General features: G+C 47.1%; 1 pseudogene; it reads right to left on the reverse strand.

Annotated features, from left to right (window-relative positions):
* Nucleotides 1–11,425: 11,425 nt before the first annotated feature.
* LOC147107516 (cell surface glycoprotein CD200 receptor 1-A-like) lies at nucleotides 11,426–98,647 on the reverse strand (annotated as a pseudogene).
* Nucleotides 98,648–144,179: the final 45,532 nt, after the last annotated feature.

The raw sequence follows: 144,179 nt of genomic DNA on the forward strand, positions 1-144,179 counted from the left end.
TGATGGAGTGGAATCCCTTTCAGTTCTGGTATATGGCAGAGTTAAAATGCAGCGCCTGCACCAAGGGGAAGCCTGCAATCCTAGCAAGTTGCATGCTCGCTCTGCCTGCTGCTCTCTGGCAAGAGAGAATCAAGTGTAGTCAGCCCTCTTTGAATAGAGAGCCTCAGTGACCTCCCCTATGCAACGGTGGATGGCAAACTGTGAGATGTTGCAAATATCCAGCCTGGAACGAGCCAGACGCATGAAAGATCATCGCCATGATCACTTTCACAGCATCTGGCAATGCAGTCCTTACCTTGCTCTGAGGTTGCAGTTGTAGCTGCAGGAGGTGGCAAATTTCAGTGAGGGTACCTTATGAAGCACAGATGTCTCGCACATTGTTCCTCACTGAGTTTCAGGTATTGCTCCTTGAATACCCTGGGTGAATATGGCCTCCTGCTGAGAGCCCTTCTCCTCTTCCTCCTCCTCCCTCTTCTAGCAGCTCGCCCTGCTCTGCATGGCCTCTGTTCATTCTCCAAGTCATGCAGTATTCTAAGGGGAATTGCTACTGGTGCACTCATGTCTGGCAGCAAGTGATTTGTGTAGAAGCCTTGTAGTCAGCAAAAGGTCCTTCAGCACCTGCCACACCACTCCTTGCAACTTGACACAACGATAGAAAGCGCCAGAGGCTTGTACAATCTTAGCAACAGCCAGAAGAAATCAACCAGTAACTTACCTGTAAGTAGTTGATGATCCCTTTAAATAGTGCTGGTTGGGTCTTTCCTACTGCTGTGCGAGCTTAAGGGAAGGCGTTAGCTGGAGCATTGAGCTCCAAAATGGCAGCATTGGCATCAAATCAACATTGCTCGCTGATTGATGTCATGGTCTGCCTGCTCTGCATACCTCCGGCAGACGTTCACTGTGCTCGCGCTAACGCCCTCAACAAGTGTACGCGGGCGCGGCAGTGGACACCATTTTGGAGCTCTAAGGGCACTCGTAGCGCCCAAAAAGATGCTAACAGTCTGAATTTTGTGCCCCAGATCTTTCTCCTTACCAGACCACTTCATGGTGTCATTAAGTGGGACTCTCTTATAGAAGCTCCATATAAAATAGCGAGGGATGTGACTTCAGACTGGCCTGAAAGATAACTGGGAGACATGGGATCCCAGGAGCTCTTCCTATATACTGCTTTTCAATTATAAAATAGTGTGGCGGAGCCACTAAGGGACTCCGATCAGTTGTATATAATTCCCTTTAATAATATGCTAGCTACAGCCTGAGTCTGTATCTTTGTTTTCACTGTTTACATGTACAGAGTGCGATCACTTTAAAAGCGCGGGTAAACGTGATGACGTCATGCCGTTCATCACGTGATCCCCACTGGCGGGAAAAACGTGATGACGTCATGACGTCAGCCATGGGACCGCCCAAGCAGTCCTCCTGGAGCCTCCGAACTGACTAGACCTATATTCGATGTTCTCCTGTAATTATCCGTTAAACTCTGTTTGTTTTCATTAAACCTCATTTATTTGATCGCCTGAGTGGACCTCAGTCTTTTGGATAGGAACTAGACATTCCTACAATAGGGAAATACTTTGATCTTAAAGTCAATTTCCAATTCTTACCTCCCCTTTAAATAATGAAGCCATTGCTATGAAGTGCTTGGTTGTAAGCATATACAGGTTCAATTCCACACTGAATGTTAATACAGCAGAATTTCTCATGAATAGTTTATCTTAGTTACTATCGAAGAGGGATATAGTGGTAACTGGAGTAGAAAGTTCTAGGAACATAGATAGTACTGGTGTATAAGTGCAATCTGTTTTTTTATACATATTTGACACATTTTTTGATGGCAAATGTCTGGAGACTTATCTTTAATATGCACTTTAATCATTTCTTGTAAAAAAGGCAAGGCAAGGCAATAATAGGCCAGAATTTACTGTGGCCGGCGAACAAACAGCACCCGCCATTCATTAGACTTGCCCTTGCCCTTTTAATTTCCTTGCGCTTTAGCATGGCAAGTTGCTGTAAGTGGGAGAGCAAAATGGTGCAGCACCCTCTACAGGGCATCTGGGAACCTGTGTGAACAGGACAAGCAACTGTGTATCTTCTTAACCAATCAGATTGAAGAATTCTTAATGAACAGCGCAGAGTCTGAACCAGGAAGTGTAAGTTACAATAATGAATTCAATGTCAAATCAGGTACAGAAAGCAAATTAAAGAGAAGGAAAGAAAGATTGTATTAAGGGAAAGACAAAAAAAAACAGAAGAAAAAGTAAAAAAGAAATTTAATTTACATTTTTTTTAAATCTCCTGCAACAATTAAAAGCTGAAGGAATGAGACTCCACACTTGTAAAATTTAATTTTCCATGCCAGTGAGGTTGTTTGGCTGTAATTATGACTTATTATGCCATTAAAAAGAATACTTAGACTGAAAAGTACACACCCTAACTTTCTGTGGCAAATTCAGTTCACATCTACCATCCAAGTACAGGAGCCGTTCAATGCATGCCAATGTTGAGTTAGATGGCTGAATGCCGTTTTCGCGAAGCTAATGGTGGCGTGGTGCATTTCGGACAGCAACTTTCAGATTTTTGCATTTAACTGCGCACTTGTCCTCACCCTCCGATTTGTGCATAAATAATGTGGAGCGTCATTAGCCTCATTGTTAGTTTGACAGTAAATTCTGGCTCATTGTTACGAATGAAAATAATCTGCACATTTGAAGCACACATTTGAATACATTCAGAACAAGAAATTCATTACACATTTAAAATTGCATATTTATGAAATGCATTGTAGAAGAACGAGATTAAAAGTAGGTAACACTTAGGTTTTTTTTAATCACAGTGCAGCAGGCCAGGATCTAGAGACTGATTGGTTTAAATTACATTTTTTGGATTATGCAAGAACAAGAAAAAGTAATCCAAAAAGTCAAATTCTTCACCTAATAAAATTCCCCCTGAAAATCTCTGCTTCTTCCATGTCCTGCTCCCACCCTGACTAACAGTCTATCCACACAGTTATGTAAATAACACAGAAGGGGCAACAAACAGGAGAAACACATAAAATAAAATAACACTAAAAAGAAAAATGGGAAGATAATACAAAAGAAATACAAGAGTAAAGGAGCAAAAAGAGCTAAAGACAATTGCAGGAGAGGGGGAGGAAAAATAACTTCCATCTCCCAACTTCATCAATTTATTTATTTCACTGATGCTGGGGCCCAGGTTATGGAATGAGGAGAGAGCCAGATACTGTTGTGGGGACAAGGCGACAGGTTGCTGGTTTTCCCATGTTTCAGGGTGCAATCAATGGCATCCATATTGTTTTGCAAGCTCCTACAGAATACCTCCTCAACTATATCAACAGGAAGGGCTTCCACTCCCTGAATGTGCATATTGCGTGTAAAAGCATGCAAAGGATCCTACACATAAATGTGAGATATGCTGGAAGTCGTTCTTATGTTCATTAATAAATAGACATTCTTATTATGAACACAGCTAGCTTTTGCTAGACACTTTATTGAGCCCATGTGGACTAGGTACAGTATCTGTAGAGGCATCCATCTTGACTGCTGCCTTGTGGGTAGCCTAGTGCCTCATGGGTAATGTAGTCTTAATATACATACAGCTGGGTAGTGTAGTCTTATATACATACAGCTATATACAGCTCTACACAGCTCTACGGCGCCACCTAGTGTCCACTATAGAATGACATGTTATTGATCATTACATCCCCCTTTCTTTGAGGTTTAACAAAATCAATATCAATCAACTTTCAAGAAAACAATAAAGATAATATCAGTAACACTTTTATTAGTGCTCTATAAACATAAACATTTTCAAAACAGTCAACACCTTTTCAAAGCTTTACATTGTACTCAAAGATTAAGTCTATCAGGCTTTTTTACTTCATGTGTGGATATTCTCAATGTGGGTAAGTCTGATGTGTCTTCATGAGATTGTTCTGGCGGTGAATGACAAGATGCAGTTGCGGCATTTTCATCAATCTGCTCTTGAATAGTCTCTTGTGTTTTTAGGAGGGAACGGCGGTTCCTCCTGAGAATCTGTCCTTCCTCAGTTCTAACAGTGTATGAACTTGGTCCTACTTCCTCAAGAACTGTAGCTTTCCTGTTCCATGCATCTGGATCCTCAATCCTGACAACATCATCCCTTGTCAACGGTTTTAGAGTTTTGGATGACTTGTCATAGTATGATTTCTGTTTCAGCTTTAACAGTTGAAGTCTCTGTCTCAGTTCCTCACTTTGCTGTTCTTTTGCACAGCAGGGTAGCGTGGTGCGCAACTTGCGACCCATTAGTAGTTCAGCAGGTGAAGAACCAGAGTGTAAAGGTGAGGCTCGGTAGCTCAGCAGGGCGAGATAAGGATCAGACTTGCTTTCTGTCACTTTCTTCAGTAGCTGCTTGAGAACTTGAACACCTTTCTCTGTCTTTCCATTTGACTGAGCACACAAAGGACTGGATGTGATGTGCTGAAAGTCATAATGTGCTGCAAACTGTTGCCACTCCTTACAGTTGAAGCACGGACCATTGTCGCTAACGGCAATCCTGGGAATTCCATGTCTGGCGAAGATGGATTTCACATGCATTATGACACTGCTTGCTGTGGTGCTTGAGAGCAGCGCCATCTCAGGATAGTTAGAATAGTAGTCAATCACTATTAGATAGTCTTTACCATTTAAATTCGAGGGTGAGAAGGTTGGATCTCAAACAAGCGTGCTAAGCTTGAATAAAGGAGACTATGAAGGTATGAGAGCGGAATTGAGTAGAGTGGATTGGGAAAATCGATTAAAGGGTAAGACGATACATGATCAGTGGTGTACATTTAAGGAGTTTTTTTACAACTTCCAAAAAATATATATTCCACTGAGAAGAAAAGGGTGTAAAAGAAAAGACAGCCATCCGTGGCTAAGTAAAGAAATTAAGGATAGTATTCGACTAAAAACAAGGGCATATAAGGTAGCCAAATCTAGTGGGAGGATAGAGGATTGGGAAAACTTTAAAAGACAGCAAAAAATAACAAAAAGATTGATTAAGAAAGGGAAAATAGATTATGAAATTAAATTAGCAAAAAATATAAAAGCAGATAGTAAGAGTTTTTATAGTTATATAAAAAGAAAAAGGGTGGCTAAAGTAAATGTTGGTCCCTTAGAGGATGAGACCGGGAAATTAATGGTGGGAAATATGGAGATGGCAAAAACACTGAATGAATATTTTACATCAGTCTTTACAGTAGAAGACACTAAGAATATCCCAACACTGGACAAACAGGGGGCTAAAGGGGGGGAGGAGCTAAACACGATCAAAATCACTAAGGAAGTGGTACTCAGTAAAATAATGGGACTCAAGGCGGATAAATCACCTGGACCTGATGGCTTACATCCTAGGGTCTTGAGGGAAGTGGAGGTAGGGATTGTGGATGCATTGGTAATAATTTTCCCAAACTCCCTGGACTCGGCAATGGTCCCGGCAGACTGGAAAACTGCTAATGTAACACCCTTATTTAAAAAGGGCAGTAGACAGAAGGCTGGAAACTATAGACCGGTTGGCCTAACATCTGTGGTAGGTAAAATTTTGGAGTCCGTTATTAAGGAGACAGTAACAGGACATTTGGATAATCATAATTTAATAGGACAAAGTCAGCATGGTTTTATGAAGGGGAAGTCTTGTTTGACAAATTTGCTGGAGTTCTTTGAGGAAGTAACATATAGGGTGGATAAAGGGGAACCAATGGACGTAGTGTATTTAGACTTCCAAAAGGCATTTGACAAGGTGCCACACAAAAGATTATTGCTTAAGATAAAAAATCACGGGATTGGGGGTAATATTCTGGCATGGATAGAGGATTGGCTATCTAACAGAAGGCAGAGAGTTGGGATAAATGGTTCATTCTCAGACTGGCAATCAGTAACTAGTGGTGTTCCGCAGGGGTCAGTGCTGGGTCCCCAACTCTTTACAATCTATATTAACGATTTGGAGGAGGGGACCGAGTGTAACATATCAAAGTTTGCAGATGATACTAAGATGGGGGGGAAAGTAGTGAGTGAGGAGGACATAAAAAACCTTCAAGGGGACATAGACAGGCTAAGTAAGTGGGCAGAGATTTGGCAGATGGAATACAATACTGGAAAGTGTGAGGTTATGCACTTTGGCAGGAAAAATCGTAGAGCAAGTTATTATCTTAATGGCAAGAAACTGGAAAGTACTGAAGTACAAAGGGATCTGGGGGTCCTGGTGCACGAAACTCAAAAGGTTAGTATGCAGGTGCAGCAAGTGATTAAGAAGGCCAATGGAATGTTGGCTTTCATTGCTAGGGGGATAGAATATAAAAATAGAGAGGTATTGCTTCAGTTGTACAAGGTATTGGTGAGACCGCACCTGGAATACTGCGTACAGTTTTGGTGTCCATACTTAAGGAAGGACATAATTGCTCTCGAGTCAGTGCAAAGAAGGTTCACTCGGTTAATCCCGGGGATGAGGGGATGGACATATGAGGAGAGGTTGAGTAGATTGGGACTCTACTCATTGGAGTTCAGAAGAATGAGAGGCGATCTTATTGAAACATATAAGATTGTGAAGGGGCTGGATCGGGTGGATGCAGGGAAGATGTTCCCGGTGATGGGTGAAACTAGAACTAGGGGGCATAGTCTTAGAATAAGGGCTGCTCTTTCAAAACTGAGATGAGGAGGAACTACTTCACTCAGAGGGTGGTAGGTCCATGGAATATGCTGCCCCAAAAAACTGTAGAAGCTACATCATTACATAAATTTAAAACAGAAATAGACAGTTTCCTAGAAGTAAAGGGAATTAAGGGTTACGGGGAGCGGGCAGGAATTTGGACATGAGTCTAGGTTCGGATCGGTCATGGCCCTGTGGGTAGTGGAGCGGGCCCAGGGGCCATGTAGCCTGATCCTGCTCCTATTTCGTGTGTCTAATTCTGTTAGATGCAGGAGATGGTTCTGTGATAGTGGATTGGCAGTTAGGATCAGATCAGCCATGATCTTATTGAATGGCGGAGCAGGCTCGAGGGGCCGATTGGCCTACTCCTGCTCCTATTTCTTATGTTCTTATGTTCTTATGTTCTTAAATGAAAAAGATCCATATCAACCTTTTGCCATGATGCTGTTGGTATGTCAGCTACTATCATTGGTTCCTTTGCTTGTTTGTTTTGGTGTTTCTGACATGTCTCACATTTGCCTATCATGTTCTCAATGTCCTTATTTATGCCAGGCCAATAAACAGTGTCTCTTGCCCTCCTTTTGCATTTTTCAATGCCGAGGTGTCCCTCATGAATCCTTTTGAGCATGTCTTGACGTAGAGCCTGTGGAATGACTATTCTGTTCTGTTTTAGTAATAGTCCACTTGCGACACTCAATTCTGACCTTATGTGAAAATATTTTGGACAGGAACCTTTTGGCCAACCATGATGAATGTTCTCTATTACTGTTTGTAATACTGTATCTTTTACTGTTTCTTCTGCTATTTGCTTTGATTTTGTGTCTGACACGGGCAGCGCAGCAGTGACCATACTCACATGAACATCCACATCTTCTTCAGTAGAGCTCACATGACTCATTGTGGGTGCTCGGGATAGTGCATCTGCTAACACTATGTATTTGCCTGGTGTGTAGATCAGTTCAAAGTCATATTTTTGCAGCTTCATCATGAGTCGTTGAATCCTTGGAGACAACTCATTCAGGTTTTTTTTTATGATGGCAACCAGAGGGCTGTGGTCTGTCTCAACTGTGAAGGTGGGAAGTCCATATATGTAGCCATGAAACTTTTCTAGTCCAACTACCAAGCCTAGACATTCCTTTTCAATCTGGGCGTATCGACAATCAGTATCAGTCATAGACCTGGAGGCATAGGCAACAGGCTTCCAATCTTCACCCTCTGCTTGTAGCAAGACCACACCTAGGCCATCTTTTGATGCATCCGTTGACACTTTGATTCTTTTTGTTGGGTCAAAGAAGGTGAGTACAGGTGTGGTTGTCAGCACTGTTTTGAGGTTTATCCACTCTTGTTCATGTCTTTCTGTCCATGCGAACTCATTTGTTTTATGTAGCAGGTCTCACAGACAGGCTCTCTTGGCTGACAAGTTAGGAATGAACTTTCCAATGAAGTTTATCATCCCCATGATGCGTAGCACTCCTTTTTTGTCAGTGGGTCGGGGCATTTTGAGTATGGCGTTTACTTTTTCCATATCTGGCTCTATTCCTTTACCAGATAGATCATCTCCTAGGAAAGTGACTTCCTGGACACCAAACTGACACTTGGCTTTGTTGAGCTTCAGTCCATTCCGGCATATGCTCTGTAGCACTTTAGTCAGTCTCTCATTGTGTTCTTTCAGTGTGGAGCCCCAGATGATGATGTCATCAACATAGACCCAAACTCCTTCCAGACCTTCAATTATGTGTTCCATCGCTCTATGAAAGATTTCAGATGCAGATATTATCCCGAAAGGCATTCTGAGGAAACAAAACCTGCCAAATGGTGTGTTGAAGGTACAGTATTTGGTGCTCTCTTCATCCAGTTTTAGTTGCCAAAATCCTTGTGAGGCATCGAGCTTTGTAAAGTATCTGGCACCTGACATTTCACTGGTGATTTCTTCTCGCTTGGGAATCTGGAAGTGTTCACGTTTTATGTTTGCATTTAAGTCCTTTGGATCCATGCATATTCTTAGATTATTGTTCTTTTTCTTTACACATACCATGGAGTGAACCCAGTCTGTTGGCTCTTCGACTTTCCTGATGACTCCTAGTGTGGTCATTCTGTCCAGTTCATTCTTGAGCCGGTCACGCAGGGGTGCTGGAACTCTTCGTGGAGCATGTACCACTGGCTGAGCATCCTCCTTCAGCTGAATCTTGTAAGTGAATGGTAGAACTCCAAATCCTTTGAACACATCCTGGAAATTATTCACTACAGAATCCACCGAGTCATCTGGTCTGCTTATGGCACAGTTTATACGATAGACTCTCTTGACCAGTTCTAAGTCCTCACAAGCTTTGTCACCCAGTAGTGAATCAAGTCTTTCAGCCACAACAGAAAACATGAGATGATGCACTTTGTCTTTGACTGTCACTTTAAGTCTGCATACACCTAAGCTATCTATTTTCTGTCCATTATAGCCCTTCAGTAGTACTGACTTTTTCTGTATTTTGGGCTTTTCTTTCATATTGTTAATGTCACTCATACTGATTAAGTTTACTTTTGCCCCAGTGTCTAGTTTCAAGGTAACTAATGCTCCATTTACCTGCAGTGGGATCATCCATTTGTCCTCTTTTACTGCATTAACTTTATGTTCAGCATTGTCCATTTCTGAGGGCTGCACATTTTCTGTATCCTTTTTGATATTGTCACATGACACCATTCCTACAAAAAATGTCTCACTTAAATCAGTGTCCTCAATTACATTAACTCGTTGCCCTTTCTTAGTTTTTACTTTTGAAAAGCATTGTTTGGCAAAGTGATTCTTTCCATTACACTTTGTGCACATTTTTCCAAACGCTGGGCATTGTCTTAACTGGTGTTTGTAACCACAGCGTTTACAATTAAAAATTTCATCCTCCGATTGCTTTTCATTTCTGTTCTGCCCACGTTTCTTCCCCTTGTAGGACACAGCACCGACAGCAGCATTATCACTCATTACGATCGCATTATTATTGATTTCGCTGAAAGTCTTCACGTGCTTTCGAGCTAGCTCGCTGGCTTGGCATATTTTCACCGCATTTTCCAAATTTAGTTCGGTTTCTCTCAACAGACGTTCCCTGACTTTTTTACCATGACTACCAAACACAATCTGGTCACGAATCATGGATGCTTTGAGCTCAGAGAAATTACATGTCTGTGCTTTCAGTTTCAGATCAGTTATAAAGCTATCAAAAGTCTCAATTTGCTGCTGTGTCCGAGAACAGAAGATGTATCTTTCATAGGTCTCATTCTTTTTGGGAGAGCAATGTGCATCTGTTCCGCCTCCACCTGCTGCCGATGCCGCACTGAGGCCTACCTGAGCCTCTGGGGCCTCTTGTAGTCGCTCTGCCGTGCTGCTCCGCCTCCACCCGCTGCCGATGCCGCACTGAGGCCTACCTGAGCCTCTCGGGCCTCTTGTAGTCGCTCTGCCGCGCTGCTCCGCCTCCACCCGCTGCCGATGCCGCACTGAGGCCTACCTGAGCCTCTGGGGCCTCTTGTAATCGCTCTGCCGTGCTGCTCCGCCTCCACCCATTGCCAATGCCGCTCTGAGGCCTACCTGAGCCTCTGGGGCCTCTTGTAGTCGCTCTGCCGTGCTGCTCCGCCTCCACCCGCTGCCAATGCCGCACTGAGGCCTACCTGAGCCTCTGGGGCCTCTTGTAGTCACTCTGCCGCGCTGCTCCGCCTCCACCCGCTGCCGATGCCGCACTGAGGCCTACCTGAGCCTCTGGGGCCTCTTGCAGTCGCTCTGCCGCGCTGCTCCGCCTCCACCCGCTGCCGATGCCGCACTGAGGCCTACCTGAGCCTCTGGGGCCTCTTGTAGTCGCTCTGCCGCGCTGCTCCGCCTCCACCCGCTGCTGATGTTATTGATCATTACAGTAGTCACGTTCCTTTTATCCTTCAACTTTCAGCCCTTCCTGACCCCCTTCAGGAAAGAACATCCTACCCCTGCTCCCATGGATAATGACGCTATTAAGAGTGGCCCTAAAAGCAGCACAGGAGTGCTACAATGAGGTAGATGTCTCTTGATGATTGGTCATCAAGAGGTCATAAAGGGATTTAAAGGACACTTGTGCTGCTTAGACTGGTCAGGGAGGGCTCTGCATTATGTTCCAGCTCCTATGTCACTCATAGTTATAGCCTGCTCTGCTAAACTTTGCCATTCAATAAGATCTGCACTTGGACATTGCTTGGGAGACAGCCCTAACTGTTTTGGAGGCAGAACTACATAGAGGAGAACATCATGATGACCTGTGCTCAGAGAACTCATCAATGACTGATACAAGGGGCATCAGAGCACAACTGATCACTGACGTTTTCTCTTCTGTGTAACAGTCTAACTTTGACAACAGTGCCCGACCTCTTTTTCATCCACCTTCAAATAAAAAACATTCCTTCAATCCAGTACCCATCTTAGAATATAACAAAGCATCAGCCTTCATTGCCCCTACAAGACCATGCCAATAATGATCACCTGATTAAATAAGCACAAAATAAATATACCCTTTCCTGTATGACTCTAACCTCCATGACTAAGAAAGCACGACATAAGTGCACATTCTGTTTTATTATAACAAAGTTCAACGCCAACACATGCCAATCTACACTTTCCTAACACCGGCTTCACTTGGGTGGCTAAAAGTACCTTTCTTTCACCTATTCTCCTTGGTGTAACCTGAGGGCCAGTATTGTGAGAGGTGATTGGTTGCTCATGCTCTGCAAAAGGTTCATGGGATTAAGGTGGCCTTCCTCTGATGGCACTTTGCTTCTGCTGCTGCTGCTGGCTGCATCTCTGGATCTTGTTCCTTGGTAGCCTTCTATGTTCCACCAGTGTGGTACCCTGAGGGGAATTGCCGGAAGCCTGGCACATGCTGCTGTCATGATAGATGGCATTATCAGGCAAGTTGACTCCAGCCTTCACCATTCCACTGGACTCTGGACCTGTGTCCTCACTGATCAATGGCATGGCTGGTCTAATGGTAGCTATCAGATCCTGAAAGTCCTAAGAGACAGCATCATGCGTCCTAGTCACCATGGACTGGAAGCCGATATGCAGGGTGCTGTTTGTTCTCTTCTCTATTACTAACAGAGCTACAATCTATGCTTTTGTGGAGGTTGCAGCACCGATTCCTGGCTGCTTCTTAGGTGGGGATCTGCTGCTGATTCAAGTTAAGCTTCAACATGCTCCATTGGTGTCTGCAATGGTACCAAGAGATGTGATAGAATCACACTGTTAAAGTGGAGGCAACGATTTTAGCTTTGTGTATGCAAATAATTGCTGTGATGGCAGATGGGTAGCCATACTGTACGCTCCTGAAACTGTGTCCCCCTTAACCAAAGTGTATTATGAAGGGTTACTTGTATATCTGTTACTTTTAGAGTGAGAGTCACCTTGCCTGCTCTGGCGGGGTGGTTGCAATTTTTTGCAGTACGGGTCTGCAGTCCCGGTGGTGATTCAGTGTTGTCAGTCAGTGCCAGTGCCACCTCCCTCCACATGACATGAATGACATTTTTGGAAGATTTCCTGCAATGGATACCCAGCACTCAGTCTCTCCTGAGCTCAATTTCATCAAGGAGGGTTGACAAGTCAGACTCTGTGAAGTTGTGGCATTTTCTTATCTGTCTCTGTGCCATGCCCTGGTCCTTTGTTTGGATGCCTCTGCCAGCTGTTCCTGTGGTAGATATTCTTGAAAACTAGCACAAAAACATTCATGAGACATGCAGTGAGCCAATCACTGTGCCTCATTTAGCTGCTGCTATCTTCAGCCAGAACTGACTGCTTAAAAATTGTACTCTAATCTCTACCCTTCCATTTTACACGGGATTTACGCCAATCACTACTCCAAAGCATATGCAAATGAACTGAACGTAGAGAACGGTAGCGTAGTGGTAATATCACAGGGATGGTAATCCAGAGGCCTGAATAAATGATCCAGAGACGTGAGTTCAAATTCCACCACGGCAGTTGGGGAATTTAAATTCAGTTAATTAAATAAAAATCTACAATAATTACTAGTATCAGTAATGGTAACCATGAAACTATCGCATAGCTGTAAAACTCTATCTGGTTCACTAATGTCCTTTAGGGAAGGATATCTGCCATCCTTACCCAGTCTGCCTATTTCTGACTCCAGACCCACAGCAATGTGGTTGATTCTTAACTGCCCTCTGAAATGGCCTAGCAAGCCACTCAGTTGTAACAAACCGCTACGAAACACAATAATAAGAATGAAACCAGACGGACTACCTGGCATCGACCCTGTAAAGTCCTCCTCACCAACATCTGGGGACTTGGGAGAGCTGTCCCACAAGCTAGTCAAGCAACAACCTGACATAGTCATACTCATAGAATTATAGCTTTCAGCAAATGTTCCCAAACTCCTCCATCATCATCCCTGGGTATGTCCTGTCCCACCAGCAGGACAGAACCACCAGGGGTGGCAGAACAGTGGTATGCAGTTGGGAAGGAGTAGCCCTGGGAGCCCTCAACATTGACTCTGGACCCCATGAATTCTCATGGCTTCTGGTCAAGCATGGGCAAAGAAACCTCCTGCTGATTACCACCTACTGTCCTCTCTCAGCTGATGAATCAGTACTCCTCCATGATGAACACCACTTGGAAGAAGCACTGAGAGTAGCAAGGGCACAGAATATACTCTGGGTGGGGGACTTCAATGTCCATCACCAAGAGTGGCTTGGTAGCACCACTACTGACCAAGCTGGCCAAGTCCTGAAGGATATAACTGCCAGTCTGGGCCTGTGAAAAGTGGTGAGAGAACCAACACAAGGGAAAAACCTACTTGACCTTGTCCTCACCAATCTACCTGTCGCAGATGCATCTGTCCATGACAGTATTGGTAGCAGTGACCACCGCACAGTCATTGTGGAGACGAAGTCCTGTCTTCACACTGAGGACACCCTCCATCGTGTTGTGTGGCACTACCACCGTGCTAAATGGGATAGATTCAGAATAGATCTAGCAGCTCAAAACTGGACATCCATGAGGTGCTGTGGGCCATCAGCAGCAGCAGAATTGTATTCCACCACAATCTGTAACCTCATGGCACAGCATATCCCTCACTCTACCATTACCATCAAGCCAGGGGATCAGCCCTGGTTCAATAAGGAATGTCGAAGAGCATGCCAGGAGCAGCACCAGGCCTACCTAAAAGAAAGGAGGTGCCAACCTGTGGAAGCTGCAACACAGGACTACATGCATGCTAAAAAGCAGAAGAAGCATGCTATAGAAAGGGCTAAGTGATCCCACAATCAACGGATCAGATCAAAGTTCTGCAGCCCTGCCACATCCAGTCATGAATGGTGGTGGACCATTAAACAACTAACGGGAAGAGGAGGCTCCATGAATATCCCCATCCTCAATGATGGTGGAGCCTAGTGCGAAAGACAAGGCTGAAGCGTTTGCAACCATCTTCAGCCAGAAGTATCGAGTGGAAGATATATATCGGCCTACTCCTGAGGTCCCCACCATCACAGAAGCCAGTCTTCAGCCAACTCGATTCACTCCACGTGATATCAAGAAATGGCTGAGCACACTGGATACAGCAAAGGCTACGGGCTCTGACAACATCCTGGCTGTCATGCTGAAAACTTGTGCTCCAGAACTAGCCGCACCTCTAGCCAAGCTATTACAGTACAGCTACAACAATGGCATCTATCCGACAATGTGGAAAACTGCCCAGGTATATCCTGTCCATAAAAAGCAGGACAAATCCAATCAAGCCAATTACCGCCCCATCAGTCTACTCTCAATCATCAGCAAAGTGATGGAAGGTGTCATCAACAGTGCTATCAAGTGGCACTTACTCACCAATAACCTGCTCACTGATCCCCAGTTTGGGTTCCGCCAAGAACACTCAGCTCTCAACCTCATTACAGCTTTGGTCCAAACATGGACAAAGGAGCTGAATTCCAGAGGTGAGGTGAGAGTGACTGCCCTTGACATCAAGGCTGCATTTGACCGAGTGTGGCATCAAGGAGCCCTAGTAAAACTGAAGTCAATGGGAATCGGGGGGAAAACGCTCCATTGGCTGGAGTCACACCTAGCACAAAAGAAGATGGTTGTGGTGATTGGAGGTCAATCATCACAGCCCCAGGACATCGCTGCAAGAGTTCCACAGCGCAGTGTCCTAGGCCCAACCATCTTCAGCTGCTTCAGCAATGAGCTTCCCTCCAATATAAGGTCAGAAATGGGGATGTTCGCCGATGACTGCACAGTGTTCAGCACCATTCACAACTCCTCAGATAATGAAGCAGTCCATGCCCGCATGCAACAAGACCTGGATGACGTTCAGGCTTGGGCTGATAAGTGGCAGGTAACATTCGTGACACAGAAGTGCCAGGCAATGACCATCTCCAACAAGTGAGAGTCTAACCACTGCCCCTTGACATTCAATGGTACTACCATTGCCAAATCCCCCACCATCAACATCCTTGGGGTCACCATTGACTAGAAACTTAACTGGACCAGCCACATAAATACTGTGGCAACAAGAGCAGCTCAGAGGCTAGGTATTCTGCGGCAAGTGTCTCACCTTCTGACTCCCCAAAACCTTTCCATCATCTACAAGGCACAAGTAAGGAGTGTGATGGAATACTCTCCACTTGCCTAGATGAGTGCAGCTCCGACAACACTCAAGAAGTTCGACACCATCCAGGACAAAGCAGCCCGCTTGATTGGCACCCCATCCACCACCTTAACCATTCACTCCCTCCACCACCGGTGTACCGTGGCTGCAGTGTGTACCATCTACAAAATGCACTGCAGCAACTCGCCATGGCTTCTTTGGCAGCACCTCCCAAACCCGCGACCTCTTCCAGTTAGAAGGACAAGGGCAGCAGGCACATGGGAACATCATCACCTCCAAGTTCCCTTCCAAGTCACACACCATCCTGACTTAGAAGTATATCGCCGATCCTTCATCGTCGCTGGGTCAAAATCCTGGAACTCCCTACCTAACAGCACTGTGGGAGTACCTTCACCACATGGACTGCAGCGGTTCAAGAAGGTGGCTCACCACCACCTTCTCAAGGGCAATTAGGGATGGGCAATAAAAGCTGGCCTTGCCAGCGACACCCACATCCCATAAACAAATAAATAAGAATATATGGACACCAGAGTTTTGCATGAGCTGAATTTACAGAGCATGGACGATGGGAGACCAACTGGGAGAGAATTGAAATATCGTCTATTTATTTAGTGGAATATAATAAACAGCAGGTAAACTCAATAAAAATTGAAAATAATGAATTGGTCTCCAAATTTTGTCAAAGAAATGGGGGGGAAATTCAGTTGGTTTGCGCCTCCCGTTAGCGCCTTAAGAGGGCACTAATGGGGCGCAAAGCAACTAGCGCCCGTGCGTGGCGATGTTTGCGTCACTCACGAAGTTAACTAGGCATTTTGCGGCGGCGCTAAACACTACTGCCCCGATCTCCTGCGCCAGCAGATCGTGACGTCAGTCGAGTGTGCAACGCCCCAGTAGCGCCCCGGAGCAGATATTGAGTGGCGCCCCCTGCCTTACCACCTGCCGCTAGAAACGACAGGTTGAGGGGAGCGTTTTGCAGTCAGGAAGGGACTGGGGGAGTGCTATTTAAAGGCAACCGCTTCCTGCCTTTTTTTTTTGTGACATTTTTGCACCATGCATTCTGAGAGAGAGAGAGAGAGAGACTTCTGGAGAGATTCAACGCTGTGTAAAGGAGTTTTGGGTACTGAGCAGCACTTTGCAGGTTAATTTTGATTTGCACTTCCTTGCATCGATTTAGAAGAGACGGTAGGGGCTGCACTCTGAGCTCTTTCCCTGGGTCTGTCCATTGTTCTTTCCAGCAGATTTGATGCACAGGTCTCTCCAGGCTGAGATTCAAGGCTGCAATGAGCAGGGTGTGGATGGAGAGCAAGATCGACCCTCCCCTTTAAGAACTGGCCGGCGCCATTGTGTCTGTGTTCCATTGCTGACTGACATCACATGAGCTTCGCCAGCGCTCTGAGTTAGCGCCTCGCTCCTCGGCCTTTGCACCTTAAGGCAGGTGTGAAGCGCCTGAATTAGCGCTCCAATCACCTCCAGGGGTGATAAAAGCCAAGTTTGCAGTCGGAGGCGGTAATTAGCGACAAGCGCTAAACTTTGCACATGGCCGATAATTGCGCCCCAAACGGGGCGATACTGAATTTTTCCCCCATGGTTCCTTAACTTGGTAATGGGAAAGTTTTGAATTAGGCTGTCTCTTCCACCATGTCTCTGCTAAATGAACCTTCCAGTCAATATAAAGCCGACCAAAAATCACCGGAGAGTCATGCAGTATTTCAAGCACTGTTATGAGAGGGAACAAAAATGTAATGCAAATTGAGTTAAATAAAAGGGAGGCCTTGTACCTTTTACCAATTGAAAAATCAGCACAATTCTGGTGAGCAGGCTCACACACTGACATGTGCTGCTGCCTCCTCACTCATTTTTGCCCTCACATGCTTTTCCAGCATAACTGACACGTAGAGCAAGTAGCGCTCACTGACTCCCCGACTTCAACAGTTAAATAAGGGAGTAATGATGAAGTGACATCACACATCGCACTTTACATTTGTTAGATCCGTGATTCTGAGAGTATGATGTTTTTCAATAACTGTAACTTAACAATCAACAGGTGTTTACTGGAGTAGGGTAGTCTCAAGACTGGGGGTACAGAGGCATGCTCAAGGCTTATATACAGGTGTGGTCACTGCCGGTACTACAGTATACAGGAGCTGTAAAAGTAGTTCTCTCTTAAAGGTACATACACTACAACATTGTTCTACTATCAACTTATATAAAACAGGCACAGAAGAGTGCTGGATGCTTTCAGCAAGGCAGAAGTGACTGCCATGTTTTATGTAGTGTAGTAATCTACTCAATTCCATTACTTTTTCTCTTTTTCCTGCTCCATTATTTCTTGCAGCTCAGCAAGAGCTATAAAAGATTAAGAGTGTGACTATCCTGAAAATTCAACACCCCCCCGTCACCTCTCCACCCTCCACCCCAACCCGCCCATGTCCCCAGTCCCACTCCACTCTACCTGGCTGCTACTGAGGATGAAGCCCAAGGGGATACAAAGAAAATCGTAATTTGTGTGCCTGTCAGATCAGAAGCAGTCTCATCGGTGACAGCTTCTCCTGAAGATCATCAATAAGTTCCTGAAGCACAACGTAACCTTTTCATCAATCCCTCCATCCAAAAAGCCCAATTAATCTTTGTCAATGTCACCTCATAGTAAAAACCTGTCACAACCATTCTGTAGTCTGACTCTGTTAAAAGCATGTTTGTGGCAGCATATGCAATGATACTCAGGTATCAACAGGCAAAGGTGACTATGTTGCCATCACACTTACTAGGGGCAGGCTTGCAAGGTAGGGTTCAAGACTATGGTCATGTGTTGCAGGGCTATAGGAATGATAAGGTTGTAGGGGTATGTGGTATGTATAGAGGGATGCTAGGGAAATAGGTATCACGGTATCAGCGTCTTCTGGGGAGTTTCAGGTGAGTCCTCATACTTTAATGATTCTCATGAAATCATTGTACATTGCCCTTCTTGTGCTGCAGAAGGCCTTTGATAAAGTCCCACATAAGAGGTTAGTGTGCAAAATTAAAGCACATGTGATTGGGGGTAATATACTGGCATGGATTGAAAATTGGTTAACAGACAGGAAACAGAGAGTAGGAATAAATGGGTCTTTTTCGGGGTGGCAGGTGGTGACTAGTGGGGCACCGCAGGGATCAGTGCTTGGGCCCCAGCTATTCACAATATATATCAATGATTTGGATGAGGGAACCAAATGTAATATTTCCAAGTTTGCTGACAACACGAAACTAGGTGGGATTGTGAGTTGTGAGAAGGATGCAAAGAGGCTTCAAGGCGATTTGGACAAGTTGAGTGAGTGGGCAAATACATGGCAGATGCAGTATAACGTGGATAAATGTGAAGTTATCCACTTTGGTAGGAAAAACAGAAAGGTAGAGTATTATTTAAATGGTGATAGATTGGGAAATGTTGATGTACAAAGGGACCTGGGTGTCCTTGTACATCAGTCACTGAAAGCAAACATGCAGGTGCAGCAAGCAGTTAGGAAGGCAAATGGTATGTTGGCCTTCATTGCAAGAGGATTTGAGTACAGGAGCAAGGATGCTTTACTACAGTTTTACAGGGCCTTGGTGAGACCACACCTGGAGTACTGTGTGCAGTTTTGATCTCCTTACCTAAGAAAGGATATACTTGCCATAGAGGGAGTGCAGCGAAGGTTCACCAGTCTGATTCTTGAGATGGCATGACTGTCGTATGAGGAGAGATTGGGTCGACTAGGCTTGTATTCACTAGAGTTTAGAAGAATGAGAGGGGATCTCATTGAAACGTATAAAATTCTAACAGGACTAGACAGACTGGATGCAGGGAGGATGTTTTCCCTGGCTGGAGGGTCTAGAACGGGGGGTCACAGTCTCAGGATACAGGGTAGGACATTTAATACTAAGATGAGGAGAAATTTCTTCACTCAGAGGGTGAAGCTGTGGAATTCTCTACCACAGAAGGCTGTGGAGGCCAAGTCACTGAATGTGTTTAAGAAGGAGATAGATAGATTTCTCGACACAAAAGACATCAAGGGATATGGGGAGAGAGCAGGAATATGGTATTGAGATAGAGGATCAGCCATGATCATATTGAATGGCAGAGCAGGCTCAAAGGGCCGAATGGCCTACTCCTGCTCCTATTTTTCTATGTTTCTATTTTTCTATGTATGTGGGGTGGTGGTGGGGACACTAGCAGCCAAAGCCACTGCCCGACACCTAGCTGTCACTGTTCCTTGGGATGGCCTGCTTGCTGGAGAACCATAAAGCCTCCTTCTTCTGAATTGTTGCGAAGTGTCTATAGTACACCCTGAAAAATTTGTTCTTCTTTCTGAAAGGGCCCTGGCTACCATCATAACATTCCAACTCTCTTCAAATGCCTGCCCCTTTAAACAGCCACAGAACTTAAAATCCTTTAGCAACACAGTATTTTCCCCTCCTCTCATTCCTACAGAGAGGAACACTATAGCAGCAGAAGCCTGCCTCAACGTAGTTCAATGAACTGACTGCGGAAATTAGCATGGGGTCACTAACACAAACGTCAGGCGGGTGGAAGAACTCACCCACCTCATTTCCAATTCCATGCATCACCGCACCGTAAAATTCAAAGAAAGTAAGTAAAATCAAACCAGGCAGTTCCACAGTGATTACAATAGTGTATCTTTGCTCTATCCACAGTGCCAACAGGCACTGGGGCTTTTAGTTCCCATCTTGTTGAAATGCACTAGAATGGTACGCACTCAGTTTTAAATATTCTTTTGCTTAGCAAAGACAACAGCCTTCCAAATGATATAATTATCTTCGACTGACCCATGCAGGATTGTGAATACAAACACATTGTAAATGCAATGGTGAATGAGCATTTAAGGGTGAATTCACAGTCCAGCTGTAATGTCAGCATGAAGCAGTTTGGCTTTGCACCAACATTGCAGTTACAGTGTAAATGCAGCTTGAATTGGGCATCAGAGCTTAAGATGACACTGGAAGGAAGCTGATTGAGGCTCTTTGGAGGAAGAAGCCTCAATCTGCTTTGCTTGTGAATCAGTTTGGATTTTAACACCTACATAACACTCCTAACTTAGTGTTAATGCAAAGTAAGGCTTTGCACTGATGTGAAACTTGGGAGATGAATGTACCCTAAGTAAAGAATGATTGAAATCCACATGATACAACAAAGCAGCAGTCTGTGAGAGGATTTGCTTCAGTGGTGAGATACAAAGACGATGTTGTCATTCATAACTGCTTTTTTGAAAATCTGTTCATTTTGGGGTTAAAATCACACTGTGTGTTTTTAGTCATAATGGCCCAAACTTTGATGTCAAATTAAAATCGAGGCATTATTTAAGTGCAAATTTCAGGCGAGGGCAGATGCACGCTTAACCGTGGAAATCGAGAAGTTGCTGTCAGAGATGCGCTGCTCTGCCATTAGCTTCGCAAAAACAGCATCTCGCTGTCTGGCTCTCCATTCAAATGCATTGAGCGGCGTGAAGTTCCTGTACTTGCACGGTAGATATGAAATAAACTCGCCACGGAAAGTTAAGTCAAGTCACTTCAAGTCTAAGTACCCTTTTAACAATTTGATTAGTGTTAATTGCTGCCAGTCAACCTCTCTAGCACTGAAAATTAACTATTACAAGTGCGGACTTTCATTCCTTCAGGTTTTAATTGTTGCTGGATTTTTTTTTAAATAATTTTTTTTCACATTTTCTTTCTGCCTCTTTTTTATTCTCTCTCTCTCAAGCCAATCGTTCTTAACCTCTTTATTTCTCTTTCTGTACCTGATTTGACATTGAATTCATCCATTCTAGAATCATAGAAATTTACAGCACAGCAGGACACCATCTGGCCCATCGTGTCTGTGCCGGCCAAAAAAGAGCTATCCAGCCTAATCCCACTTTCCAGCTCTTGGTCCGTAGCCTTGTAGGTTTCAGCACTTCAAGTGCATATCCAAATACTTTTTAAATGCGATGAGGGTTTCTGCCTCTACCACCCTTTCAGGCAGTGAGTTCCAGATCCCCACCACCCTCTGGGTGAAAAACGTTCTCCTCAAATCCCCTCCAATCCTTCTACTTTAAATCTATGCCCCCTGGTTATTGACCTCTCTGCTAAGGGAAATATGACCTTCCTGTCCATTCTATCTAGGCCCCTCATAATTTTATACCCCTCACTTAAGCCTCCCCTCAGCCTCCTCTGTTCCAAAGAAAGCAACCCCAGCCTATCCAATCTTTCCTCATAGTTAAAATAACTTACACTTCCTTGCGCTGTTCATTTTACAATCATTCAGTCTGATTGGTTAAGAAGGTGCACAGTTGCTTTCCCTGTTCACTCAGATCCCCGTATAGGGTGCTGCACCATTTCCATCTCGTACTTCCAGCCACTTGTCATGCAAAATATCACGGAGATTAAATAGACAAGGGCAAGTCTAACTTATGGCAGGCGCTGTTCGTTGACCATTTACAGGAATTTTTGGGCCACTAATAGGAAAAGAGCAGAGCTCACAACATTAACAGTGTTATGCTCGGCCCTGATCCAGAAAGGTTAGGCCAAATGTGTTATTATGAAATTCTTTTGTCTCCTATTTTAATGAAGGCATTAACCCATTTATTTTGAACTGATTAATGCCTTTATTAAAATAGTAGACAGAGGAATTTCATACGAATGTGTTACTAATACTGGACAGTGTGATTATAGCCCCCTTGTTTCACTATTTTTTAAGATTTACTTCATAAAGGGGGTAAACTTACTCTGTTCATTAAAGCCAGCACAAATATTAATTATGCATTAAGTGATTTTTATGTTTTAGCATTAGTGAAGGGGCTGTTAACTTTTGCCTATCCTTCTCAAATTCTTCCTAGGAACAAACTAATCTAAAATATATTAACAAATTGACCTGGTGGTATTGTTATTTTATGCTTGTTAAGCAGCAATTAAACTAATTTCATGCAAAATTTGTCAGGCTTCACTGTATGCACAGCCTGCATTAATGATACCCAAATAAAATTTGTGTTCAAGCAATGGGGGGCACCATCTTGGAGACAGGCTGGGCCATTGTGTATAGCTAATTGCCTGTTTCAGGGCACATGGTTGCATGGTTGAAGCAGCAACTTTCAACCTTGTGGACATGTTGAAGAGTATGAGAAAGATTAATGGAAAAGTGATGATCATCATTTTCATGTTTTATCACAGGCTGATTAACGGTCTGACTGGCCACGTGAACCTTTCATGGCCGTAACCATCTTTAAAGCAGCCGATAGGATGATTAGTCCTCTACAGCGGGAGGGGTTTATGAACCCTGCACCTTCTGGCCCAGAGGTGGGAATGCTACCACTGTGCCAAAGGCTCACTCCATGGAAAAGGGATAGGGAGGTCTAAGGCCAGATGCGGAGAATGACCAGAACTTGTTACTACCCCAGTCAGCATGTCTACTTCCAACAACAGAGGTATTCAACCTCACTGAGGAGCACTGTGAGAAGGTTCCACCTCATCAGGGACACAATATAACAATTGTACCCTCATGGGACCAGACCTAAACCAGCACTATAGCAACAAAAAATAACAATGACACAAATTTGTAATGACACTAGGCCTTTTCAGGCAATGGCAAGAGACCTCACCATTGCATACTAAGGTCACAGATAGTCTGTTTCAACATTCATGTGACCATATTAAATTTGGCACTGGGATGTAGCATCACCCAGATAACAGCAAGGGTTTCACAAAAGTTGCCACATTCCAGGGACATAGGGTGCTGTTGATAATTTCATTATGGCTATTAATGTATTTTTGTATATCTCATTCAACAGAAAAGGAGCCACTCCATCACCATCAAAATGGTGTGCAACCAAAGCAAAAATAATGCATGGCAATTCACATTTCTAGGAAGTGCCCAAGATACCAATATCTTAAAGGAATCATGGATTCCCCAACTTAACCAATATCTTTTGAGATATGGTTTATCATCTTGAAACATGGCTTATGATACCAGTATACAACCTCCATACCTCTCAGCAAAGGTTGAGCAAAAAAAAAATAACAAAACACATTAAAGAGGCAGACATTTGAGATGCTGGATAAAAATATCTGCTGCTTGTTCTCCAAAATATCCCAGAAAGAGCTGCTGGAATGGTAGTAGTGTGCTGCAAACTGTAGAACATAGCAATAGTAAGAGACATATGGCTTGTTGTAGATGAGAAATCGCATAGTGCAGGAGGAAGAGGATGGCAGTGAGAAGCCTATACAAACAGAGCAGTCACAGCAGCAAACAGTGTCTGTGATTGGTAAGATATTCCACTGAGGCTTGCACAGGAGCTATCAGCAACAACTCAGTGAGATCAGCAATTTTTATTTTTAATTTAATGTTCTGTTCCAATTTTTTTTATCATTCCTTATTGCTTTAGTTCGTGTTTTATAGACTGATTCCCAAATAAAGCAAAATTTCAATGAATTGTGTTATGTTTTTATTAATGTAGTAGTGAATGCATAGTGGTTATTTATCATGACATGCTTCTGTACTGTCCCCTTGTGTTACACTTGCATGTGTGCTGTGCTCATTTGACTGCACTATCTCTAAGTGAAACCTTATTGAAAACAGTAGGTCTGAGAAGTTTCTTGAAGACCTTCTGTTATCTTACTAGCTAACTACCTTTACATGATGCTTATTGAGATACTCCAGTCTATCAGCTGAATTTTGCTGAAGAGTGCGGGTTTGGAGGCGGGTCCGCTGTCAAAATCGAAATGATTGACAGCGGGTTGGGAACCCACTCCGAACCCGCCTCCATGTAAGTTTCCAAAGTGTCGGGTCAGAACAGACCCGACACCAAGTGGTGGGGGAGGCATTTAAGATAGTTAAATGCATGTTAGCTACAATTTTGCCAGCCTATTTCTATTTTACCACTTTTTTATGAGGTTCCCGTCGCTCGGGGATCAGGTAAGTAGGTCGGGTTCTCTATGTCTCCCCATTGCTGTGAATAGGTGACAGCTGCAAAAGTGGTATGAAAGCTACCATTTCACAGCAGGTCACTTTCCATAAGAACATAAGAAATAGGAGCAGGAGTAGGCCATTTGGCCCTTCGAGCCTGCTCCGCCATTCAATAAGTTCATGGCTGATCTTTTAGCTCATCTCCAGTTTCCTGAACTATCCCCATATCACTTGATTCCCTTAATATTCAAAAATCTATCGATCTCTGTCTTCAATATACTCAACAACTGAGCCCCCACAGCCCTCTGGGGTAGAGAATTCCAAAGATTCACCACGCTCTGAGTGAAGACATTTCTCTTCATCTCAGTCCTAAATGGCCGACCCCTTATTCTGAGACTGTGACCCCTGGTTCTGGACTCCCCAGCCAGGGGAAACATTCTCCCTGCATCTACCCTGTCAAGCCCTGTAAGAATTATTTATGTTTCAGTGAGATCACCTCTCATTCTTCTAAGCTCTAGAGAATACAGGACTAGTCTACTCAATCTGTCCTTATTGGACAATCCCCCCATCCACCCCCCCCCGACCTCCATGGCAAGTATATCCTTCCTGGTAAGGAGACCAAAACTGTATGCAATACTGCAGGTGTGGTCTCACCAGGGCCCTATATAATTGCAGTAAGACATCTTTACTCTTATACTCAAATCCTCTTGTAATAAAGGCCAACATACCATTTGCTTTCCTAATTGCTTGCTGTACCTGCATGTTAACTTTCAGTGATTCGTGTACAAGGACACCCAGGTCTCTCTGAACACCAACGTTTCCCAATCTCTCACCATTTAAAAAATACTCTGCTTTTCTATTTTCCTACCAAAGTGTATAACTTCACATTTCTCCACATTATATTCCATTTGCTATGTTCTTGCCCACTCACTTAGCCTGTCTATATTCCCTTGAAGCCTCCTTGCATCCTCCTCACAACTTACATTCCCACCCAGCTTTGTATCATCAGCAAACTTGGATATATTACATTTGGTCCCCTCATCCAAATCATTGATATAGATTGTGAATAGCTGAGGCCCAAACACTGATGCTTGCAGTACCCCACTAGTTACAGCATGCCAACCCGAAAATGACCCGTTTATTCCTACTTGCTGTTTTCTGTCCGTTAACCAATCCTTAATCCATACTAATAGATTACCCCCAATCCCATGAGCCCTAACTTTGTTTAATAACCTCTTGTGTGGCACCTTATCGAATGCCTTTGTCAGAAGCTTGAGCTTTCAGGACTTGGAAGACACTTTTGAGCTTTATTCAGTTTGGAAGTGTTTGGAGTAAACTCTCTATCCACTGTTACCTCCTTGGAGCAAGCTCTCTCACCATTGACAGATCACTTCTGTCATCTCAACTTCAGCTGCCATCTATTCCAGCAACATCTGTGCCCTTGAAAAAATCTCACCTTGGTCCTCTGAATCCCTCCACGATCAGCCCCAACACCAACATCACCAGGCACACCAACATCACCAACAGCATCACCAACAAAACCAATCTTCTCCGTAATCATCTGATGCTGCACAGGACACAGGGCATCAGCACTCGACAACATTGCTGCCCGGGAGGCAAGCAATGGCATCACCACGGCCAGATTTACTTCACTTGACGCTGTACACCCTGGAGCCACATGATGCGCCAGATTGACACCACCCCACACCAGCACCATAAAGCATACCTATAATGTCCAAGCCATTCCATTCACATTCATCACAATTGGGGGAGAGAGGGGGGAGTTATGTCTTAACATTCACTGGAACTCACTAAGACACTTCTAAAGGTTAGCACAGATCTGTCCAATAAGTTTGCAGCACCTCAATGCCGCAGAACACTGACAGAACAACTGTCAAAATGAATGTGGACATGACCCCTTTAAGGAAACTGACTGATGACGCGTCATAAAATGACGTTATCAGACCCGCTTCCTATTAATTGGCTGGGAAACGCGCAGGGTGGGCTTAACAAGCCCAATCTACGTAAAATCACTTGGAGGGAGTGGGCTGGAGCCGGGAGCAGGACCGGGACCCGCCACCCACCTCTCCTGTCACGATCCCACCTCCACTGGCGAAGTCGCAGCCTTTGTGTCAGGAATGGACTGTCCTGTTCTTGTCGAGACCTAGAACATAAGAACATAAGAAATAGGAGCAGGAGTAGGCCATACAGCCCCTCGAGCCTGCTCCACCATTCAGTAAGATCATGGCTGATCTTCGACGTTAACTCCACTTTCCGGCCTGATCCCCATATCCCTTGATTCCCTTAGCCATTTTTAACGATAAAAGAAATAAAGGGATACAAATAAATTAATAAGAGGTAGAAAAGGGAGTATGAACAAAAACTTGCCAGAGATATCAAATCTAAGAGTAAAAGATTTTATCATTGAGGGAAAGAGTAAGGGGAAATGTGGGCCCAATAAAGACAGATGCAGGTGAGACTATAATAAATAATAAGAAAATGGAAGTTTTGTTAAGTGAGTACTCGTGTCTTGATATTAATCCCCCCGCGATGGACAGGAGAGGGTTTGGGGTGGGGGGTTAAAGACTTAAATATGGGGAACTTGTCCTCAAGATGTTGCACACACAAATCCCGCCTTTTTTATGCTGGTGGATATCATGGTGTCCAAGTGTTCCGCCGTAGAGAGGTGGAACAGCCCAATTTAAAATTGGCTGTAGTTGCGCAGGTTTCCCAGGGACCGGGAAATCTGGCAGTGAAAGGGAGGTGGGAGCTGCCAGCTCCAGAAGGAAAAGTGCCTGTTCCAGCACTCCTTGTGGACCAGGAGGAGTAGGAGCACTCCCCCGGTCCCTCAAGGAAGCCTTTGGCCTTCCCCCTACCAATCACGGCTTTTCTCTTTCCCCCTGCTGCATTTGCCAACTTCCCCACCCCCAGCCCTGATGGCCTTGCTCCCCATTGCCCCCCCCTCCCCACCACAACCTGTGACATTCGCCCCTTCCGAGTGCCGGTGACTGTCCCTAAGAGTCCTTGGCTGTGGCCTCCTGACACTGGTTTCTCCTCCCGGCCGCCAGCCAGGCTGCCCATTAGGCCATGCTGCTGGGTGAGAAATGGAACAAAGAAATCATAATGAGGTCCTGCCATTGCTGGGTCCATCGGCCGTTTATGGCCTCCTGCGTATCCTCCCCGCTGTAATGATCAGTAACCTGTCATTCTGGAATGGTACACTAGGTGGTGCTGTATGTATATAAGAGTGGGCTACCCACAATGCACTAGGCTACCCACAAGGCAGCAGTCAAGATGGAGGCCTCTACAGATACTGTACCTAGTCCACATGTGCTCAATAAACAGTCTAGCAAAAGCTAGCTGTTCTTAATAAAAATGACTAGTTATTAATGAACATAACATGGTACCAGGATTGGTAAGATCTGCTGAATATTGTGCAATGCGACATGGAGAATTTGAAGCCACCAGAGCATTTGAAACTCACAGGAAATGTCGACTACAATTGGCAGACTTTTAAACAACAATTCAAACTCTACATTGCTGCCATCGGGTACGGCACGAAGCCAGACGCAAGGAAAATAGCGTTGCTGCTCACGGTTGCAGGCCCACAGGCGATAGAGTATTTAATACATTTGTATTTAATCCAGAGGAGAACAGAGAAAAATTAGACGATGTGCTAAAGAAATTTGATACACATTGTTCTCCCAAAACGAACGAAACCTATGAGAGGTATGTTTTCTGTTCTCGGACACAGCAGCAAAATGAGGCTTTTGATAGCTTTGTGACTGATCTGAAACTGAAAGCACAGACATGTAATTTCTCTGAGCTGAAAGCATCCATGATTCATGACCAAATTGTGTTTGGTATTCATGATAAAAAGGTCAGGGAATGTCTGTTGAGAGAAACCGAACTAACATTGGAAAATGCTGTGAAAAATCCCAAGCCAGCGAGCTAGCTCGAAAGCATGCGAGACTTTCAGTGAAATCAATAATGATGCGATTGTAGTCAGTGCTGCTGTCGGTGCTGTGTCCTACAAAGGAAAGAAACGTGGGCAGAACAGAAATGAAAAGCAAGCGGAGGATGAAATTTTAAATTGTAAACGCTGTGGTTACAAACACCAGTTAAAACAATGCCCAGCGTTTGGAAAAATGTGCACAAAATGTCATGGAAAGAATCACTTTGCCAAACAATGCTTTTCAAAAGTAAAAACTAAGAAAGGGCAACAAGTCCGAGTTAATGTGATTGAGGACACTGATTTAAGTGAGACATTTTTTGTAGGAATGGTGTCATGTGACAATATAGAAAAGGATACAGAAAATGTGCAGCCCTCAGGAATAAACAATGCTGAACATAACGTCAATGCAGTAAAAGAGGACAAATGGATGATCCCACTGCAGGTAAATGGAGCATTAGTTACATTGAAACTAGACACTGGGGCAAAAGCAAACTTAATCAGTATGAGTGACATTAAAAACATGAAAGAAAAGCCCAAAATACAGAAAAAGTCAGTACTACTGAAGAGCTATAATGGACAGAAAATAGATAGATTAGGCGTATGCAGACTTAAAGTGACAGTCAAAGACAAAGTGCATCATCTCATGTTTTCTGTTGTGGCTGAAGGACTTGATTCACTACTAGGTGACAAAGCTTGTGAAGACTTAGAACTGGTCAAGAGAGTCTACCGTATAAACTGTGCCATAAGCAGACCAGATGACTCGGTGGATTCTGTAGTAAATAATTTCCAGGATGTGTTCAAAGGATTTGGAGTTCTACCATTCACTTACAAGATCCAGCTAAAGGAGGATGCTCAGCCAGTGGTACGTGCTCCACGAAGAGTTCCAGCACCCCTGCGTGACCGGCTCAAGAATGAACTGGACAGAATGACCACGCTAGGAGTCATCAGGAAAGTCGAAGAGCCAACAGACTGGGTTAACTCCATGGTATGTGTAAAGAAAAAGAACAATGATCTAAGAATATGCATGGATCCAAAGGACTTAAATGCAAACTAAAATGTAAACACTACCAGATTCCCAAGCGAGAAGAAATCACCAGTGAAATGTCAGGTGCCAGATACTTTACAAAGCTCGATGCCTCACAAGGATTTTGGCAACTAAAACTGGATGAAGAGAGCACCAAATACTGTACCTTCAACACACCATTTGGCAGGTATTGTTTCCTCAGAATGCCTTTCGGGATAATATCTGCATCTGAAATCTTTCATAGAGCGATGGAACACATAATTGAAGGTCTGGAAGGAGTTCGGGTCTATGTTGATGACATCATCATCTGGGGCACCACACTGAAAGAACACAATGAGAGACTGACTAAAGTGCTATAGAGCATACGCCGGAATGGACTGAAGCTCAACAAAGCGAAGTGTCAGTTTTGCATCCAGGAAGTCACTTTCCTAGGAGATAATCTATCTGGTAAAGGAATAGAGCCAGATATGGAAAAAGTAAACGCCATACTCAAAATGCCCCGACCCACTGACAAAAAAGGAGTGCTACGCATCATGGGGATGATAAACTTCAATGGAAGGTTCATTCCTAACTTGTCAGCCAAGACAGCCTGTCTGCGAGACCTGCTACGTAAAACAAATGAGTTCGCATGGACAGAAAGACATGAACAAGAGTGGATAAACCTCAAAACAGTGCTGACAACCACACCTGTACTCACCTTCTTTGACCCAACAAAAAGAATCAAAGTGTCAACGGATGCATCAAAAGATGGCCTAGGTGCGGTCTTGCTACAAGCAGAGGGTGAAGATTGGAAGCCTGTTGCCTATGCCTCCAGGTCTATGACTGATACTGAGTGTCGATACGCCCAGATTGAAAAGGAATGTCTAGGCTTGGTAGTTGGACTAGAAAAGTTTCATGGCTACATATATGGACTTCCCACCTTCACAGTTGAGACAGACCACAGCCCACTGGTTGCCATCATAAAAAAGAACCTGAATGAGATGTCTCCAAGGATTCAACGACTCATGATGAAGCTGCAAAGGTATGACTTTGAACTGATCTACACACCAGGCAAATACATAGTGTTAGCAGATGCACTATCCCAAGCAACCACAATGAGTCATGTGAGCTCTACTGAAGAAGACGTGGATGTTCATGTGAGTATGGTCACTACTGCGCTGCCCGTGTCAGACACAAAATCAAAGCAAATAGCAGAAGAAACAGTACAAGATACAGTATTACAAACAGTAATAGAGAACATTCATCATGGTTGGCCAAAAGGTTCCTGTCCAAAATATTTTCACATAAGGTCAGAATTGAGTGTTGCAAGTGGACTATTACTAAAACAGAACAGAATAGTAATTCCACAGGCTCTACGTCAAGACATGCTCAAAAGGATTCATGAGGGACACCTCGGAATTGAAAAATGCAAAAGGAGAGCAAGAGACACTGTTTATTGGCCTGGCATAAATAAGGACATTGAGAACATGATAGGCAAATGTGAGACATGTCAGAAACACCAAAACAAACAAGCAAAGGAACCAATGATAGTAGCTGACATACCAACGGGACCATGGCAAAAGGTTGGCATGGACCTTTTTCATTTAAATGGTAAAGACTATCTAATAGTGATTGACTACTATTCTAACTATCCTGAGATGGCGCTGCTCTCAAGCACCACAGCAAGCAGTGTCATAATGCATGTGAAATTCATCTTCGCCAGACATGGAATTCCCAGGATTGCCGTTAGCGACAATGGTCCGTGCTTCAACTGTAAGGAGTGGCAACAGTTTGCAGCACATTATGACTTTCAACACATCACATCCAGTCCTTTGTATGCTCAGTGGAATGGTAAGGCAGAGAATGGTGTTCAAGTTCTCAAGCAGCTACTGAAGAAAGCGACAGAAAGCAAGTCTGATCCTTATCTCGCCCTGCTGAGCTACCGAGCCTCACCTTTAGACTCTGGTTCTTCACCTGCTGAACTACTAATGGGTCGCAAGTTGTGTACCACGCTACCCTGCTGTGCAAAAGAAAAGCAGAGTAAGGAACTGAGACAGAGACTTCAATTGTTAAAGCTGAAACAGAAATCATACTATGACAAGTCATCCAAAACTCTGAAACCATTGACAAGGGATGATGTTGTCAGGATTGAAGATCCAGATGCATGGAACAGGAAAGCTACAGTTCTTGAGGAAGTTGGACCAAGGTCATACACTGTTAGAACTGAGGAAGGACAGATTCTCAGGAGGAACCGCCGTTCCCTCCTAAAAACACAAGAGACTATCGAAGAACAAATCGATGACAATGCCGCAACTGAATCTTGTCACTCACCACCAGAACAATCTAACACAAATACACATACAGGCTCTCATGAAAACACATCAGACTTACCTGTGCTGAGAAGATCCACACGTGAAGTAAAAAAGTTTGATAGACTTAATCTTTGAGTACAAAGAAAACTACATTGAAAATGTATTGACTGTTGAAGATGTTTATGTTGTTATTGATTGATATTGATTGATACTGATTTTGTTTAACCTCAAAGAAAGGGGGTGTAGTGATCAGTAACCTATCATTCTGGAATGGTACACTAGGTGGTGCTGTATGTATATAAGAGTGGGCTACCCACGATGCACTAGGCTACCCACAAGGCAGCAGTCAAGATGGAGGCCTCTACAGATACTGTACCTAGTCCACATGTGCTCAATAAAGTGTCTAGCAAAAGCTAGCTGTTCTTAATAAAAACGACTAGTTGTTAATGAACATAACACCCGCCTTCCAGCAAATAGCGGGTCCATTGTATCCGTTTTGACATAGAGGTGTACAATTATTTTTATTGGGTTAATCAATCTTTATTTGTTGAAATCAGTGAGCTATTAATTGCGCCCTCCTTCTTGGAGGCTGCTGCCTGTCCTCTCCTTCCTTTGCCCCTTTCCTTGGTGTGGGGAGGGAGGTACCATCCCCTCTTCATCATCATTGTCTTCAGCTTCTGGTAGCAGTAGGTCTTTCTTCATTGTGATATTATGCAGAATACAGCAAACTACAATGTTTCATGAAATGCTCACTGGACTGTATTACAGAGCTTTACCAGATATATCCAGGTACCCAAAATTAGAATTTGAGAATTTTGCTCTATGCACCTCGTGTGATGGCAAGGGCCTCATTATATCCATGTCCTCAATGCAAAGCAATTCTTTGAGCAGAGCTGAGTAAAGCTGGCAGCAAAAGTCCTGCTGGAACCTTCAGCAACCTTCAGTGGCAGCAAACGAAATGGCCTCCTCACAATGGCATCTAACCCAGGGGTACCTGCCTGCAGCTCCTACCACCATTTCCTTAGTGGTGGTAATAATTTGGGGTCGGTTTGGGGCAGAAATTGGGGCAAACGGTTGGGGGGTTAGCCACACTCTCTTGACCCCACTTGATGAGCCTTAAAGGCATCTGGTGATGTTCTTTTTAGGTCCAGAGTTTTGGCAGTGGATTGGGGTGATATTCTGTACGAACTCATTTTACTCCAATTATTGCCCCAAAATGGGCCATAATTTAGAGGAGAATCCAGCCCTCTGGGGCTCAAAGACCCTAACTATTTGGATTATAACTTAAGTACTCTTAGATTTTCTGTTATTTAAATCGTTTCTGTCATCCCTTACATGTTTGATTTGCTTTTATTAACTTTAAATTCCCTAGATTATCTCATTTATATAGAACACTGGGATTTTTTAATGTAGGACACATTCTGATAAATTTGGTCTTCAAAAACTTCCGTGTGTCTTCTTAATCCTGTTAAGGAAAGAAACAAGTATGTTTAAAAGTCCTTTATTTAAATATATGTCAGGTATAACCAACAAATGTAATACGCAAAACTAATTAGTTAGATCTGCCATTGGAAAGGCTAAGCAACATATTGATAACACCTTACTACTGCAGATGTCATTGGGCATCACCAATGAACTATGATTAATACTGGTTGGTTAATACTGCGAGAGACAAGCTTGGAGCTGTTGTCTCTGTACCGCAGAATGAGAGTTGTAGGCATGGATGCCTAGAACTTGGTTGACACCGAACCCATTTTACAGGCGCAAAACAGGCGCCAAAGCGTCCAATGTGGCGGATGGCATTCCGCATTTGAGTGCCACCATCCACCACATTAGTAAAGGCTGAAAAAGAGGTGTCCGGGGCTTGCACCTGAAACAGGTGTAAGGCACTCTATGTGCAAAGAGCCTAACGCCTGTTTGAGCCCCACTTCCCAGGATTGGGCTACCCTGAGTGCAGCCGACGCCAGGCTGGCTGCGCTCAGCAAAATGTGGCCTACATATGACCTAACCAGTGGTCCTTAAACTTACTTCAATGTAGAACCAGGAGGTTCATCAGCTTTACTATGAAACGGGAACATCGCAGGCTGGCGCAAAGCAATTTCTAGGCCAGAAACTTTTGCTTATAGATTTATGAGAGAAAATGATACTCATAAACAACACACACGATGATATGAGGGCTGCAGGAGACCTCACGCTACAGTTGTTGAGCTCAGACGCAGACTGATTAGCCCTGGATCTTCCCTAACTTTATGTGACACAGTTTGCATTTTATCCTTCAGCTGACAGGCCATTACATCATGCTCTGCATTTTATGACCTTTGCTCTTGGTTCACACAAACTTAAATCAGCTCAGCATTCCAAAGACTTATTGACTTCTATGTGGGTGAAAATGATTTTGGCCTTACTAATCTATGGTTATGGAGGCCTTAAGGCAGCAAAGCAGATAAGCTTACCTACAAGGGTGTTGGAGCTACTCAAAGAACAGGCATCTATCTATCCTTAAGACGCTAGCTGTACCAGCCATAGTGGCCTTGCATGTTTGAGCTGATTTTTGGACATTTTCCAGGATGCTGTTGCCAGCAGATTCTGGAAAAGCTGTCTGCTTTTTACAAAATGGAGTCTTAACATAAAAATGATTTTTTTATTACAACCTTTCCTGCTAGCACTTCTAATCTGGTACTTCTGACCAGTTCCACAGAACGTCAGAGTATTTTTGTTCAAGTCTGCTCAAGAATTCTACACAGCGACGTTTAAAGATTCAAAAATAGTTCTCTCTTCAGATAAATGACAAAAGCATGGCATTTGTAGATTAGACAGTTATCAGATATATGAAACTGATCCATGCTGAGCTAGTCCAGTGGTGGGGACATTATCTTTGGATTCAGTATCCATGGACTAGGAAAATGGAAAACAAGGTTTACTACTCCTGATTGCTATCAGTGATCCCAGCTGGAAAATTAAAATCTAGGCATCAGCTGAGGACAAGATCAGCTTGGCTGTGATGCAAACTATGGAGGAGTAGCCAGCCAACACTCTCACATCTAGGTTCACACATGAAGAATGGTCATATCTGTAAAGTACTAGAGGGCACCAGATCTGTACTACAGCATGTGACTGACTTGAAGAGAGAAAAGGTGAGAATGGAATGATTTTACCTGTGTAGTGATAAAGACCGCACATGCTACAAACATGCTTGTGCTACACACCGCACATGTAATACACTACACAGGTTAAACATGGCACATGCGACACACTGCACGTACTATATATACACACTACATGCTACCTACCACATGAGCTGTGCACCATGCATACTACACACTGCAACATGCCTACACCACAGGTTCTACACCTCAATTCCACTACGCTTGCTCAGAAAGAATTAAAAGTTTAGCTTTCCTGTCAGGAGACCCTAGGGTAGATTTTTCTCTCAGGACTTTGCTGGAATGCAGTGTGGGTGGAACAGGATAGGTTGATCTTTGCCCCCTCCCCCCCCAATTTCTTGTAGGGTTTAAATACCATATTGTGGGTGTGGGTGTGGGTGTGCATCCAGCAGATATATCAGTGCACAATTGGGTTTAAGCCTACAAGGGAGAGGGAATCCAGGTGCCTCTGGGGCCTTTCGTGCAGCAGCTTAATTAACTAACAAGTAAACTGTTTCCACACAATTTCCACACAAGCTTCTGTCACAGGGCTGCGAGGTGCATTAGGAGCCCAATAATAGAAGCTTGTCTGAAATTATGTGGAAACAGTCTATTTGTTGGTTATTGGAAGCAAGTGGGGCATTTTAGCTGAATCTGCACGTTTAAAATGATTTTATTTCAGTGCTGTCAGCATGAAGCTTTGCTGTGCTCATCTTTGCTCTTCTTGTTTTGTTTTCGATGTGCCTTCACCTGTGAATGTGCTTCAGACCCAGTGTTTTAACTCTATTTTGTTTAGTACTTTAAAAATTAAAGGGCAGTAACAGCTATTTTGTTCTGTTGTATAGGTCTGTTTACTTCCAAATGTCTATTTAGTTGCAATAATAGTCAGGTCACAACTATTCTCTGACTAAAAATAATTCATTTATGTTGCCATTTTTTCTGCAGTTAGCAGCTGTTTGTTTGTTGTCCCCATAATTTACAGAGAAACGCACAGTGTTTTTAAGTGGTTACTTATCTATGCACCTGAAAATGACTGCACATAGGCAGGAGGGCTCTGATCTTGATTAGTGCATTTGATTACACATTGCTATTGCAATGTTGTTAAAAATATCACAGCTTGGTTCCATTTAACAACGTGATGAATATATTCATCGCTGTGTTTGAAAACTTAGTGATTTACTAATGTAAAAAAATGTTTTGCACTTACCTGCTGATGCTCTTTTTTTCATTTTCTTCTTAATAATCCATATCACCAGTATAACTGTCCCAACAACAGCCATGGCTGCAGCACATGCTATTAAAACTGACAAAAAAAGAAAACATAGACATAACTTGCCCAAGGTAGTTACAGTATTGTTTACAAATTGATATTCATTTACAGTGTTCATTATATTTATTAGCATCCCTTGATGATCGAACAAATCCATTTTATTTTAAATGTAATGCAATATTAGCAGGGCTATTTCTGATCATTTGCATGAAAACATTACTAGAGCTGAAACAAAAACATATGATTGACAATTAGGCTGGGATTTTCCATCTGACGATTCCCTCAGCACCCCATTCATTTTAATCGACAGTAAAATCGAAAGTTGGCAAACACTCAGTGTAAAACGCCTATCTCAGTCCTTAACTGATTACAGCTAGTGATAACAATAACAGTTAAATATTGGGACCTATATCTGGTTGAGCGAGCACAAGACCTAATGGCCAGTTAAGATCTGTGTGTGAGCTGCTCCCCATGTCCAAATATTTAGGTTGTCCACTGGCAGGAATCAAGATGTTATACCTGAAATCATGCTTCATTTTGGCAAAAGAAGGGGAGTACAGACATAGTAGATTTGTCAAGGCCTGCTTCAAGTTATTCTTAATATTGTTCCTGAACTAATAAATGGAAAATCACAAGTGGCAGCAATTACCTGCCTCCTGACATGATTTACATAAATCACCCATGGGAGCATTAAGTCCCGTGGACACACAATGAGAACCGATTTGGTTGGTAACTTGACTAAAGGTCGATCAATAACTCTGGCCATTAACACTATTGTTGCTTAATTCCTGACAAGAGCACTATCAATAAGATCAAAACGATGGGGTAAATTCAGTCATCCTGTGCAAGTTGGCTAACACCTCTGATTACTCTTGCTTCAGATTTAGCCCCACACTATTTGTTATTAAAATCATATTGAATAGGATCTCATTTTGGACCCCAAGAGTTAGGAGTTAATGGAATATATACAGAAATCTTACAGGAACAGAAAATCTGTGTGCTATTATCAGAAGATATATTCTTGGTAATTTAACTTACTGAACTTTATTTGCAGTGACATCATCCTGGTATTTTCTTCTGTATTCAAGGCTGTTCAAGAATGTATAAAGTATAAAAATACAATTATGAATGTAATTATTAAGTATTTTAAAAGTACATGCCTGAAGCCATGTTCTGAAAGTGATGGAGTACAGAACTGGAAATATGGAAGAGAAAAACTATGTAAAAAAAATTACTGACTGATTTATGAGGTGCCAAAGGTAAAACTATTATTTAGCAAAAATAATTTCCACAGATTTAGAAAAAGAAAAGAAAAAAAACTTGCATTTATATAGTGCTTTTTCACAACCTCAGGACATCCCAAAGCGCTTCACAGTCAATGAAGTACTTTTGAAGTGTAGTCACTGTTGTAATGTAGGAAACGCGACAGCCAATTTGAGCACAACAAGCTCCCACAAACAGCAATGTGATAATGACCAGATAATCTATTTCATAGTGGTGATGGTTGAGGGATAAATATTGGCCAGGACACCAGGAAGAGCTCCCCTGCTCTTCTTCGAAATACTGCCATGGGAAATTTTACATCAACCTGAGAAGGCAGATGGGGCCTTGGTTTAATGTACACAACACTTCCGACAGTGCAGCACTCCCTCAGTACTGCACTGAAGTGTCAGCCTAGATTTTGTGCTTAAGTCTCTGGAGTGGGACTTCAACCCACAACCTTCTGACTCAGGGGCAAGACTGCCACCACTTTTTCTTAATATATTATTTATTGAACATTAAAAACATTTACAACATCGTGATCATTCCATTGTATCATACAAATCCATTCCGCCACTCTGCACAGCCATTCCTCCACCACATATTAACATCAAAACCTGAAGTTTAATTTGTCTCCCAAAACATATATTAAGCTATTGTACTTTAAAAATTGATCATAAAATACTATTTTTAAATTCCTTTCTGAATAAAACATCCACAGAGCCTTATAATTTTCTTTTAGCTTATATTTAAAATACTCTTTTAGATTTATTCTCCTCCCCTTAAAAAACAGAGCATTCCTTCTTTGCACAATCACAAATCTAGCCAAACTGAACATTAAATTAATTGCCGCTCCGCTAGACTCGGCCAGACTCTCCTGCTAGCCCCATCTCAAAATTGAGTCCCACGGGATTCCCATTCTTGCTCTTCAGTCCCCACCCAGCAAAAAAGCTCACACAACTGTCAAACACAGTACTTAAAATCCTTTAACTGCAGCCATAACCCCAGTAAATGGGACCAAGGGCGGGATCTTGCCAGCCCTGGGGAAGCGGGTTTGGAGGCGGGACTGCCGGGAAAATGGCAGAATCTGGGGGCGGGTGCCCATCCCGCCTCCAACCCGCCTCCGTGCCATTTTTCCGGGAGGCGGGTAGCCGACCCGCGCCGGGTCCCATCTCCTGGAGGCGGGAAGGGGATTACAGCTACTTAACTGCCTGTTAACAGGTAGTTAACAGGCAGTTAAGAGGATTATCCCCATTTTTCCAACAGAGGCGCGGGCTTCCCGACGTCGGGAAACCCCGCCAGGGTCACCGGGGCGAGCGGTGGGTCTGCGGGGGTCTGCGGGGTGTAAAGGTGCGCTGTGAAGGTAAGTGATGGGTGCAAGTGTGGAGAGGTGAGTATGCGAGGTGAGTGGAAAGTGATAGAAAATGTTTACTTACCTTTGTTTCTTCCTGCAGGCTTCAACCGTTGGGGATGCGGAGAGTCTCGCATCTCACCGGCAGAGATGACAGATGACTGCTGCATTCTCCGATGTAACAACCATCTAATTTCTGCTCACAAAAGAGGTTTGATGAATCTTGAATACAAGATCTCATCAAACTACAGAGAATGTCAGTGTTTGACAGCTTCACAGAGCTGTCATCATACGCTGACGTTCTCTGCAACTGGCTTTCCCTTAATTGGCCTGCTAAGCCCACTGGGTGGGCTTAACAAGGTCAATCAAGGGAAAATAGCGTGGGTTGGCCAGGAAACGATGGAGGTGGGACTAAAACCTGACAAGCAGCAGTCCCGCCTCCAACACGCCCCCATTGACAAAATCGTCCCCAGAGTTTTATCCCATGTCCCACACACGGGCAAGTTGCCACCTCCACTCACCCAATCTTACATAAGACCGTTATGGTAAAAATCTGGTTATGAGCCAATTTGAAATCCAGTTCAATCCATTCTGGACAATGAAAATTCGCCCTCACTCCCTTTCCAATCCTGTTGAAGTCCAACTGTGGGTATACACCCTGCCAAAACTCCTGATCAACAGGTGTCTTGAATCTCCATTCTCTAAATACCTCATAGAAATCTTGAGTATTACAGTTGTTAAATTGGACTAACTCTCCCCCTTTCTCCAGCAGAAAGCTTGGAAAAGCGGGACGCATTTTACTTCCTTTGGAGATTTGTGCATTTATTTCTTCCATCCAACCCTGTGGCATTGCCCTCACAATCTTCTCACACATGATCCCTAATGCTTTTTCCTCTACCTCCTGATCCTCCTCCCAAAGTATGGGGGGAAAATTCAGTTGGTTTGCGCCTCCCGTTAGTGCCTTAAGAGGGTGCTAATGGGGCGCAAAGCAACTAGCGCCCGTGCGCGGCGATGTTTGCGTCGCTCACAAAATTAACTAGACATTTTGTGGCGGGGCTAAACACTACCGCCACAGTCTCCTGCGCCGGCAGATCGTGACGTCAGTCGAGTGTGCAACGCCCTGGTAGCGCCCCAGACCAGATATTGAGTGACGCCCCCTGCCTTACTGCCTGCCGCTAGCAACGACAGGTTGAGGGGACATTTTGCAGTCAGGAAGGGACTGAGGGAGCGCTATTTAAAGGCGACCGCTTCCTGCCTTTTTTTGTTGGTGGCATATTTGCACCATGCATTCTGAGAGAAAGAGAGAGAGACTTCTGGCGATATTCAACGCTGTGTTGAGGAGTTTTGGGTACTGAGCAGCACTTTGCTGGTTCATTTTGATTTGCCCTTCCTTGTATCGATTTAAAAGAGTCTGTGGGGGCTGCACTCTGAGATCTTTCCCTGGGTCTCTCTATTGTTCTTTCCAGCAGATTTGATGTACAGGTCTCCCCAGGCCAAGATTCAAGGCTGCAATGAGCAGGATGTGGATGGAGAGCAAGATCAACCCTCCCCTTTAAGAACTGGCCAGTGCCATTGTGTCTGTGTTCCATTGCTGACTGACATCACATGAGCTCCGCCAGCGCTCTGAGGTAGTGCCTCGCTCCTCGGCCTTTGCGCCTTAAGACAGGTGTGAAGTGCTTGATTTAGTACTCCAATCACCTCCAGGGGCGATAAAAGCCAAGTTTGCAGTCGGAGGCGATAATTAGCGCCAGGCACTAATCTTTGCGCCTGGCCGATAACCACGCCCCCAACGGGGCGATACTGAATTTTTCCCTCTATGTCCCTCACTACCGCTCCCGGCAACCAACCTGGAATTACCTCATATAGTACACCTTTCACATATATAATACCAGCTTTTATAAAAGCTTGATTAAATAATACCTCTCCTTTAATGTTGACCCACCTGTTCAAAAATAAGTGCTGTTCTAAAAATTCCTCAGCACTCTTGGGCAGTAACTGCACACTTTTTAAAAATTGGGTCCAAGTCTCGACAACCCCCTTATAAAACCTAGGGAGAGGTTTAATCGATTTCAAAAACATATTATTGTATTCCATATACAATATCCCCTGCCCTCCTATCCACTTCATTTTAAAAAATGCACAAAACAACTCTTCCAAAAACTTGTATTTGACTGCTGAAGAAACCTCTTCACCCATTTGATTCTAAAGAATATTTTCTACAAATCAATATCTGTGAAATTGTGTCCTCCCTGATTTCTTCGTCCAATGATGGTATTGTAAGCCACCAAGGCTGGTTTCCCTTCCCATAAAAACCTCACACAAACCTCTCAGAGGGACTTTTCAGCCCACTCAGGAATATCCTCCACCATCAATAAGTACCATAGCTTAGATAGCAGGAGAGTGGACACCACTGTTGCTCTTCCTTGCACTTTCAATCACCTTCTTTCCCATCTTACCAAAATCTTTTTAATTTTCATAACCTTTGGTTCCCAATTTAATCAACCCACTTCATCCTTGTCCTTCTTGCACCCCATAAGCACCCCCAGAACTTCCAAAACCTCCACCGCCTTAAAGGGACTTTCCTCCAACCATTCCCCCCTACCCCTCCCTGCAACCAGGCATTGGGACTTCACTCTGGCACCTGAAGCTCTACAATATTCCTTCACTACTCCCATAGCTTTCCTCATTGACTCCCCATCTCTCAACGTTAAGGTTGTGTCATCTGCATATTGGTGTATCACCGACACCAGCCCAGAACTGGGAACCACAATCCCAACTACACCTTGTTCCTTTCGCATCATGTAACCTAATGGTTCTGCTACCAATGTGTACAGCAATGGGGGCAGTGAACAACTCTGTCTCACTGACCTCTATATCGGAAAATACTTGGATAAAAAACCATTACATTTAACACAGCTAAATATGTTTGAATAAAAGATCCTTATCCACTCAATTAAATTTTTCCCGAAACCAAATGCTTCTAAAACCATCAATAAAAACTCATGACAGACCCTATCAAGGGCTTTCTCTTGATCTATCTTGAACACATAAGCCTCCCTCCCACTCTCTTCCATGAGCTCTATTGCATCTTGGATTGAGACCACAGAGTCTGCGATGTCCCGCCCTACGACTCCGTAGGACTGAGAGGGCAAAACTATCTGCGGCATCACCTCCTTCATACGATTTGCCATAACCCTCGCCAAGATCTTATAATCCACATTTAATAATGTGATGGGCCTCCAATTCTTTAGATCCCTTCTATCCCTTTTATTTTTATATAAGCTAAGCTTATGATACCTCTCCTCATAGATGGGGCCAGGCTTCCCTCAATTTTAATCTCCTTAAAAACCTCTAAGAGCAATGGATTTAAAATCTCTAAAACTTCTGCACTTAGCCCATTGGACCCTGTGCTTCCCCGCCCCCCCCCTTCATTCCACTTATTACTACAATTATTTCCGCTAATCCTACTTCTTTGTCACACACATGCTTCTCTCATCCTCCTTTAAACCCTCTCCAATAAAAGCAATAACCTCCTCCATCGCCAGCTACTAGCCGCCTCCAAAATCTCCCCACTTTCATTAATGATCTTCTCCCCAACCTTCAACTCTCCAATTAATGATAATCTCTGTCGCAGCTTCTCTTACTCTAGAAAATATCTAGTGCATCTTTCTCCCTCCAATGTATCTTTAGCCATTGCCCGGAGAACGGCCCCCTTGCATTTTTCAGCTTGCAATAATTCCCACTCTTCCTTTAAAACCACCCACTTGGTCTCTGCTCCCTTATCCCCTCCGTCAACTGCTTTAAAGATATCCATAAACCTTCTGTTTATATTCTGTTCTCGACGCCGGTTAGCTGCTGCTCTCTTTTTCCCATAACGTACCGAAAAAACTTTTACCTCATATTTGAAATTGTCCCACCAAACTCTCACTTCTTTCAAGAATAAAGGTTCCTTCAGAGCATTCTTTATTATATTTAAAACCCCTTCTTTATAAGCAAGCTCCCATCCTGCTGTCCCTTTAAGGCTCCTGCCTCTTGCACCTGCTCCTTGACTTGCCCCCTCCTGTTCCCCGAGGTGTCCGACTCCCCATCTTTCTTTGCAGTACTTACATTTACCCCACACCCTGCTCCCGCCTCCTCTCCCCCCACGGACACCAGATTCTTTAGGGAGAGCCAGCCCTCGACCCGGGCTGCCCTCCGCAGTCTTTGTCCTATTCCACCGTACTTGGCGTGTTTTCCACCATCTCCATCCTGTTCTCTGCTCCACAATTTTCTGCCTCTTCCTGCACTCTTTTCTCCTTCCATTCACCAGCTGTGTCCTCTGCCTGCTCTGCTCCTCCGGCCACTCCACTCACACCTCCTGCTCCTTCTCCCATCTCCTCGTCACTTAAGGGGCTTCCTTCTGCATCACACTCACAGCGGGTGGGGCCTTTGTGACACACCTCACAGCTCTCTGCCTTGCAGCTCCGAGCGATGTGTCCAGACTTACCGCAGTTATAACAGTACAAGTCTGGACAGCTTCTTACAAGATGGTCGTGTCCAAGACAATAATAACAAACCTTCACCTGGTTATCATGCAGTACCCGGAAGTACTACACTCCTTCCATTGTCCCGAATTTCATGCTATACGGCATGACTTCACGCCCTCTGGGAAATGCACCTTTACATAACGGGTTCCATCTGCTACCCGCGTTCCTAGATAGCATCTCTTCTTTATTGCTGAGCAAATTTTAATGTTCCACGACTCCATCTTTTTTATTAGCTCATCGTCCTCAATATAAACCGGCAGGTTTAAGAATGAGACCACCACCTCTTCAGAATATAGCAGAAATACCTCCAAGAACTTATCTCCAATCTTCAAACTCAGTAAAAGTCTTTCCACCCCCTCTTGGCCACTGATCGTCACCTCGAACCCAACATTTGGCTTTGGTTGGCAGGCAAATCAGCTTCCTTCGCCACAGTCCTCATGTACCGCCTGGATAATATTCTAAGCTCGTATCTCCTTATCCTCGCACTGAACCAAACCTCCTGGGGTCCAGGCCCAAATCTTTGGGCCTTTTTTTCTCACTTCCCCCAACATTTTCTCCCCTGATTAAATTCATCCTGGGAACACTGTCCTCTGAGGGGCCCGGCACTCGGCCAACTTTTTACAAACTCACTCCAACTCCCTGCAGCAATCAGGCACCCAGCAGCACCTGCTCACTCCTAGCCCCTCCCACCTAGAGAGTGCTACCCACTGAGCCACAGCTGACATTGGTAGCATGCTGCAGTTGGTCGTAGTTTGTCATGTACATTTACTAATTTGTCACAAGAAGCTCACACTCTTAAACATGTTTACAATGAAACTAGAACTACTGAACAGAGGATATTTTCATGAAGGAATTTATGATGTCATTACTCATAGTAATCAGAGAAAATTTCACTTTCTTGTAATACATGGAAGAAGTACATCAGACCACTACATTTGAATATAATGCTTTAGATAAATGTATCACATGAAAATTACTAAAGTGCACTATGTGGATAAAATAAATGTTATAAATCACTTCTCCTCCCTGAATAGCTGTATGATGGCTGAATGGTGCAGGATAAAAGCATTCTGGCAGCTTCCTGCATGTTGTGCGTTGACGTGCAGTATCATTTGCAGGGTATCACAGACAATCTGCACATTCAGCGAACAGAACTCCTTCCTGTTTATGTATGTCACTGGGTTCAAAGTTGGAACCTTTGAAGCCACATGGGTGCCATCATTAGCCTTCTGCACCCTAGGGAAGCTAGCAAGCCTGCAAAAGTGAATGACCCTGTCTCTGTGCTCTGTGTGGGCCATGCCGCAGCTCATGAAGTCAAGTGCCCTACGAGAAAGGGCATTTGTCACCTGGAGAATGCAGGCCCTTACAGCTCCGTGGCCAGTATTACATAGATTCCCCCGTGACTGACTGCAAGGATCCGGTAAAAGTTCAGGGCGACGGTGGCCTTCCTCTGTAACAATAACACTCTGTGGAAATTTCACATCGTTTGTGCGTGAGCTTCTTCTCTAAAAAGCAGCACTATGCTGAAGTTACAGCGAGCGAGCGGGAAGACCCCTGTGGAAATTCACCGCCAAAATGTTTAAACAATAAATGGTTTACTATTATATCTTTCATAAAACATTTGCATTAGTGAGACCCTAAAGTAGAGGGCTCATTTTTCCAAATAGCTGCAGATTGCTTTATAGCCTCTTAAATTTATATCCTGCTAATTATATTATCTGTGGAAAATCTGTTATCTATGTAGCAGGAATACACACTGGATAGCAAACCATTATATTTTTTCACAAACAGAAGGCCTAGATTAAAATGACTAGAATGCAAACATACCAAAGGAAATGGTGCGGTTCTGAGTTGCATTAAATGCCGGGTGGTTTACGATGCAGGTTTGCTTTTCTTTGGTAAAGTTGATGGTTGTATGTTACTGGCTTTCCACAGTCACGGTACCATCAATATTATCAACCAAAATATGCGTGGAGTTTCCAAAAGTATTGTCTTTCCAGGTAATAGTTGCAGCTGGTTTACCCTTTGAAGCAATGCATTGAACCTTCTTCAGGCCATTTGGTAAGAAATCGACACTCAATGAAATAATAGGTGGAACTGTAAAAGAGAAAAAAAAAAGTTTAGAATGAATATGAATGATGCGGTGAGCCTGGCGAATGAACACCTGTTTCAGACTAGATCAAGTTCAGGTTTTAGTTTGCTTCCTTAATTTGGGTTGTAGGAAAAATGCTCTGTAAATTGCCTGATGTCTTCCCACAGTGGAGTCATAGGCCTAGAAATTGGGTTGTGGGTTCGCCAGGGCTGTAGCGCCAGAAATTTTGCGCCAGCGTTAATGCGGCAGCGCCCGACGAAAATTCGGTTACGCCGGGCCCAGACGGCGGCGGGCGCTAAAGGAGGGTTTTAGCGCCTCAAAACGGGCGTTCAATTGGGTTTTCCGGCGCTAATCCCCCGCTGCGGCACCCGATGCGGTGCGGCAGGCTGGGGAACTGCAGGCCTCCTCCTTCTGTTAAGGAGGAGCTGCCTGCAGCCGACAACTGACCGGCGGATTCCCCCGACATCTGAGCCCGGCACCTCGGGGAAGTGCCGGGCTCGCAGCACACACACATCAGGGCCGCGGGGGGGGGTGATGCAGGAGTCCGGGAAGGGAGGTGCGGGCAGGCGGCTGCCGGGAACGCGGCCGGCCGCCGCTCCACCTTTATGCGCCGGTGCAAAGGCGTGTAAGAACCCTTTCCACAATCGTTGGTTGCGCCTGCCACGGGCGAGGCGAGCGCAACTGAATTTGGGCTTGGGGCCGGGTTACCACGGCAACCGGGACGCTGCGCACACCGATGACGTCATCGGTGCCGGCGCAGCGCTACCGGCTAACGCCGATGGTAAGGCCCAAGTCAATTTCAGAAACGGCTATAATTCCAGCGCAATGCCCTCCAGCGCCGCTAATTGGGCGCTAACCCCACTCAATTTCTAGGCCATAGAGTGATAGTGTCATAGAGTTATACAGCACAGGAAGAGGCCCTTCGGCCCATCGTGTCTGCGCCGGCCATCAAGCCCTATCTATTCTAATCCCATTTTCCAGCATTTGGTCCGTAGCCTTGTATGCTATGGCGTTTCAAGTGCTCATCTAAATGCTTCTTGAATGTTGTGAGGGTTCCTGCCTCTACCACCCTTTCAGGCAGTGAGTTCCAGATTGCAACCACCCTCTGGGTGAAAAAGTTTTTCCTCAAATCCCCTCTAAACCTCCTGCCCCTTACCTTGAAACTATGCCCCCTGGTTATTGACCCATCTACTAAGGGGAAAAGTTCCTTTCTATCTACCCTATTTATGCCCCTCATAATTTTGTACACCTCAATCAGGTCCCCCCTCAGCCTTCTCTACTCTAAGGAAAACAACCCCAGCCTGTCCAGTCTCCCTTCATACCTAAAACGCTCCAGCCCAGGTACCATCCTGGTGAATCTCCTCTGCACCCTCTCCAATGCAATCACATCCTTCCTATAGTGTGGCGACCAGAACTGCACACAGTATTCCAGCTGTGGCCTAACTAACGTTTTGCACAGCTCCATCATAACCTCCGTGCTCTTATATTCTATGCCTTGGCTAATGAAGGCAAGTATCCCATATGCCTTCTTAACCACCTTATCTACCTGTCCTGCTGCCTTCAGGGATCTATGTACATGCACACCAAGGTCCCTCTGATCCTCTGTCCTTCCTAGGGTCCTACCATTCATTATGTATTCCCTTGCCTTGTTAATCCTCCCAAAATGCATCACCTCACACTTTTCAGGGTTAAATTCCATTTGCCACTGTTCTGCCCATCTGACCAACCCATCTATATCGTCCTGTAGCCTGAGGCTTCCCTCTTTGCTATTTACCACACCACCAATTTTCGTGTCATCTGCGAACTTACTGATCATACCTCCTATATTCATATCTGAATCATTAATGTACACTACAAACAGCAAGGGACCCAGCACCGATCCCTATGGTACACCACTGGACACAGGCTTCCAGTCACAAAAACAACCTTCGATAATCACCCTTTGGCTCCTGCCACTAAGCCAATTTTGGATCCAATGTGCCAGATTGCCCTAGATCCCATGGGCTCTTACCTTCTTGACCAGTCTCCCATGCGGGACTTTGTCAAAAGCCTTACTGAAGTCCATGTAGACCACATCAACTGCACTACCCTCATCCACACACCTAGTCACCCCCTCGAAAAATTCATCAAATTGGTTAGACATGATCTCCCCCTGACAAAGCCATGCTGACTATCCTTGATTAATCCTTGCCTCTCCAAGTGGAGACTAATTCTGTCCCTCAGAATTTTTTCCAATAATTTCCCTACCACTGATGTTAGGCTCACTGGCTTGTAATTCCCTGGTTTATCCCTACTACCCTTCTTGAATAATGGTACTATGTTAGCTGTACTCCAGTCCTCTGGCTCTCCCCTGTGGCCAGAGAGGTTCTGAAAATTTGTGTCAGTGCTCCTGCAATCTCCTCCCTTGCCTCACATAGCAGCCTGGGATACATCTTGTCTGGGCCTGGGGATTTATCCACTTTTAAGCCTGCTAAAACCACTATTACCTCCTCCCTCTCAATGCTAATTTGTTCAAGTATATCACAATCCCCCTGCCTGATTTTTATGCCTACATCGTCCTTCTCCATGATGAACACAGATGCAAAATATTCATTTAAAACCTCACCTACATCTTCCGGCTCTACACACAGTGTTGTGTAGTATTTTAAACCAACACTCGACACAAGGTTTTAGATTGTTATTCCAATGGTCTTTATTACACCAGTGGGGAGATAATCTCAACTGGTGCACCAGGAGACTTCTCCAAATTGATACAGCACCCGTTACATATTTATGCGTTCAAAAGTCATGGTAGCCTTATGCACAATTCCGTTACACTGTTTTAATTGGCTTAAAGCCCGCATGCACAGCTGCTGATTGGCTAATTCCCTATCTCGCATCACATGACTGTTCGCCTATATTTATTGTCACATGATCTTTATGATCTCACCTTTTGTTATAATTTTGTAACCTTCAGTAAAACAAAATGTCTGCATTTCTGTCGCGCTATGCCCCGTGTGGTTTTACTTATTTCTAGGTTCCATGGTTTGTGGTCAATCATAGATGGTGCTTCTGAGCTAATTTCATCTAATCTTGCAAAAGCATCGAGACCTTGTGGTCAGCATGTCTGAACTATCTCCGCCGGTCTCTGTCTCAACCGTTTCTAGTGTGCAAGCTGCATTGTTAACCCACCCTTGACTTTTACAGGAACATGTTGGCACTGTACTCTCTCTATTTCCTTTCTGAATGACTCCCACTGCTCTGATGTGGATTTTCCTACAAGTAGCTGATTCCAGTCCACTTTGGCCAGATCCTGCCTTATCATATTAAAATCGGCCTTCCCCCAATTTAGAACCTTTATTTCCGGTCCATCTTTGTCCTTTTCCATGGCTACCTTAAATCTCACTGAATTATGGTCACTGTCACCAAAATGCTCTCCTACTGACACTTTTACCACTTGCCCGGCCATATTCCCTAGAATTAGGTCCAGTACCGCCCCCTCTCTTGTAGGACTTTTTACATGCTGGCTCAAAAAGCTCTCCTGGATGCACTTTACGAATTCCGCAGCCTCTAAGCCTTTCACATTCTGACTATCCCAGTTAATATTGGGGAAGTTGAAATCCCCTACTATTATTACCCTATTATTTCTACACTTCTCTGAGATTTGCCTTCATATCTGTTCCTCTATCTCCCCTGACTGTTTGGAGGCCTATAGTACACTCCCAGCAAAGTGCTTACCCCCTTTTTGTTTTTAAATTCTACCCATATGGCCTCATTAGAGGAACCTGCTAAGATAGCAACCCTCCTTACTGCAGTAATTGACTCCTGATTAATATTGCGACACCCCTCCTCTTTTACACCCCCCTCTGTCTCGCCTGAAGATTCTAAACCCCAGAATATTGAGCTGCCAGTCCTGCCCCTCCCTCAACCATGTCTCTGTGATATCAATAATATCATACTCCCATGTGTTCATCAACACCTTCAATTAATCTGCCTTACTCGTAAGACTCCTTGCATTAAAATAAATGCCATACTCCCTTGTGCCGTTACATATTTGCTCTGCCTTCCAGACTAACTTGGTTTTTCCTCTATATTTGGCTGTGCATCACCCCCTACTATAGTTCCACTCCATAGCCCACCCCCCTGCCAAGTTAGTTTAAACCCCGCCCCCTCAACAGCACTAGCAAACCTCCCCGTTGGTCCCGTTCTGGTTCAGGTGCAACCCGTCTGACTTGTACAGGCCCCACCTTCCCCAGAAACAGACCCAGTGATCCAGGAAACTAAAGCCCTCCCTCCTGCACCAACTCTTTAGCCACGCATTCATCTGCTCTATCCTCCTATTCCTATACTCACTAGCACGTGGCACTGGGAGTAACCCAGAGATTACAACCTTTGAGGTTCTGCTTTTTAATCTGCTACCTAGCTCCCTAAATTCTTGTTGCAGGACCTCATCCCTCTTTCTATCTATGTCATTGGTACCAATGTGAACCACGACCTCTGACTGTTCACCCTCCTCCTTCAGAAGGCACTGCAGCCATTCAGTGACATCCTTGACTCTGGCACCAGGGAGGCAACATGCCATCCTAGAGTCACGTCTGCAGCCGCAGAAATGCCTGTCTGCACCTCTCACTGTTTAGTCTCCTACCACTATTGCCCTTCCACTCTTACTCTTCCCCCCTTGTGCAGCTGAGCCAGCCACACTGCCGTGAACTTGGCTCTGGCTGCACTCCCCAGAGGAACCGTTACTTTCACTGTTTTCCAACAGAGAAAAACGGTTATTGAGTGAGATGCACCCTGGGGCTTTCCTGACTACCTGCTGCCCCCCTTCTTCTGGACTTTAGTTTAAAGATGTATATTCAAAATGGAGCCAAACTCAGGACTTGAACTGAATGCTAGAAAATGGCTTGAAAGCAAAGCTAATTAAAACCATAAACGTTCCTAAGGCCAATAAAGCAAATATAGGCTTGTGTAGGTAAACAAGGCATTCCTTCCTAATGTTAGCAAGCTATTTGGAAGTCCCTGGCCTAGGCAATAATTCCCAGGGGTGAAATGAACATCCCCCACCCTATCTTGTCCTGTGTGCGACTCTTTGTTAATGGAGAGACTGAAAAGAAGGTGGAGTTATAAAATGGAACTGGTCTGTCTAGGCGTCCATGCTTCACTAACTTGAGATTTCCCAGAAAACTTACTGACTGTCCAAAGTAATTGATGAAAAAAGAGGGACCCTTCTGCCACATGTGTCACCCAGATTGGTCAATTGAAAGGGGATTTCAACAACAACAACTTGTATTTATGTAGCACCTTTAACGTAGTAAAACGTCCCAAGGCGCTTCACAGGAGTGTTATAAGACAATATTTGACAGCAAGCCACACAAGGAGAAATTAGGGCAGATGGGTCATAGCGGTAGGTTTTAAAGAGCATCTTAAAGGAATATAAACGGTATAAGGGGTACTTGGCACACCTCTCGGCAGTCTCTCTCAGATTCTCTTTGGCTTCACTAAAGGTAATTTCTCTTTGTTAGCTAGAAGAAGATCCTTTGGGCTAAAATTCGTAATAGCCAAGGGATGGGCGGTGTCAGTAGAGGAGTTGGAGAATTAGCACCAGGCGCTAATGCTTTAGACTGCACGCAAAATTCGTCTTCACTGCTCAAAAAGATGATTGGAGTCCTACATCAGGTCTTAGGGGGAAAAATTCAGGGGGAGAAATTCAGTATTGCCCCGTTTGGGGGTGGTAACTTTTGAAAGCTGGGAAGCTTAGCATCAGGCGCTAATGATTCCCAACTTTTTCAGTGTTTGCGCTCCAGGAAGGAAGTGGATCGCTCAATCAAGTGCTCCATTTCCTTCCTGGAGCGCTAAAGGATGCAGGTGGGGCGGTAGAGGTGCACAATGTCCTGTGCAGCGCTGCTGCGATCCGAGGCTCCTTCCCTCTCTTAAAGGGAAGGGCCATCGCTGCAGGCTCTGCATTGGGACCAGTTAGCTGGTCCACGACGGCGGTCGCCATCTGGCCCAATCAGCCCCATGCACTCCAACAGAGCGCCGGGCTGATCGATCGTGGCCCAGGAGAATTGAAAAAAATTGAAAAAAAGCATTTTAGAAATTTTCCTACTTACCTCGGCAACCTTCCCTTTAACTTCTGCCCCCGAAGCACATGACCTCCCTAACAACGCCTCCTGTAGCTGTTGGTGTTTTCGCTCGGCGATGTGCAGGGGGCGCAACCAAATTTCGGGTCCGGGATGCTACCGGGGCGATGTGCACGGCAATGACATCACGATCTCAAGGCGCAGGAGATCATGGCCCAGTGTGTTACCCCTACCGCAAACCTCCCAGCCAATTTAGCGGGGGTCGTTCATCTCGCCGCGGTAAGTTGTTAGCACCCCATTGTTGCCCCCCGTAGGCGATAAGCTAAGGAAGCCAATTTCTAGCCCCATGTACCTTAGCACCTCCCAGCAGATGGTGCTAATGAGGCGCTAGTGAAGTATCACTGGGGCAAGGCAAATCCAATGCCGCACACCAAATCCTGCCCCCCCCCCCCACAGTGCCACTGCTAACAGTTATCACTGGGAGCCTCAATGCCATGTGGATCGTGATGTCAGTAAGTGTCAGAGAATTGATTGTCGCCACGTATCTTAGTGCCTGGAGGAAACAGCAACAATGAGAGCTGGCGTGAAGCAACAGGAAGCCGGCTCCAGGGATGTTATTTTGTTATTTAAAGGGATCATCAGTAATGAGACATAGCTGTAGATTAGTGGAGTTTCAGTGCTTTCTTGTCAGTTTCACATAGTGCAAGAAGGTTATTCAATCATTTCAATGTTATTTAGTATCAGGAGTATTGCGGCAACTAAAAAGTAGCTACATTTATTCTTTAAAAAATCGAACTGCTACCCTTGGTTACATTAATGGGGGCTGTACTGATAGTTGACCTTGCCCTCCAGGATCTACAGCAGAGGGAGTGGAGGCAGTGAGAAAGACTGGAACATGTAGCCAGAGGGAGAAGGAATGCCATCAGGGCTCTCAACAGGAGGCCTTACCTTCCGAGGGCATTCTGAGAGCACTTTTCCTACCTCCAGTTAAGTGAGGAGCAGTGTATTAGAAGGTTCCACTTCACCAAGGTGGTGGTCACAGAACTCTGCCATGTCATGATGGCAGATCCACGCCCCAGGAGGAGAGACCGCAGATTTTCGGACCAAGCATTGGAGGAGTGTCCACTGTGGAGAGATGGAGGGCAGTGCTCTACCCAGCAAGTGGCAGGAGGCTCTCGCCACAAGTCTTCCGTGCCATGTGGAGGGAGGTAACCCAGCATGTCTCAGACAGCACTGTGACCCAGGACCCACATGATGTAAAAAGACTACTGAGCACTTGGTTTGAGTATAAAACAAGGCTTTAATCAACTGTTTCAAAACCATGAGATTTCTAGTTACATCACTAGTTCCTGGTTACAGAAACATCCTGAGCAAGCTGGGCCCATGCCCGAGTATTTATACTCCTTGGATGGCGCCACCAGCTGGCCGCCCAGTGTTACTTCATGAGTCATGATAAGATTCATGACACCACACACAGTGTAGGAAGAAATTTAATGACCTCGCTCGGGTGGTCAGGCTAAGTCAATGCCTTGACAAATGCTACATGCCATCGTCTGAACCATAGTCTGCACACACTGGTCAAAGCACCACAGCCCCAGCACTCACCCACCAACAATCTCTACCTACCAACATTCTGTGGATTATTTTGTGGTGTGTCTCATTTCAGCTTTGCATTGTGATATGGCCTGCGACAGGGATGGAATGATGGGGATGTGGTGAGCAACGGGGATCTGGGGTTTAATTCATTCGAACTGCAGTCTGATGAGGCAATCACGGACCGCTCTTCTGGAATGCCGATAGAGTGGCTGCCTGCTCCCTCACTCCTGTTCCTCCTCCTCCTCCTCTTTGTCCTCCTCATCTTCCTCTGCCTCCTCTTCCTCTTTGTCCTCCTCCTCTCCCACGTCCTCCTCCTGAGGTGGTCCCTCAATCCCTGGTGGATAGGGCTGGCCCTTCATGATGGCCAATTTGTGGAGCATGCAGCAGACCACCACGAAATGGGACACCCGCTCAGCTGAGTACTGGAGGGCTCCTCCTGAGCGGTCAAGGCAGCGGAACTGTTGCTTGCGCACTCCAATGGTCTGCTTGATGATGCTCTTGGTGGCGGCATGCCGCTCATTATATGAGTGCTGGCTAGGAGTGTTGGGGTTGTGGAGGAGAGTCATGAGCCAGGTAGAGAGCGGATAGCCCTTGTCTCCGACCAGCCAGCCGTGAGCTTGATGTGGTGGCTGGAAGAGTGCAGGCACACCGGTCTGGCGCAGGATGAAGTCATCGCGGCTGCTGCCAGGATAGCGGACATTCACATTGAGGATTAGCTGTCTGTGGTTGCACACCAACTACACATTAAGTGAGTGGTAGCCTTTACAGCTACGGAAGATGTCAAGATTGTTAAGCGGTGCCCGCAAAGCCATGTGGGTGCAGTCAATGACGCCCTGCACCATGAGGAATCTCGCTAACCTGGCAAAGCCACATGCACACTTGTCCTGCTTCTCTCTGGTGATGGGGAAGGAAATGTAATCCCTTCTCCTCCTGTAGAGAGCCTCTGTGACCTCTCGGATGCAGCGATGGATGGCGAACTGCGAGATGTTCACTATATCTCCTGTTGCAGACTGGAAGGATCCGCTGGCGAAGAAATTGAGGGCGATGGTGACCTTTACTGCCACTGAGAGAGCCGTTGGTTGTCCTGATCTTCTGAGGCTGCAGGTCTGGTTGCAGAGCTCTGTGACCACCTCCTTGGTGAAGCGGAGCCTCCTAATACACTGCTACTCGCTTAATTGGAGGTAGGAGAAATGCTGGTGGAATACCCTCACAGGGTAAGGCCTCCTGTTGAGAGCCCTGATGGTCCCCCTCCTCCCTTTGCCCACATGTTCCAATCTTTCTCGCTGCCTGCGCTCCCTCTGCCATAGATCCAGGAGGTCGACTGCAAGTCCAGTCCCCATTAATTTAATGAAGGGTAGCACTTTGATATGTTGTGAGAATAAATGTAACTAATTTTTAGTAGCCACAACACTCCAGAGACTAAACAACCTTTAAATGACCGAATTAAGCTGTTGCACAATGTCAAACTGACAAGGAAGCAGTGAAACAGCACTAACCTGAATGCTGCGACTCATTACTCATGATCTCTTCAAGTAGTGCCCCTGGAGCCAGCTACCGACTGCTTCACGCCTCCACTCCCTGTCGCTGTTGAGGCGAGGCGCTAAGGCAGGGGGCGATAATCAATTTTGCTAATTAGGCACCTAGTGAGCGTTGCATGCTCACTGATGTCATGGTCTGCCTGGCGCTGAAGTCCCCAGGTTAACTTATAGTGACCGCACTACAGGGGGGCCGGATTTGGCATGCGGTGCTGGATTCGCCTTGCCGCGGCATTACTGCCTCAGTGCCCCGTTAGCGCCCGTGCCAGGTGCTGATTGATGGCGCTAAGGTACCGAATTTCTCCCCCTACATTTCCTTCCCCATCACCAGAGAGAAGCAGGGCGGTGTCATTAGAAAAGTTGGAGAACTAGCAGCAGGCACTAATGCATGACTGCATGCAAAATTCGTGCTCACTGCTCAAAAAAATGATTGGGTTCCTAATTCAAGTCTTAAAGCCCAAGCTCATTGGTGTTACATGCAAGGGGTGGACCAATATCAGGTGCAGTCTAATCGCAAGTCATGATTGCCACAGGCTTTTTTCATTACTTAAAGGGGAGGTTCATTGATGCTGCAGAATCTCATTCTCAGCATTGATGGCTGTGCAGCTGCCTCAGCAAACAGAAGCAGGACAAAACGAGGGAGCTGGAGGACTGAAGCAGCTGTACTCATGGAAGATCCACACCACAGGAAGAGAGCCTGCAGATTCTGCGATCAAACATTGGGGGCATTGGTTTTCGCTGTGGAGAGACGGAAGGTGGTGCTCTACCTAGCAAGAGCCAGGAGGCCCTTGCCGCAAGTCTTCTGAACCATGTGCAGGGAGGTAGCGCAGCATGTCTCGGGCTGCACTAGGTCCCCAGGACCCACACACAGTGCAGGAAGAAATTTAACAACAACACTCGTGTGGTCAGGGTGTGTGAAGGCTTCAACAAATGCTACATACCACCATCTGTACCACAATGTTCACGCACTGCCCAAAGCACCACACCCCCAGCACTCACCCACCAACTATCTCTACCTAGCAACACTCACACCCACCTTTCTCACCTTGCACACAATGGCAGCTGTTCAACTATGGCAGGCACATCACCCAAACACATTGCTCCACACTCACTCACACACTTTCCTTTTGCTTGCAGGCCAACGTGGCTCACAACAGGAGGGAGCAGGAGCACACAGGTGGGGGACAAGCCGACAACCAACCACTGTCTGCACTGGAAAAAAGAGTGCTGGAGATTATTGGGTGCCAGGTGGTGGGTGCCGTGGCCATGGGTGACGTTGAACCCCCTTGGGGACAACAATGGTATGTACATCCCTATTCCTTCTTCTCACATCCCACTTCCCTCTCACCTCACAAGCGTTTTGCACCTTCCAGCTAATCATGCTGAATGCATGCATTTCTCCCTTCCTGCCTCCTCCCTCACCTTAACCCGAATCTTCTGCCTTTATGCTTTCAGATAATGAGCAAGCACCTGAGCAGCCTGTCCCTGAGGGTACCATTGAGAGCGAGGCAGGAGAAGAGGAGGAGGAAGAACACACCGCATCACTGCATGTTTCACCCGCAGGCACCAGCTCAGATACTGACACTACGTGTTCTTTACCCATTTAGTAGCAGGATCTTCACAGGGTGATGCACCGGGAATGAGCGGGCTGCAGCAAGGCCAGAGGGCAAGTTCGCGCGTGGATTCTGCTGCACAGGACTCAGATGAGGACCTCGATGGGGAGGCGTTTAGAAGAAGGTTGATGGACATGCACACGGAGATGATAGATGCAATGGCAAGTGTGCCCGAGAGCCTCTCGGCAATGGTAAGGAGCATGGAGGAGTCCACCTCCAACAATGCACAAGGCTCTGCGCACACCATGGAGCACATCATTTCCAGGCTGGAAAGGATGGTCGACTCCCAGAGAGACCGTGGCGACCCAGACCTCATGCCACGTGTGATGGGCGATCTGGCAGCTTCCATTGCAGCACAGGCGGAAGCGACACAACATCTTAGTGCTGTAATGCAGTATATGCTTGGTGGCATCCAATCTCAGACTGGTCTCAGCTTGATGCCACGCAAGCTCTGACTGCTGCCATCATGGCTGGGTCTACCACCATTGATTGGGGCTTTCACGGTGTCGCAGCAGGCCAGCAATCTGTGCTCCAACAGATTGCTAGGGATGCTGAGGTGCTGCCCCGGGGTACTGGCAATGGGTCAGTGGAGCAGGAATCTGCTGTCCTCTCTCATAATGACAGCATTCCTGCTCCCACCACTGCCACTCCACCATTGACCTTGTCGCTGCCTGTCATCCAGCCAGCCCAGACTGCTGCAGCTCATGCTGAGGTAGTGTAGTCTACAGCCGGGCCTTCCAGGCCCAGAGCTGGTCGAGGACGTCCTGCAAGACTATCTGAAGTCTCCCGCACGGACACTCAGCAGTTTTCCACCAGTCCTGCTGCAGCCACTGGGCTAACACTTCATAGGAGCACTAGAGTAGGCAAAAGCACAGACACGAGAGGAACTAAGGTATTGCACAAGGGTGAATAGTTAATAATTTTGTTGTAAATATGTGTTCACTGATTTTTGATAAATTTATTAATTCAATTTGGATTCTTTTGTGGTGTGTCTCATTTCAGCTTTGCACTGTGATATTGCCTGTGACAGGGATGGAATGATGGGGATGTGGTGAGCAATGGGGATCTGGGCTTTAATTCATTCGAACCGCAGTCTGATGAGGTGATCACGGGCCACCCTTCTGGAAGGCCGATTGAGTGGCTGCCTCCTCCCTCGCTCCTGTTCCTCGTCCTCCTCTTCCTCCTCGTCTTCCTCTTCCTCCTCCTCCTCCTCCTGAGATGGTCCCGCACTCCCTGGTAGCAAGGGATGGGCCCTCATGATGGCCAAGTTGTGGAGCATGCAGCAGACCACCACGAAATGGGACACCCGCTCAGTCGCGTACTGGAGGGCTCCTCCTGAGTGGTCATGGCAGTGGTACCATTGTTTGAGCACTCCGAGGGTCTGCTCAATGATGTTCCTGGTGGTAGCATGGCTCTCATTATATGAGTGCTGGGCAGGAGTGTTGGGGTTGCGGAGGGGAGTCATGAGCCAGATGGAGAGCGGATAGCCCTTGTCTCTGAGCAGCCAGCCGCGAGCTTAACATGGTAGCTGGAAGAGTGCTGGCACACCGGTCTGGTGCAGGATGAAGGCATCGTGCCTGCTGCTAGGATAACGGGAATTGACATTGGTTGAATTGGAACCAAGAAATTTATATAGCGTCTTTAACATAGTAAAATGTCCAAAGGCGCTGCATAGGAGTATTATAAGACAAAACATTTGTCACCAAGCCTCATAAGGAGAAAATTAGGGCAGGTGACCAAAAGCTTAGTCAAAGACCAAGGTTGCTGACCAGAAAATCAGCTTTAAGGTTCAACATCAGTACCCCTATAACGGTTGAATTGGAACCAAGAAATGTAATTCATTTTATGATCTATTTGTTTATTTCTTGCTTTCTGGTTTTTATTTGCGAGGTGGATATTTTGGTTTGAACAGCAAGCGCTGATTACATCATAGGAAGAACAAACTTTTAAGAAAGATTAAACTTGATGTGTGTGGAAAATGAACTTAGTATCAACTGGAACACACTCATTCATCCAGTGGTCCTCCTACTTCAATGTTGTATGTTAGTAGCAGTGACTCACATGTGCCAGTAAACCCTCATTTGCAGTAGCAGTGACTCACTCTCAGTGGCAAACTATTTGCTTGTCATGGTAGAGAACAAACTTGTGCTGGCAGGTAGCCTACTCATACTGGCAGGCTGCATACCCACAATGGCATGCGACTTGCTCTTATTGGCAAACATGCCTCTCGCATTGGGACTAGGGACAGGGGCACTGGCAAGGCTTGGAAGCTAAGCAGCACCAGGCCTGGTTAGTACTTGGAGGGGTGACCATCAGGGAAGACCAGGTGCAGAAGGTCACAAAATGGAACCCTAAGGAGGGGCAGTTGGTGAGAAGGTCACAGACAGAGCCCCAGGAAGGGCGGCTGGTGAGCAGGCCTGGGCATTGGGCTGAAGGTTGTCGGAATGATGGAAATGGAATGGCGGCGCGCACAGACACAGCGGCTTTGCTTCTCCCAGGACAGTGCTATTTACGTTTAATGTTAATGTTATTTGTACTGGACTCATGGGAGCTTGCAAGATCACATTTTGTTGTGCATTGTACAATGCCAATAAAGTTGAATTATTATTATTATTATTATCTCATCCTGATGGGTGACTCCCTTGCACTGGCTTGCTCCTTCAAACTGTTGATGACATTTAGATATCTTGCTTAAGTTGAAACCAGCAGAAAGTAATAAGCAGAAAATTGTGAAAGTTAATATTTCCAACTAATATTTCTTAGGTAGTGATGGTTGAAACTGATCGTATGATTTTTTTCCATTTTGATGGTTGTGACAAGTTCAGTGCTCATATGACTACATACATTTAGAGGGGAGTAAATCTAGCCTTGTATATATTTTATGTTCTCTGTATAAATTTAAAACTAACATGGATTTTGTTTTGTAAAAACCAAAGGATGGCCTATTGGTGCCACTTGAACTGTTGTAAATGTTCTTTGTTATTGCTCCTTAGATTGGTTTGTTATTCTGTTCTAACTGAGCTAGGAAAAAGAAAAAGGAAAAATACCTCAGATACTCCAGGAAGACCCTGTTTCCACGGTGTTAATGACACCCATCTTATGCTCATTTCCCTTAAACAAGGCATTGTCAGAGACACAGAAAAGCAAACAAGACATTCAAGATCTGCATTTTCTGTGCCTGCGTTGAATTCACTGTTGTCTCTGGACAGGACATGTAGCATTTTGGGGAATTGTATTGAAGTTTGTGCTGTAATGTGAGACAGACTTGTAGCGCAAAAGAAACATAGAAGTCTCATGTAATTGATTCTGCTGGTTGCTGTACTGGAAATCAACAGCAAGAGAGGTCCCACAGCCTAATTCATCAGATCCAGCAACACTAGTTCAGCTAATGATGATTCCCTCTACATTTAAACTTTGGCAATATAATGCTAGAGCTCTAAGTGATAACACTATTTACAGGGTTCCATAAGCAGGAATGGTGCTAGGTGAAGCTTCACCCCTGGCTTTCCAGGTGGACTTTTTGGACTGATATGAAAGATTAGATTTTTAAGCCGTTACACACAGCAAGTGCATACTGTAAAATTGGTATGGTTCTGCAATGTGCCTTTGTGGTGTGGAAGGCACCTCATGCATTTGAGGACTCAGAAAATCCACCCTGAAATGTAGTGCAATTTCACCAGCTCTTATATATCTGGCACAAATATGGAAATCTGACTTCAGTGTCAGCAATTGTTCTCATTCTCTATTCATAATCTTCCGAGGACTACTAGCTTGACCAAAGCTGGCCAAGTCCTGAACGACGTAACTGCCAGTCTGGGCCTGCGACAGGTGGTGAGAGAACCAATACGAGGGAAAACCTACTTGACCTCGTCCTCACCAATGTACCTGTCGCAGATGCATCTGTCCATGACAATATTGGTAGCAGTGACCACCACACAATCATTGTGGAGACGAAGCCCCGTCTTCACACTGAGGACACCCGTCATCGTGTTGTGTGGCACTACCACCATGCTAAATGGGATAGATTCTGAACAGATCTAGCAGCCCAAAACTGGACATCCGTGAGGCGCTGTGGGCCATCAGCAGCAGCAGAATTGTATTCCACCACAATCTGTAACCTCATGGCCCAGCATATCCCTCACTCTACCATTACCATCAAGCCAGGGGACCAACCCTGGTTCAATAAGGAGTGTAGAAGAGCATGCCAGGAGCAGCACCAGGTGTATCTAAAAATGAGGTGCCAACCTGGGGAAGCTGCAACACAAGGCTACATGCATGCTAAATAGCGGAAGCAGCATGCTATGGACAGGGCTAAGCGATCCCACAATCAACGGATCAGATCAAAGCTCTGCAGTCCTGCCACATCCAGTTGTGAATGGTGGTGGACCATTAATCAACTAACAGGAGGAGGAGGCTCCATGAATAGCCCCATCCTCAATGATGGTGGAGCCCAGCAGGTGAGTGCAAAAGACAAGGCTGAAGCGTTTGCAACCATCTTCAGCCGGAAGTGCCGAGTGGATGATCCATATTGGCCTATTCCCGAGGTCCCCACCTTCACAGAAGCCAGTCTTCAGCCAATTCGATTCACTCCACGTGATATCAAGAAACGGCTGAGCGCACTGGATACAGCAAAGGCTATGGGCCCCGAAAACATCCCGGCTATCGTGCTGAAGACTTGTGCTCCAGAACTAGCCACGCTTCTAGCCAAGCTGTTCCAGTACAGCTACAACACTGGGATCTTTCCGACAATGTGGAAAACTGCCCAGGTATGTAATGTCCACAAAAAGCAGAACAAATCCAACCCGGCCAATTACCGCCCCACCAGTCTACTCTCAATCATCAGCAAAGTGATGGAAGGTGTCATTGACAGTGCTATCAAGCGGCATTTACTCACCAATAACCTGCTCACTGAGGCCCAGTTTGGGATCCGCCAAGACGACTCGGCTCCCGACCTCATTACAGCCTTGGTCCAAACATGGACAAATGAGCTGAATTCCAGAGGTGAGGTGAGAGTGACTGCCCTTGACATCAAGGCAGCATTTGACCGAGTGTGGCATCAAGGAGCCCCAGTAAAACTGAAGTCAATGGGAATCGGGGGGGAAACGCTCCACTGGCTGGAGTCATACCAAGCAGAAAGGAAGATGGTTGTGGTGTTTGAAGGTCAATCATCACAGCCCCAGGACATTGCTGCAGGAGTTCCTCAGGGCAGTCTCCTAGGCCCACCCATCTTCAGCTGCTTCATCAATGACCTTCCCTCCATCATAAGAACATAAGAAATAGGAGCAGGGGTAGGTCATTTGGCCCCTCGAGCCTGCTCCGCCATTTAATGAGATCATTGCTGATCTGATCTTGGGCTCAGCTCCATTTCCCTGCCTACTCCCCATAACCCATCACTCCCTATCTGTCTACCTCCGCCTTAAATATATTCAATGATCCAGCCGCCAAAGCTCTCTGGGGCAGAGAATTCCACAGATTTGCAACTCTCTGAGAGAATAAATTCCTTCTCATCTCCGTTTTAAATGGGTGACCCCTTATTCTGAAACTATGGCCCCTAGTTCTAGATTCCCCCATGAGGGGAAACATCTTCTCTGCATCTATTTGTCGAGCCCCCTCAGTATCTTATATGTTTCAATAAGATCACCTCTCATTCTTCTAAACTCCAATGAGTATAGGCCCAACCTGCTCAACCTTTCTTCATAAGTCAACCTCTTCATCTCAGGAATCAACCTCGTGAACCTTCTCTGAACTGCCTCCAATGCAAGTATATCCCTCTTTAAATATGGAGACCAAAACTGTACGCAGTACTCCAGGTGTGGTCTCACCAATACCCTGTGAACTGGTAGCAGGACTTCCCTGCTTTTATACTCCAACCCCCTTGCATTAAAGGCCAACATTCCATTTGCCTTTTTGATTACTTGCTGTACCTGCATGCTAACTTTTTGTGTTTCATGCACAAAGACCCCCAGGTCCCTCTGTACTGCAGCATTTTGTAATCTCTCTCCATTTAAATAATAACTTGCTTTTTTATTTTTCTTACCAAAGTGGATAACCCACATTATATTCCATCTGCCAAATGTTTGCCCACTCACTTAGCCTGTCTATATCCCTTTGCAGATTCTTTGGGGGAGAAATTCAGTATCGCCCCGTTTGGGGCGTAAGTATCGGGCGGGCGGGAAATTTTGCGCCCAGCGCAAATTATCGCCACCTACTGGTAAATTGGCCTGCTTTGCCCCAGGAGGTGCTTGGAGCGCTAAAACAGGCGCTGCACGGCTATCTTAAGGCGCTAAGCCGGGGAAGCGAGGTGCTACCTCCGAGGGCGGGCGAAGCGCAGGTGCGGCCAGTTAGCGATTGGACACAGACACGTTGGCGTCGGTCAGCTCTTAAAAGGGATGTTCGATCTGAACTTGCAGCCACACCCTGCGCTTCGGAGCGCTGAATCTCGGCCTGGACAGACCTGTTGCCACATCCTTAAGCCAAGGACCATGGAGAGGGCCAGGGAGCAAGCGCAGCGGTTCAGCGAGGGGGCCTTGGAGGTTCCAGTTGGCGCGGTGGAGCGCAGGCGATCTCTCCTGTACCCGGACAGTGGCAGGAGGCCGCTGCCCAGCGAATATCGAAAAGCTTGGAGGGAGGTGGCTCACAGAGTGACCTCCAGCAGCATGGTGCCTAGGACCCCTGTGCAATGCAGGAAGAAGTTCAACGACCTCACTCGGGTCGTCAGGGTGAGTGCCCTTTTCAGAATCCTCTTCATCCCTGCATGTCGACCTCACTTTATGGCCAAAGTGTCCTGAAAGCCCCAATGCCCAGCCCTCATCCAGCACCTATGGCCCTTTCAGGAAACTCACACGCACTTTCAGCACTTTACACACTGTAAGGGCTATTCGACCATGGGAGGCATTGCAGCCAAGATCAGGGCTACACACTGTAAGGGCTATTCGACCATGGGAGGCATTGCAGCCAAGATCAGGGCTGCACACTGTAAGGGCTATTCCACCATGGGAGGCATTGCAGCCAAGATCAGGGCTGCACACTGTACTCAGAGCCCATCCTTTCACTTGCAGGGCAAGCTGGCGCATAACAGGAAGCAGCAGCAACGGACCGGGGGAGGCCGGCCTCACCTTCAAGCCCTGACCTATCTGGAGCAGCGAGTCCAGCGGATTATGGCAGGCCGGATGATTGGCCCTGTCGCCACAGGAGATGCCGACCCCGTTATGGACAGCAATGGTAAGGTCATCACCTTTTTGGCCTCTCTCCTTCCACTTGTTCCTCAGACCAGCATCCTTTGCCACCTTCGAGCCAAATCAGTACATTGCAGCACTCATGCCTCCCTTGCTGCCACCCTGTCCTCGCACTAAAGCCACTCTTGTACCTCCCTGCTTTCAGATGCTGATTCGCCAGGTGAGGAGGCAGCCCCTCAAGCTGCCACGGTGAGTGATTCTGAAGGCGACGACGAGGAGGAAGCCGGACCATCAGTGCCACCCTCAGTCGAAGCAGCCCATGACCATAATAGGGACTCGTCTTCCCTGGAGGGGAGCGGGGGGGAATGGTCTGATGAGGGTGAAGCTCCAGGGCCCAGCGGGCTGCAGCAATGCGAGGGGGGTAGGGAAGCTCGGCGGTGAATTCTCCCTGGAGGGAGAGTCTGGCCTCGAGTCCTGCTACAGGGAGCGCAGAAGAGGTGCAGCTCCTCGCTGAAATGAGCACCCAAGCGGAGCACAGGCACACTGAGCTCATGGCTGCAGTGGCAAGGATGCCCAAATCCATTGAGTCACTGGCAAGGAGTGTCCAGGACTTCGGCGCAGCACAGGCAAGGCGTGTCCAGGACTTCGGCGCAGCACAGGTAGGGGCTCTCCAGGACTTCGGCGCAGCACAGACGGCTGCCACGCAATTGCTTACTGCTGCAATGCAGTCAGTGGCTGGTCTCATGCAGACGCAGATTAAGGCCACACGAGCACTGACTGCTGCCACCCTCGCTGGATCGGGCAGGATTCCCCGGGGCCCTCATCGCGCCGCAGCAGGCCAGCAATCTGTGCTTCAGCAGATTGCTCCGCATGCTGCAGTGCTGCCCCGTGGGAGTGCCAGTGTGTTGGCCGAACAGGGAGTTGCTGTCCTCTCTCACGATGACAGCATTCCTGCTGCCAGCACTCTCACTTCTCCACTGCAGCTGCCACCACCTGTAGGACAGACTGGTGCCGCCCATGCAGAGTTGGAGCAGTCAGCAACCAGACCCTCCAGGCCCAGAGCTGGTCCAGGCCGTCCCTCAAGGGCATCTGCAGTCTCAGTTTCTGACACTCAGCAGCCTCCCCCCAGCCTTGCTGCAGCCACTGGGGCCCCTTGCGGAGGAGCTGCAGGGTGGGAAGGGGACAATCTCGCAAGTGAAGCAGATCACCCTCGAAAGGCAAAAAGTAGGAGGTGTGGCAAAACGTTGTTAATTGTTTAATTGAAGGCCGAGGATCGTGGTTGTTGTGTCCGTGTATAATAAGACACAGACTGCAGGAGAACGGTACAACAGGTGTTTACTCAACGTGGCTCACACTGGAACTGATCTGTACAGATTACTACTCAGTGCTATATACAGGTGTGGTCACTGCCGGTACTGCAGTATACATGAGCTGTAAAAGATAGTTCCCTCCTTAAAAAGGTATATACATTACAATTCCTCCCCTTTTAGATTAACAGTACCATAACACTCATTTAACAATTAAATATCAAACTAATTACAATTAACACTTTTAACATGCAACATTAGCTGAAAATAGTCTATTTATATATTCAGTCTTTGGGGAGGCTTCCTGATCCTTTCTGGATAGCGCCTTTCCCGAGTGTCTTGCTCTTGGTACGGAGGCGATTCTGGCCCCCTGTCGTTGGTTGGTTCATCAGCTTCCGATGCTACTGTTTCTGGGGTAGATGCGACCTGAACGTCGGGTTCATCACCAGGTACGTATGGGCGAGGCATGGGGTTGACTTGTTCCTGTGACTCTAGGATCTGGTCAGCATGGCATCTCACGATGCTCTCCCCAACGTCCACTGTGTATATTAGTGGGCCCTGCCGTGTGCATATCGTTCCTGGCTGCCATTTTTCTGTTCGGTAGTCGCGGGCCAAGACTGGTTGCCCTACATTGAAGCTCCTTGTTGGCTTCTCATGGATGTGCTGGAATTGCTTACTCTCACCATCTCTTCGTACGTTTGGTCTGAGCAAATCCAGGCGAGATCTTAACCTTCGGTTAAAGAACATCATGGCTGGGGCCTGGTTGGTGACTGCATGTGTCGCATTCCGGTAGGCGAACAGGAAATTGTCCACCTTGTGCTGCAGCGGAATGTTGCCATTGTACATAGCCTTTATTGCCTTCTTAAAGGTTTGTACGAACCTCTCAGCCAATCCATTTGTGGCTGGATGATACAGGGCGGATGTGTAATGCCTTACCCCATTCTTTTTCAAGAACCTCCGGAACTCTTCGGACACAAACTGTGGTCCGTTGTCGGAGCAAATCTGTTCTGGCAAGCCATTCCTGGCAAAAATGGTCCGTAGGACTGCAATAGTTTTCTCCGTGGTGGTGGAGGACATTTTGATGACCGCAGGCCATTTCGAGTGCGCATCCACGGCTATTAAAAACATTGAGTCCATGAATGGACCAGCAAAATCAATATGCACCCATTGCCATGGAGTTGAGGGCCACTCCCATGGGTGTAGAGGGGCCTGTGGTGGTGCATTTTGGACTTTCTGGCATCCTGAGCAGCTCTTGGTCAGGTCCTCGATTTGTTTATCGATTCCCGGCCACCACACATAAGCCCTGGCTAGGCTTTTCATTTTTGCCCCTCCCAGATGACCCTCATGAAGCTCATTGAGCACTCTATCCCTTAACTTGGGTGGAATTACCACTCGGGATCCACACATCAAGGTCCCCCGGCATACTGACAGCTGTTCTCTCCTTGTCGAGAATGCTGGCAACAGTGAGTCGCCATGTGCTGGCCATCCCTTCACCGTCAAATCATATACCCGAGACAGTGTCGGGGCATTTTGGGTTTCTTTTTCAATACAAGCGTTAGTTACCGGTAGGTATTCAACTATAGTCGAATGGAATATTTCGACAGGATCCACTGCTGGTGCTTCCTCCGCAGTAGGCAGTGGCAGGCGTGATAGCCCATCAGCATTTCCATGCTGTTTCGTGCCCTTATATTCAATCTCATAGTGGTGCGCCCCTAGAAAAAGTGACCATGTTTGTAGTCGTTGCGCAGTCATCACCGGAACGCCCTTCTTCGGATTAAAAATGGAGACAAGAGGCTGGTGATCAGTCAGCAAGGTGAATTTCTGCCCATGCAGATAGTGATTGAACTTTTTCACTCCCCACACTAGGCTGAGGGCCTCCCTGTCAATCTGGGCGTAGTTACGCTCGGCTGAGGTTAGTGATCGTGACGCAAAGGCTATTGGCCTCTCTGAGCCGTCCGAAAATTTGTGCGACAGCACCGCTCCAATGCCGTAGGGTGACGCATCACATGCCAACCGAATTGGTAATGCTGGGTTGTAATGGGCCAATACCTCTTTCGATGTGATTAGTGTTTTGCTCTTCTGGAAAGCTCGTCGACATTCGTCACTCCACTTCCATGGCACCCCAGTTTGCAGTAGGGTGTTCAGTGGGTGTAGTATTGTAGACAAATTTGGCAAGAACGTATGGTAGTAGTTTACCAGCCCGAGGAACGACCTCAGTTGTGACACATTTTCCGGTGCTGGAGCCTTGACTTCTGCCTCAATCTTCTCTGGGGACTTATGCAACCCCTCTTTATCGATAACGTGGCCACAATACGAGATCTGTTTTCTAAAAAACTTGCATTTGGGGCGGTTAGCTCGGAGCCCATATTCCTGCAATCTAGTGAGCACCTGCTCCAGGTTGGCAAGGTGATCATTGTCATTTTCGCCTGTGACCGGGATGTCGTCCAAATAGCACTGGGTCCCTGGGATCCCTTGCAGGACTTGTTCCATTGCCCTCTGCCAAATAGCCGGAGCTGATGCTACCCCGAATACCAGCCGGTTGTATTGGTAGAGACCTTTATGGGTGTTGATTGTGAGGTATTTTTTTGATGCTTATTCTACCTCCATTTGCAGATACGCCTGGGCCAGATCAATCTTAGTGAAGCGTTTCCCTCCAGATAGCGAGGCAAAAATATCTTCAATCCGCGGAAGTGGATATTGTACGGTGTGAAGAACCGGGTTCACTGTAACTTTAAAGTCCCCACAGATGCGAACCTTCCTTGTTTCCCCAGGCGTGCTGCTCAATGACTTTTTCATCACAGGGACGATGGGTGTAGCCCACTCGCTCCAGTCTACCTTGGACAGTACACCTGAACGTTCCAGACTCTCCAGCTCTGCTTCGACGGCTGGGCGGATCGCATAAGGTACCGGTCTGGCCTTAAAAAATTTTGGGCTTGCGTTTTCTTCAATTTTAATCGTCGCTGTCATGCCTTTTAGTGTTCCGAGTCCTTGCTGGAACACTTCTTTCGCGTCAGTTAGGATCTTTGACAGTCGCCCAGGTGTGACGTCGTTATCCTTTTTGTCAGCCACAGTCAGTGTCTGTATGGAATGCCAATCCAGTTGTATTTTCCGGATCCATTCACGTCCCAGTAATGGTGGTCCTGCATCTTGCAATACATACAGGTCTAGTTTTGGTGTTTCCTTACCGTTATATATAATGGTCACCCTTATTTTTCCTTTGGGGTAGACTTTTTGCCCCGTGTACGTCTTCAAAATAATTTTTGTGTCTCTCAAGGGTATGTGTGAGAATAGCCGCTCGTTGTCCCGTCGGTTTATGACTGTTAGGGCTGATCCTGTGTCCAATTCCATCTTTACCTGGACTCCTGCTATCTTGAGAGTGACCCAAATGGTTCGGTGATCCTCCATTGTGATCACATTGGGCCAGAAATTCGCGGCCAGAAGCGTGAGTACGGTTGGGGTACTCACGCATCTGGCCGTTGGAAATGCCGGCGTTCAGCAGGAACAGCGCATGCGGGGAACGCCGGCATTTCCAGACCCGAGGTCTATTCACAGCGCGTGCGACTGCACAGGCAGCGCTTGCGCAGTGAACTTTGTGGATTTCAATGATGGATTCAGTGAGGGTAAGTCCTTAGAAGTTACACTTGAAAAAAGCAAGTGTAAAGTTGTTCATTGGCTGCGGAGGAAGATATATTTTATCGTGGAGCTTCTGAAATGCAATATTTTTGTTTGGGAAAGGGAGGGAAGTTATTTTAAGAAATTTTAAGTAAGTTTTAAAGTTAAAATTTTTTTTTTTTAAAGGGTTTTCAGAACGGTAGGTAGAAGGAGCAATTGTGGTTGTGTGAATGGAATGTGAGAATGAGTTATGTATGTATGTCCACATATATTCCTTTACGTATATGTATGTATGTTTTATATTCCTTTACTAATGTGTATGAATGTATATTTTTAATTATGATTTTCCAATAAGTTACTTTCTCTGAAAGTCATAATTAAATAATACATTCATACACATAAGTAAAGGAATATATACATAACACGCAAAGGAATATATACAGACATACATACTTTCAGAAGCTCCACGATAATAAATATCTTCCTCCGCAGCCTCTGGAGCAACTGTACCCATGCTTTTTTCATGTGTAAGTTGTAATGACTTGACCTGACTGAAAGCATTAATGAAAGCGGCGAATTATACTGCGCACGCGCTGCCTGTGCAGTCGCACGCATTCTGCCTCTGAACCCCTTCGTTCAGAGGACAGGAAATGCCGGTTTTCCCCACATGCACTGTGCATGCTGAAAACCGGCATTTCATCCAGCCAGATGCGTAAGTACCCCGACCGCACTCGCGCATTTGGAAGGGAATTACTGGGCCAACATTTTACATGTCAATAAAATGAAAAATTTAACAATTGCACGACTTGCCCCCTCGCATCTGCGACTGAGGGTCCAAGGAGGTGCATTGCGCAAGAGGTCATCATCGTACGTATCCTCACACTGTTCCCTTTGGGGAACTGTATGAAGTGGTGGAAGGATTTATGGCCGTGATTAACGCTCATTCCGTGACCGTAACCATCTTTGAACCAGCCATTAGGGTGGTTAGTCCTATGGCGGGAGGGTTTTACGGGCTCCCACAACCCATCTGAGGGGGGGGGGGCCACCAACACCCACGGACGCAAGTATCCCGCTGGATGTCCACCCAGAATTTAAAGTTGGAGCTCCGACTCCACTTGCCGGGACTGTCTGGAGTGGGGTTCAAAACCCTACTCCTTTTGGCCCAGCGGCGGGGATGCTTACTGCTACGCAAAAGGCCCACTCCGCACAAAAGGTGACACCCATACGTTTCCTGCGCCTTTTCCCTCCCCGTGACTGGAGCCCTATGCTGCCATTTCACGTTGCTAATCGGATTGGGCCTTTGTCATAGCGGTAGGATCCCCGCCGCTGAGCCAGATTAGGGTAGGGTTTCGAACCCCGCTCCAGACAGTCCTGGCAAGTGGAGTCGGAGCTCCGGCTCTAAATTCTGGGTTGACATCCAGTGGGATATTTGCGTCCGTGGGTGTGGGTGGCCCCCCCTCCTTGTATAGCTTGTGGGAGCCCGTAAAACCCTCCCGCCATAAGACTAACCGCCCTAATGGCTGGTTCAAAGATGGTTACGGTCACGGAATGAGCATTAATCATGTCCATAAATCCTTCCACCACTTCATACAGTTCCCCAAAGGGAACAGTGTGAAGACACGTATGACGACGACATTGCTAAATAAATAAATGGAATTTAAAAAATTCTTTTAGGTCTTTAAATTGCTTTAATTCTCTTTAAAACTACTTCAGATTACTCAAAATAATGTAAACATTTAAAAAAGTTTATAAAAGTTACCAAAATCTTCAAAAAACTTCCAAAAACCTATTTAAACTGCTGCTTTGCATGTAAAAATGCTTAGCAGCTTGACAGAAACATTGGGGGCGTGTCCAGTGAAACTGAGACCTCAAGGGGCGTGTCTCACTTGCACTGCACGCTCCTGGCTTCGCGCTGGCTGCACTCCTGGGCGGCGTGATGTCATACGCTGCCCGGGATTCTTCTTTCTGTTTCAGCAAGTGCAGGCGTCCCTGGAGCTGATCGGCAGGAGCGCGGGGTAAGTGCAAAAACGGGGCTGCAAGCCCCGTTCAGCAATTTCTGGCCCAATATGTAGTTTCAGACAACTCAGTTCCCTGCTTTCGGAGTTGTTATCACTCTTTTGTTCGTCTGAACTATTCTCCGTCATCTTATGTACCTTCTTGTACTTTTCTTTGGTAGGTTTCTTATTGCTGGTTTTCTTTCCCGACCTGCAGACTCGTGCTATGTGTCCTATTTTTCCAAACTGTCTGCACACTTTGGCCCCGATTTTCGGCTTGTGTGGGAAATGGTCGGATTTCCCCAAATGTGGGGTTTCTGACACACATAAAAAAGTGTCAGCCAGCCCCATGCAATTTTCCCTCAATTGGCCAATTAATTCCCAGCATGTGGGAAGCCTTGCTAATTGTCTAAATCGAGTCAGAAATCCCCACAGTATGATGTCTTCATTCATGGTGCTTTCAAGGTCCATGGCAAGCACTGCATCCTCTGAAGGCTTCCAAATGAACCATACAGGATGGCATAAGGAGCCTGCAGCAGCTGTGGCCAGTGCCATACCCCGAGCTGCCTTCAAATTCGACGAGGCTTCACTGCAGGCATTATTGGATGGGGTTAGGGCCCACAGGGAGGTCCTCTTCCCTAGGTCAGGGAGGAAGAGGCCTCCCACTGAGACCAATGCTGCATGGTTGCAGGTGTCAGCAGATGCCAACTCGCTGGGAGTCACCAGAGGAACCTTGGCATTACATCTCTAACTCCTTCCTTTACTCCCCCACAGTACCATCCAGAGCCCCGTCCTCACTGTGGAGGAGGAAGAGGCTGTGCAGCCAGACTCCTCAGAGGAAGCTCCAACCTCTGAGGGTGCAGTGTCAGCAGAAGTAAGCGCACCCATCACCAGCGCAGACACTCACACCTTGGGGGGACCTTTGGGACATAGAGATGTGTTGTCACCTGGTGTTTCACAGCTGACAAGTGAGCCTCAGCAGATTCTGGAGACAGGGACAGCAGTGGAGAGTCCTCGTCGGAGGGCGCAGGGCTCTGCCAGCTCAGCTCAGCTGCGCTGCATCTCGACCCTCTGCCTCTGGGTCCATCCGCAAGAGAAGAGGTGATGGATCTCCATGCACAGATGCAGGAGTCTGTGGCAGGTTTTGTCTCCAGGGTCGCTGCGAGTGTGGAGCGAATGGAGGAGTCCATAGCGACCATGAGCAGAGCCTTTGTGGAGTCATTGGTGCATGAACGCAGCACCATGGAAAGGTTGGCAACCTCCATGGAGGAGATAAGTCGCCAGGGTAGGGAAAACATGGTGAGTGCTCATAAGAGAATGACATCTCTTGAGGAGCGTTGGCCATCTGTTGAACAGAGAAACCAGATCTTCATGGAAGTCCTTCTGAGTAGGACTGCCAGTGCAGAAACGGGTCCCACTGGCCCCCTAAAGCGCAGCAAGGTGCTCTCAAGCCACTTCCAAGCGCTGGCCCCTTCTGGCTTGTGCAGCTTCAGGTGAGTGAGCAGCAGCCTGGTGCTCCTGGTAATCATCCTGCTGTTCCTGGTTCTGCTGCTGCCACCTCTGCTGTTGGAGATCCTCTAATGCCAGGAAGGGAAGGTGCCAAAGGTCTCCCATGCTTCTAGCAGATGCCTCGGTTGAGGAGGTCCTAAGTTAGGGTGGTGAGAGGGGCTTCCCAGGAGCTCACACTGAAGAAGTGTGTGAGGCTCCAACTTTCTGCAGCTGCTCCTAAGGCTTCAAATAGTTCCCCCAAGCCTTGATCAACAAGGTCCTGCAGCCTGCAAATGCTGCCTCTTTAAATATCTTCAGCCCTCAGCGACCTGCTGCTGCAAGCAAGCAAGCCAGCTGTTTTCACGCCAGCTCTCATCGGCGGGGTTCTCCGCAGGCGGGTTTCAGGTGGGGAAAGCCCCAAAGTCGCAACGGCACGGGAAAATCCACTTCAACAAGCAGATAATTGCTTGTTAGCGCTCCGACGAGCAGTCCCGCCAGCGGCGGGCGGGACTGAAGCGGGGCGCGTGAAAACGGCAGTCCGAAAGTCGGACGGGGCAGGGAATCAGGCGGGGGGGTCCCGACCCGCCTTTTCTGCGATTTTCGGACCACGGCCGCATGAAAAGCCGCCCGACAGCTGCCCGAAAATCGGGGCCTTTGTCTTTGAACCAGCAATCATTCTGGTCGTGTGTTGTTCTGCCATAGCGATAGCACTTCTCTGTTCCATATGACATTTTGTTTGTGCCATATTCTTGCGGTCTCTGTTGTATCTCTGCAGCGCCCCGTGCTGCTGCTTCATATGATACCGCAATGCTGAAAGCCTTTTCCAGCGTAAGGTCCTTTCAGATAAAAGCCGTTTCTGGGTTCCTTCACTTTGAAGCCCACACACAAACTTGTCCCTTAAGGTATCTGCCAGTCCCGCTCCAAACTGGCAGTGTTTCGATAGTTTGCGCAGTTCTGTTAAATAATCAGCATTGCTTTCATCCTTATGCTGGTTCCGTTTGTGAAACTTGAATCTTTCTGCTATCAGCAGCGGTGTGGGGTTTAAATGTTCCTGTAGTACATTACTATGTCTTCAAAACTCTTTTCCATTGGCTTCGTTGGGGTTACTAGATTTCGTAATAAACCATACGTCTTTGCACCCATTAAATTTAACAATACCGACGCTTTGTTGTCATCTGACACCTCATTTGCCTTGCAGTACACCTCTATTCGTTCGACATATGTAGTCCAATCTTCGACTTCATTGTCAAATGCGGTGATACTGCCACTCTTCGGCATTTTGGGTGTGGTTTAAAATGGCGTCTCCCAATGGCTTAAAATGGCGTCTCCCGCGCTTTCCTTCCTCCCCCGCTACTGCCAACGCTGCTCCTGGCGGTTCTCGTGGCAATGGCGGCGCCCTGTAGGTTTCGCGCGCTTCTCCTGCGCTGCTGCCAACGCCGCTCTCGGCGGTCCTCGTGGCAATGGCGGCGCCTCGCGGGTTTCTGTGCATCTCTCTCTCCCTCTCTTCGATGCTGCTCGGCCCCTGAACACCGGCTGCACCCTATGCGCTCTGCCCTCTCTCTCTCTCCCCCGTCGACGCTGCTCGGCCCTTTGCTGTGCCGCTTGGTCGGGCTCTAGCCCGCCGCTGTCCGGGAAGGGTCTGCGCACTATCTGTTGCCAGCCAGTTTCGCTGGACCACCTCGACTGGAAAGCCAAGCCTGGCTCTCGACAGCCTCCCCCGCAATTCTTGAGTCTCTGCTGGATGACTGGGCGGTTGCCCGTGGTCGATGCCCGAGTCTCTGGCCTTGACCTCCAATGCACTGATCTCCAGGAACGAATCCCCGGGAGGTGATGCAGAGTTGCAGGTAGGTTCGAACTTGCCTTGTCGCCAATGTTGTGTCCGTGTATAATAAGACACAGACTGCAGGAGAACGGTACAACAGGTGTTTACTCAATGTGGCTCACACTGGAACTGATCTGTACAGATTACTACTCAGTGCTATATACAGGTGTGGTCACTGCCGGTACTGCAGTATACGTGAGCTGTAAAAGATAGTTCCCCCCTTAAAGGTATATACATTACAGTGGTCATATTTTTGTTACTGTTTTGGTCATTGTCTCCAGGTTGCGAGAGCCAGTTATGTGACTGACTTTTTTTGGGGGTTTCTCTCTGTTACTTTGTCATGCGGGAAGGGCACATAGTTTGTTAAATAAAGAAGTGATTTTATTCAGAATGTGCATGTTTGCTCTTTGAACTATTTGTTGCCTTGACCGACTTTGGGGTTGCGGCACGGTTCCATTCATGTTCCTTGAATGGCAGAAGCCATTCCCTCAGAGGGGGCCTAGAAGCGACTTGCTATAAGCCGCTGACGGACGGCCCTTGCACTTTGTGCCTCCCTCCCGTCTTGGTGCTGCTGCTCCTCCTCCTCCTCCTCCTCCTCCTCTGCTGGTACTCCAATGTGTGGTGGCAGTGGCTGAGTCCTGAGGATTTCCAGGTTATGCAGCATGCAGCACACAACAACGAAATGGGAGACTCGCTCAGGAATGGTCCAGACAGCGGAACCATTGCTTGAGCACGCCGATTCTGTGCTCAATGATGTTCCTGGTAGCTTGATGGCTCTCATTGTATCATTCTTTAGCAGGGCTGCTGGGCGCATGGAGCGGGGTCATCAGCCAGGTGCACAGAGGATAGCCCTTGTCCCCGAGAAGCCAGCCTCCTGGGTGAGCTGGGGCCTCGAAAAGGTCTGCCACAGAAGTCTGGCGCAGGATGAAGGCGTCGTGGCTGCTGCCTGGAAAGCGGGCATTGACAGCGACTATCAGCTGTCTGTGGTCACAGACCAACTGGACGTTCAACGAATGGAACCCTTTCCGGTTGCGGTAATCCTCGGCATTCTCTTGCAACGCCCGCAAAGCCACATGCATGCATTCAATGGTGCCCTGGACCATGGGAAGCCCGCTATTCTTGCAAAGCCCATTGCGCGCTCTTGCTGCTTGTCCGTGGTCATGGGGAAGGAGATGTACTGATGTCTCCTTTTAAAGAGGGCATTCGTGACATGACAGATGCAGCAATGCACCGCGCACTGGGAGATATTGGCAATGTCCCCAGTAGCAGATTGAAAGGAGCCGGTGGCATAGAAGTTGAGAGCCACTGTTACCTTCACTGCCAGTGACAGAGACATCCTGCTCCTCAGTCGAGGCTGCAAATCTGGCTGAAGCAGGTGGCAGAGCTCAGTGACCACCTCCCTGCTGAATCGCAGCCTCCAAAAACACTGCTCCTCAGACATATTGAGGTATGAGAACTGTTGGCGGAAAACCCTGGGACGGTAAGGTCTCGTGTGCCGACACCTGTTGGCCCTCCTCCGTCTGGCCATGATTGGCACTCTCTCTCTGTGTCTCTGTGCCCTCTCAATGTAATGGAGAAGCCCAACGTTCCCACCCATTGCAGCCCCCATAGTATGTGGCCACTCAAAGTAATGCCGGTGAAAAAGCAAAGCAACTGCAAAGTTCTGGTCAGAAGCCAGAAGTACCTCAGCGAGCGCTGACTCAATGCAGAAAGCTCTCTCCCTTTGTCTCTCTGCAAATCTCTCTCTCTCTCTCAGAAGGAGTAGTCCAAAAATGGCTACCACAAAGAAGCCAGGAAGAGCCCCCTTTAAATAGCGCCTCCCCAGCCCCACAGCGATTGGGAACCGTTCCAGTCAACCAGTCGTTGGGAGCGACAAACAGGAAGGAGGGGGGTGCCACTGAATTTCCGGTCCGGGGCGCCCCAAGGGCGTTGCACTCTGAAATGACGTCAGGATCTGCGTGCGCAGCTGAGCGGGCATTGCGGTTTAGCGCCGCCGCTAAATGTCCGCTCAATTTCGCGAGAGGCGCAGGTCTCGCCACGCCCGGGCACTAGCTGACTCGCGCCCCACTTATCGCCCTCTTAAGGCGCTAACGGGTGGCTCAACCAACTGAATTTCTCCCCCTCTGTTTTCTGTACGTTCTCTATCCATGTTAATATATTACCCCCAACCCCGTGAGCTCTTATCTTGTGCAGTAACCTTTTATGTGGCACCTTATCGAATGCCTTCTGGAAATCCAAATACACGTTACTGGTTCCCCTTTATCCACCCTGCTCGTTACATCCTCAAAGAACTCCAGCAAATTTGTCAAGCATGATTTCCCTTTCATAAATCCATGCTGACTCTGTTTGGCTGTATTATGATTTTCTAAATGTCCTGCTACTGCTTCCTTAATAATGGATACCAGCATTTTCCCTATGACAGATGTTAGGCTATCTGGTCTATAGTTTCCTGCTTTCTGTCTCCCTCCCTTCTTAATGGGATATTCACTGGTGACTGCGCAGTGTTCAGCGCCATTCACAACTCCTCAGATAATGAAGCAGTCCATGCCCGCATGCAACAAGACTTGGACGACGTTCAGGCTTGGGCTGATAAGTGGCAGGTAACATTCGCGCCACAGAAGTGCCAGGCAATGACTATCTCCAACAAGCAAGAGTCTAACCACCTCCCCTTGGCATTCAACAGCATTACCATCGCTGAATCCCCCAGCATCAACACCCTAGGGGTCACCATTGACCAGGAACTTAACTGGACCAGCCACATAAATACTGTGGCAACAAGAACAGGTCAGAGGCTGGGTATTCTGTGGCGAGTGTCTCACCTCCTGACTCTCCAAAGCCTTTCCACCATCGACAAGGCACAAGTAAAGAGTGTGATGGAATACTCTCCACTTGCCTGGATGAGTGCAGCTCCAACAACACTCAAGAAGCTTGACACCATCCAAGACAAAGCAGCCCACTTGATTGGAACAACATCCACCACCTTAAACATTCACTCCCTCCACCACCGGCGTACCGTGGCTGCAGTGTGTACCATCTACAAGATGCACTGCAGCAACTCGCCACGGCTTCTTTGGCAACACCTCCCAAACCCGCGACCTCTTCCACCTAGAAGGACAAGGGCAGCAGGCACATGGGAACACCACCACATCCAAGTTCCCCTCCAAGTCACACACCATCCTGACTTAGAAATATATCACCGATCCTTCATTGTCGCTGGGTCAAAATCCTGGAACTCCCTACCTAACAGTACTGTGGGAGTACCTTCACCACACGGACTGCAGAGTTCAAGAAAGCAGCTCACCACCACCTTCTCAAGGGCAATTAGGGATGGGCAATAAATGCTGGCCTTGCCAGTGACGCCCACATCCCATAAAAACGAATAAAAATATAAGGCGTGCTGGAACAAAGGCGGATAAATGGAGTTGAGGTGCAGATCAGCCATGATCTAATTGAATGGTAGAATAGGTTTGAGGGGCTGAATGGCCTACCCCTGTTCCTATGATTTCATCTGTATTGAGCATAAGTACTTTTTGCTTAAAAATATTTTAAATTTTCATTTCCTCACTCTAGATTTTCGATCCACAGAATTGAATTCACATATGTTTTCATAGAAGCTAATTTCTTCAGGCTGCAGATAGTAAAGGTACAGATATGTCAGTCATGATTGATTAAGGAGAGTTTTCTAAAATATAATCCCTAAACCCTGATGTCCTTTGATGTGTGTACTTTTCCACAGTTTCTTTGTAAAGGTTATGTACCCCTTGGTTTATTAGTAATCAACTTGTGTTAGCTATAAAATGGAGACATTCTTATCTGCAAATTGCATAGCTGTTAAATTTCGATATGAAATGACATTTATTTTCCCCAGACAATTCTGATAAGTGCCAGAAGGATACAGTCCATTTTAGGTGTTAATTGGGATTCTAATGAAGCAATATTGAAGATGGCAGCATAGCTTTTTTTGTATTTTACTGGCTTTAGAATTAATAACTGCCAATTTGTTTCTAACTGTTTCAAAGTGGTTGAGTCTTATCAGCGGTATCTCTTTTAAAAATCATACTGTTGAAAGAATCATGATTAACTTTAACTTCCTTTCATTCCTGCATTTTTTTTTAGGTTTATTGAACTTTTAATCTCATTATAATAACAAAGCTACCACGCGGAGAGAAATATCACTGCTCACATAGAAGTACGATCAGGCGAGCATACAAAATCATGTACAAGGCACACGGCAAATGCCTCCTGTATGCTATCTGAAGACACTATCCAATGGTTTGTCTTGCCAGACAAATAGGGGCCAGGGAAAACAACAGTTAATACTCAGGCAGTCTGAGCCTGCCTGTAAAAAAGGGGGCGGGGGTGGCAAGTAAAGTTTGAGCATTATATTAAATGGCAAGATTGCTGAAGCATCTTGGTTAATGACACCACTTTTACTGATGTTTATTCTGCTCCTTCACACTATCAGTAATAGGCTGCAATGTTAGATTGATTACATACTTGATTAACTTCAAGGATCAGGGGGAAATTTGTGGAGTATTTTCATCTCTCTGGAGATAAAATAATTTAGGGAAAATCCATGGGATTGCAAAGTGCAGTTTTCTTCTTTATATTTTCTTACAATTCTATGTTCCAGAGTGAAAGTACTTCGAGATGAAAACCTTCAGGTTGGAATCATGCTGTGCGACATTAAAAACAAATACATTCACTGCACTCTAAAGAACTGTCTACACCCGAACTGCCAACATCACAGTTCTTGTAAGGATGTGGGCCAAGACTTTTTCTTATCAGATTTTGGCAAGCTTGCAGGCTGTGTCTACATTTTCTATGTTTATTGCCAGCATTTGTTTTTTTTGTGTGCATATTTCCCATGCATTGTACCCACTTTATTTAGCTACTAGCTGGAGTGCCCGGCGGTGCCGAGGCTTTTTTGAGGGCATGTTGTTGTTGGAAGAGAGAGAGAGAGCGACTGGGGGGAAGAGAGAGAGCGACTGGGGGGAAGAGAGAGAGCGACTGGGGGGAAGAGAGAGAGCGAGAGACTGGGGGGAAGAGAGAGAGCGAGAGATTGGGGGGAAGAGAGAGAGCGAGAGACTGGGGGGAAGAGAGAGAGCGAGAGACTGGGGGGAAGAGAGAGAGGGAGTGACTGGGGCGAAGAGAGAGAGGGAGAGACTGGGAGGAAGAGAGAGAGCGAGAGACTGGGGGGAAGAGAGAGAGCGAGAGACTGGGGGGAAGAGAGAGAGCGAGAGACTGGGGGGAAGAGAGAGAGCGAGAGACTGGGGGGAAGAGAGAGAGCGAGAGACTGGGGGGAAGAGAGAGAGCAAGAGACTGGGGCGAAGAGAGAGAGCGAGAGTCTGGGGGGAAGAGGAGAGAGCGAGAGACTGGGGGGAAGAGAGAGAGCGACTGGGGGAAGAGAGAGAGCGAGACTGGGGGAAGAGAGAGAGCGAGAGACTGGGGAGGAGAGAGAGTGAGAGATTGGGGGGAAGAGAGAGAGCGAGAGACTGGGGGAAGAGAGAGGGACGAGGGAGTGACTGGGGCAGAAGAGGAGAGATGGGAGGAGGAAGGACTGGGAGGAAGAGAGAGAGCGAGAGACTGGGGGGAAGAGAGAGAGCGAGAGACTGGGGGAAGAGAGAGAGCGAGAGACTGGGGGGAAGAGAGAGAGCGAGAGACTGGGGGAAGAGAGAGAGCGAGAGACTGGGGGGAAGAGAGAGAGCAAGAGACTGGGGCGAAGAGAGAGAGCGAGAGTCTGGGGGAAGAGAGAGAGCGAGAGACTGGGGGGAAGAGAGAGAGCGACTGGGGGGAAGGGGGAGGAAGGGGAAGGGGAGGAAGGGGGAGGGGGAGGAAGGGGGCAGGAGGGGGGGAAGGGGGGGAGGGAAGGGGGGGAAGGGGGAGCAGGAGGGGGGAGCGGGGGGGAGGGGGGAGGGGGGAGAAGGGGGGAGGTGGGGGAGGGGAGGGAGGGGGAGAGAGGGGAGGGAGAGGGGGGAGGGGGGAGAGGGGGGAGGGGAGAGAGAGAGGGGGGGAGAGGGAGAGAGGGGAGAGGAGGGGAGGGGGAGAGAGGAGAGGGGAGGGGGCGAGAGAGGGGGGAGAGGTCGGGTTGCCGGGGTAACCCTCCCTCCCCCTCCCGCGGCCCGCCCCCTCCCGAGCCCCCGGCCTTGAGGCGACTTGAGACGGCCGATTGCAGGTGGCTGGCTGGGTTGCCGGGGGTAACCCTCCTCCCCCTCCCGAGCCCCGCCCCCCGTCCCTGAGCCCCACCCCCCTACCGAGGCCGGGCCTGAGGCGGCTTGAGACGGCCGATTGCGGCTGGCCAGGCCCGGTTGCCGGGATAACCCTCCTCCCCTCTCTGCCCTCCCAATCTCTGGGACCGGACCTGGGCCTGAGGCGACTTGAGACGGGCCGATTGCGGGTGGCCTGGCTGGGTTGCCGTGGTAACCCTCCTCCCCCTCCCAAGCCCCGCCCTCCCCCTCCCGAGGCCGGGCCTGAGGCGGCTTGAGACGGCCGATTGCGGCTGGCCAGACCCGGTTGCCGGGGGTAACCCTCCTCCCCTCTCCGCCCTCCCGATCTCCGGGACCGGGGCCTGGGCCTGAGTGGCTTGAGACGGCCGATTGCAGCTGGCCGAGCCCGGTTGCCGGATTAACCCCCTCCGCTCCCCCCTTCCTGCTACCCCCCTTCCCCTCCCCTCCCGAGCCCCGCCCCTCTCGAGCCCCGCCCCCCCCAGCGGGACGGCCGGTGCGTAGCTCGGGCGTGGCTGGCAAGGAGAGGCCCAGGCTTCAAGGCCTGAGGCCTACAGACAGCAGACCTGGAGAAATGAAACAGATAATGGACTCATTTATTACACACAAATTATATAATGAGTTAGCTGGGCTCCTAAGTACCAAATTTGTGGTGGATAAAATCCCCTCCACACGTACAGAAAGTGGAAAAAAAAAATAAACTTACGAATCAAGATGGCTGATACTCACCTCGGTTCAGAATGATAAGGCCCGCCCACACATGCACCGATTGGTCAACCGTCAGGTCACTGAACTGTAGGATTGGTCAATCGTCCTGTCACTCAACTGTAGGACGGGCCCGCCCACACACGCAATGAACCCGCCCCTGTGACGCAGTGATTGGTCAAACCGTCAGGTCGCTCGACTGTACGATTGGTCAACCTTCACGTCACTCAATGCTAATGAGGGGAAAATGAGCGGAATTTTTGAATGTCTTTTGGATACCGTCAGCACAATTTTTGTCTCACCGAAAAGTAAATACACTTATGACACCGATCTGGAATCATAAGCTTTTTTTTGATGTAACACACGTGTAGGTACGCTCTATAACTTTTGAGTGTATAGAGGACGGACGGACAGACAGACAGACAGAAGAACAATTTTATATAGATAGATTTTCATGACATTAATGGAGTAAATTTTCATTTTTATCACCTGGGCATTAAGCTTTGAGTGAAGAAAAGAAGGGAAAATCTGGTGGGCAGGATCACACAACGTAACACAACACACCGAATTTTCCTTCCATTGAAATAAAAGGGGAGGTTGTGTAAGGGGGAAGTGATCATCCATGCCAGATTTTCCTTTCTGCACTCCGCCCAAGTAAAGCTTTTATGCCCAGGCAGTAAATCTGAAAATTTTCCCCATGTCTTTTCATTACCTCAAACATGTTTGTTGGTCATTTATGGGAAACAGAAAAAAATGATATGAGGAAGGGAAAAGGAGGGGCAAAATTGACAAGGAGTGCAGGAAAGATAAAAGAGCAAAAACCAATCAGAAGGATTCAGGGAGTAAAATAAGATTACCATCTGTTCTGATGAAGGGTCCCAGACCTGAAATGTTAACTCTGTTTCTCTCTCCACAGATGCTGCCTGGCCTGCTGAGTATTTCCAGCATTTTCTGTTGTTATTTCAGATTTCCAGCATCCGCAGTATTGTGCAATTATAGAAGGAGATTTGAGTTGTATGTAAGCAAATGCACAAAGTACTGTGAATAAAATTGTTGAGCTAGAGGCTCAAATTGCTATGGGGGATATGATATAAAGCTTTATACACAGATGCGGCCGGACCTGCTGTGATTTCCAGCAAAAAAAATGTTTTTTTGTCTGTTTTTTTGTTTTTCATACAGACCCCCAGCATCTGCAACATTTGACCCCTTGTGACCCCACTTCATTGTTCTTTGATGCAATGTTTTCCTGACTGACCTGTTTGGACACCATTCACACCTTTGATTGCTGTGATTATCTCTCTGCCGATGTGTGATAAATGGCAGTTGGAAAGATTACCTGTAAACATCTGACATTATTCTCTGACTATATAAGCTGTGTCTTTATGCATTTCTCCACTTCACCTGAAGAAGGAGCAGCGCTCCGAAAGCTTGTGATTTCAAATAAAGCCTGTTGGACTATAACCTGGTGTTGTGTGACTTCTTACATTTATTCACAGACTTAACACTGGCGACGAGTAAGAAACGAACTTACCTGCAACTCGGCAGCACCTCAGACGACGTTGTTGAAGGTCGGAGCCAGAAGAAAGAAAAAAAAAAAATAGAGTCCAAAGAAACTCGGGAAACGGGCGTCGACCGTCAATCATCGGTTTGAAAACTTGCAGGAGAGACTGTCCAGAGCCAGGCTGGGGTTCCTCGGTCTGTGGTTTCCCAGCTAATCGGGCTGGTGGCAGGTAGTGCTCTGATCCTTCCTGGGCTGCGGCGGGCTGAAGCTCGATCGGGTGGCTTTTCAACGGGGCCGGGCAGCGAGTCAGGAAGCAAAGAGAGAGAGAGAGGGTGGAGCACACAGGGCGCGGCCGGTGCTTCGAAGCCGGGCAGCGCTCGGACCTAAGAAGAGGGAGGGAAGTGTCCCAGAGGGTCCGCTCCACGACGAGGAAAATAATAAAAGAAAAAGAATCAATATTTAACGCGCAAGAAACCGTGGAAAGCAGCGCTAACAACAACGGGGAAGAAGGCAAAGTGCGGGAGGCGCCATTTTGTTAAATCGGGGAAGAAGGCAAAGCGCGGGAGGCGCCATTTTAGATTTGCAAATGCCGAAGACTGCTTTTGATAATACATTAGAGGACTGGACCACGTATGTGGAAAGAGTCGAGGTATATTTTGAGGCAAACGAAATAGCGGAGGGGAAAAAGGCATCGATATTGCTAAACTTAATGGGCGCTAGAACGTACGGTCTATTGCGGGACCTGATTACTCCAGCCAAACCGAAGGCAAAGAGTTTTAACGAAATTGTTGCTGTCCTACAGGAACACTTAAACCCTGCACCGCTGTTGATAGCAGAAAGATTTAAATTCCACAGGAGAACTCAGCACAAAGATGAGAGCAATGCTGAGTATCTTACGGAACTATGCAAGTTATCAAAGCACTGCCAGTTCGGAGCAGGACTGGCAGATACCCTACGGGACAAATTTGTCTGTGGACTCCTGAGTGCAGGAACACAGAAGAAGTTACTCTCAGAAAAAGAGCTGACGCTAGATAAGGCTTTCAGCGTGGCAGTATCGTATGAAGCAGCAGCCAGGGGAGCTGCAGAAATTCAACAAAAACCACAGGAATACGGCACCCACGAAATGACACGGGGATTTGCAAAATGTTATCGCTGCGGCAGAACTAACCATGACCAGAAGGACTGCTGGTCCAAAGACAAAATATGCAGACAATGCGGGAAGATTGGATACATTGCATGAGTTTGCAGGTCTGGGAAGAAGACCAGCGACAACAAAAAGGCTACTAAGGAACCGTACAAGAAAGTACAAAAGACGACGGACAGTAGTTCCGAAGACCAGATGAGCGATAGTGAATCCAAGAACAGGAGACTAAGCTGTCTCAAACTTCACAATGTAATCGCAAAAGAGGATCACCAAACCATTTGGGTCACCCTCACGATAGCAGGGTCCCAAGTTAAAATGGAATTGGATACAGGATCAGCGCTAACCGTCATGAATCGACGAGACTACGAGCGGCTATTTTCACACATACCCTTGAGAGAGACATCCATCGTCTTGACGATGTATACGGGGCAAAAAGTATACCCCAGAGGAAAAATAAGGGTGCCTGTCGAATACAATGGCAAGAAAATACGGAAATTGTATCTCTACATACTGCCAAATGGTGGACCACCGTTATTGGGACGGGAATGGATCAGGAAGATAAACTTAGATTGGCATTCCATTCATGCAATGACGGTGGACGGTAAAAAAGATGAAGACGTCACTCCTGGACGATTGTCAACAATCTTAGCTAACGCCAAAGAGGTATTTCAACAAGAACTGGGCACGCTTAAAGGCGTAACCGCCTCGATAAAAATAGAAGAGCATGCAGTTCCCAAGTTTTTCAAAGCAAGACCGGTACCATATGCAATTCGCCCAGCCGTCGAGGCAGAGCTGGAGAATCTGGAGAAGGCAGGCGTGTTGTCTAAGGTCGACTGGAGCGAGTGGGCGACACCCATTGTTCCTGTCATGAAAAAAACGTTAAGCAATAAGTCCGGAGAGCCAAGGAAGATTCGCATCTGTGGAGATTTCAAGGTGACGGTGAATCCTGTCCTTCACACAGTACAATATCCTCTTCCAAGGATAGAAGACATCTTCGCCTCACTGTCTGGAGGGAAGCGTTTTACAAAAATTGACCTAGCACAAGCATATTTGCAGATGGAGGTTGAAGAGTCCTCTAGGAAGTATCTCATGATAAACACTCACAAAGGTTTTTACCAGTATCATCGATTGGTATTCTGAGTAGCATCGGCTCCGGCGATATGGCAAAGAGCGATGGAACAAGTCCTGCAAGGGATTCCGGGGACTCAGTGTTACTTGGACGACATCCTTGTAACAGGTGAAGATGACAGTGAACACCTTAACAACCTAGAACAGGTGCTCACTAGACTACAGGAACATGGGCTGCGAGCCAACCGCCCCAAGTGCGAATTTTTTAAGAAACAGATATCGTATTGTGGCCATGTGATTGATGAAGAGGGGTTACATAAGTCCCCTGACAAAATTGAAGCGGTTGTTAAGGCCCCAGCGCCTGAAAATGTGTCGCAACTGAGGTCATTCCTCGGATTGGTGAATTACTATCATAAGTTTTTGCCGAATTTGTCGACAATTTTGCACCCACTGAACGCCCTGCTACGAACGGTGGTAGCATGGAAATGGAGCGATGATTGTAAGTGTGCTTTTCAGAAGAGTAAGGACTTAATCACTTCAAGGGAAGTATTGGCTCACTACAACCCAGCGCTGCTGATCAGACTGGCGTGTGATGCGTCTCCCTACGGCATTGGGGCGGTACTGTCACATAAGTTCCTTGATGGGTTAGAGAGGCCGATAACTTTTGCGTCACGCTCGTTAACTTCTGCCGAGCGTAACTACGCTCAGATTGACAGAGAGGCCCTCAGCCTAGTGTGGGGGGTGAAGAAGTTCAATCACTACCTGCACGGTCAAAAATTTACTCTACTAACCGATCATCAACCTCTTGTCTCCATTTTCAACCCTCAGAAGGGCGTGCCGATAATGACGGCACAACGGCTGCAGAGATGGTCCCTTTTCCTAGGGGCACACCAATATGACATCGAGTACAAAGGAACTAAACAGCATGGAAATGCTGATGGATTGTCACGCCTACCATTGCCGATGGTGGAAGAAGAAGACCTTGCAGTGGATCCAATGGAGTTATTCCACTCGACCATAGTCGAATGTCTCCCTGTGACGAATGCAAACATAGAAAAGGAAACACGGAATGACCCGACACTATCACGGGTCTATGATTTAACAGTGAAGAGATGGCCAGCACATGGCGAACCACTGCTGCCAGCATTCTCGCCGAGAAGAGAACAGCTGTCAGTGTGCAGAGGGACCTTGATGTGTGGATCCAGAGTAGTAATTCCACCTAAGTTGACGGATAGAGTACTCAATGAGCTTCATGAGGGTCATCTGGGTGGGGTAAAAATGAAGAACTTAGCCAGAGCGTTTGTGTGGTGGCCGGGAATCGATAGAGGAATCGAAGAGATGACCAAGAGCTGTGCAGAATGCCAGAAGGTCCAAAACGCCCCACCACAAGCTCCTCTGCATCCATGGGAGTGGCCCTCATCTCCATGGCAATGGGTGCACATTGATTTTGCTGGTCCCTTCATGGACTCGATGTTTTTAATTGCGGTGGATGCACATTCAAAGTGGCCAGAGGTAATAAAAATGTCCTCAACCACCACGGAAAAAACTATCACAGTTTTGCGAACCATATTCGCCAGGAATGGGCTGCCTGAACAGATTTGCTCTGACAATGGACCACAGTTTGTGTCTGAAGAGAACAATGGCGTTAAGCATTACACATCTGCCCCATATCATCCAGCCACTAATGGATTGGCCGAGAGGTTTGTCCAAACATTCAAGAAGGCTATCAAGGCAATGTGTAATGAAGATATACCCCTACAACACAAGGTGGACAACTTCTTGTTTGCCTACCGGAATGCGACACATGCGGTTACCAACCAAACTCCAGCCATGATGTTCTTCAATCGAAGACTACGATGTCGCTTGGATTTGGTTAACTGTCTGTGTGGAGTTTGCACATTCTCCCCGTATTTGCGTGGGTTTTCTCCGGGTGCTCCGGTTTCCTCCCACAGTCCAAAGATGTGCGAGTTAGGTTGATTGGCTATGATAAATTGACCCTTAGTGTTAGGGGGATTAAATACGTGGGGTTACGGGGATAGGGTGGGATATGTGTTGGTGTAGGGGTTACGGGGATCGGGTGGGATATGTGTCGGTGCAGGCTCGATGGGCCGAAATGGCCTCTATCTGCACTGTGGGGATTCTGTGATTAGTCTGTGAACGTCCGAAGAGATGTGGAGAACAGGCAGTTTCAGAATATGAATGGAAGGCCGACCAGGAGTCTTAAGATAGGTCAACCAGTTTTGGCCCGGGACTGCCGCACTGAGAAATGGTGGCCAGGAACGATTTGTACACGACAAGGACCTCTCATGTATACCGTGGATGTTGGGGAGAGCATTGTAAGACACCATGCTGACCAGATTCTAGAGTCACTGGAAAACGTCAACTCCACACCACGATCTGATACACCTGGTAATGAACTTGACGTTCCAATTGCAGCTACCGCAGAACCGGTAATATTGGAAGCAGATGAACCAAACAAAGACATTGATCCCGACGCAACATTGCCAGAAGAACCTGATACCCCAAAGAGGCGTTTTCCAGACAGAATCAGGAAGCCTCCTCAAAGACTGAACTTATAATTGCTTAAACTTAACCAATGTATCTAGCAACAGTAATTGTGATTGTAATTCATTATCATTTAGTTGTTAAATGAATGTTATGTACTGTTTATCTAAAAGAGGAGGAATTGTTGTGTATGTACCTTTAAGAGAATAACTGGTCTCAGACTGCAGTACCGGCAGTGACCACCCCTGTATAAAAGGCGCTAGAGAGCCTCTGTTTGTTAGTTTCGCTATTGACTTCCACCAGTAAAGACTTGTTGTTTTCACTCCTACTGGTCCGTGTCTCAATCATTCACGGACTTAACAACATGCATCCTGGAATATTGAAGGAAGTCAGAGAGGAAATACCAAAGGCTCCTTTATGTGTGGTGTGGAGATGCCGGAGTTGGACTGGGGTGGACAAATGTAAGAAGTCACACAAAACCAGGTTATAGACCAACAGTTTTATTTGAAATCACAAGCTTTCGGAGCGCTGCTCCTTCGTCAGGTGAAGTGGAGAAATGCATAAAGACACAGCTTATATAGTCAGAGGATAATGTCAGATGTTTACAGGTAATGTTTCCAACTGCCATTTATCACACCTCGGCAGAGAGATAATCACAGCAATCAAAGGTGTGAATGGTGTCCAAACAGGTCAGTCAGGAAAACATTACATCAAAGAACAATGAGGTGGGGTCACAAGGGATCAAATATTGCAGATGCTGGGGTCTGTATGAAAAACAAAAAAACAGACAAAAAACTTTTTTTTTTGCTGGAAATCACAGCAGGTCCGGCCGCATCTGTGTAGAGAGAACAAGCCTCTCTACACAGATGCGGACGGACCTACTGTGATTTCCAGCAAAAAAAAAAAAAATGTTTTTTGTCTGTTTTTTTGTTTTTCATACAGTCCCCAGCATCTGCAATATTTGACCCCTTGTGACCCCACCTCATTGTTCTTTGATGTAATGTTTTCCTGACTGACCTGTTTGGACAATATTCACACCTTTGATTGCTGTGATTATCTCTCTGCCGAAGTGGGATAAATGGCAGTTGGAAACATTACCTGTAAACATCTGACATTATTCTCTGACTATATAAGCTGTGTCTTTATGCATTTCTCCACTTCAACTGACGAAGGAGCAGCGCTCTGAAAGCTTGTGATTTCAAGTAAAGCTGTTGGACTATAACCTGGTGTTGTGTGACTCCTTTATGTATGTTAGCCTTTATTGTAAGGGTGTTGGCGTATAAGAGTAAGGAAGTCTTGCTGCAGTTATATAGGGCTTTTGTGAGACCATACCTGGAGTACTGTGTACAGTTTTGGTCTCCTTACCTAAGGGAGGATATACTTACCTTAGAGTGGGTGCAATGAAGGTTCACTAGACTGGTTCCTAGGATGAGAGGGCTGTCCTTTGATGAGAGATTGAGTAGAATGGGCCTATGTTCTTTGGAGTTTAGAAGAATGAGAGTTGATCTCATTGAAACGTATAAAACTCTTAGAGGGCTTGGCTGGGTAGATGCTGTGGGGCTGTTTCCACTGGCTGGAGAGTCTAGAACTACTGGGGAAAAACTGGGTTGCGACCCCGTGCCCGAAATTGAATGGTAGCATTCCAAGCAGGAGGCGGGGCTACTGGAAGTGCTCCCCCTCCCTCTTGGGGCGCTACCATTCAATATTGCGACGCTACGTGCAACAGCGCCATGCGCGTCAGCAGGTAGCGCCATGGTATTACAGGCCTCCGTCCCCTGATTAAAGGGGAAGGGCCCAGCGCAGCGCACAACGGGGCCCTGCTGGACCACCGGGGAGTGGGGTGCCGGCAAAAGAGCCCGGCACTCAAGAGCAGTGCCGGGCTGACTGATCGCGGCCAGCACCCCACAGGAGGAGGTGAAAAGGGGCAAGAGCTGGCAGGCAGCCCAAAAAAACTTGGCCGCCTGGCACCTGCTCTTTAATTTGCGCCGCCTTGTCCGCAAACACAGCACCTTGACCCTGTCGGATGTAGCGTCTGGCGGTAGGTCAGGGGGCGTGAGTGAAGTTTGCGGCCGGGACGCGAGTGGGGTGCTGCACATGGCGATTATGTCATTGCCGGAGGTGCAGTGCCATGGAGCGCTACTGGCTACTGCCACCGCTAACCTCCTGCTGAATTTCATGGGAGGCGTTTGCGGCGTCGCGCGTGGGCGCCAGGTGCTAAGTGCTAGGTGTGCCTTGGGGCGCTAACAGGCACCAAGCAACCCAATATAACAACAGAAAATGCTGGAAAAACTCAGCAAGTCAGGCAACATCCGTGGAGTGAAATTTTCCCAATGTTTTCCGCTAGGGGCCATAGTCTCAGGATAAGGGGGTTGGCCATTTAGGACTGAGATGAGGGGAAACTTCTTCACTCAAAGGTTGTGGATCTTTGAAATTCTCTACCCTAGAGGGCTGTGGCTGCTCAGTCATTGAATATATTCAAGACTGAGATCGATAGATTTTTGAGCATTGAGGGAATTAAAGGATATGGGGATAGGGCAGGAAAGTGGAGTTGATGTAGAAGATCAGCCATGATCTTATTGAGTGGCAGAGCAGGCTCGAGGGGCTGTATGGCCGACTCCTGCTCCTATTTCTTATGTTCTTATGTTCTCATCACATTATGGGGAGCACCACGATACTGCCAGCTGAAATGTCTGTGCGCAGGCCCCAAACACTTAAAACACACACCATCACTTCAGGCACCTGCCATTGCATTATTAGAGCTGTTGTGTACTTCTAGCACTGGCACACCAAAAATCATGGCTCGGCATATGCACCAAATAAGCAGTATAAAGAAAACAAAACGCACTCAAAAATCTTTAGCCTCAATCTTAAATCATATAAATACCTTCACATCATGAGTAATGTGCTTCCTATGCAAAAGTACGTTTAATTTTTATTTAAATTGACATACAGCACTCTAGCGATTATAAAGTGATAATTTTAATGCTTACCAGCAAGAGAATTGCACTAGTTGCGTGGAGAGTTTGACAGTAATCTTACCTATTACGGACAAATAAACATGGTCTCGGAAAATTCCCCTGAAAGAAGTAATTTCGCATGTATAATTTCCTTCATCAGACAGGGCTACAGGCTGTATCTGAAGACAAGTTCCATTACAAGATGAAACTGTTAGTCTGTCATCTTTGAAGAATTTAAACAACCCACGATCAGCATTGTAGGCTGCGATGTCTTGGGATGTTGCCATTATTGATCGACTCCATTTGACCAGTGTAATTTCTTAATGGACTGTTTAGTAGCACAGTTTAAATTGATCTTGTCGCCCAAGATAGTGGTGACATGTGCAGCATATATTCCATTTTCTGCAAAGACAAAGCATAAGTTATGCATGAAAATGGTGCAATACTTGCAAATATCAAAATATTCAAAGGCAAGTGATATTTAACCTTAGACTAGGATAAAAATCTTCAAGTGCTAAAGTTGAGATTTTTATACCAATTGTTTTCAATTATTATTGTTCAAAATATGATTGTTTTATTTTCAATAAAATATTCACCAACATATTTAATATCACAGCTGAGGATTATTTAGTGGCTATTAAAAGTACAGTAACCTAATCTTGTTATTGTTACTGACATAGAAGGTGACAATTCTTTGTATATCAAGATAATACAAATTGTAGACAGTTAGGATTAAAGAGTTTTCTTATGTTGTTTTCTTAGTCTCAGAATAAGGGGTCGGCCATTTAGGACTGAGATGAGGAGAAATTTCTTCAATCAGAGGGTGATGAATCTTTGGAATTCTCTACCCCAGAGGGCAGTGGAGGCTCAGTCGTTGAGTATATTCAAGACAGAGATCGATAGATTTTTGAATATTAAGGGAATCAAGGGATATGGGAATAGTGCAGGAAAGTATAGATGAGGTAAAAATCAGCCACGGTCTTATTGAATAGCGCAGCAGGCTCGAAGGGCCAAATGGCCTACTCCTGCTCCTATTTCTTATGTTCTTATGTTCTTATGGGACTTTTAACCACATAACAAATGGTGAATAGCAGGAGGAATGTCACATTGATGCAAGTAAGTGAGCAGAGATAATTTCAAACAAACATACATATAATTCGTATGTGAGCTTTCCGAAAGCATTATAAACCACTTAAGGTATGAACTCAAAGTCCACTTTATCATCAGTACCCTCTTAAACTCATTATCATCCATTATTGTAAATGCAATCTTCCACATATCAGCAACCAATGGGTTTAGCAAATATTTGTAATCACATCTGCTTTCACCAGCCGTCTGGCAGTTTAAATGTCATGTTCTCATTGCACAGGTATGAAGCTATCACTTTAGATAACAAAGAATGTAAGATATCTCAATTTAAAATAGTAAAAACAAGATAACTTGTTAAAATAGTAATAATATAACTAAATGTAAAAGATGGATGTATTGGACATTATTAGATTGTTTAAATAATATTGGTTCAAAATGAGAAATTTATTTATGCTACCTGTAAGATCCATTTTTTATCCAACAAATAGATTCAACTAAATAACGTAAAAATTTGGGAGAATGTTATGTTGGATCAATAATGTGTCCAATGAAATGCTGAAGTATTTTCTGAGTATGTAAAGATTCTTGTTGGCGCTTTGAGAAATTTATTTTTTCATGATATGCCATTGGAAGCAGCTTGAATGGCTGTCAAAGTGTCTGTTGTCCATAAAAAAACATGGTGCACACAGAGTAAAATATCATGTGGATAGCTGGAGGCTTTTTGTGTGAGGTGTAATTGGTAATTGGTGATACAGCTTCAAAGACAGTGTGAGCTGCAGCAGTCTTGTGCTATACTTTTTCTTTGCTTTCAGAAACAGAAAAATAGTCCCAGATGCAATGTTAGCATGAGGTTTGAAATGTTGCACCACACTGGAGTGCGATTACATCTTTTTCTCTCACAATAATCTCCACATCAAATGTAAGAAATTAAATTAAACTACCTCCACTGCAAATTGTGTTCTTTTGCCAAGATTTTGCTTTTTTTAAAGTGTAGGCAAGGTGTCATTCAGTATGACAATAACCTATTATCTGTGGTGTGTCTGTGTCACTGTATCCCAAGGTTATTAAAGACCAAAATATCATACACAGATGAAATTTGAGGGTGTTGTTTCAATAAAACAAGTCCGATTCAGAGAAATCCAACTCTGTGTTACAAATTAAATCATTTTCAGTTTTAGAATCTTTTCCTGCTTTTTGTCTGAATGCCAGATTACACAGGTTGCATGTTAACAACGATTTAAGCATCTACCTACACAACATTATTCTTCTCCACCCTTCATAATTTCTAAATGAAGCATTTTAATATGGCACTAAGCTGCAATAATAAGCACATTTTGTGCTGGTCTATCAAAAGCAGATTGCATTTCTGGCAATGTAAATACAAAATTAATATTAAAGTTTTATAACTGCGGTATCCAAGAGCTATGAATTTGAAAATTATAAGCCTTGTTTTATTTATACAGGTGCATTGCATTTATGACAAGCAGATAGACATTCCACAAGACCGCAGTGGCTGATATTTAATAGGGCACTTTTGAAGTAGCCATCAACTTCTTCTTGAGGTGGGGATAAAAGACCTGGAGTGGAATTTCCTCTTCAGGGTAGAGTTCCAATGGGGGAGCACATCTGCCCGCCCCTCCAGATCTGGTCCCAAGTCCAACCCAGGTTTTCCATCACAGAGGGATCCCAGCGGGGTTCCCACAGTTAAGAGAGAGCCCATCAGTATGAGAGCAGAGAATCTTGGTGGCGCTGCACTGGGAACACCGCTGCAGTATCAGAAGATGTGAGGAGGGGCCTTAAAGGGGCTGAAGCACCCCAAAGATGGCAGCAAGGCTCCCACTGAAGGCCTCAACCAGTAATTGAGGCCTTCAGCTGGTAAGTGCTGAGCCCAATGGTGTGAGAATAGGCTGCTAGAAGGCCCTGTCCCTCCACTGGGACAGCAGATCCTTTATCAGTACTTCCTGAGCCAACTGATACCTTACACACAGTGGGCTGGATTTTCATTGAGGAGTCGGGTAGGAGGTGGGACTACAACTTTCGGGGTTGTAGTCCCGTCTCCATCGAGTTCTAGCCAACCCATGCGATTTTGACTTGATTGACCTTGTTGAGCCTGCCCAGCGGGCTCAACAGGCCAATTAAGGGCCACCCGGCAACAGGTGATGTCACAGATTGAAATTTCATCTGTCAAGACCTTTTGACAGATGAAATATCAGCGTTTCACAGCTGTTTGAAGCTGTCAAACACTGACAATCTGTACTCCAGGTTAATCCCTTCCTCTTAGGATGATTTACAGATCTCCCCGGAACAGAAAGCTGAATGCTGCAGATTTTGCCAGCTGGCGGCCATTCTGCTTTCTGTGCCGGTGAGAAGAGGGACTCCCGAGACCTGAAGGAAGGAAGGCTGTAAAGGTAAGTAAATGTAAGTACAACTTCTTTAAACACTTTACACAAACCAAACACACTTACCTCTGCACTCATGCACCCATCACTCACCTGAACACCGGACATCTCGAACCCTCCAAGCCCTTCATCCCGATGGCCCGCCTCGCTAACTTGGCGTGATTTGCAGCTGTCGGGAATCCCACATTTCAACAATGAAAATAGGGATTAGGCTAAAAACTGCCTGTTAACTACCTGTTAATAGGCAGTTAATTGGCACTAATCCCCTTCCCGCCTCGGGTAGGTGGGTCCCAGTGCGGGGCGGGTACCCGCCTCCTTTGAAACTGGCATGGAGGTGGGTTGGGGCGGGATGGGGTCGGGACCCCGATTTTGGGATTTTAAACCCCCACACGCCTCCAATCCCAACTCCACGGCCCAATGAAAATCCAGCCCAGTACCTCTGGGAAGCAGAAGTAAGTGAGGTGGATGGTTGCCACCATTTGTCATTTGCATGCTGCTCTTTGGCAATATTATTAGGAAAACATTCACATCAATTTTGATGACACCCAGGTCTATCTCACATCTCCTCTGACAAGTGCCATGGGATCGTTTACACCCACCTGAGCTGGCAGATGGGGGCCTCGGTTGAATATCACATTTGAAAGATGGCACTTCTGACAGTGCAGCACTCGCTCAGTAATGCAATGAAGTGTCAGTTTAGGTTATGGGCTCAAGTCTCTGGAATGGGACTTGAACCCACAACTTCCCGATTTAAAGGTATGAGAGCTACTACTAAGCCAAGGTGATAGATATGGAGGCAGGTGACCAAGGCCAACATTTTCCTCAACAGCTGCTTTGCCACTGGAACTATGGTGGGATAGGCTTTGCGCTCAATAAATTGACCCAGTACTGACCCCACAATTTCCCTAATTTTGGCAGGCTTCTTGCAGTGATAGGGAGCCTGCTACAGGGGAGGGAGGAAAATAGCAGCTGTAGGCCTCAGACACCTGTAGCAGTGGTGTGAATCTGACTACATGTGGGGCAGTTGAGAAGGTGGGTCAGCTTTTCTTTAAAAAATCTCCAACAACCATTCACTACCTGAAGGAATGAGACTCCACACTTTTAATTGTTCATTTTGTGGACCAGAGAGGTTGATTGACAGTCACTAACAATTATCATGTAGTTAAAAGGGTACTCACACTGTTAATTATTAGATTTAACTTTTAGTGGTGAGATTAATTACTTAGGATTACATAGAATATACAGAAACAGGCTATTCTACCCAACCAGTACTTGCCGGCGTTTATGCTCCACTCGAATCTCCTCCCATTTTTCCTCATCTAACTCTGTCAGCATAGCCCTCTATTCCCTTCTCCCTCAAAGGCTTATCTAGCCTCCCTTTAAATGTATCTATACTGTTCAACCACTCCCTGTGATAGCGAGTTTCACATTCTCACCACTCTCTGGGTGAAGAAGTTTCTTCTGAATTCCCTATTTGATTTCTTGGTGACTATCTTATATTGATGGCCTCTAATTTTGCTCTTCCCCACAAGTGGAAGCAATCTCTGTGTCTACTCTATCAAAACCTTTCATAATTTTAAAGACCTTTATTAGGTCACTCCTCAGCTTTCTCTTTTCAAGAGAAAAGAGACTGAACCTGTTAATCATTTCCTGATAGGTATATCCTCACATTTCTTGTATCATCCTTGTAAAACTTCTCTTCACCCTCTCCAGTGCCTCTATATCCTTTTTATAATATGACGATCAGAATTGTAGGCATTACTCCGTGTGGTCTAACCAAGGTTAGTATAACTTCACTACTTTTCAATTCTATCCCTCTAGAAGTAAACCCTAGTGCCTGGTTTGCTTTTTTTTATGTTCTTATTAGGCCATAAAAATGAACAACTTCATGAAACTCATGGCAAGGTTAAAGACGAGATGCCATTTTCATGAAGCTAACGGTGGAGCGGCGCAAATTGGCCTGCAACCTATAGCGATTCACGGGGTATCTCTTCTTCACCATAAGTTGCTGGAAGGTTTGCACATTAATAAAGATGCTATTTTTCAGCAAATGGTGTATGAATTAAAAAAATAGCAATACAGGCCTCCTGGCCAACTACATGGAAACAGGAAAGAATCCAAAAAAGCAAGAAAAAAGGTTTAGAAATAACTTCAAACTGCTGCCACCAATCCCACTACAGTATAGGGATCTTTAAATGCACTTTCATAGACACCACACACTGGCAACCCTGGATGCCTATTTTATTCAGCCAGACAGACAGCTGAATTCTATACTGTCGTAAACACCAAGGAATTGTGAGGAGGTCTCATAATAGCAGGCGAGTAATTTTATTACTGGCAGATGCTTCTGATACCAGTAGGAAACACAACTAAAATATCAGATGATAAACTAAATGCGTGAGCTTAATGGATTAATGGTTTAACGGATGTCTACCTATTTTTCCAATTGGTTACATCTACTTTACACCCATACATCATGTGTAACTGATTGGAAATTCTGTCCTAAAAGTTCAACTTAGTGGGTTATTTTTCTGTCATTAAGTCTGTACGATATTAATAAAAATGTTTACACATTTTAACATGAAAGAATTTTAGAACATTTAAATTAGTAAAACAATTTGTACTAGATTTCTAGACTGCTAGTATTATTGGCCTGGAATTTGCAGTTGTAATGACAGCAAAACTGTCAGCGTTCGCTGTCATTAGTCTGTGAAACTGACAGCAACTTCTGGCATCCGCACATGCACAGTTAAACACCGAAATCCAGAAGTTGCTGTCAGTGATTCCCTGCTTCTCTACAGGATGCGCTGGTGAAGTCCTCGCAGATAGAAATCTTAGAAATCACTTGAATTGACGCGAACTTCCACTTTTTATGGTCTAATCTCGCTGAAAAAACCCTGAAAAAGTTAAACCTGGGTCATTGATGAACAACCTCTCTGGCCCTGAAAAACTAATTTTATATTTGTGGAATTTCAAATTTCTCCATTATGATACAAAATTATTTTTAAAATAATAAAAAATAATTTAAAGTTTGTTTATGATATTTCAGTTTCTACCTTAATCCCATGTGTTTGCCCCAATCTTTACTTCGCTCTCTGTAAAATGATTAAAAAGTGAAAGATAAGCAGTGCTTTTTATTTCTTGGTTTGCTGTCTGTGAGAATTCTTCAATATGATCGGATGCTTAGCCTGCTTGATTACGTCGCTGTTGCTGGTTGCCGGAGATCCCTTATAGGTGGCACCAGAATTAAATTAGCATTGCAAAAGGTGAAATCCACACCACAGAGAGCGCTAGATCTTTGTGAACAGCTTTCTTCGAGGTCAACGTGAGCACCATCACTTGCCCGCTGACTGCAGAATCTGAGCCATTAATACAATCTAAGGCACTAACTTATAAGCTACACCTCCCAGCAGTGTTTCTTTGCATCATGCTTTGTCATTTTCATCTTTTACCCCTCTTCCCTGCCTCTGGATGCAGACTGCTTGTGAGGTAAAGTTGCACAATGAAAGTTACCCTTGGGGACCTTGCCAAAGTGTAATTTGTGTAAGCTTGAACGGTGCGGGTTGGCAGGCTTTTCAACCATGCAAGCCATCACAATGAGCTCAATCCTGCCTTTGCCCATCATCTGCACCAGCATGCCTTCCCGCCAGAGAGGTGGGGGTCACTGGATAGCAATCAAGAGGAAGAAACCTGATTGAATTTTCCATCCCTACAAATGGATGCTGAAGCTAATTGTAGCCCCCCCTACAGCCAGCAAGAGCAGAAAATTAACCAAGCACAGACCAGGAATCTAACCTGGGAGCTTTTGGATGGTATGGCGCAGTTATTCTATCTTTATCAATTGAATCATGGAGGAAGAACACGATGGATTTTTTACATGAAATGTATCTAGTTCCATTTTACTATTGTGTCAGCCGTGGCTCAGTTAGTAGCATCCTTGCCTTTAAGTCAGAAGGTTGTGGCTTTAAGTCCCACTCCAGAGACTTGAGCACAAAATCCAGGCTGACACTCACAGTGCAGTACTGAGGGAGTGTTGCACTGCCGGAGGTGCTGTCTTTTGGATGAGATGTTAAACCAAGGCCCCATCTGCCCTCTCAGGTAGATGTAAATGATACCATGGCTCTATTCAAAGAAGAGCAGTTCTCTCGGGTGCCCTGGCCACTGTTTATCCCTCAACCAACATCACTAAACAAACAGATTATCTGGTCATTATCACATTGCTGTTCATGGGACCTTGCTGTGTGCAAATTAGCTGCTGCATTTCCTACATTACAACAGAGGCTACACTCCAAGAAGTACTTAATTGGCTGTAAAGCACTTCGGGACGTCCTGACATCGTGAAAGTTGCTATATAAATGCAAGATTTTCTTCTTTTATTGAACAATGGGGTAGAAATTTGTTCGCAATGTTAGACCGGCACAAACAGGGTTCAGGAAACGATCCCTACGCTGAAACAGGTAGGCTTGAAGCCTGATCGATATTGGGCCTCAGGCCTCATTCTAATAAGGCCAGCGAGCTGCGGATGCCTACTGCATGTTCCCAGGTAGCTCATTAGTGAAGTGGAGATGAATGTAGAGCCGCTGCAATGCCAGCGGCTGCCCTCAGGTAGACCCTGGGAGGGGTAGAGTTGATCAGGAGGGAGCTGAGTGTGGACAGGCATTGCTGTGGAGGTAAGAGGGGTACTCTTGCTCCTCCTGGCTCCACATTAAGGTAAGTTTAAACATTTTTTGAAACAAAAACTTATCTGATCTTAGGTGGCCTCCAGCAGTCCCTTTAAGGACCGCTGGCTAGGCTGCTGTAGAACTGCAAAAAACTAGGCAGAGCTTGATCCACCTGAACAAGTTCCACCCAGGTTTTGACCAGTTTTGAAAAGGGAATTTAAAATAGGCATTAGGCCCTTATTAGTATATTCAAAGGGCTGTTTTAGGCTGATGCTAGAAATGCCTCTAGAGTGTCCAAACCAATATGACATTGGGCAGGAGCTAGGCCCCTAAATTGGACTGCCGGGGTCCAATGTCTTCTCATTTTTAAGCAAGCCAAAATGGCTACAAAAAGAAACAGATTAACAGCAGAATCATAGCTCATTCTTGTGTGCACAGATTGAATTGTTTGACAACATTTTTAAGGCAAAAATTAATACTTATAAAAATAAATTTTATGTTATTAAATATATGAAAAATCACTTTTAAAAATATTTAAAGGCTTTGGAGCTAGATCTGTCTTTCAGAAGCAAATCATTTTACAATTGTGCTTTTTTATATGATTACAAAAAACGATCAGGTGTAATCTCTGACCCATCAAACGAACAAGTATGATACAATTATTGTCTTGCAGTGCATGTTTTTTTCAAAAGAAAAATATGCACCAAAGCACAGAAAATAGAAAACTTCAACAGTGTGAAATGTTTGAACACAGGATCCTAAATGTCTGAATTCAGCTGTTTAAGTAGCTATTTGCAAAGGGCAAGGATTAGATAACAGTTCTTTTGTCATATGTAAAAAAGTTTTTTTTAAATCAAGACACAGAAGATGTTTTGTAAATTAACTACTTTTGAAAGGAATATTTGTGCAACTAAGCTGTGTACTAGTTTTTCAACGGGAGCAGTTATAAAACAAATTAACTTAAAATAGAACATTTTGAAGAAGAAAAGTAGATACTGTACCAAACCAACCGACAGTTATGAAGAAAGTCACAAACATAGCAGTTTGTATATATGTATCCTTCAGGACCCTCATTTCAGCTCTAACTACTTATCTTACTAGCCACCTTCTCTGCAGATCGTTCCCTTGATTTCACATTTGTACAGTTGGCTGCATTCAAACTCCCCTTTTGCAGAGATAACTTCCTCTTGTGATAGGAAGACACTATATAGATTTGCATTTCCTGCTCGTCAAACAGTCCATTGTGTACTGAAGTTTTTTCAATTGGTTTTACCAGATAATGTAATAGATTCAAATAAGATGTACTTTTACTCTTTAGTCTTATGCAAACAATAAATGGAAAATATGCTAATGAACTCTCATATCAAAATCTTCAGATGTAACATGCAGCCATTTACTTGTATATAATCTGCTCTCGTTGAAAAATCAGTACACAGCTTAGTTGCACAAATATTCCTTTCAAAAGTAGTTAATTTACAAAACATTTTCTGTCTTGATTTTAAAAAACTTTTTTACATGTGACAAAAGAACTGTTACCTAATTTAATACAGACAATGGAATTTTACCTTTGAAAATCCTAGCCAAAGCACAAATCACATGAAATTAACAAATTTTGAAATCTCACTAGACTCCCAGCAACAAAGGGGGCTGCCTCACAACAATACATTCATGCATACTCACCTCCAACACCCACTTTCTGCGTGCAGTCCTCTCCTCAGGGATCTACAACAAATTGGATTTATATAAGCACCTTTAATGCAAAAAAAGTTCCCTAAGTGGTTCACAGAAGCGTAATCAGACAAAAAGGGAGACTGAGCCAAACAAGGAGATATTAGGAAGGATAACTTAAAGCTTAGTCAAAGAGGTAGGTTCTAAGGAGATTCTTCAAGAAGTAGAGAGGTGGAGAGAGGTTTAGCAAGGGAATTCCAGAGCTTAGAGCATAGATGGCTGAAGGCACCACTGCCAATTGTGCGCGAAGGGAGTGAGTTTGCACAAAAGGCCAGAGTTGGAGGAACGCAGAGTTCTCCGAGAGTTGTAGGGCTGAAGGAGGTTACAGAGATAGGGAGGGGTGAGGTCATAAAGGGATTTGAACATGAGGATGAACATTTTGAGTTGGTGGCATTTGGGAACAGGAGTCAATGTAGTTCAGCAAGCATGGGGTGATGGGTGAGTAGGGCATGGTGCAGGTTAGAATACAGGCAGCAGAGTTTTGGATGAACTGAAGTTTATGAAGGGTGGCGGATGGAAGGCCAGCCAAGAGGGCATTTCAATAGTTGAGCATAAAGGTAATAAAGGCATGGATGAGGGTTACAGCAGCAGATGGGCTTAAGAAGAGGCAGAAATGTACAATGTTATGGAGGTGGATCTATACGGTCTTTGTGAAGGTGAGGACATGGGGTCAAAAGCTTAGCTTGTGGTCAAATAGGACCCCAAGGTTATGAACAGTCTGGTCCAGCCTGAGACCGTGACCGAGGAGGTGGCTGGAATTGGTGGCGATGGTATGGAGTTTATGTTGGGGGCCAAAGACAATGGCCGGTATTTTCTGGAGGAAGGCGGGTTGGGGGCGGGTGGGCTCCAATGCGGGAGGCCGGGTTTCCTGCAGGCCCTATCGACTTTAGCAGCAAGGCCTGATTTGCATCTGAGGCCTTGGTTTCCTGTCCGCAGCAAGTCAGGTTGAGAGGTTGGCTGGCTGCGGGTGTGTAGGCCTGTGGCCGCACGGAGCGATAACGGAGGGTTCGCGTGAGGACCGGACCGAGCAATGGATCGGGAGTTGGGGGGGCGGTGGGGAGAGGACCGGAGATCAGGACCAGGGGAAGGATTGGGGGAGGAGCGTGAGGACTGGGAATCAGGGGCCGGGGCAATGGAAGGGGAGGGGGAGAGAACCGGGGATCGGGGGCTGGGCAATAGATGGGGGGTGGGGAGAGCGATGACCGGGGTTCAGGGCCGGGGGAAGGATCGGGGGGGTAGCGAGAACCGGGGATTGGAGGCTGGGCAGTGGATCGGGGGAGGGGTGGAGGGTGGACTGGGGATCGGGGCCGGAGAAAGGATTTGGGGGGTTGGGCAGACGATCGGAGGGAGGTTTGGGCAGAGACTGGGGCCGGCTGATTGATGTGGGTGAAGAATAGATTGGGGCCGGCCACCAGAGGATCGTGGCCAGCCTCAACATCATCGTTGGGAGAGTGGAAATGTCTGGGGAGGTGATATGAGCCCTCATGGCGGTGGGGGGAGGGAGATTCTCTGATTGCGGGGGGTGGGTTAGGTAGGTACCCTGGATCCAGCAGGTAGGTATAAAGGTTAAAAAAGAGGCTTCCAGCTTCATTACCATATTTAAATTGACATTCCGCTCCCCATACCGCCTCCGTTAAAACCAAAAGTGGGCAGGTTGGTGGCGGGATCAGGTCAGGAATCCCATTTTTAACAATATAGCTACCCCCATGCTCCAAACCCACCCGTGTTTTTAGGTTAAAATTCTGGCCATTGACTTTGGTCTTCCCAATGTTTAACTGGTGGAAACTGGCAGATAGACAGACAGACCGACTGACCGACCGACCGACCGGAGGCATTCCACAGATGGTCAGCAACAAATTGGCTTGTAAAGGTTAATGCTCAGGGACCTTTGGCTTGGTTTACATTGCAGTTTAACAAAGCAGACACATTGTTTGTTAATTTCTATCTTCCAAGGAGGGATAGGTTAGCCTGCAAATACTGAAAATTTACATTGGCCAGGATTTTCCGGGGTGTCAGCGGGAGGGATCGGTGGCGGGTTGGGTGGGAAAATAGGGTCTTTTGACAGCAAGTCAGGAACCTGTTGTCAACCCCCCGCAACATGCCTTTCCCAATGTCGGGTCTGTCAGCGCTGAGCAGATCCGACAGGCGGCGGTGGGCGACCCAATTAAACTCATTAGTATCTAGTTGACAGGTGATTAACAAGCTTTTTTAACTTACCTTTTGACTTTTACTTCATGGCCACAGGAACCACACTGTTCGGGGACCACGGCTATCAATCTGAGGCAGGAGTTCAGTGGCCATTGCTCCAGCTGATTACTTGACAGCTTCAAATGTACAGCAAAAGCTCCCACCTGACAGATCATCACTTTCCTCAGCCACAAGCTGTTTCTCAGTCCATTTCCAGGACAGATTCTGCAGGTTTTCCACTTTCCACTCTCTATCCACTCTCACCTCATTGGAAGAACTCTCTCACCATTGACAGAATACTTCTGTCATCTCTACTTCACCTGCCATCTATTCCATCAATGTGGTTGTCCTTTATAATGTTTCACCTTGGTCCTCAGGATTCGACCACTATCAGCCTCAACACCAGCAGCACCAAAAACAACACCAACCTTCCTCGCAATCACCTGATGCTGCACAGGACACAGGGCATTAGCACCCGAGCACATTGCTGCCTGAGAGACCAGGGATGGCCTCACCATGGCCAGATTTAATTCACTTTATGCTGTACACCCTGGCTACCACATGATGTGCCAGGTTGACGCCACCCTACACCAATACTATAAAGCATCCCTACAATGTCCAAGCCATTTCTTTCATACTCATCATAATTGCGGTGGCAGGGAGGGGTGGGGGGACTGTTATGTTTCACCATTCACTGCAACTCACTAAGCCACTTCCAAAGGTGCACACAAATCTGTTCAAGAACGCAAAGTGTTGATAAATAAAGGTTTCAATGTTTGACAGCACATTAACAGAAACTTTACATAAACATTGGATAAAACACTCAAGTGTGTTGTTAGTTGGTATGATTGCACTAGGATGAAGGTGAGTGTGAGGGGTGGCTAGTGAGATGGGGAAGTGATAATGTGGATAGAGAGAGATGGATGGGTGGAGGTGCAAGGTAAGTTGGTGTGAGCAATGATGTGCAGGAGTAGGGTAGGGAAGGCAGAGTGATGGGGATGTGATGAGAGGCACAGCAGGATGAAGGTGAGTGTGGCTTTGTACTAACATTTTGTGATCTAATGAGATCATCAAAAGGTTTGTGCCCATGCACCCAGATCCTCCTGATGACACCCCTGCTTGTGCCCTCCTGTGCAATGTGCAACCAGGCTGCGTTGGTGTCCTGGGGAGGTCTCTTCCGCCCATGGGAAGGGAAAAGGACCTCCCTGCGTGCTGTGACTCCCTCCATAAGCATATGGAGGAAGTCATGGGAGAACTTGGGTCCAGCCCTGCACCTCTGTGCAGTGATTGTCAGTGTTTGCAGAACTTCAATGCTGTAGAACACTGACAGCACAAATGTCAAAATAAATTTGGCCATGGTCCCTTTAAGGAAACCAGCTGATGATGCGTCATGAATGGCGTCACTAGACCTGCTTCCTCTAATTGGGCTGGGAAACACGTTTGTCAGGCTTAACAAGCCCTATCAATGTAAGCTTATTTTCCAGAGCGGGCTGGAGCCAACATCGGGGCCAAGACCCGCCACTGACCCCGGCCACACTGGACCCAACGAGGTAAGGAAAATTTCGGCCATTGTGTCATTGCCTTTATTCACTTATCCATTCACTATCTACTACATAGTTAAAAACAGTGAGTGGTCTCAACAATCTAATGGTATTGTACCCATGAGTGGAACGTTATTATACCTAATGTTGCATGACCATCAATCAATTGAATTCAAGCCTTTTATGTCAATTCTCATTGTAGTATTTAACATTTGTCACAGAGTGGCATTTTAGCAGTACATGACCTGGAAAACAGTAGATAAGTTAAGGCAAGTCCAATGTACTCAGCTCGAAATCTTCAGAAATTGGTGTTTTTATGTTTCCCCTCACTCCTGTTTTTGCTGAGTAGCGTTGGTACAGCTCCCAGGGCCTGCTCAGCCTGCCAGGTCCTTCTGTTTAGTTGCAATATTGCTACCGCTTCTGTGTCTCCCTTCCCCAGCATTTGTTAGATGGTTTCCCCAACAAGTGAGCCATTCTGCCTACCGCTATTGGCTCCTTAGCTTTCCTCTCTCAATTTCTCGCCTGCCCACCTGCCTTGCTGGTCTTGTGGTACTGCAGCCTTGTCCCTCACTGCTAATGCCCTCAATAGCCTTGTGGTAATCAGTGGGAAAAGCTGGTTGTCTGTGTTGTTTTCCTGTGTTCCCACTGATCAGCCTCTCAATGACCTTTCATTTAATTAACTTTCCCTAGAGATGTCCCGATCTTTATATAAATAACTTCCTCCCGTGAAACCCCAATCTTAATTCCCCCAGTGAAACCCCATCTTAATTCCCCCGTGAAACCCCAATCTTAATTCCCCAGTGAAGCCCCAATCTTAATTCCCCCAGTGAAACCCCAATCTTAATTCCCCCAGTGAAACCCCAATCTTAATTCCTCAGTGAAACCCCAATCTTAATTCCCCCAGTGAAACCCCAATCTTAATTCCCCAGTGAAACCCCAATCTTAATTCCCCCAGTGAAACCCCAATCTTAATTCTCCAGTGAAACCCCAATCTTAATTCCCCCAGTGAAACCCCAATCTTAATTCCTCAGTGAAACCCCAATCTTAATTCCCCAGTGAAACCCCAATCTTAATTCCCCAGTGAAACCCCAATCTTAATTCCCCCAGTGAAACCCCAATCTTAATTCTCCCAGTGAAACCCCAATCTTAATTCCCCAGTGAAATCCCAATCTTAATTCCCCCAGTGAAACCCCAATTTTAATTCCCCCAGTGAAACCCCAATCTTAATTCCCCCAGTGAAACCCCAATCTTAATTCCCCCAGTGAAACCCCAATCATAATTCCCCCAGCGAAACCCCAATCTTAATTCCCCCAGTGAAACCCCAATCTTAATTCCCCAGTGAATTTTGTTGACTGAAACCCTGGTGTTACTAATGTACAACAGCCCTTTCAATTTACTAACACCAAAGCACCTATTTTAACTTAACCCGCCCCGTTCTTGACAATTTTGGGCAGGGTGAAAATGCGTGACCAACCCGAACACGTTCCCGCTGGGGGAGGGTTAGGTAGAAATTACCTCCCACATCCTTCTGCTCAATTTATTTAATTCATCCATTCCCACCATTGGCAACTTTATTTAATTTTTTTGGTGCCATTTCTCCCATTCATCCATCTTCATTCAATTCATTTTCCTCAGTTCCATTTTTACTTTAGAATATCCCATCTCCCTCTCTGTCCTCCAACCTCTCTGACTGTCCTCATCCCCTCTCCCTCCCCCCAACTTCTCTCATTCCCCATCCTCTTCTCCTTCGTCTTCCCTCCTCTCCCATTCTTTTCCCCCTCCTCCAAACTCTCTCCTCAGCCTCCACATACCATACTCCTCCATGCTCCCCATCTCTTCCCCTTCTCCATTTTTTCTCCAATCTACCTTCCCTTCTGCTCGCCCCTTTCCTTTTTTCCCCTCCTTAAAGTACTTGTGTCATCGATTCAAACAATGTAGCTGCTTCTGTTAGCTCTAATCCTGCTCTGACAGCCCCTGGTGATCTTCGATTTTCTGCCACTCTAACTCTCCTCTCCCAGCCTCTGACTATATGCTACCTCCCCCTCCCCCACCCTCTAACCCTGCTCTACCTTTCTCTTTCTCCAGCCCACCAGCCTCTACCCTGTCCAAAATACTGCAACATGGATTTTCAGGTCATAGGGAGTGAGGGGCTCACCTATGGGGGATGTTCTGAGATACTGAACCTTAGAAAAATAGCTAGAGTAAAAGCCCAAAAAACTAACAATCACCATTCACATATTGGCCATCATTAGTGCTTTAAAGGCATGTCTACCTGACAGCATACTGAATGACCTTTAAGGGTGATCCAGGTCTGGAAAGAGGCTGAGTGAAATGCTATTGCACTCCCATAAGTGGTTTGCCAGTAAATTGTAGTCTACAGTGAACATCAAATGATACAGATTTTTTTCGGTAAATTGATATATCTCAACATGTAATCAGAAATCTTCATCACAAGCAACAGACCTAATATCATTAAGGCAATGAAGGATGGAGGCTACAACCATATTAGTTGTTTTGTAGACTCTCAATCTGATAGCGTTTAACTCTATAGCAAGCATTGTATCCCTTGCCAGAAGCATCTGCTATTACTTTCATTGTAATGTCAAAGCCACAGCTGGGATCCAGTAACAGCAATGTATGTCTGACTCAGGATAAAAACTCACATGAAATCGTCTTCTACATGCTGGAGAGATTCCTTGAGGAAAGATGACAGTACTCCATATCAGACTCACACGGGTAGAAGGGTAATTGTCAAGTGATTGTTATGCAGATGAATGTTGATAATGCTTTCATAATAAGCCACATGTTCCCCATGACATGCTTTGTCCCGCAACAAGTAGTGGACTTATGCAAAGACACAAACATTCCTTCCATGACCTCCTTCCCTTCATCTGCAGTTTCCTCCAGCTCTACATCACAATTTGCACCCTCCATTTTTCTGAGTCAGGACTACTTCTGGTTGAGAGGCTCGACATTGAAATACATTGAACGGTGTGAAGTTGATGTACTTATCTGATATATATGAACTAAATAAATGGACCAGAAAAAGTTAGGACGTGTCCATTCCAGTGTAAGTACCCTTTTAACAACGTGAAAAGTCTGAATTACTGTCATTGTAAGAGATTCCATGGCACTATTTGAAGAAGAGCAGTGGAGTTCTCAATGTCCTGGCCAATATTTGTCCCTCAACCAACATCACTAAAATCAGATTATCTGGTCAATATTGCATTGTTGTTTGTGGGACCTTGCTGTGTGCAAATTGGCTGTCGTGTTTCCGATATTAAAACAGTGATTACACTTCAAACATAATTAATTGGCTATAAAGTGCTATGGGGCTTCATGAGGTCATGAAAGGCGCTACATGGATGCAAGTCTTTCTCTCGTTCTTTTATGTTATTGATTTGAACCATGGGTGCCAGATGAGTAGTTAACAGAATTGTGTATACTTACAATGCCTTATTAATTTGAGGCAATGGGATAGGTCATTAGCACATTTCAAAAAGTGTCGCACTTACTATGTTGAATTGGTTTCATGAATAACGTACAGCAGGAGGTCAAGATAGGTAGCCAATGTATTTGCTATGGCTCCAAACAAACCAAGCAGGAGAGATGCTTCTCATTCAAGATGTTAGTTTTGATTGGCAGCTTGGTGAACCAATCCTCAACACAGAGATCTAGGGGCGGAGCAGGGGTTAACATTTTGCTTTCCTCTCGGTGTGAAAAAAGACAGTTCACAGGAGTTAGTGATACTGGTTGCTAAAGTAAGACAGGCCCACATCGAAGGCAAAATCTGCATAATTGCTCATTATTGATGTTATGAGGAATGTGGGAAACATCCTGTGAAAATGGTATTTTGTTCATTTATGTATCTCATGTAAAATAAATCTGTTTTTTGGTTTACAATTGCCCTTGCCTCACTAGAGTGCTTGTCACTCAGTCTTCTGGAAGATAGGAGAAACACCTTGGGATGCCATGTGAGGTCACCATAACCGACGAGCCGCATTGGGACCCCTGGGTCATGCTAGTGTATAGCTAGATATTGGGTAATAAAAGTTCACTCAATTCAATTCAATTCAATTTTATTTGCCATATGTAACTAGTACAATGGAATGCTTACTCCCCGTAGGGACATGTCAGCTATTCTTACAGCGCCGTGTTCAGAAAGTCAATTCTTTGGCATCCAGTGGCAGTGGGAGCACGAAGTCCCTCAGCCGCTCCGTCCTCCTCATCACCGCGGCCTCCTCCTCACTGTTGCCGGCTCGGCTCCACGTGTGGTGGCCTGCTTCTCCCGGTCACCCTCTGGCCACCATTCCCGGCTCCCCTCCTCCCAGTTGGACTGCGAGTTGTCGTGGCTGCTGCTGTTGCTCGATGCGCTGTGCTGCCTCCGCCCGACTCGCCAAACACATCCTCCGGTCGCCGCGGCCTCCACCTCACCGTCGCCGGCTCCATGGTCCGACAGCCCGGGGTCTGCTTCTCCCGCTTCCAGTCCGGCCTCTGGCCGCCATGCTCAGCTCCCCTCCTCCCAGTTGGAATGCCTTCCCGCTGAGGAGCTGCCGGCCGACGAGCTCTAGCGGGTTGACGTGGCTGCTGCTGCTCGATGCGCAGCGCTGCCTCCGCCCGACTCGCCGAACACCTCACTCCGGTTGCAGGAGCGAGTGGTGAGAGCGGGCCGCCCGAAGCAGGGAGAGCGCGCTAGCACCGGAACATCTCGGTCGCCATCTTGACCCCTTGATCCTGATCATAGGGGGCAAGGGTCTGATTATGGGAGTGACCAGCAATGCTGAACCTCAGAAAATATCTAGAGCAGATCTGAAATTTGTAACAGTCTATATAAATGTGAGTTGTGAGTCTGTTATATTATAATATAATAGAAAAGGTTTACAATCTCTTTAATATGAAGCTGTGATTTTTAAAAGTGAGAGCAGCTGGAAAAAAATAGATTCACGATCTAGGTTATATAGCAAGTTAACACACTGGCCAGGATTCTCCTCCCAGTGTAGGGTTCCACTCCCAGCTGACACCACTAGAACTCTGAACCAGTTTCCTGGATTAAGGGTATTTTGGTATGCAGAACGCACTCCCACCATGAGTAGCGTGCCCTGTAGAAGAGGAGAATTCTACTGGTGTTGCAGCGGGACTGCTCCCGCAGCACCAAAAGTCAGGAGCACCTTTAAAGGGCCTTCCAACTCCTTCCCCATGGCAGCCCAGAAGATGGCGATAACATAGATGGATGAGAAGGAAATCCACTGGGACTGTGTGCACACCCCCATCACCATTTACATTCAGCAGGCAGGGAAGGCGACAGGTGGAGGGAAAGGCATAATGTTCCCTCATTGTCTCTGGATGGTATGGCGATGAGTCATGCTTCTCAGCATCTACATAAGCTCTTGTGCCTTCACTTACCTTGGGTAGCCTGGTGAGGTCATTAAAATGAGTGGTATAGTAGGCACTGGGATATAGGATATTAAAAGATTTCTTCCACAGTGGAAGAAAGCTTATCAAATTAAAGTAATGGTTCTTGAATTTCATCTTGATGCTAGACACAAATTGTGTTACCAGGAAGCCTACGTTAACTGCTTTCTACTTGTTTTGCATTCAAAATGCATTGCATTTGAATATTCTCTTGCCTCTCAAGTGAGTATGAAAGGCTATGGGCTAAAAATTCGGTGGCGCCGTGTTTGGGGCGCCAATCTCGCCTGGGCGCCGGAATTTGCGCTCTGGGCGGAGCCGCTTGCGCCCTCCTGATATTCAGTTGGAGCGCCCCAAGAGGGACTCGGGGCGCTGCTCGAGGCTCCCTGCGTCCTGCTTGGGGCGCTCAAACTGAATATCGCAGTGCTAGGTGCCGCAGCGCCACATGCTGCGGCACGGCGCGCTGCGGTACTGCAGGCCTTCCTCCCCCTCTTAAGGGGGAGGGGCCTGCACCAGCACGATCACCGATCGCGAGTGCCGGCAAAAGAGCCCGGCACCGAGGAGAAGTGCCGGGCTCTTGGGACACAGCCGGCACTGCCCGGGGGGGTGATCAGGAGGCCGGGGAGGGCGGCGTGAGGAGGTGCTAGCAGGCGGCCACCGAAAAAAATGGCCGCCCCGCACCTCCACCTTAATTTGCGCCACTTCCGCCACAGGTAAGCCCCGTGAACCGGTCGCGATTTGCGACCAGCGTTACACGGAGGGGCGCGACCCAATATCACGTCCAGGGCAGTAGTGGGGCGCTGCGTACACCGATGACATCATCGGTGGCGGCGCAGTGCTACAGGCCAACGCCGCCAGTAGTGCCCTGCTAAATTTCGCGGGAGGTGTGGCCAGTGGCGCTAAAGCCACTGAGTGACCTCTTTAGGCGCTAACTGGTGGCGCAGCCCACCGAATTTCTAGGCCCTATGAATATTATCAGGTGTATATTTTAGCTCAAGTGCTTTTTGGGATAAACACAATTTAAAGTAACCAGCAACATATCAAAAATGACATTCAAAATACAGAGACTTTCTTGTGATTTGAAATGTGATAGATTTCCTTACCTGTCACTTTATTTTCCATATTCCATAGTTATCTGTATGGTTTTCCTCTATTCAGATAAGAGTTTTTTTATCTGAAGGGCATTTTTGTGATAATTCAAATATCATTGATCTGGCTGAACATTGATACAGGATACAATAATAATATGTTACGATCACACATTTAAAAAAATTACAGTGAAGGTTTGAACCAAGTCCTATGCAAATGCCAAAGCCACATATTGGAGTCAATTTTCCTTCTACCGCCTGGCATTACTGGGGGAGATAACGACCTCAAAAAGGTCCAGTAGCCTTATTGCCCCATTAACACCGATGCAGAGGCTAGTGACATTTTGAATGGGGTCTACCACTGAGCGCCTGAAATACCCACCTGCCTCAGATGGTAAGGCCATTTTAATATGAAAATCAGGGTCCCAGGACCCCGATTGCCATTTTAGGACGGAACTGGTGGGCCGTGCACTGACCAGATTCGCGGACAATGGAGCCAAAGAGTCCCACCCAAGGTAAATTTGGAATTATTTTTGTCATTGATGAAGTAAGACTTGCATTTATATATCACCTTTCATGTCTCTTACAAACATCTCAAAGTGCTTCATATGCAATAGATTACCTTGATGTGTAGTGGCTAATTATTCTGGCAATTGTAGCAGTCATTTTGCACGTAACAAAATTCTCACAAATAATAAGGTAAATGACCCATTAATCTTTATTGGTGGCAATGGCTGAGGGAAGAAAGTTGACTCGGACACCAGGAAAACTTTATTTTGAAAAGTTCCGTAAGATTTTTAACATCCACCTGACTCACAGGGCTGGATTTTCTGGCTGGAGGCGGGTTCGTGTCGGGTTTGGTGTTTGGCGGGTTCCGGACCCGCTGCCGGTTCCATCCGCTCTGAGCTAACGATTTTGAGTAGATTGCTGAATCAGTGGGTGTGGGTCTGCTGCTCACCTTTGATGACGTATTTGAAGCAGTTGTATTTAAGGGGCCCAGGTACCCTTTGCCTTTCATTTACATTTTGATGCTGATGAGTGCTGGTGTTTGCCGAGATGACTGCTCCTAGGCGATGACTTCTTCCATGTTCTTGTGGAGGGGTGAGAGGGCGCAGGGAGGTACTGTTCCCTTCAGATGGAAGGAGGAAGCCTCCTCAGCACACCAAGGCAGCCTGGCTACAAATAGCTGAAGAGGTCAGTGCAAGGTCGGCCTGTACACTCACCTGGGTGCTGTGTCGGAAAAGGTTCAATGATCTCCTGCATTCAGCATAAGTGAGTATAACAGCACACTTAACTTCATTCTGCTGTGCCTGTCTTCACATCCCCATCAATCTGCATTGCCAACCCTACTCCTGCACATCCAAACTCACCCCAACATCCCTTGCACTATCCCCCATCCCTCTCTCCGTATGTACAGAATCACATCCCCATCTTTCTATGCACCCCTCACACTCACTCTTAATGTTATGCCATGACAACAATTAACAACTCATAAGGAGGGAAATTGGTATTGGCACCTCACTCCACCATAGTCTCCCTCCAAACATCTATCCTCTCCATTCTTTACACTCATTCCATCACTCTCACTAAAACTGCACTTCTGCCCCTCATTGCAGGAGAAGAAATCCCACAATAGGTGGGAGAGGGAGAGAACAGGAGGGCCACCATCCGTGGTGCAGCTCACTCATGCTGAGGAGTCCGCTCTGGACATTGTTGGAGGTGCTGAGTAGCTTGAAGTGGGGGATGGAGAGACGGGCTCAGCCGAACAACCTGGTGACTGTATTAATTTCCAAACATCTGATTTGGCATTCAGGAGTGACTCATATGAGATCTGATGTTCCTAGAGGTTGAGTGCTAATTATTTGCACAAGGGAATGTGTGTGCAATCTACATATCACATGTCTAACTCATGTCTTTACTCTCCCACAGGACCATCAAGAGCCCCCCTCCCCAGGAGGAGGAGCAGGAGGACTCTTCAGAGGAACCTCCAGCCTCTGAGGGAGCAGCGTCAGCAGAAATGAGCGCACCCTGCACCAGCGCAGAGACGCACACCTCGGTGGGTCCCATGCGAGATAGAGCAGTGTTGTCACCTGGTGTCTCACAACTCACAAGTGAGCAAGAGCAGATGGTGAAGACAGGCACCACAGTGGAGAATCCTCGTTGGAGGCTGCAGGAGTCTCCTAGCTCTGCTGAGCTGCATGCAGATGCTGAGCCTCAGGGGCCATCCAGAAAGAGAACGGTGCTGGAACTTCAGGAACAAGTGCAGGAGGCTTTGACTGAGTTAGCAACCATGGTCACTGTGAGTATGCAGAGAATGGAGGAGCCCATCTCAAACATGAGCAACGCCATGGCACAGGCACTGGCAAATGTAGGTCCTGCCATGAAAAGGATGGCAACCTCCATGGAGGACATAAATCGCCAGACACAGGAGAACATGGTAACACTTCGAAATAGATGGTGAGCTATGGAGGATAGATGGGCATCTATCGTGGAAAGAAACCAGAGGTTCATGGACTTCCCTGTTATGAAGAATGTCAGCACAGACACGGGTCCTCATGACCCCAGTGATGTGCAGCAAGGTGCTCTCCAACAACTTACTGACAGAGTAGTGTGGGTGCCCCGTGAGAGGGATGGTGGTTGAAGGGGAAATGGAAGTGGGGGCTCCTCTCCAAGCGCTCACACTGCCATCCCATTGCCAACTCCTCGGTCAGGTCCCAAATGCCTCCCCCAACAGAGGTGGCTGAATCTGCCCCTACACAGATGCAGGAGGAGCAGACTTTGGCGGGGCCTTCACAGGCTCCATGACCCAGAGGACACAGAAGATAGGAGCAGGAGTAGGCCATTCGGCCCTTCGAGCCTGCTCCGCCATTCAACGAGATCATGGCTGATCAACCAAACCCTATCCCCATAACCCCGTAACCCCACGTATTTAATCCCCCCTAACACTAAGGGTCAATTTTTTTTATCATGGCCAATCAACCTAACCCGCACATCTTTGGACTGTGGGAGGAAACCGGAGCACCCGGAGGAAACCCATGCAAACACGGGGAGAATGTGCAAACTCCACACAGACAGTCACCCGAGGCCAGATTTGAACCCGGGTCCCTGGCGCTGTGAGGCAACAGTGCTAACCACTATGCCACCGTGCTGCCCAAGGCGTCTAAGCAGGCACAGCAGGGGAGTGAGCAGGCTGCCTCTATATCTGCTGAAGCCACGGGGAAGCACCATGAAGAAGCACGCGTAAGAGAAAGCTAACACACAAATAGTCACAAGGGTAGTCACTTGGGTGTTTTCATTTAAATCAGTGTAACATTTGTGTTCTTTTATTTTATTGTATTAAAGTGATGTCATGTGAATGTTTCAAAGCGTTGCCCTGTGTGTGCTCACAATTGGAGGTGACACAGCGAGGGGTGAGGGCACCTTTCATCTGAAGCAATGGTGGTGAAAGAGCTAGGAATGCACAGTTCATTGTAGGGCTGCTCTATGATGTGGAAGTGGGGTCATGTGAACCTTCATGTGCATGTGGCAGCCACATGTAAGTGATGCTTAAAGTTAGTTGAATCTGACATGGATTAGGCCGTCCCTTGCCTGATGGGCGGCAATGTGCTTGCGTGCTGGTCACACTGGGTCAGCCGCCTCCGCCAGGTGTTCCTAATCTGCAACCTCATTTGGCTCCTCCTCCTCCTCCTCCTCCTCCTCTGAAGGGGCTGTGCGCGCTGTGACCTTTTCCTCAGGCAGCGCTAATCCCCGTTGCAGTACGATGTTGTGCAGGGCACAGCAGATCATGATGATTCTTGAGACCCTGGCTGGTGCTTACTGTAGGGCTCCACCAGATCTGTCCAAGCAGCTGAAGTGCATTTGGAGCAACCCTATTGTTTGCTCAGTGACACTTCTGGTGGAAATGTGACTCTGATTGTAGCGCTCCTCAGACTCGTTTGATGGCTTCCTTATTGGCATCATTAGCCACGTCTTCAGGGGATAGCCCTTGTCTCAAAGTTCGTTTGGCGGAGCAAAGAGCTGAGGCACAGTGGACAGGCACAGGATGTAAGAGTCATAGCAGCTGCCAGGGTACTTTGTGCTGTAGGAGGGCATCCTTTACCAGATTTACGGTAATTTACCTGGTCAGGTAGCCTTTTGCCACTGCACTGTGACCAATTCCAATCAGCGGTTTCAAATCGCTAAACCCTCCTTCCAGTTCTGACTGGAGGAACTTATAATTAATGATATATTAAAAATGGACAAATGGTCTGGATGCAAGAAAGTCAAATTTTATTAAAACTAAAGAAACTACACCACACGATCAAAGTAATCACGGTAAAATTGCTTAACAGGGGAAGGCAGACGGCAAAAATGAGGGATAAATGGCTACAATGTTAATCTTACAATCTTAGCAACATTTCCCTTAAATTACCACCCCTTTACTTCTCACTAGATTGTCTTGCTAGTGGGTCAGAAGCCTTGCTCACCTGCAATCCAAAGAGTAAAAGAGAAGAGAGAGATGCTTCTGGGAAGCTATCTTTTATACCCCTTTTTTGGGGCCCGCCCAGATCTGATGTTTCTGGGCTAAAACAAAAGAGATCCAAACTGTCCACTTGTCTGGGATGGGTTTGGATAAAGTTGCAGTTTAAATGTGTCCATTGTCCGTGAGGGCTTTCGAATAAAGCTGCAGTAGTTTGAATGTGTTTTCATTCATCCTGATGGGTTTTGAATGGAGTTGTATTACTATGTAGACAGCTTGGGAGGAGTGTAAACAGAAACCCATTGTCTTGTGGTCACTGAAACCGCAGTCAAAAGTGGATAATCCCTTGTGCAAACATCCTTGTAGCAGTTTCTGTAAACAAATCGATTATCTAACTTCCCGAACTGCCTTTGATTGGCAGATTCAAACGGGCTACTCCCTAGTGCAAACAAGCAGCTAGTAGGTTACCAGACCCGCCCAATACCACAGGGTGACTGACAGCTCGGGCTCCATTCATATGCTAACAGCCTGCCTGTCCTTTTGAAATTCTGTTTCCATGAGGTCTGTTCAGCCATTTTTATGCCCTGAGCAATTTAAACAGTCCAAACTCAAGAGTACATCTTTTAATAAAATGTACAATCTTAAAGTGTGCGATTTTCACAAAGTTCTTTGATTCCAGTGCCCAAGTGCTGCCTAGCCTACGAGCTTTTTAACGCAGCCCTTTTGCGGTTCTGGGTATGTTTTAAAACATTGTCCAACCCAGAGACAATTTAAAATCACACAAAGTCTTCGTCCACGATGTGGATTAATATTTCCCGATCTTCGGGGGCTGAGGGGATTTTGCGAACCCCTACAGCGCACACATGCATGATGCTCTTCCTGTTGTTACACACCAGCTGCATGTTAAGGGAGTGGAAGCCCTTGCGGTTGTCAAATACTGCTGAGTTGTTATGCGGTGCCCTGATGGCCACATGGCTGCAGTCGATGATGCCCTGCACCAGTGGAAAGGCAGCCAGATTGACAAAGCCGAACTCCCGCGCAGTAACACTGGCTTCATCAGCGGAAAAATGGATGTAATTTGCGGACTTGTCAAAGAGGGCATCGGTGACCTGCATGATGCATCTGTGGGCAGCCGACTGGGAGATGCCACTAATGTCTGCTGCTGATCCCTGGAAGGACCCTGACGCAAAGAAGTTGAGGGCAGTGGTGACTTTGACAGCCACTGGCAAGGAGTGTCCACCCGCTCCTCTGGGCTGCAAGTCTTGGTCCAGCATTGTGCAGATGTCTGCGACTATCTCTCGCGAAAGTCTCAGCCTCCTTTGGCACTGTTGCTCACTCATGTTGAGGAAGCTCATCCTCTGCCTGTAAACCCTGTGTTGGGGGTATCTCCTGCGGCATGGGCCAGCCAAGCCCTGATGGCCTCCACCCTGTGCAGCATCCGACAGCTGAGGAGAAGGTTGGCGCTCTTGTTGTTGGTGCTGCTGCTGTGCTGTGCCTGGTTCTGCTGCTGCCATGAATGATGCTCTTCTGAATCTGAGGACCAGGATGAGAGGGTATAAATGGTTCCCATTATGCTCTGATATCTGGCAGTTGAGGATTAGATGTTATCAGGAGTAAGTCAATGGGCAGAGAACTTATTCCAAGGAGGTGACAGTGCATATGTAGTTCACAACACACACTTACAACCTCAATACAGCTCAAAGGTCCTCCAAATCATAAATTCAGCAACTTCGGCCATTTGAAAATGAACAGATGTGGTAGGTAAGGTTTTATGCAGCACTTGCAGCTGTGAACTAGTCAGCTCGTTGGAAGACCTGACGCACTCAGCTGGCGTGTTTGCCGAATGACGTGAAACACGTTGAAAATGTGTGAAAATGGAATAACCCTGGAAAAATAGCATTTAACAAGGAGTTAACAAGCTGTTAACAACCTTAAGTGTCTCTCCTGTCGCTTGGTGTCGGGTCTGCTGTGAAGGCGCAGACCCAACACTTTGGAAACTGGCGTGGAGGCGGGTTACAAGCCCGCCGTCAATCATTTTAAATTTAACACCTGACCCGCCTCCGAACCCACTCTCTGAGCGCCGGAAAATCCCGGCCACAGTAACAGGCAGATGGGGCCTCTGAAGGACTCCACCTTTGACAATACAGGACTCTCCCAGTAGTGCACTAGGTTGTTAGCCTAGATTATGGGCTCAAGTTCTAGAGTCGGGCATGACAATATTTAAGGAAAGAAAATAAAGAAATTCCATTTATATAGCAACTTTCTTGATCTCAGGACATCTCAGAATGCTTCACAGCCAATTAAGTACTTTCGAAATAATGTCATTGTAGGGACATGCAACAGCTAGTTTTCACACAACAAGGTCCTGCAAAGAGCAATGAGATAAATAACAAGATAATCTGTTTTTAATGATGTTAACTGGGGGTAAATGTTTGCCAGGACACCAGGAGAATTCCCCTACTCTTCGAATAGTGTTCTGAGATTTTTTACATCCAACTGAGCCTCATGATAAAATAAAAATAAAACAAAAAAGGTGACTCAACCGTGGCTAACAAGGGAAATAAGATCCAAGGAGAGGACATATAAATTGGCCAGAAAAAGCAGTAAACCTGAGGACTGGGAGCAGTTTAGGATTCAACAAAGGAGGACAAAGGGATTAATTAAGAAAGGGAAAATAGAATATGAGAGTAAGCTTTCAGGGAACATAAAAACTGACTGTAAAAGCTTTTGGTTCTGTCTTCACAAAGGAGGACACAAATAACCTCCCAGAGATGTCGGGAAACATAGGGTCTGATGAAAGGGAAGAACTGAAAGAAATCAGTAATTGTAGGGAAATGGTGTTGGGGAAATTGATGGGATTGAAGGCCGATAAATCCCCAGGGCCTGATAATCTACGTCCTAGGGTACTTAAGGAAGTGGCCCTAGAAATAGTTGATGCTTTGCTGATCATCTTCCAGCATTCGATGGAATCTGGAACAGTACCCATGGATTGGAGGGTAGCTAATGTTACCCCACTATTCAAAAAAGGTGTTAGAGAGAAAATGGGGAATTACAGACCGGTAAGCCTGACATCGGTAGTGGGGAAAATGCTAGAGTCATTATAAAAGATGTAATAGCAGAGCACTTGGAAAACAGTGACAGGATTGGAAAAAGTCAACCTGGATTTACAAAAGGTAAATCGTGCTTGACTAATCCACTGGAATTTTTTGAGGATGTAACTGGTAAAATAGATAAGGGAGGACCAATGGATGTGGTGTATTTGGACTTTCAGAAGGCTTTTGATAAGGTCCTGTATAAGAGATTAGTGTTTAAAGTTAAGGCACATGGGATTGGGGGCAAGGTATTGATTTGGATAGAGAACTGGTTGGCAGACAGAAAGCAAAGAGTTGGAATAAACGGGTCTTTTTCTGAGTGGCAAGCAGTGACTATTGGGGTACCGCATGGATCGGTCCTTGGGCCCCAGCTATTCACAATATATATTAATGATCTAGACAAGGGAATTAGATGTAATATCTCCAAATTTGCAGATGACACAAAGCTGGGTGGGTGTGTGTGCTGTGAGGAGGATGCCGAGAAACTCCAGGATGATTTGGACAGGTTGGGTGATTGGGCAAAAGCATGGCAGATGCAATATAATGTGGATAAATGCGAGGTTATCCACTTTGGTGGCAAAAACAGAAGGCAGATTATTATCTGAATGGCAATAGATTGGGAGAAGGGGAAGTGCAACGAGACCTGGGTGTCCTTGTGCACCAGTCGCTGAAGGTAAGCATGCAGGTGTGGCGGAGACCACATAGGCACAGTAACACAATTCACTATGTATAGCCAATATTGTTATCACTACACGTTATGTACAGAACTTGGTTGGGTTCTCGGGGCAGGGTCCATTTAAGAGTCGTCGATTGTGTGATGACGTCATAGCCCTGCGATGAGGCCGGGTCCCTGAGTCCATGCGGAGAGTTAATAAAGCTAACACGCATTTTTCTTTGCTGCTATGAAAGTCTCGCAGTCTGTTTATTTCCAGCGACTCCTACATTGGTGACCCCGTTGCTTTTTTGGACGTTTCCAAAGACTTTACCCGAGATGGCGACGAATGCCGTTTCTCTCAAATTACCGGAGTTTTGGGAACGGCAGGCTGCCGCTTGGTGCGCCCAGGCTGTGGCTCAGTTTGCACTCCGGGACATCACCGCGGACGACACAAAGTATTATTACGTCGTCTCTGCTCTCGGCAGCTCCACCACGGCCAGAGTCGTGAGCCTGCTTGAGGACCCTCCGGAGCACCACAAATTTGCGACGCTGAGAACGCACCTCCTAGAGACTTTTGGACTAACTGAACCCGAGCGCGCACGCCAGCTTCTCTCTCTACCCGGGCTTGGCGACTCCAAGCCCTCAGAACTGATTGACCACATGTTAACCCTCCTGGGCAAGCACAAGCCGTGCTTCCTCTTCAGAGAACTGTTCCTACAACAGCTGCCAAGGCAGGTACGGTCAGCTTTAGCCAACTCTCATATTAGTGATTTCCGCGCCCTGGCCAAGGAGGCCGACAAATTTTTCTTCGCCAGGCAACAGTACTGTGCGGCCATGCAGGGCCCTGCCCCCACCGCCACAGCCCAACGGCGGCAGCCCCCAAGCATGTGCTTCTACCACGCGCAGTTCGGCCCCAACGCTAAGAAGTGCTGGCCCCCGTGCAGCTTTACTGCGTCGGGAAACGCGAAGGCCCATTCATTAGCTACTATGGCTGTCGGCCGTTCAGGTAGTCTGTTATTCATTATGGACACTGAATCTGGACGTCGTTTCCTCTGTGACACGGGTGCCCAGGTGAGCGTCCTGCCTGCGTCAACAGTAGGCATACAGGGGGGGAACCACGGCCTCGCCCTCGAAACCGCCAACGGCAATTCCATCCGTACTTTCGGGAAATGGAGCGTGGCGCTGTGTTTTGGCAGGCAGCGTTTCGCTTGGGACTTTGTTACAGCAAAAGTGTCCACCCCCCTTCCTCTGCGCCAATGGCCGTTTGGTGGACATCAAGAACGGACGTCTCATCAACGCTGAGACTTTCAGTTCGCTCCCGTGTTCGCTCAGTAGTTCCGGCACGACGAAGTTGTCCAGCAGACTCTCGGCCTCCGACGAGTTTTCCCGCCTCCTCGCCGGGTTCCCGGACCTCATGAAGCCCACTTTCTCATCTGCCGCCACCAAGCACAGGGTAGAACACCACATCCCGACCACCGGTCTGCCTGTCTACGCCCGTGCTCGGCGCCTCGACCCGGGGAAACTCGCCATCGCTAAAGCCGAGTTCGACACGATGGTGCACCTCGGCATCATTCGCCGGTCGAACAGTCCGTGGGCCTCGTCCCTCCACATCGCACCGAAACCAGGCGGCGGTTGGCGCCTGTGCGCCGATTACCGGCGCCTCAACGACGCTACGACCCCCGACCGCTACCCGATTCCACACATCCAGGACTTTTCCGCCCGCCTGGCCGGGAAAGTTGTTTTCTCTAAAGTGGACCTCGTTCGGGGTTACCACCAGGTCCCCGTTCGGCCACAGGACATCCCGAAAACCATGGTGATCACCCCATTCGGGCTGTTCGAATTCCTCCGCATGCCATTCGGTCTCATAAATGCCGCTCAGGCTTTTCAACGCCTAATGGACACCGTGTTACGGGACCTGCCATTCCTGTTTGTCTACCTGGACGACATTCTCATCGCCAGCGCCTCCAGGATGGAGCATGTGTCCCACCTCTGGACTCTCTTCGAATGCCTCAGCCAGCACGGCCTAATCGTCAATCCGGCCAAGTGCCAGTTTGGGCTGTCCTCGATCGACTTTCTCGGGCACCGCATCACGAAGGACGGGGCGGTGCCACTGCCGTCAAAAGTGGAGGCCGTGAAGGATTTTCCGCGACCCCTCACTGTGCGGGCCCTGCAGCAGTTTTTGGGCATGTTGAACTTTTATCATCGCTTTGTTCCCCGGGCAGCCCAGCTTATGTGGCCCCTTTACGAGGCCCTCAAAGGCAAGCCCGCCAAACTCGCCGTCAACTGGTCCGAGGAGATGGCCAATTCTTTCACAGACACGAAAAGGGCCCTGGCTAACGCGACCATGCTGGCGCATCCATTGCCCGATGCACCGATCGCTCTCACCACTGACGCTTCAGACTATGCTGGCAGCACCGTCCACGAATAGTGGGTCAACGGCACCTGGCAGCCGCTCGCCTTTTTCAGCCGGCAGCTCCGCCCCAACGAGCGGAAGTACAGCACCTTCGATCGCGAGCTTCTCGGCTTCTACCTCGCCGTCTGACACTTCCGTTTCCTGCTGGAGGCCCGCCCGTTCACGGCATTCGTGGACCACAAGCAGTTGACCTTCGCCATGGCCAAAGTTTCCGAGCTGTGGTCGGCCCGTCACCAGCGCCAGCTTTCCTTCGTCTCCGAGTTCACGATGGACATCCAGCATGTGACTGGGAAAAACAACCCTGTCGCCGACTGTCTCTCCCGGGCCGTCGCCAGCGCCGTACACCTCGGCATCGACTACACCCGCATGGCGGCCAACCAGGCCTCTGACCCGGACGTCCAGGCCTACAGGACGGCTGTCCCGGGCCTTCAGTTAGCGGACGTCGCATTTGACGATGCCGGCACCACACTCCTGTGCAACGTCTCCGCTGGGCAGCCACGGCCCGTCTTGCCCAACGGGTGGAGATGGCAGGTTTTCGACGCCATCCATAGCCTTTCCCACCCGGGCAGGAAACCGTCACAGAAGCTGGTGGCGGCTAAGTTCGTCTGGCACGGGCTCAAGAAGGACGTTCGCGACTGGGCCAATACCTGCGTGGTATGCCAGCGCTCGAAAGTGCATCACCATACTAAGGCCCCGTTGGCGCCTTTCGCGGTGCCTGAGAGGCGGTTCGACCATGTTAACGTGGGTCTGGTGGGGCCCCTGCCGCCCTCCCGCGGGTTCACCCACCTCCTCACGATGGTCGACAGAACCACCCGATGGCCGGAAGCCGTCCCGCTGTCGTCAACAACGTCCGCCGATGTGGCTCGGGCGTTCATCAACACTTGGGTCGCCTGGTTCGGCGCCCCATCTGACGTCTCCTCCGACCGGGGGCCCCAGTTCACATCGGAGCTCTGGAACGCAGTCGCCCAAGGCCTCGGGTTGAGACTCCACCGCACCACCGCATATCACCCTCAGGCTAACGGGCTGTGCGAACGGTTTCATCGCTCCATGAAGGCCGCGCTCCGGGCCAGCCTCCGGGACGACAGTTGGATTGACAGACTCTCGTGGGTCATGCTGGGACTCAGGACCGCCCCCAAGGAGGACCTCCAGTCCTCGTCCACCGAGCTCGTCTACGGGCAGCCGCTGCGGGTTCCCGGGGATTTCGTCCCCAACGCCACGGACCCTTGGTCCGCAGCCCGTCAGCGGTCCGCCCCCCTGGACAACGCCAAGGTTATTGTGCCGGTGCCCACGTCACAGCACGGTCTCCCTCAGTCCCACGTTCCGCCCGACCTTCGTGCGGCGGAGTACGTTTTCATCCGCCACGACGCCCACCGGCGACCTCTTCACCCACCCTACGACGGACCATTCCGTGTCCTGGAAGCCGGGGACAAGGCCTTCGAGGTGGATGTCGGCGGTAAGCCGGACTATATTTCCGTGGACCGTCTTCATTCGGCCCACCTGGATCTGGACCGACCCGTTGGGTTGACTCAGCCCCCGCGGCAGGGCCGACCTCCGGCTTCTGCACCCTCAGTCCACCACCGAGCGCCCGGGGACCCTCCTGCGACCCCCCCCGGTCCCCGCCCCGGACTTAAGGAGCCATTTCGGCCGTGTGATCCGGGCTCCTCAACGACTGACATTGCCAGTTCTAGTGAATTCTGGGGGGACGTATGTGGCAGAGACCACATAGGGACAGTAACACAATTCACTATGTATAGCAATGTTGTTATTGCTCCACGTTATGTACGGAACTTGGTTGGGTTATCAGGGCAGGGTCCCTTTAAGAGTCGTTGATTGTGTGATGACGTCATAGCCCTGCGACGAGGCCAGGTCCCTGAGTCCATGCGGAGAGTTAATAAAGCTAACACGTGTTTTTCTTTGCTGCTATGAAAGTCTCGCAGTCTGTTGATTTCCAGCGACTCCTACACAGATGCAGCAGGCGGTTAAGAAGGCAAATGGCATGTTGGCCTTTGTAGCGCGAGGGTTTGAGTACAGGAACAAGGATGTCTTGCTGCAGTTGTACAGGGCCTTGGTGAGACCACATCTTAAGTATTGTGTGCAGTTTTGGTCGCCTTATCTGAGGAAGGATGTTCTTGCCATGGAAGGAGTTCAGCGAAGATTCACCAGGCTGATACCTGGGATGGCAGGAATGATGTATGAGGAGAGAGTGGGTCGATTGGGCTTGTACTCGCTGGAGTTTAGAAGAATGAGAGGGGATTTCATTGAAACTTATAAAATTCTGACAGGACTGGACAGACTAGATGCAGGAAGGATGTTCCCGATGGCCGGGGAGTCCAGAACCAGGGGTCACAGTCTAAAGATAAGGGGTAGGCCATTTAGGACAGAAATGAGGAGGAATTTCTTCACCCAGAGAGTGGTGAACCTGTGGAATTCTCTACCACAGAAGGCAGTAGAGGCCAATTCATTAAATATATTCAAGAAGGAGTTGGATATATTTCTTAAGGCTAAAGGGATCAAGGGGTATGGGGAGAAAGCAGGGACCGGGTACTGAATTTGGATGATCAGCCATGATCGCATTGAATGGCGGAGCAGGCTCGAGGGGCCGAATGGCCTACTCCTGCTCCTATCGTCTATGTTTCTATCTATGTTTCTATGATAGAGCCTCATGAAAAAGAAGATAAGAGGGGCAAAGAGAGAGTATGAGAATAGATTGCCAGGTAACATAGAAGGGAATCCAAAATAAATAGTAAACGGGTAGTAAGAGGAGGGGTGGGGCCAATTAGGGACCAAAAAGGAGGCCTACGCATGGAGGCAGAGGGCATGGCTGAGGTACTAAATGAGTACTTTGTATCTTTCTTTACCAAGGAAGAAGATGCTGCCAAAGTCATAGTGAAAGAGGAGGTAGTGGAGATACTGGATGAGATCAAAATTGATAAAGAGGAGGTACGAGAAAGGCTGTCTGAACTTAAAGTTAATAAGTCACCAGGACCAGATGGGATGCATCCTAGGATGCTGAGGGAAGTTAAGTTAAATCGCGGAGGTACTGCCATAATCTCCCACTCCTCCTTAGATACGGGTACCAGAGGACTGGAGAATTGCAAATGTTAAATCCTTGTTCTAAAAAGGGTGTAAGGATAAACCCAGAAACTATAGGCCAATCAGTTTAACCTTGGTAGTGGGGAAGCTTCTTGAAATTATAATCCAGGACAAAGTTAACAATAACTTGGACAAGTGTGGATTAATTAAGGAAAACCAGCAAGGATTTGTTTAAGGCAAATCGTGTTTAACTAACTTGATCGAGTTTTTTGATGAGGTAACAAAGAGGGTTGATGAGGGCAATGAGGTTGATGTGGTGTACATGGACTTCCAAAAGGCACTTGATAAAGTGCCAAATAATAGGCTTGCCAGCAAAGTTGAAGCCCATGGAATAAAAGGGACCGTGGCAGCATGGATACGAAATTGGCTAAGTGACAGGAAACAGAGAGTAGTGGTGAATGGTTGTTTTTTGGATTGGAGGAAGGTATACCCAGAGGTCGGTACTAGGACCACTGCTTTTCTTTATTTATATATATATTAATAACTTAGGGGGAAAAATTGGGTTGCTTTGCACCTCCTGTTAGTGCCCCCGGGGGGTGCTAACAGGGAGCAAAGCCCCTAGCGCCTGGGTGTGGTGCCACTGACGCCTCCCGTGAAGTTCAGCAAGAGGTTAGCGGCGGCAGTAGCCAGTAGCGCCTCGTGCCGATGATGTCTTGCTCGCGCCCCAGCTGCAAACTTCGGTCGTGCCCCCTGACCTACCACCGGACGATATGTCTGACAGTGTCAGGGTGGCGTGTTTGCAGCTGTGGTGGAGCAAATTAAAGGGCAGGTGTTGGGCGGCCACCTTTTTGGGGCTGCCTGCCAGCACCAGGCCCCTTCCGCTTCTTCATGCGGGGTGCCGGCCGTGATCGGTCAGCCCGGCACTCCTCTTGAGTGCCAGGCTGTTTTCCTGGCACCCCGCTCGCCGGTGGTCCAGCAGGGCCCTTGTGTGCACAGCGCTGGGCCCCTCCCCTTTAGTCAGGGGAGGGAGGCACGTAGCGCCGCGATATTGAATGGTAGCGCCCCAGGAAGGAGGGGGAGCGCCTCCAGTAGCGCCCTGCCTCCTGCTTGGGGCTCTACCTCTCAATTTACGGTGCAGGGACACTAACTTTTTTGGGGTGCTAAAAGTAGTGCCCTGGCGAAGTTAGCGCCAAAAAGGGGGCACAACTGAATTTTTCCCCCTTAGACTTGGAAGTACAGGGCACAGTTTCAAAATTTGCAGATGACGCAAAACTTGGAAGTATAGTGAACAGTGAGGAGGATAGTGATAGACTTCAAGAAGATATAGACAGGATGGTGAAATGGGTGGACACATGGCAGATGAAATTTAATGTAGAAAAGTGTGAAGTGATACATTTTGGTAGGAAGAATGAGGAGGGGCAAAATTAACTAAAGGGTATAATCCTAAACAGGGTGCATCAACAGGGAAACCTGGGGGAAAATGTGCACAAATCGTTGAAGGTGGCAGGACATGTTGAGAAAGCGGTTAAAAAAGCATACGGGATCCTGGGCTTCATAAACATAGAAACATAGAAGATAGGAGCAGGAGTAGACCATTCGGCACCTCGAGCCTGCTCCGCCATTCAATGAGATCATGGCTGATCATCCAAACTCAGTACCCTGTCCCTGCCTTCTTCCCATATCCCTTGATCCCTTTAGCCTTAAGAAATATATCTAACTCCTTCTTGAATATATTTAATGAATTGGCCTCAACTGCCTTCTGTGGTAGAGAATTCCACAGGTTCACCACTCGCTGGGTGAAGAAATTCCTCCTCATCTCTGTCCTAAATGGCTTACCCCTTATCTTTAGACTGTGACCCCTGGTTCTGGACTCCCCAGCCATCGGGAACATCCTTCCTGCATCTAGTCTGTCTAGTCCTGTTAGAATTTTATAAGTTTCAATGAGACCCCCTCTCATTCTTCTAAACTCCAGCGAGTATAAGCCCAATCGACCCAATCTCTCCTCATACGTCATTCCTGCCATCCCAGGTATCAGTCTGGTGAACTTTTGCTGCACTCCCTCCATGGCAAGAACATCCTTCCTCAGATAAGGCGACCAAAACTGCATGCAATACTCAAGGTGTGGTCTCACCAAGGCCCTGTACAACTGCAGCAAGACATCCTTGTTCCTGTACTCGAATCCTCTCGCTACGAAGGCCAACATACCATTTGCCTTCTTAACCGCCTGCTGCACCTGCATGCTTACCTTCAGCGACTGGTGCACAAGGACACCCAGGTCTCGTTGCACTTCCCCATCTCCCAATCTATTGCCGTTCAGATAATAATCTGCCTTCCTGTTTTTGCCACCAAAGTGGATAACCTCGCATTTATCCACATTATACTGCATCTACCATGCATCTGCCCAATCACCCAACCTGTCATAATCATACTGGAGTTTCTCGGCATCCTCCTCACAGCACACACACCTACCCAGCTTTATGTCGTCTGCAAACTTGGAGATATTACATCTAGTTCCCTTGTCTAGATCATTAATATATATTGTGAATAGCTCGGGTCCTAGGACCGATCCCTGCGGTACCCCACTAGTCACTGCCTGCCACTCGGAAAAAGACCCGTTTATTCCAACTCTTTGCTTCCTGTCTGCCAACCAGTTCTCTATCTAAGTCAGTGCCTTGCCCCCAATCCCATGTGCTTTAACTTTACACGCTAATCTCTTATGCGGGACCTTATCAAAAGCCTTCTGAAAGTCCAAATATACTACATCCACTGGTTCTCCCTTATCTATTCTACCAGTTACATCCTCAAAAAATTCCAGTAGATTAGCCAAGCATGATTTACCTTTTGTAAATCCATGTTGACTTTGTCCGATCCTGTCTATGGTCTGCAATGACATCTTTTATAATGAACTCTGGCATTGTCCCCACTAGCGATGTCAGGCTTATCGGTCTATAATTCCCCGTTTTCTCTCTACCACCTTTTTTGAACAGTGGGGTAACATTAGCTACCCTCCAATCCATGGGAACTGTTCCAGAGGGTATAGAATTTTGGAAGATGACCAGCAATGCATCTACTATTTCTAGGGCCACTTCCTTAAGTACACTAGGATGTAGATTATCAAGCCCTGGGGATTTATCGGCCTTCAGTCCCATCATTTTCCCTAACACCATTTCCCTACAAATTCTGATTTCATTCAGTTCCTCCCTCTCATTAGATCCTATGTTCCCCGACATCTCTGGGAGGTTATTTGTGTCCTCCTTTGTGAAGACAGAACCAAAGTATGTATTAATTGGCCTGCCATTTCTTTGTTCCCCATTATAAATTCCCCTGATTCTGACTGCAAGGGACCTACGCGTGACTTCACCAATCTTTTTCTCTTCACATATCTATAGAAGCTTTTTGCAGTCAGTTTTTATGTTCCCTGCAAGCTCACTCTCACACTCTATTTTCCCCCTCTTAATTAATCCCTTTGTCCTCCTTTGCTGAATCCTAAACTGCTCCCAATCCTCAGGTTTACTGCTTTTTCTGGCCAATTTATATGTCCTCTCCTTGGATCTTATGCTATCCCTAATTTCCCTTGTTAGCCACGGTTGAGTCACCTTTTTTGTTTTATTTTTATGCCAAACAGGGATGAATAAATTCTGTAGTTCATCCATGCGATCTTTGAATGTTTGCCATTGCCTATTCACTGTCAACCCTTTGAGTAACATTCCCCAATCGATCCTACCCAACTCGCACCTCATACCATCAAAGTTTCCTTTATTTAAATTCAGGACCCTAGTCTCGGAGCCAACTACTTCACTCTCCATCTTAATGAAGAATTCTATCATATTATTATCGCTCCGCCTCGAGGGGCCTCGCACAACAAGATTGCTAATTAATCCTTTCTCATTACACAATAAATAGAGGCATAGGGCTGGATTTTGTCAATGGGGGCGTGATGGAGGCGGGACTCCTACTTTTTGGGTTGTAGTCCCGCCTCCATTGACTTGTGGCCAACCCACGCTATTTTCCCTTAATTGACCTTGTTAAGCCTGCCCAGCGGGCTCAGCGGGCCAATTAAGGGACACCTGGTTATTGGTGACGTCAGTGATTGACATTTCTTCTGTCAAGAGCTTTTGACAGATGAAAAATCAGTGTTTTACAGTTCTGTGAAGCTTCAAATGCTGACAATCTGTCTTCTAACTTGAGTCCTTCTACTCAGACTCAGTTAGAGAGCTCTCCAGACCAGAAAGCAGAGGCTGCAGCTTTTGACAGTTCAGCGGCCATTCTGATTTCTGTGACGGTGAACTGAGGGACTCCCGAGAACTGAACGAAGAAGCCTGCAGGAGAAAGTAAAGGTAAGTAAAACTTCTTAAAACACTTTGCACTTACCTCACACACTTACCTCTGCAAACATGCGCCCATCACTCACCTGCACAACGGACATCTCGACCCCTCCATTCCTTTCAGACCGACGGTCCACCTCGCTAACTTGGTGTGGTTCGGAACCATCGAAAAGCCCACACTTCAGGGCTAAAAATAGGGATTAGGCAAAAAACTGCCTGTTAACTACCTGTTAACAGGCAGTTAATTGGCACTAATCCCCTTCCCGCCTCAGGGAGGTGGCTCCCAGCACAGGTCAGATACCCGCCTCCTGGGACATTGGCACGGAGGTGGGTTGGGGGCGGGATTCCTGCCCCCCGATTCTGCAATTTGCCCACAACTCCGGCCTCCAAACCCGCCTCCATGGGGCTTGGAAATTCAAGCCCATAGAGTACAAAAGCAAGGAAGTTATGATGAACCTTTATAAAACATTGGTTCAGCCTCAACTGGAGTATTGCGTCCAATTCTAGGCATCACTTTAGGAAGGATTTGAAGGCATTGGAGAAGGTGCAGAAAAGATTTACGAGAATGATTCCCGGGATGAGGCACTTCAGTTATGTGGATAGACTAGAGAAGCTGGGGTTGTTCTCCTTAGAGCAAAGAAGGTTGAGAGGAGATTTGATAGATGTATTCAAAATCATGATGAGTCTAGACCGAGTAGATAGAGAGAAACTGTTCCCATTGGTGGAAGGGTCGAGAACCAGAGGACACAGGTTTAAGGTGATTGGCAAAAGAACCAAAGGCGACATGAGGAAAATCCTTTTTACACAACGAGTGGTTAGGATCTGGAATGCACTGCCTGAAAGGGTGGTGGAGGCAGATTTAATCGTAGCTTTCAAAAGGGAATTGGATAAGTACGTAAACGAAAAAATTTGCAGCGCTATGGGGAAAGGGCGGGGGAGTGGGACTAGCTGAAGTGCTTTTGCAGACAGCCGGCATGGGCTTGATAGGCTGACTGGCCTCCTTCTGTGCAATAACCATTCTATGACTCTGTGCTGTAACCATTCTATGATTCTGTGCTGTAACCATCCTATGATTCTGTGCTGTAAACATTCTATGATTCTGAGCTGTAACCATTCTATGATTCTGAGCTGTAACCATTCTATGATTCTGAGCTGTAAACATTCTATGATTGTGTGCAGTAACCATTCTATGATTCTGAGCTGTAACCATCCTATGATTCTGTGCAGTAACCATCCTATGATTCTGTGCTGTAACCATTCTATGATTCTGAGCTGTAACCATCCTATGATTGTGTGCTGTAAACATTCTATGATTCTGTGCTGTAACCATTCTATGATTCTGTGCTGTAACCATTCTATGATTCTGTGCTGTAACCATTCTATGATTGTGTGCTTTAACCATCCTATGATTGTGTGCTGTAAACATTCTATGATTCTGAGCTGTAACCTGATGTGCCTCAATAATTCCGAGACTCGAAGTTAGCAGAACAAAAACAAGGCTTTTATTAACTTAGAAAGTAACACGTAAGAGAGAGAGATGTCTTCCTTCTGGAGACTGAGGCCAGACTGAAGCTAGCTTACAAACGGGGCCAGGTCTGGGCGGAGCCCTACACACAGCACATTCCAGTACATTCCAATATACAATACAGCACATTCCAGTACACAATACAATGAGGTCTGGGGGAAGGGAAATGACATTGAAACCGATCTCAGTCACAGGCAGTGGTGAATGGAATATTTCATCACATTCACCCCTTCTATAGATTTAGTCTGTTCGGGGGTTTGATAGTCCTCTGCGACCGACGTGGCTGTTGCGGTGCCGCGGGTGTCGGCTGGGTGTCCCCGGTAGCCTCCTGGGTCTCTGCCGGGGGTGCCGACAGGGTTGTTGGAGGGGTAGTTGGTGGGGGTGCCGTTGGTCGGTGTTCTTCCGGGGGAGATGAAAGAGTAGTGGGTGGGTAAGAGTTGCTGTGATCGTCGTTGCCGCTATTGCCGTGGTTGTTGTCGATGCCGGCTGGGGCGACGTCTTTTATGGACACGGTGTCCTCCCTTCCGTCGGCGTGCCGGACATATGCGTATTGGGGGTTGGCGTGGAGTAGGTGTACTGGCTCCACGAGAGGGTCCGTCTTGTGGCCCCTCACATGCCTTCGCACGAGTACCGGACCTGGGGTGGAGAGCCATGACGGCATGGATACGCCTGAGGTGGATTTCCGGGGAAAGACAAACATTCGTTCATGAGGCGTGGTATTAGTGGCCGTACACAATAGCGACCGTATCGAATGGAGCACATCCGAGAGGACTTCCTGCCAGCGGGAGATAGGGAGGCCCTTGGTCCTTAGAGCTAGAGTGACTGCTTTCCATACTGTCCCGTTCTCTCGCTCCACTTGGCCGTTACCCCGGGGGTTGTAGCTGGTGGTACGGCTCGTGGCGATCCCCTTGGACAGCATGTACTGGCGTAGCTCTTCACTCATGAAGGACGCCCCCCTATCCGTATGGATGTAGCTCGGCATACCGAACAGGCAGAACCGGCTGTTGAGGCATTTAATGACCGTGGCGCTGGTCATGTCTGGGCAGGGGAAGGCGAATGGGAACCGGGAGTATTCGTCCACAATGTTCAGGAAGTAAACATTGCGGTCAACGGACGGGAGGGGGCCCTTGAAATCTAAGCTGAGCCGCTCAAAGGGCCGTGTAGCTTTGATTAAGTGGGCTCTATCTGGGCGGTAGAACCGAGGCTTGCACTCAGCGCAAGTGCGGCAGTTCCTGGTCAGGGACCGAACTTCCTCAATCGAGTAGGGTAAGTTACGGGACTTTATGAAGTGGAACAGCCGCGTGACCCCTGGGTGGCAGAGGTCGTTGTGGAGGGTCTGTAGCCGATCCCCGGTGGCGCTGGCACACATCCCTCGTGAGAGGGCGTCAGGGGATTCGTTAAGGGCCCCTGGCCGGTAAATGATGTCGTACTCGAAGGTGGAGAGCTCGATCCGCCACCTAAGAATCTTATCATTTTTAATCTTCCCCCTCTGTTTATTATTGAACATAAACGCTACCGACCGCTGGTCGGTAAGTAGGGTGAAGCGTTTGCCGGCTAGGTAGTGGCGCCAGTGGCACACTGCCTCCACGATGGCTTGGGCCTCCTTTTCCACGGAGGAGTGTCTGATCTCGGGCCCTTGGAGGGTCCTCGAGAAGAAAGCTACGGGCCGCCCCGCCTGGTTGAGGGTGGCCGCCAAGGCGAAGTCAGACGCATCACTTTCCACTTGAAATGGAGTGTTCTCGTCCACTGCCTGTAGCGTGGCCCGCTCAATATCCTGCTTAATGCTTTTGAAGGCGGCGTGGGCCTCAGCAGAGAGCGGGAAAGAGGATGCTTTCAAGAGGGGGCGGGCTTTGTCGGAGTAGCTGGGGACCCATTGGGAATAATAAGAAAATAACCCCAGGCGCCTTTTCAGGGCTTTGGGAGTGTTGGGCAGGGGCAGCTCCCGTAGGGGGCGCAATCGGTCGGGGTCTGGCCCGATTTCCCCATTCTCCACCACGCTGCCTAGTATGCAGAGGCGCGTGGTGTTGTAAACGCACTTGTCCTCGTTGTAGGTGAGGTTGAGTTTTTGTGCGGTTTTCAGGAACCTCTCGAGGTTCGAGTCGTGATCCTGCTGGTTGTGACCGCAGATGGTGACATTGTCGAGGTAGAGGAAGGTTGCCTGCAAGTGGTGGTCATCGACCATGCGGTCCATCTCCCTCTGGAAGACCGAGACCCCATTCGTCACCCCAAAGGGGACTCTGAGGAATTGGTAGAGGCGTCCGTTCGCCTCGAAGGCGGTGTACGTGCGGTCCTCTGGTCTGATAGGGAGCTGGTGGTACGCTGACTTGAGGTCGATGGTGGAGAACACCCGGTATTGGGCGATTTGGTTCACCATTTCTGATATGCGGGGTAGCGGGTAGGCGTCTAGTAGGGTGTACCTGTTGATCGTTTGACTGTAGTCGATCACCATCCGTTTCTTCTCACTACCCCTTACCACTACCACTTGGGCGCGCCACGGGCTGTTGCTGCGTTCAATAATGCGCTCTTTCAGGAGCCTGTCTACCTCGGTCGCGATAAACCGCCTGTCCTCCCAGCTGTACCTCCTGCTTTTGGTCGCTATTGGCCGGCAGTTAGGGGTAAGGTTCGCGAATAGCGAAGGCGGCTTTACCTTCAGGGTAGCCAGACCGCACACTGTGAGGGGCGGCTGGGACCCACCGTACTTGAGCGTGATGCTTTGGTGGTTGCACTGGAAATCCAGGCCCAAGATCACGCTCGCACATAGGTTCTTCATGATTAATACTTTAAAATTATCATATACAGTTCCGTTAACGCACAATTGTACCGTGCAGTAACCCAGAATGGTCGATGACTGGGTTTTATCAGCCATAGAGATGGTACCCTGGGTAGGGACCACCTTTAGGGAGAGTTGTTGTGCCAGTTCTGGGTGGATAAAGCTCTCCGTGCTTCCACTGTCAATTAAGCATTTAACCCGGCACCCGTTTACCTCGATGTCCACCATTGATCTGGATAGCGGGTGCGGCCTGGTCTGGTCCACTGTGACCGATGCCACTGTAGGGCCCTGATCGATACAAGATGGCGTCCACGCTGTCTGCTCACAAGATGGCGGACCCCACGAGGTCGGGCAAGATGGCATCCAAGATGGCTGCTCCCACGGCGCACACGCGGCGGTGGCGGGTTTTCCGGCGGTTGGTTTTCCGGCGGGGTTCCCTCTGCACACCTTCCCGAAGTGCCCCTTCTTACCGCACTTAAAGCAGGTGGTGCCTTTCGCCGGGCACAAGTTTCTGGTGTGCTTTGGCTGCCCGCAGAAGTAGCAGTTGGGTCCCTGACGCGTCGCGGCTGTCGTAGGGCTTCTGGGGGGAGAGCGGGGCCCAGCCGGTGTCGGGCTGTCGGGCGGGGAAGATGCCTTCCAAGGTGGCGGCGCCCTCGGTGCACACGTGGCGGCGTGGACGGCGCGGGCTGAAGAGTAGGCGTCCGAGTTTCTCTGGGCCACATCCAGGGATCACGCGGTGTCCGCAGCCTGTTTCAGGTCCAACCCCGTTTTTTCCAGCAGTCTTTGCCGGATGTAAGTGGAGCTGAGGCCTGTGATGAAGGCATCGCGAACAAGCTCGTCAGTGTACACTGCGGCTTTTACATCTCGGCACTTGCAGTCTTTGCCAAGCATTTTCAGGGTGCTTAGGAACTCCTCCACCGATTCCCCAGGTCGCTGTGCGTGGGTAGCGAGCAGGTGCCTAGCATACACCTCATTCGTAGGCTGCTGGTAATGCGCCTTTAAGATGTCGCAGGCGGCCAGGTACGTCTCGGCGTCTTGGATGAGGGGGTAAACCCGGTGACTTACCCAATTCCGCAGAATTCCGAGTCTCATCCTCGCAGCGTCCGTAGCGTCTTTGACGGCTGCGGAATTGTCCAGGAAGAATTCCATACACTCAAACCAGTGTCCGAAGCGTGCTGATGCGTCCGGAGCATGTTGATCCAAATCCAAACGTTCGGGTTTCAGGAGTTGATCCATAGTGTTGAAAAATAAGTTAATAAAATTGATGAGCCTCAATAATTCCGAGACTCGAAGTTAGCAGAACAAAAACAAGGCTTTTATTAACTTAGAAAGTAACACGTAAGAGAGAGAGATGTCTTCCTTCTGGAGACTGAGGCCAGACTGAAGCTAGCTTACAAACGGGGCCAGGTATGGGCGGAGCCCTACACACAGCACATTCCAGTACATTCCAATATACAATACAGCACATTCCAGTACACAATACAATGAGGTCTGGGGGAAGGGAAATGACACTGAAACCGCTCTCAGTCACAGGCAGTGGTGAATGGAATATTTCATCACATAACCATCCTATGATTCTGTGCTGTAACTATCCTATGATTCTATGCTGTAACCATTCTATGATTGTGTGCTGTAACCATTCTATGATTGTGTGCTGTAACCATTCTATGATTCTGTGCTGTAACCATTCTATGATTCTGAGCTGTAACCATTCTATGATTCTGTGCTGTTGTGGCGGAGCCACTAAAGGACTCAGATCATTTGTGTATAATTCCCTTTAACAACAGCCTGAGTCTGTATCTTTATTTATACTGTTTACTTGTACAGAGCGTGATTACTTTAACAGCGCGGGTAAATGCGATGACATCACGCTGTTCATCACGTGATCCACCACTGGCGGGAAGAACGTGATGACGTCATGACGTCAACCACGGGACCGCCCGAGCAGTCCTCGTGGAGCCTCTGAACTGAGCAGACCTACACTCGATGTTCTCCTGTAGTTACTTGTTTAAACCTGTTAGTTTCCATTAAACTTCATTTTGTTTGATCGCCTGAGTGGCCCTCAGTCTTTGGATAGGAACTAGACATTCCTACATTGGTGACCCCGACTTTTGCGAACAGTTTTCGCAGAAGAGACTCAACATGGAAACGAACGCTGTTACTTTGAAGCTACCACAGTTCTGGGAGCAACAGCCAGCCGCATGGTTCATCCAGGCTGAAGCCCAGTTCGCCATCAGGGACATCGTTGTGGATCAGACCCGTTATTATTACGTGACTCCGCCCTCGACAGCGCCACAGCCTCGCGGATTGTCAGCCTACTTGGTAGTCCACCTACTGATCGCAAGTATGACACGTTAAAGGCGTGGTTGCTACAGGTCTTCAGGCTCACGAAGTTGGAGCGCGCCCGCCGGCTGCTCGCTATGCCCGGCCTCGGGGACTCCAAGCCGTCGGAGCTCATGAGCCAAATGCTCACGCTCCTCGGTTCCGAACCGGAATGCTTCCTCTTCAGGGAGCTGTTCCTCAGCCAACTACCGGAGCAAGTTCAGGCTGCCCTAGCCAGGTCCGAAGTCATAGACTGCGCGGAGCTTGCTGCCGAAGCGGACAAGATTTTCGCCGTGACACAGCAGCACTGCGCTGCCACGAGGCGCCTATCCCCCACAGACGCTGCTCCAGCTCCTCAATCAGCGGGGTTGTGCTTCTACCATGCCCGTTTTGGCATGAAAGCAAGATGCTGCCGCCCTCCCTGCAGCTTTTCGCTCAAAAACAAAAATCACCTACAGCAACCCTGGCGAAAGAGGACCGGGTCTAACGAGCGCCCCGTGGCTGCGATGGCCATCGGGGATTCGGGAAAGCTTCTCTTCATCACCGACTCCCTATCTGGTCGACGTTTCCTTTGTGACACCAGGGCGCAGTGTAGCATCGTACCTGCGTCAAATCTCGATGTACAAGCTGGGGGCCACGGCCCCTCCCTCATGGCGGCTAATGGCGCGGACATTCGGACCTTCAGAAGGCGGCGGGTTCAGGTGTGTTTCGGCGGCCAGTGCTTCCACTGGGAATTCATCACGGCCAAAGTCTCGCAGGCCATCATCGGGGCGGATTATTTGTGTGCCAACGGCCTCCTGGTCGATGTCAGGCACCGCCGGTTGATCAATGCGGTCACGTTCCACTCCATCCCGTGCCACCGTGGTAATGCCGTGCCGCGCACTGTCTTCTGTTCCTCGGCCGCGAAACATGGTGCAGAACATCAAATCACCACTACTGGTGCCCCGGTTTACGCAAGGGCCCGACGACTCGAACCTGGCAAACTCGCGGCTGCGAAAGCGGAGTTTGACACGATGGAGCGGCTTGAGATTATTCGCCGGTCGAATAGTCCCTGGTCTTCACCTCTCCACATTGTTCCGAAACCCGGTGGCGGCTGGCGGCCATGTGGCGACTACCGACACCTGAACGATGCCACTACTCCTGATCGGTACCCGATCACGCATATTCAAGATTTCTCGGCCCATTTAGCGGAAAATACTTTTTTTCAAAAGTCGACCTCGTCCGTGGTTACCACCAGGTCCCCGTGCACCCGCAAGACGTCCCGAAGACCGCAGTCATCACCCCATTCGGCCTGTTTGAATTTCTGCGGATGCTGTTTGTCTTGAAGAATGCTGTACAGGCTTTCCAGCGCTTGATGGACTCCGTGCTGCGGGACCTAAAATTCCTCTTCGTCTACCTCGACGACATCCTCATCGCCAGCCCTAGCAAAGAGGAGCACTTCTGCCATTTGCGCACCCTCTTTACACGCCTCAGTCAACACGGTTTGGTTATCAACCCGGCCAAGTGCCAGTTCGGCCTGCAGCAGATTGATTTCTTGGGCCACCGCATCACATCAGACGGCGCAATTCCCTTACAGACGAAGGTCGAGGCGGTTACATCTTTCCCGCGCCCGCAGACCGTCAAGGCCCTATAGGAGGTCCTCGGGATGGTCAATTTTTATCACCGGTTCGTCCCTAAGGCGGCCCTGCTTATGCAGCCCTTGAACGAGGCCCTCAAGGCCAAGTCCGGTAAGGATCCGATCAGCTGGACGGCCGAGATGGACCGGGCATTCGTCGACACCAAAGGCGACTTGGCCAACGCAACCATGCTGGTGCACCTGCTTCCAGGTGCCACCATAGCCCTTACCACCGACGCGTCGGACTACGCAATCGGCGCAGTGCAGGAACAGTGGGTGAATGGGACGTGACAACCGCTGGCGTTTTTCAGCCGTCAACTGCGGCGAAACGAAAGAAAATTCAGCACTTTCGACCGGGAGTTGCTGGCCCTTTTTCTAGCCATCCGCCAATTCCGGTTCTTACTAGAGGGATGTCCGTTCACAGCTTTTGTGGACCACAAGCCACTAACGTTCGCTATGGCTAAGACCGCCGAACCGTGGTCAGCTCGGCAACAATGTCACCTGCCGTTCATTTCAGAATTCACCACGGACATTCAGCATTTGTCCGGTAAGGACAACCTGGTGGCGGATTGCCTCTCCCGCGTGACTGTTCACACAGTCCAACTCGGAATCGACTGTGCCCGAATGGCTGCGGATCAAGCCTCGGACCCAGAGGTCCAATCATACAGAACCAGCCCCTCTAGCTTCCAAGCGGCCGACGTCAAATTCCATGCTGCAGGCACCACGCTACTTTGCGACGTCTCCATGGGAACTCCCCGCCCTATCGTACCAGTCGCCTGGCGCTGAAAAGTGTTCGACACCATACACGGGTTGTTACACCCTGGCATGAAGGCCTCGCAAAGCCTGATGTCATCAAAATTCGTCTGGAGGTGTATGCACATGGATGTCCGCGACTGGGCCAACACCTGCGTGGTCTGCCAAAAGGCCAAGGTACAGCGTCATGTAAAAGCTCCATTGGCCACTTTCGTTGTTCCAGAGCGTCAGTTTGACCACGTGAATGTGGACCTCGTGGGGCCGCTTCCACCTTCTCAAGGTTTTACACACATCCTCACAATGGTAGACCGCACCACTAGATGGCCAGAGGCAGTTCCTTTGGTTTCCGCCACTTTGGCAGACGTAGCCAGAGCTTTCATCTCCTCTTGGGTTGCTCGTTTCGGGGTACCAGCGGACATCTCTTCCGATCGTGGACCGCAGGTTTCCTCTGAGCTCTGGAACGCTGTGGCTCAGGGGCTCGGCACCAAACTACATCACACCACCGCCTATCATCCACAGGCGAACGGCCTGTGTGAACGATTCCACAGGTCGCTCAAAACCGCTCTGCGGGACAGTCTTCAAGGCGCGGGATGGGTGGACAGACTTCCATGGGTCCTTTTAGGTCTTCGTACCGCGCCCAAAGAAGATTTGCAATCATCCTCGGCGGAATTCGTATATGGCCAGCCACTCTGAGTACCAGGGGATTTCATCCCGTCTCCAACAGAGCCATGGTCCGCATCCCAGCAACTCGTCAGCCACCAGGAGGCAGCCAGATGTTTCACTCCAGTGCCTACGTCGCATCACGGCTTACAGAGCTCCCATGTTCCAGCTGAGCTGAAGAGCGCCGAGTACGTGTTTATCCACCACGACGTCCATCGGGATCCACACAAGCCCCCTTACACTGGTCGCTTCCGCGTCATAGAGCCGGGAGACAAAACCTTTTCGGTCGATATCGGAGGTAAACCGGACCACATTTCGGTTGACCGGTTGAAGCCGGCGCACTTAAACCTGGGCCGCCCAGTCAAGATCGCTCAACCGCCAAAACGTGGCTGACCGCCCGCAGTCGCTGTGCCAGATCCACCACAACCGCCCACCAGCTCGACCACCGCCCATCAGCTTCCACTTCAGGGTTACAGAAGTCGCTCAGACAGGCTTGTCAGGCATCCTCGCCGCCTCACTTTTGCTGTTAAAGACAATTCTGGGGGGGCGCATGTGGCGGAGCCACTAAAGGACACAGATCGTTTGTATATAATTCCCTTTAACCACATGTTAGCTACAGCCTGAGTCTGTATCTTTAGTTATACTGTTTACTTGTACAGAGCGTGATTATTTTAACAGCACGGGTAAACGCGATGACGTCACGCCGTTCATCACGTGATCCCCCACTGGCGGGAAGAACGTGATGAGTCATGACATCAACCACTAGACCGCCTGAGCAGTCCTCGTGGAGCCTCTGAACTGAGCAGACCTACACTCGATGTTCTCCTGTAGTTCCTTGTTTAAACCTGTTAGTTTCCATTAAACTTCATTTTGTTTGATCGCCTGAGTGGACCTCAGTTTTTGGATAGAAACTAGACATTCCAACACTGTAACCATGCTATGATTCTGTGCTGTAACCATTCTATGACTCTGTGCTTTAACCATTCTATGATTCTGTGCTGTAACCATTCTATGATTCTGAGCTATAACCATTCTATGATTCTGGGCTGTAACCATTCTATGATTCTGTGCTGTAAACATTCTATGATTCTGTGCTGTAAACATTCTATGATTCTGAGCTGTAATCATTCTATGATTCTATGCTGTAACCATTCTATGATTCTGTGCTGAAACCATCCTATGATTCAGTGCTGTAACCATTCTATGATTCTGTGCTGTAACTATTCTATGACTCTGTGCTGTAACCATTCTATGATTCTGTGCTGTAACCATTCTATGATTCTGTGCTGTAACCATCCTATGATTCGGTGCTGTAACCATTCTATGATTCTGTGCTGTAACTATTCTATGACTCTGTGCTGTAACCATTCTATGATTCTGTGCTGTAACTATTCTATGACTCTGTGCTGTAACCATTCTATGATTCTGTGCTGTAACCATTCTATGATTCTGTGCTGTAACCATCCTATGATTCTGTGCTGTAACCATTCTATGATTCTGTGCTGTAACCATCCTATGATTCTGTGCTGTAACCATTCTATGATTCTGTGCTGTAACCATTCTATGATTCTGTGCTGTAACCATCCTATGATTCAGTGCTGTAACCATTCTATGATTCTGTGCTGTAACTATTCTATGACTCTGTGCTGTAACCATTCTATGATTCTGTGCTGTAACCATTCTATGATTCTGTGCTGTAACCATCCTATGATTCTGTGCTGTAACCATTCTATGATTCTGTGCTGTAACCATCCTATGATTCTGTGCTGTAACCATTCTATGATTCTGTGCTGTAACCATTCTATGATTCTGTGCTGTAGCCATTCTATGATTCTGTGCTGTAACCATTCTATGATTCTGTGCTGTAACCATCCTATGATTCTGTGCTGTAACCATTCTATGACTCTGTGCTGTAACCATCCTATGATTCTGTGCTGTAACCATCCTATGATTCTGTGCTGTAAACATTCTATGACTCTGTGCTGTAACCATCCTATGATTCTGTGCTGTAACCATCCTATGATTCTGTGCTGTAACCATTCTATGATTCTGTGCTGTAAACATTCTATGACTCTGTGCTGTAACCATCCTATGATTCTGTGCTGTAACCATCCTATGATTCTGTGCTGTAAACATTCTATGACTCTGCTGTAACCATCCTATGATTCTGTGCTGTAACCATCCTATGATTCTGTGCTGTAACCATCCTATGATTCTGTGCTGTAACCATTCTATGATTCTGTGCTGCAACCATCCTATGATTCTGTGCTGTAACCATCCTATGATTCTGTGCTGTAACCATCCTATGATTCTGTGCTGTAAACATTCTATGACTCTGTGCTGTAACCATCCTATGATTCTGTGCTGTAACCATCCTATGATTCTGTGCTGTAACCAATCTATGATTCTGAGCTGTAACCATTCTATGGCTCTGTGCTGTAACCATCCTATGATTCTGTGCTGTAACCATTCTATGATTCTGAGCTGTAACCATTCTATGATTCTGTGCTGTAACCATTCTATGATTCTGTGCTGTAACCATTCTATGATTCTGTGCTGTAACCATTCTATGATTCTGAGCTATAACCATTCTATGATTCTGGGCTGTAACCATTCTATGATTCTGTGCTGTAAACATTCTATGATTCTGTGCTGTAAACATTCTATGATTCTGAGCTGTAATCATTCTATGATTCTGTGCTGTAACCATTCTATGATTCTGTGCTGAAACCATCCTATGATTCAGTGCTGTAACCATTCTATGATTCTGTGCTGTAACTATTCTATGACTCTGTGCTGTAACCATTCTATGATTCTGTGCTTTAACCATTCTATGATTCTGTGCTGTAACCATCCTATGATTCTGTGCTGTAACCATTCTATGATTCTGTGCTGTAACCATCCTATGATTCTGTGCTGTAACCATTCTATGATTCTGTGCTGTAACCATTCTATGATTCTGTGCTGTAACCATCCTATGATTCAGTGCTGTAACCATTCTATGATTCTGTGCTGTAACTATTCTATGACTCTGTGCTGTAACCATTCTATGATTCTGTGCTGTAACTATTCTATGACTCTGTGCTGTAACCATTCTATGATTCTGTGCTGTAACCATTCTATGATTCTGTGCTGTAACCATCCTATGATTCTGTGCTGTAACCATTCTATGATTCTGTGCTGTAACCATCCTATGATTCTGTGCTGTAACCATTCTATGATTCTGTGCTGTAACCATTCTATGATTCTGTGCTGTAACCATCCTATGATTCAGTGCTGTAACCATTCTATGATTCTGTGCTGTAACTATTCTATGACTCTGTGCTGTAACCATTCTATGATTCTGTGCTGTAACCATTCTATGATTCTGTGCTGTAACCATCCTATGATTCTGTGCTGTAACCATTCTATGATTCTGTGCTGTAACCATCCTATGATTCTGTGCTGTAACCATTCTATGATTCTGTGCTGTAACCATTCTATGATTCTGTGCTGTAGCCATTCTATGATTCTGTGCTGTAACCATTCTATGATTCTGTGCTGTAACCATCCTATGATTCTGTGCTGTAACCATTCTATGACTCTGTGCTGTAACCATCCTATGATTCTGTGCTGTAACCATCCTATGATTCTGTGCTGTAAACATTCTATGACTCTGTGCTGTAACCATCCTATGATTCTGTGCTGTAACCATCCTATGATTCTGTGCTGTAACCATTCTATGATTCTGTGCTGTAAACATTCTATGACTCTGTGCTGTAACCATCCTATGATTCTGTGCTGTAACCATCCTATGATTCTGTGCTGTAAACATTCTATGACTCTGCTGTAACCATCCTATGATTCTGTGCTGTAACCATCCTATGATTCTGTGCTGTAACCATCCTATGATTCTGTGCTGTAACCATTCTATGATTCTGTGCTGCAACCATCCTATGATTCTGTGCTGTAACCATCCTATGATTCTGTGCTGTAACCATCCTATGATTCTGTGCTGTAAACATTCTATGACTCTGTGCTGTAACCATCCTATGATTCTGTGCTGTAACCATCCTATGATTCTGTGCTGTAACCAATCTATGATTCTGAGCTGTAACCATTCTATGGCTCTGTGCTGTAACCATCCTATGATTCTGTGCTGTAACCATTCTATGATTCTGAGCTGTAACCATTCTATGATTCTGTGCTGTAACCATTCTATGATTCTGTGCTGTAACCATTCTATGATTCTGTGCTGTAACCATTCTATGATTCTGTGCTGTAACCATTCTATGATTCTGAGCTGTAACCATTCTATGATTCTGTGCTGTAAACATTCTATGATTCTGTGCTGTAACCATCCTATGATTCTGTGCTGTAACCATTCTATGATTCTGAGCTGTAAACATTCTATGATTCTGAGCTATAACCATCCTATGATTCTGAGCTGTAACCATTCTATGATTCTGTGCTGTAACCATCCTATGATTCAGTGCTGTAACCATTCTATGATTCTGTGCTGTAACTATTCTATGACTCTGTGCTGTAACTGTTGTGTATGTAATATGTGTGCTACTTTGAACCTATGGACAGGACTGCACTACTTGTTGGGCGTAGTGATACGCAGTACCACTCCTGGCCATAGGGGTATAAATAGTACTGTGGGTACTGATCTCCCCTCAGTTCCCGCCTGTGGGCATGAAGTAAAGACCTATGTATAGTCCCTACCTCCAACCAGTAAAGACCTGTTTGAGTTATACGTTTAAGTCTTTGTGTTAATTGTTCAATACAATACACATACTTAACACTGGCGACGAGTCAGGTTCTTACCCTGCGGCAGTTGAAGAGAGGTTTCAAACATCACCACCCCACTAGAAGCGACAGGCTTTAGGACTCTGAAGCCTCCATCAGCGACTGAGCACTGGAGTGCAGCAAACATCCTGACAGCTTCCAGCGACTGACAGAAGTCTTTCTGCAGTTTCCTTGTTCAACCTAGGTGGTGGGGTAAGCCGTGCAGTGTTGGCTGCAAAGACAGGGCTGGGGAAGTTGGAGAAGATAAGGGCGATCGCAATCCCTGATAAGAGCCGCGGTGAAACGCGCGAGCGGGTGAGCCAGAGGCCGGGAGCCGCTTCAAGTGCGAGGCGCAGCGCGGGCCAGCGATCGGAACCAAAGATAAGGGCCGCACTCGGGGGCTGAAGGGAGACGGCGTCGGGGGACGGGTGAAGACCGCCAAGCGCGGGAAAACCGCCATTTTGTGGGCGGAGGACGACGGCAAGAGCGGGAAGCCGCCATCTTTGATAACAAGTAAACAAAATAAAATCTGAGAAATTGCAAATCTACAATGCCTAAACACGGGAATATTAGCACCTTTGATAGTGACCTCGAAGATTGGGCCATATATGTTGAAAGAGTAAAAAATTATTGTAAGGCCAATAAAATTCATGACCAAGATAAAGCTCTAACATTATTAAATTTAATGGGTGCGAAGACATATGGGCAATTGAAACACCTGTTATCACCAGATGAACCGGCGGATAAGACGTTCGATGAGATTGTTACTGTCCTGAAAGATCATCTAAACCCCATGCCGCTGATGCTAGCGGAACGATTTAAATTTTACGACAGAAGGCAGCTACAGCATGAAAGCAATGCTGATTATTTGCTGGAATTGCGTAAATTAGCGAAATATTGCCAGTTTGGAACGGGACTGACAGAGGCACTTCGAGACAAATTTGTGTGTGGTTTATTTAAACAGGATACACAAAAGCGACTGCTCGAGGAGAATGAGCTGACGCTTGAGAAGGCGGTCACTATGGCAGCAGCACACGAAGCCGCAGCGAGAGGCACGGCAGTAATGCAGCTACGGTCACCGGAGCTCAGTGCACACAAATTGGGTGTGAGTTCTGGCAAATGTTATCGTTGTGGAAAGACAACGCATGATCAGAACCAGTGTTGGTTTAAAAACCAAGAATGTAGAACTTGTGGTAGGCTTGGACATATAGCTAGAGTATGCAGGTCAGGGAAGAAGACCAGCAACAAGAAGTCACCGCAAGGAAAATACGCAAAGGTACACAAGGTGACCGAACAGGAGTCCGATTCAGACGCTAGCAGTAATGAACTGGCTAGCTTAAGCTGTAATGAACTGGCTAGCTTAAGAGTACTCAACGCTGGTAAGGGTGCAGACCTCCAGACAATTTGGGTCACTCTTCAGATAGAAGGAGTCCAAGTAAAACTGGAATTGGACACTGGATCGGCATTGACGGTCATAAATAAGAAAGATTACGGAAAGTTATTCCAACATATTCCCCTACAGGATACGGGGATTATATTGAAAACATACACGGGGCAAAGAGTGTACCCCATCGGGAAAATAGAGGTTGCAGTGGTCCACAAGGGCGAAGACAGTCAAATAATGGACTTATATGTGATATCTGAAGGAGGTTCTCCACTACTAGGACGGGAGTGGATTAGGAAAATGAATATGGACTGGCATTTCCTACAAACAATAACGAGTGAGAACTCGGTGAAGATAGTCGGCCCAGACTCTGGAACGGATGATGGTAAGCCCAACTCAGGTGCAAAAGACAAAGTTTCAGCACAGAATTCCACTGAGCAACAACAACATAGTTTAACTGTGGATTCTGAGTCTGGCAAGTCTACTGATGTGCCCATTTCTGAGGGACATCGGGCTCGAACTCAACTCCATTTCAAACTACAACAGCAATTAGAACAAATGCTTCGCCGTTTTGAGCAAGAGTTGAATGCAACGAAAGAGTTCTTTGATATAGAGTTGGAGAATCTGGAAAGACAACAGAAGCAGCTGATGGAGAAAATGGAGCAGGAGCACACAAAACGTCTGATGTCAGAGGAGTTAACGGTCAGCCAACTCCTGCATATGCTGAAGGACAGGACTCTGAAATGGGAAAAACTTGAACACGAACTTCAATATTCAAACGAAAGGGGTTCGGAGCTCTCAAAGGTTATTGGAAGAGCTGAGGTGGCAACGCAGACTGAGATGATTACAACAGAGCAGCCCTTGGATGCCAAAAGTA

The sequence above is a fragment of the Somniosus microcephalus genome, chromosome 14 (genome assembly GCF_052327205.1).
Source record: "Somniosus microcephalus isolate GS21.2 chromosome 14, FLI_Smic_1.0, whole genome shotgun sequence".
Classification (NCBI taxonomy): Eukaryota; Metazoa; Chordata; class Chondrichthyes; order Squaliformes; family Somniosidae; genus Somniosus; species Somniosus microcephalus.